Source organism: Lygodium microphyllum, chromosome 25 (genome assembly GCF_053477565.2).
Source record: "Lygodium microphyllum isolate KBCC chromosome 25, Lygodium_microphyllum_v1.1.10, whole genome shotgun sequence".
Classification (NCBI taxonomy): domain Eukaryota; kingdom Viridiplantae; phylum Streptophyta; class Polypodiopsida; order Schizaeales; family Lygodiaceae; genus Lygodium; species Lygodium microphyllum.
This window is the reverse complement of record NC_141159.1, coordinates 90,916,478-91,041,555: the sequence shown is the minus strand read 5'-3', so window position 1 is coordinate 91,041,555 and position 125,078 is coordinate 90,916,478. Positions and strand designations below refer to the sequence as shown.

The window sequence follows — 125,078 nt, the reverse complement described above, 5'->3', positions numbered from 1 at the left end:
AATCAATTTAGATGTGAAATGGAAGGGAGATAGCACAAGATTTGGATGCTCAATCCATCTTTCCTTTTGTCATCTTCTGTATCTTTCATTATCAACAATCTACACACCAAGTATATCACAAAAGTGATAGATGTCTTTCAACTCTTAAGTGACTTTACACATGGCTTCTCATTTATTTAGTGCATACATAGGATATAGACTTAACCTATATCTTATTTCTCAACAAGTTCTTGCAAGACACACAACACACAAAGAATGCACACAAGATAGAAAGCTGAAAACCCTAGTTCTTTTTTCTTCTTCTCTACTATATCAGCCTATCAAAGAGAAGAGAGAGTATAACATACATAACATACAAGTGGTTCACAATGCAAATACCCTAACTAGAAAGATGACTAGATAGATATCTTGTAACTCAAGTAGATTGGACTGAATCCAACTGTAAAGTATCATGGAAGCATATGTTGATGTAAGTACCAATCATGCTAGTGATATGAATGCAAAAAACATCAATTATGTATGGGCAATCTCATGTATGCTATGATTTCCACTTGCTTGGAAATTACTTTTATAGTGGGGGTAGCGAGCAAATACATGTCAATTCCTTGCAAGATAGATTGGGAAGTAGTGAAAGGCATCTTAAGATACTTGAGTGATACAAGAGATATGTGCATATGCTTTGGGAGAAGTACTACATGTGTACTTGGATACATAGTGTAGACTATATAGGAAATGTTGCAAGAGAAAGTCAACCACATGATATGCTTTTCCCTTGTATGGTGATGCAATCTCATTGATGTCTCACTTGCAAAAATACTTGGCATTATCTACCACTAAACCTGACTATATTATGGCCAAAGAGGCATGAAAAGAAGCCATATGGCTTATTCATCTAGTAGGAAACTTGGGTCTCAGTGAGAAGACATGCCATTATTGCATAGTGATAATCAAATAATTGTCATGTTGATAACGAATCTTATGTTTTATGTGAAAATCAAGCATATAGAAGTGAGGTATCACTTCATTCATGAGGTGCTTGTGCAAAGTTCATACTAATGATGACCCTATAGACTTTCTCACTAAGTATCTGCCCTCTGAAAAGTTTGCACATTGCATGGAGTTGATAGGCATTGGGTGAGGGCAACTCACATGTATCATACCTCACCAATTCTCTTAATCTTTATACCTCGCCCATTCTCTCATTCTTTGGTTTCCATTAATGTCACATTAGTCTTTAAGTGGGAGGTTGTTAGGGGTAAATGCCAATGTGACTAACCACCCAGAAGCTTACTCATAAACCCAAACTATATACACACTCTCTCTCAGTCCTTACTCTTTGAGTGATCAGACAATAAGGTGCTTCTCATAAGAGAGCTATTAGAGGCACCAAAAACATAGTCTTTTTGTGTGTGTGTGTGTGTGTGTGTGTGTGTGTGTGTGTGTGTGTGTGTGTGTGTGTGTGTGTGTGTGTGTGTGTGTGTGTGTGTGTGTGTGTGTGTGTGTGTGTGTGTGTGTGTGTGTGTGTGTGTGTGTGTGTGTGTGTGTGTGTGTGTGTGCACGCGCAATCTCCATTCTCCTGGTAACTCCAAAATAAGAATCAACATAAGCTCTAGCTTTATTATGTGTGCATTTCTAGTCCTAGTTTCTTTGAGTTCTAATAGGTATTTGTACAATACAATCTAATAAGAAATCTTTGGTTGCTTAAGCCTCTTTCTTCTATTGTGCTACTAATTAAAAAGCTTTAGGTTGAAATTTGCAAATTAGTATAGATGGACCATATTTTGTGAAAGTGTACTTGGTAATTACATATGCAAACCCTAATATTGGTAAAGTACTTTACCCAATTACTTTGCTAGCTACTTATATAAGATTATCATATAACTTCTAGGGTTTGGCTAACCATTTTTGTTTGTGTAATTATGTGTGACTTGATTTGTCATACTCGTGCTAAGTTTAATATCTAGCATTCTAAACAATTCTCTAAAACTAACTAATAAACATTTTATTACAATGTGAAACTATTTTATCAAAAGTTCATTTAATAATATAGGGTCTCTAAGAAAAATTTTGGCCAATTATTTAAGTGTTCTTATACAAGGGTTGGAACATGTGAGTATGCAAGGGGAAGTAATGAAAACCTAAAGAGAACATAGAAATGAAGAAGAAACCAAAATGAGATAAATAAGGATTGTGCATAAAGGAGATGCCCCTATACTTGTGGCTAGTATGCACATTAGTGAGGGTGCTAGACTACAATAACCCAAATGAGTACAATATGCTGATGATGATGTTGCACTTTACGAGTTCAATGTTAGGACCATTGGACATGCCCTTATTATTTCAAGGGTTTGATATATACATCGGTAAGCTACACTCCATGATCCATGCATGCATTTACTCGCTGACCTCCTTACTTCATTTCTTGTCCATACACTTGAGAGGAGTAGTTGCTATGAACAAGAGGAGATGAAGAGATGGAGAAGATCTTCATGTTGTGCATTCCTCACTCCCACACACTCTCAAAATCACTCACTCTTGGTCAACCACTCAACTCACCATGAAGGGTGGAGATGAAGAGAAGAGAATAGTTGAAGCTTCACCATGCCCAAGTTCCTTACTCCCCATACTCTTCAACACTCCCTCTCCCCTTTACTCTCATATACCTGAACAAAGCAGAGTTAGCACACATATGAGCACACATATGAATAACCTCTTTTATTATTCTATATATTTTAATACATGATTGTTAGGGTTAGGGTTAGGGTTTCCACCTTTCCCTTGGGTATCTAGCCCAATTTGTAGCCATACAACTGTATTTCTTCCTTTTTCATGTACCTAAACTTATTCATAATGTAAAAATTAAATTGTGCACATTGTAGACTTATGATGCTACTCAATTTGTATACAATTTGCATGGGAGGGAGCCAACTCTCAATAAAATATCCAAATTGGTAAATACATCAATTTATTTTCAAATTTCTATGGTAGTTCCACTTTTTTGTTAACATTATACCCACCTCCTAGACAAAGTACTAGTCCCATGGCACTCACACTAATGGTAGCTTGTTGTAGCAAGCATCATGAAATGATGGCATAGACATTGAGGAAGTCTTGGTAGAGAAGGATAATGGTTGTTGCTAAATAATTGGGCAAATATGGATAAGTTTTGTTGGGATTAAAGATTGCTTATACTTTGATGGGGTTTCTCGAAGAGTGGAGGGTGATGGTTATTGATGGATAAAGGGATGGTGGGTCATGGTTGATGTGGCCTAGCAATCTTAAGGGATCTTCAAGGAGTGCATTGTATGTGTAAGGTCACTCATGCTCTTTTGAAGGGGTGTATCTATCTTACTTATGCAATGATTAATGCACATACTTGTGTAATTGGAAGTTGAATTGAATTCCAAGTAGACCTAGAATGCTATCCCATACTTGAGAACCTAGCTAGTTTGAAGTTGCACTACGTAGATCTCATAGGGGGTTAGTTATGGAGTTAGACCACCAAGGCCACAAGATGCTTCTAGCTAGTGGGGAACCCTTAGGTGCACTAAAAGTGTGATGTCCTTGTATCATTCTTTTTCTTTCTTGCTTTTTTTTAATTTTATGAATAAAATGAAAGTGAGTGTGTGGAAGGTAACATACTATTCAAGAAGTTGGCATAATGTTCTTTGGAGATATCCTCTGCTAAGGAGTAATTCCTTTATAAATTCACAAAGTTATAAAAATGACTTGGGGAAGAAGGGGTGTGTACACCTAGTGGTGAACTTGCTATCCACCTTGTCTTCTAGCAATTGTACAAAAAATATAGGTAATAACACCACTCTAAGTTGGAATTGAACCATTACCACACGATTAATATTTTTATTTATGTCAAAACATAGTGGCGGGACCCAATCTTTGTATGGACTCATTGGTTCTTGTAGTAGCCTTATCAAGAGTTTGAGATAATTGCAAGTTGTGATTAAAGAGGGGTCCATGTAGTTGAAATCTGATACAAAATGGCTAAATGATGGCACTAAGTCAAAGGGCTTGGACAAGTAGGTCTTATTTGTATGTATGGCCTTTATATTCAGGATCTTGGAAAAGTTATACCTACAATGCTTGATTTCTTTATACTCTATGCCATGCATCCTTGGATAGGAGCAATAGAGTGGACATGGCCTCTCATCCTCATGTGAGTAGTAAAGAGCTTCCCATACCTTTTGTTGTTTTTTGAGGATGGGTATTGCTACTCTAGCTAACTTGGGCCATACTTCCCTTGGCTTCTACTTAAGATACCCTACGACATGCTATGAGATGCAATGGGTTGAGCCACCTACTTGCTATATTATTAGCTTCCTATAAGAGAAATCGTACCATAATTGGGCCATAATTCTTTTGGTTTCTACTTAAGATGCCCTATGACATGCTATGAGATGCAATGGGTTGAGCCATCTACTTCCTATATTCTCAATTGCCCTATAAGAGCAATTGTACCGTACTTGGTCCATAATTCCCTTGGTTTCTACTTAAGATACCTTGTGACATGATGTGATATGTAATGGGTGGAGCCACCTACTTGCTATATTCTTAGTTGCCTATAAGAGCAATTATACCATGCATAGGCATAGTGGGAACCTACTTTCCTTATTCACCTTGTAGTCAAAGACTATTGAGGTGCCTGATTTGTGACTTTCATGGTATCTTTGCATAAGTTCTTCCAAGTTTCCATCTTCTTCTTATGGTAGGGGCTCAGGGATAAGACAATATTCAATCACCTTCTAAGATTGTGCTTTTAGCATCTACACCATGATAGCATGTGCCTCTTTCTACTCTTGATCCTCTTCCTCTATTGTCTTCTCTCTTTAGATTCACTTGCATCAAAATCTAGTGGTTCTAGTAGATAAACAGGGACATCATGACTGTTGGTGGTGGGTCTATAGCAATAAGAGATTTTGGTGGGGTGTTTCTAGTTGCAATATACCAACTACCTTCAGTTCTTGATCCTCATAACACTTCTTCCTCAAATGATGGACCAAGTCCTCCTTCATTTACTCTATAGATATTAGATTGATTGTATAGATCTACTCCTTGGAGAGGAAGGTACTAGAAATCAACCCTACTTGGTCCTTGAGTTTCTTGAGATATTCCATCTATGGAGTGTAGGCCAAAAATGCAACTTTCTTGATATGTTATTGTTGCCTAGCCATGTTATTTCTGTATATCTCTAATTTGGAACTTCTGCTAACTTTGGTTGTAAAGTGTCACCCCTATTTTAGTGGATATCTTTACATTAGTGTTGCCTTGTATAGCCTTTGGGTCTCATTTTCTACCAAGATTGTAGCCCATATCTATTGTCTCATGTAGGCTTGCATATGCAGCTTTTCATTGACTCTATACCTATTGATATTCTTGGCTTTCTCTCTCATCCAAGGCCATATTTTCCTTCTCCTAAGCTAGTTAACTGTGACATATGTTAGTTGGTGATTTGATTCTAGTAGATGTTTTTACAACTCTTCCACTTCTTCCTCCCTAAACTTAAGTACCAATTCTTTTTCTTTAAGTGATGAGTCTTTTTCTTAAAGGTAGGGCTAGAACTCCTATACTTGCTCATCAGATTCCACAAGGAGTTTCTTATAGGAGTCCTTGATTTCATTCTGTCTTTCTTGAAGTTCTTATATCTATCCATTACCTTTGCTTTATGCCTTTTGATTTCTATATACAACCGCTCCAAAGGTCCTAATCTACCTGCTATGCCTTGTCTTATAGGAAGCTCATATGTACTCTTGGAGGATTTGTCAAGGGATAGTCTGTCTTCTTGATTTACAATGATGGCTTCTAGCATAGATTTTTCTTTGGTGAGCTCATTGATTTGTGCCTTCATGTTCCCTACTTGTGTTATTAATTCATGAAGGGTTTTTGAGACAAAATATTGTGATTCCTCTGTTGCTTTCTCCTTCTCGTTCTTAGCACTCTCCGTCCTTTCTACTAGAATTTCAACTACCTATTGTGAGATAGTCTGGTCCTTTTTATGCATTGATTCCTTAATGGATTTCCTTATGGGCCTTTCATACTCCTCTTAGCTTTGCTTCATTCTAGCTTATAGTTTTTCCCCACTCTTTTTTAGACCTCTTTCTAGCAATATAGATGATTCATTTGCTACTCCCCTGTCTCTTCTTCATTGGAATCTCTAGAAGGTGAGCTTAGATCCTTTTTTCTATTTTCTTTTCTTTTTACCTATCATACTCAGTAGTGTTGGGATTCTTTGTTTCTTCTCTTTGTATATTTTTCCTTTCTTGAGTACTATGCTCTCTAGACCAATCTCTCAATGGTGGAGGTGGGATTATGTATTGACATGGTAAGATTTCTTGTAAAGGAGGGGTTATGCATTGTGATGGTAAGCTTTCTCTAAACCAATCCCTTGGTGGTGGAAGTAGGGTTATGTTCCTTTGTGTGGTTGAGCCTCATTACTAGATACTTCAAGAGAAGCTTGTGGGCATTTTCATAGTTTTAGTAGCATATTCCAACTAGAAAGCATGGTTAACACAATGTCCTCTAATAACCATTTTTGCACCTTGGCTACTAGAATGGTTGTAAGCTTTGCTCTAAGTAAAAAGGTGATGAAACACTTGCATTATGACTCTTAACTCTTCATTAGGGATTGGTTTTAGAAGGATCCTTTGTTGTTTACCATTGAATCGTCCCATCTTTGGGAGACTTGGGGGTGTTCATTGTGCCCTATCATATTTTCTTATTCCATCTTTAATCCCAGGTGTCTCATCTATCAATTCTGAGATAAGTCCAATTCTTGCCTCCTAGTGGGCTCCTAGTCTTCATAGAATTGTCATAGTTGTTGCTGGAAATAGGTGAATGTATTGGTTCTAATATCTAGATTATACTTTTTGCTAATGGCCATGCATGTCATAAAGTGGATGCATATTGTTGTAAACGTGACATACTCAACTAACCACAATTGGCTATGAGCTCCCGAATGGTTTGGTACTTATCAAGCATGCTTTCCAAATTAGTTAGGATTTCGAATTGCAAGGATCCCAATCCCAACATGCTTACATCCATATTAAAATCCTACCTTTGTTGCATGGTAAACACCAGTTTGTCTTCATTCAAAGGGTTTGTGATTAATACTAGGAGAGGTGTGGGCCTTAGTGGAGGGGCCTATTGAGCTACATTTTAACAACAAGAAAAGTTCCCATTAGAATTACTCATTAAGAAAAAATGACATTCACTTACCTCATCTCCACTTGTATAACATTTAGCACAAAAAATATGATTTGGATGGATGGTCGAGGTCTTTGTGATGGTCAAAGTCTCTCCCATGGAGGAGTTGGAAGAGTTGGAGATTCGGAAAATGCCCTATATCTTTAAGCTTTCCTTCCCTTGTAGAAAAGAAGACAAGATTTTGAGCTTGGGGACTTGGTTAAAGTGTGTATATAGATTTTTTAAAATTTTAGTTTGATTAAGGATAAGTGTTTTATTTGATATTTATTAGTCAAGCGTTGTTTATTTATGTACAATGGTTACTTTAGGGACCCATCAATCATATAAGTCAAGATTATACTCAAGCTCAATGAGGGTATTTAGGTTTGAAGGTTGAACCATGAGTACACATAGGTAAGACTTGATACCACTGAGTAACAAGGGGCCATTAAAGCAAATGGTGATGTGGAGCTCCTCTTTAGTCAAGATCTTATCCAAGAGAGCAAGTGATACAGTAACTTTTTAGGTGCATTTGTTTTGTGGGATTCGATGAGGCGTTGTAGGGAAGGAGACTCATATTATGTTTCAACAAACTAACTGCATGATGTTGTTCAGCCAAGGTAATGAGACAGTTTCTTATAGTGGCCATGTTATATCGTAGTCTAACCAATTCTTTATGAAGCAGCTTGAATATGTTGGCAATGTTGCTTGAGTGCTTCAACATTTTATTGGTATGTAAATTTAGTAGTGGATGCATAATGAGGAAGTATTTGACACTTCTATCAATGCTTCTTAGGAAGTTCATGCAAGAGTTTTTCCTAGATGGGAATGATGTTTTGATATAGATGCTCTACTCTTCCCACATGGGGTGCCACTAGGAAGCCATCATAACCATGTTAGATATGAATTGATCATAATAAAGAGTTTTGTGAAAGTACCTAGTTTGTCTACCATATTGTAGATTGAATGGTAGTGTCAATGCTTTTTTAAATGGGCTAGAGGTAGTGGCATGTGATCATTGATCTTGAAGGGAGATAGATTAAGGCCTTAGTTAGCTGGTAGAATAGTTAAGTTTGAGATGTATTGTGGTTGTTTTCTTGACATGCTAGGTGATTAGGGTTGCTTGTGATGAGATCAATAGCTACAATAATGTTGTTTGGTTTTCTTGGTTCCCAAATTTCGATGGGGTAGGTACCTCTCATGAGGAACCAAAGGGTTCACGTTGGGGTGGTTTGGTCTATAAAACATCATAGGCCTAAAGTTCTCATTAAGTGCAACTATTGTGAAAGTCATACATAAAATATTTTAGGATTTTCTCTAGGACTTGGGTGGCAAGGTTGGCTTTGCTCAATCTTCTTGCATTTTTTCTCTAGAGAAAGAAATGGCACAAGGCTGTTGCTATAGTGTTTTCCATTTTTGAGTGCTCTTGTTGGCATGTGTAGGGCAGGGAAATGTTTCCTTACAATGTGATTGCATGGGCATGGGTTGCTTAGGGAGTGAAGGATATCTACAACCTTGATTGTACCCTTGCATGTGTAGTAGAGCCTTGGATACTATTGAGGCATTATCTATAAATACAACGAGTGTGTCTATATCTATGGACTCTTCATTGAGAAGATGTGGTGGTCCAAATAAACCTTGATTCCCTTTAGGATTGGGTCTTCATGCTCCACCACATTTGAAGTGGTAGGCTATTTGTACTCACAAGATATTGATAGTGAGACAAAGTGGTTATAGGAGTTACTTAAGGAGAGAAGTTTTGGATGCGTGATGTGATTGTTGGGGTGGCAAGGTGGGGATACTAATGTGCAAATTGAAGGATGAGATGACCCATGCACCAATGACCTTGTCAATGTAATTGACATGGTAGTCCGTGAGGCATTTAAATGGGCATCCCAATAGTATTTTGGTTCTATCCCCTTCTTTATTCACTAAAACTAGAAGAAGATCGGAATGCTTCTAGTATCCACCATCAATATTAGTCAGCACTTTCCCAAAAAAGAATAAGGTTGACCTCCATAGGGTTTCAACTTAGCATCAGTTGGTTATAATAGTGGTTTACCCAATTTTCTATGCACTAGCAATTAAGAAGAGTATTGAGATCAACACCCTCATAAGGTTGACCTCCATAGGGTTTCAACTTAGCATCAGTTGGTTATAATAGTGGTTTACCCAATTTTCTATGCACTAGCAATTAAGAAGAGTATTGAGATCAACACCCTCATCAATGAGTACATCATCAGTCACAACCTTGGTTGTGGTCAATTAGATATGGAGGTAGTGGGTGGAACTATGAGGTCATCCTTTGATCCTAAGTTACTACCATGACATAAAATCTTCCAAGGCAAATTTTGGATGAAGGTTGGGTGTGTCATTGTATCTGTTGCTCCATTTTCTCATATCATGTTTGTTCTACTACCATGATGGATCCAATGGAAACGTCAAGATCCTTCTTGGGTGTTTCATGTAAATGATGCCTTGGAGAATATTATCATTCAATGTTTCTACAATTCAAGTGTCCAACACTCTACCCTTCCAAGGTTTCTAGCTTTAATGTACCTATCATGTTGATTAAATGGATGTGGTATGGTCTAAGGCCTCAAAGTTTAAGATTTTTTTGATGGCCTTTGATCAAGTACAACAACACTAGGTCACCTTGCTTGAAGGATCATTGCTCATCAAGGTTTTTAAGCAAGCATGATGTGAGTTTCTAGAAGTTAGATTTTAGTGAGGCATTTGAGTCTAATAAGGTGCTTGGCCCAAGTTTAATTGCCTTCCTAGAATTTCCACATTGTGACATGAAGAGGTGATAGCCTACCAACCTTTTGAGAAGCATAGAATCTGATTCATGGGGCCTATAAGTTTAGCAGCCTAGTGGTCACAAGCTAAGTATATCATTGTGGACAGTGATTGCCTAACAAAGTGGGTTGAAAACCAGACTTGTAAGAATAATGCTAGGACAACAATGAAGTCTTTATGGAAATGGATAATCCCTAGATTTGATTGTCCCCTTGAGATAATGATGACCACATATGCACTTTATCAATGAATTGATTACTCATTTGTTGTCCAAGCTCATTGTCATTCACTAAAAAACATCATCTCATTACCTTCAAGCAAACAGCCTAGGAGAAGTGACAAAAAACCTCCTAATTAATATAGTAACAAAAACAGTTTCCATGTCTTAAAGCAACTGGGACAACAACCTTATGGTAGCATTGTAGGCCTATTTAATAGCCTATAAAATGGCTCCACTAGTCAAACCCCATTGAAATTAACTTATGATACCAAGGCCATAATGCCATTGGAATTCATTACCTAGATCTTAAGGGTGCCTATGCAAGAATGATGGGATGATCAAGAAGGTTAGATAAGTTACTTGATGGAACTCAAATGACTATACATACCATGATTGATAAAAAGGTAAGATAAAAAGCCTACTTTGACAAGTATGTCAAACACAAGGACTTTGAAAAGGTTGAAATAGTATTTCTCTATTCCATAATGGCCATAAATAGAAGATGAAATTGGGAGGTGTCGATTCTTTTCACATACGATAAATTATAGAAACCAACAACATGGATCTTGATAGTCTTGAGGGAGAGGACATAGACTTTTTCAATGGCAACCACATCAAAAAGTATTATACATTGGCACACCTTTTGCAGATGTTTCCATTGATTGCTATATGTTCTAAAAATTACAAAACTTGACACCAAAGATGATGACCCTATACTAGTAGCATTTCTTAGGGTCAAGCTCATATCAAAGAACATGCATGCAATTGATTCCCTGATTGACAAGGAATCGAGTACAATGTCAGGACATATGATGATTGGGAATCAATATCGGGAAACCCTAGCACATCCCAACTATTGCAATTGCAAAGGTCAATCCATATAGGGGTACTCCATGAAAAAAGTTAAAGAAATGAGTGCCATAGTGTTGCAAAGCTCCATCTACTAAACATGAGTTGATGTACAAGAAGAAATCATCTACCAAAATGTCTAATATCATCACCACAAATGCAATGGGAAGCCTAGAACATCGCTTTCCAAACATGCAAATGACTAACCCAAGTTCAAAGCTACAACAAAAACCAAGCAATCATGTTGTGAGTTGTGGGAAGAAAGACAAGGCAACATGTGACCCTTTGCATCCCTTTGTCGGCCTCGATGGAAACAAGATACCTTTGTCACATGACAATGTCCTGTCCACACCAATACCAAAAGTGCACAAGCTAAAGTCAATACCATAGTCCCATCCAATTCATCTACTCCCATCAACCAAATTAGCCAGAGCCAACCAAATCTGCCTCCTAGCCTGAAGCCTCTTACAAGAGGCCAACCATCCAAGAACTAGATGCTAATATGGCCATGATACAAGTGAGGATGTCATCACAAGCATTAGACACCTTGACAAGACCTTCACCTTATTTGCTTTTTGTAGCTATGATAGGCTTGATCTAGGCCTCTTGAACAAAAATACAGTCAATGGTATGAGGTCTCTATCATGCTTGTGGGAGGAATTTGAGTTCAATTTTTTTAAAGTACCCCTCAATTTGTTGAAGAGTTAACTATTACTCACATATCACATGACAAACCTATGATAAGATAACTCATCATCTCCTTCAAACCAATTTCATAGAAAGGATGCTAGAAGATCTTATCAATCTAGATCATCTCATTAAATTCGAGTCCACTTTCTTGTAGAAATGGTTCACCTTATATGCATAATGGGAAAGGGTCAATTGTCAAATTATGACCAAATCTAAACAACATTGCACATTCAAGTCTGTCAAATATGACCCAACCTATGTCACCCCTACATCACTTCATATACTTGCCTTGCCCCAAAATCGGCCATTGGAGAATAATATTATACTCCACCCTTATCTAGACCAAATCCTTAGTGAGGAAGAGCTTCATGTTGCCAATAGAATAGGTTTGCATGATTTTCTAGTTGATATCCTAACCTCTATAACACATATAGACATATGTTGACATGATATGGATCATTGTATAGCACTCAAGTATAATCCTCACTTTGATTATTGGTTGCTACCTAAGTAACTATGTATTATATCACCATGTACATATGTAAATAAGTGCCCAATCACATTGTAACCAAAAACTCAAAAATTTAGTAAAAATCAAAAGTAAAATTTGTGTACACAATCTAAAGTTATTTTATTAATAAAAGATGCATTTTCCTTGATATCTTGCCATCATGTGCTATGTTAGGTTCTTTGAAATGGCAAGAGAAGGAGAGAAGGTCATGCAGAAGAAAATTCGCAAGTCCTATCTTCTACCACACACTCATGGAAGAAGACTAGGACAAATACAACTTGATGTAAATCGAGCAATATCCCCACCTACGATATTGTCGAGATTCATATGCTATGCTAGATTCTTTAAAATGGTAGAAGGAGAACAGGTCATGCAAGAGAGAATCAGCAAGCCCAAGCTACCATTCATGGAAGAAGACAAGGGCAAAGATAACTTGAAGATGAAAATCAATTAGCGTCACCATCTGTGAAACTGTTTGATTCACAATATAATTTGCTAAAGTAGTGGCCAAAGTCCCAAAAGCAAAAGAGCTATTAAACATATGTAGATTGAACAAAATATAGAAAAGTTTGAAGTGGAGATGGACTATGATAAGTGTACATAGTTCCTCACAATGTATGACCTTGAGAGGCACAATGGACTGATCACAGTGGAGGATGCAATGGCCAATAGTAGTTTGAAATACCATTCCAACCAGTATGGTAAATAGAGCTTTGAACTTACCAAAAAAAGAAGAAAATATACTGAGAAGCAAGATAGACATCTACACCAAAGTAAGCATGAACAAGGAGAGTTTGTTTACTGATGATTGTGTAAGAAAAGAGGACATCCCAAACCCTACTATAAGAATCCAAGCAAACGTAATACATGTACTATTTTCTAGCACCAAGTATAACTCAACAATGAGTAGAATCTTGAAATACACCCACCTGGGAACCCAAGGAGTGACATAGGGTAGTTTCCCAATTTCTTATCCTAAGTGTCACCACCCAAATCCTGTGGAATACATGGGGTTAGATGGTTAGGTAGTTTTAGGGTCTACCTTGAGGGAGTGTTCAAATTGACCCACGAGGATAGACCTAAGATTCGTAACAACTCAACATGGTCATTAATAACATTCTAGTGCCAAGTTAAGAAAGCCAGTTGTGTGATCAATGAAAACTTGAAGCAGATAAGCATCACATTTAGCTCAATGAGCATGATATTTGAGGAGAGTAGAGCATTGATCCCTCTACCCATGAGGCATAGTCTCACTACCAAGCATCATCTTGGATAGATTGTCTGATATCAAGCAAACCACTCTAGATTGGAACTATCTATACTTGCCCTTCATTGTATCCCATAACTAATATAGAGACCTTCTAGAATGCATCTGGGCTCACAAGTCACTGATCCCATCTTGGATCCGTAAGAGTCTCCTTAGAGTCCCAGTACTCATCATAGACTTGAGTGATTAGTTGTGTCTTGTGAAAAGGCATCTCACCTATAGGCCTCATCCTAGCACTTGTGATGACAAAATTAAAAGGTTTGCTTAGGGATAGCCACTCCCTCTCCACATATAATTTGTATGGACTTAGTCCATCAGTAAATCCTTTAGAAATCACAAAAAAGCAACCACTATTCACATAAAATATTATTTGCAAATAATTATTTTCAAATAATGCATACTTAATAATATCATATTGAATCAAAATAATAAAGCATGCAATAGTTCTACCTCTTAATTATTTCAAAAGTATCCTATGTGTTAAAGGGGTAGTAGTTTGGCGGCCTTTAAAGCTAAGGCTGCCAACGGTGCATTAATGAGCCAACGAGTGTAGGAATAGTGAAGACTGTCTGGCATGGCACATGGGTAGAGACCATGTCTCAGTAGGCAACAAGCGATACGAGGAAGGGATAGAGGGGATCAAGGATTCACAAGGGAATCAAGTATCCAAGGGAAATTAGGATTCAAAGGTTCAAGGGGTTCCCATGCAGTGATAAAAGTTATTTTAGACTAATCTTCTAGGGCAAGTCAGGCTTGGTTGTAAACACTAAAACCATCAAGAAAAGAGTACATCATGTGGCCAGCCACTTCATTCATGATAGTATCCAAATAAGAAATGAGGAACGAATTTGGGATTGTGGATTCATTGAGCTTTCTATAGTCCACATATATTCACAACTTCTTGTTCTTTTTAGGGACTATGATAATTGGGGAAATCCAATCCGCTCGATCTATCTCCTCTTTGACTTATTTGGCCATGTGAGGATTCATTCGTGGTATCGTTGCATCTGGATTGGAATAACATCCAATTTCAAAGGAATCCAGTGCTAATAGAATCTAGGATCTTGTCCTTTCATCTCTAAGTATTCCCAAGTGAAAACATCTTTAAACTTAGTCAAGACCATGAAACATTGTGTCTAATTCATCTTCCTTCACCCTTATGACCTTTTCCATTTGCACCTCAAACTTGTGCTTTTGTTTTAGTACTTCCTTTATTCCGACTTCAACAATTAGATCAACATTTGCATTTTCTGTCTCACAGTTCGTGTTCTAGGTGTTGGAACTATTTGAAGTGTTGTCCTCCTCTTTCTCCAGGGTTTTGGGCTGCAAACTTTGTGGTTGCATGTACCGTTTACACTTAAGCCTTCAACCATATTGACTGTTTCGACCACAACTGGTCTACATTGTGGTGTAGGTGGGGTAACATCGGTCAAGCACACAGGTACTTTATGTTGATTTTTGTGGATTGTAAGTTTGTTTTTATCCCAATTATGGCTTACTCTTTCTTGCAGTAGACAAGGTCTTCACTTTGGCACCAATCTCTCAACCTAGCCCACCTTTGGTCTCCACCAAACCCCAACCCACCTCACCCCTTATTATTGCCTTACATCCCTCCTCTAGCCCTCATCACCCCACCTCCACCCTCGAACCAGATCCAACAGAATGATGCACTCGACACAAAGGATGAAGGCAACATCAGCGAGTATATTTTGTGGGCTCAAGTCCTCATGTGTGGTAGTGTTAAAGGTGGCAGTAATTAGCGGCCTTTAAAGCTAGGGCCACTAGCATCACATTAATGGGCCAATGGGTCCACGAGCAATGAGGACCATCTAGCACGACACATGTGCAAAGAAAATGTCATGGTAGGAAGCAACCTATATAAGGAAGGGAGAAAGGGGATCAAGGGTTTGCAAGGGGATTGAGTATCTAAGGGAAATTAGGATTCGAAGGTTCAAGAGGTTCCCATGCTTGACTATTAGATCTTCCGTGTGTCCCTCCGACCAGTTGACTGGCATCCTAAGTGCTATCTAGTAGCAGAGCTATCTCTTGTATTGTCCTTGTCACAACATTTGGCAATAGTACTACCATCATCTTTGTATTCATCGATTATCTTGAGTTTATGAAGGTTTTGTGACCCCTTCACTATTTGTCCCTAAGTATTATGTCTCTATTACTTAGATCTCTATTGAGATAATTGTATTGTTTTCATATATCTATATACATTTGGGATTTTTTTATTGTTGAGTACATTTGGTATCTATTTTCATTGTTGTGACTATGTTTGAGCTCTACACACTCGAATGCTGACTGTAGAGTGGCATCCCATTGTCCACCTTTGTTGGCTCTGAGTATGACCACACTCCCCTCTATGGTAGTAGTGCTTAGATCCAATTACACTATATTTTTCTTAAAGAAGCCAAGGGATTTACTAGTAAGACATCTTAATTAAAGCAAAACATATTCACTCTCATGGTTTTAGTAGAAGGAAAAGAGATTAACCTCTAGTGAAAATATAATTTATCTATCCTTTAACAAAAATATACCTTATCTAAATTCACTTAATATAAATGATCTACCCTTGAGTGAAAATATAACTTATCTAGAGTCACCTAATAAATTCATGGTAGAGATGAAAGAGGGTTGCACTTGTCATCCCCCCGATCAAGTGCTCCATTATAGTTTCTTGCTCCACTCACATTATGGCTAGGACTTGTTCCACCATATCTGATAGTACAAAGAAGCAAGCTTTGTCCACACTTCTGCTACCTACCACAACCTATACACATACACTATGACAAAATCTTGTAAGCTCATAAAGAGGAAAGACCAAGCTCTAGAATTGAGCTGATCCCATAGGGCTACATAGTCTATTGTCGATCCCACTCTAGGATCCTCCATGAGACTAGGTTGGGTAATAAACTCCCAAAGATCAAAGGTGTTGAGAATACATTCCACCTTACATGACCAAAGAAAATAAGTTGATCCGTCGTCCAAACATTCTTCTTTGGCAAGAGAAGGAAGAAGAGGCACATGCACTTACGATGCTATGATAGGCATCCTAGGGCCAAAAGGACAGCCCTGTGGGAGACATGAAGAGAGGGAGAAGGAGAGGGATGCTCTAATATGTGTGACCTATCAAGGGAGTTTCCCAATCAAAATGGGGCTAGGAGCTCCAATCTTTGCATTGATCACACTACCTCTCAAAGAAGTGATGAGAGACCTCCTCATCAGAGTCATCAAAGCCATTGAATTGGTGGATAAGGCATCTTCAACACCTATAAAAACCCACAAAAATATTTGTTTTTCTTAAAGGGGTTTTGAATGGTGGAAATCAGCTACACCTCCATGATGAAAGGAGTGTAGATGGTCTGCTTGTGTCATATGGAGCAGTAGAACATAGAAAATATGTGTTTCTAGAAAGGAGTAGACGACTAAAAATCTGTGTTTTCAACTCAAAGGGTCTCCTCTCAAAGATGAAGGGGCAATTCCAAGTATTCACTTTCTCTCAAAGATGAAGGGGCAATTCCAAGTATTCACTTTGGAAATGATACCAAGCGAGAGTGCACAACTAAAGAGAATCAGGAACACAAAAGAAGATGAATGTGCCAAGTGAGAAGGGTCAACTATAAATAGTTGAGTATCTCCAAATTTGGCCCACCTGTCACCATAAATGGCTTTAAATTTGGTTCACATGTTGAATGATACCCTAAGGCTACAATAAATATTGTTTGATTGCATAGAAAAATCCAACAAATCTTGACATGGCATCTTGGGCAAAGGCATGCAAGCACTGGCAAAGGCTAGAAACTGATTGGATATGTAAGAAATCCAACTCGACTAGAAGAAGAAATGCATGCTCTAGAATGAGGTCTCCTCTATCAAAGCACATAATAGATATGTCAAAGCTCCTAATGCCCTTGTCTGACTCAAATTGAGTCTGAGGCTCGTAGGCAGGAGACAACACATACCTTAGGATGTGAAGTACCCTAATTGTTACTAAAACTAATGCAAAGCACCAACCATTCTCCCAATTCTTCGCACATATAGGTGGGTGGGAGGATAAGAGTATATGATTGGAAGAAACAATAGATTGGAGATCACTTTAGTGTTAATGAATATGTATCACACAAACGCACACACATTACATAACAAGTATAATATAGTAAAGTTATTGTAGAAGCATGGCATTGCATTACACATATGGCATCTTTTGATAACTTTTAGGTGATCTAGAGTGTGAGCCATAAAACCAATGTAGTGTGCGATCCAACTACCTAAATACAATGCTTACATAAGAACCCTCTTATTGCATGAAGTGTCTCTTGGGATGTGAAGCACCCTAAACCCAATTGATGCAAAGGACCAAAAGCACCTAGGCAAGTCAAAATTGTACAACGATTGAAAATAATGCCAAAGGAAAAGAAGAAGGTCGAGCTTTTTCTTCCCTCCCCCCCCTCCCCCTCCCCCCCCCCCTCCCCCCCCCCGGAAAGAAGTGGGAGAGGGGGCATCATAATGCAACATTTTAATCTAGGTAAATAGCAAGCTAAAAACAACTAATGTGAACTCAAACAAATAGATTGGATGAAGAGAAGGAAATGCTCTATGTGTTTATATCTAACACATAGCCTTACAACTTTCAAGAGAGATAACAACAATTAAGCACGTAATGAATATGCTTAGGGTATAAAAACCTTCATATTTTTGAGATTAACTAGCAAGCAATGATTAGTGGTTTGATCAATAGTGTTCAAAAACACTTGTATCCAAGCTTAGTGAAGTGCTTGTGTTGGAGTCTACGAGTTGGATGTCAGCTTGAGAGTCACCTTCGAGGCAAGAAGCTCTGATTTTTGAGCTTCCAAGTTTGCGATGAACTTGAACCTTACTCAATTAGTGATTAAAATCACTATTCATGAGTTCAGTGAGAAGAAAACTGAAGAAATCAAGCTTTAATCTTTTAGGCTATGGCTGCCAACAAGATACATAGTTAGGGTTTTGCTCTATGTGAGTAGTAGAGAAGGAATTTGAGGGAACCCTTTTAGGGTTGAGTAGTCCACTTGTGGGGCTAACAAATCCCTATGGTGGCTTCCATGATTGTGCCATCTACAAGTCGCGCCATTGCTTCAACCTCCACGCTATCCAAAATTACACTGATTTGGGGGAAATGGCAATGTTGAGCCCCTGCTGCATGCCCAATGTCAACTCCGGATGCACCACATTGTTGTGCCTTGAGGTAAGAAGGAGATCCCCAGAAAAAATATGCTCACTTTTGCTCTCCCCAAGTCCTCCAACAGAGTTGGGTATGGAAGGCAACTATGGAGGTGAAGAGGTATGATGAAGAAATGACACACTCTTGTACTTATTAGTGTGAAATGGAGTTGAAGGAAGCTTGTTGGATCAAAGATGGCTCTAATATCATGTTACAATATCATAGTAACATCATGGGAAATTGTGCACAAGGGAGAGAGATCTCAAGTACAAGAAGATCATCTTGCTTAGTAAGTTGCTCACAAGTACAACTGGTACACTCTCTCTACGATTGAGAGTGACCTCCAGGCTATTTATATATCCTCATTGTGGGCTAGGACTAGGGTTTCCCCTACCCTCTAGTTCATTCACACTTCACCTTCCCTCATGCACCCTTTCTTACTCAGGGTTCCCATGCTACACTTCTAATAGATGTTGCCTGTGTGTTTAAAATAGCTACATATTGTTATTGCTACTAGAAAAATTCCTACCATCACTACTATTGAGTGTAAGAGAGAGAGACAAAGACACACACACACACACAGATAGATAGATAGACTAAGAGAGAGATAATGAAAGTAATATAGGATGTCAATATGTGTGCCTAAATGTTGGGGTGGTGGGATAGATTGGATGGACAAGTCCATATTAAAGATATGGACTTTTCCATCCACTAGATATGGCAATTAAAGATAGGCCAAACATTAAAGCAGGCCCATTTCATGTGAGACAAGGGGAAGTGTCAAAGCATAAGGGCATTCCAAAAAGAATGGACCCACAGAGAGAGAGAGAGAGAGAGAGAGAGAGAGAGAGAGAGAGAGAGAGAGTGTGTGTGTGTGTGTGTAGATTGGTGGTGTAATAAGAAACTTTCTTGTTTCATTATGTTTCCCTCTCGCGGAACTATATGCAAAGGGATCCTTTGTTGAATGTATTCTATATATTATTTAGGGCTTTGCCTTGGGAATCTCAAACCAACCAAAAAGTTTGCGTGCCTATGCAGAACAAGGAGGATAGACTTGATATCTAAAAAATAATAGGGGTTTTTTTGAAGGGTCACACACACACACACACACTTGATATCCAAGAATAAAGAAGGGTTCCCTTAAAAGGGTGCGACGATGATGAAAAGGGGAACGGCAAGTCTTTGAAGAGCTCTCTCTCTCTCTCTCTCTCTCTCTCTCTCTCTCTCTCTCTCTCTCTCTCTCTCATAAAACATATGGGATGAGATGAGATTATATATTTTGATGGTTGAACATGCACATGCAATATGTACACACTCTAATAACACCCACAAATGCATATATACTTTTAAAAAAGAGATGTAGTCTTAACTTACTCCACCTCCTCACATTGATAAAAATGAAAGAAATACAATTGGTCCAGCCACCATGAGATTATATTTTTATTATTGAATGCATGCATGTAACCGATACAAAATTCTAAGAAGGCCCACAAATGTACTTATACCACACACACACATGCACACGCACACACACACACATGCACACGCACACACACACACACACACAATATACACATACATATACACATATATGCATACACACATGTGCAAACACATATGCACATGTATGCACATAAGCACACATGCCCTTACGCATGTAAACATATGAGCAATAGAAAAAATGGAGAGAGAGGAAGGGAAGGGAGACTAGAAATTTTGATTAGAAAGAGTGAGAAAACTATGAAAAAGAGAAGAGAGGCATGTTCATGTACATATGTAAACATATGAGAAAGAGAAAAGATAGGGTGTTCGGTGGGGGGAGGGGGAGGGGGGGAGGGGGGAGGGGGGAGAGGGGAGGGGGGCTAAAATTTTGATGAGAAAGAGAGAGAGAGCTATGAAAGAGAGAAGAGAGAAAATAAAGAAGAGGGGAGAGAATAAATGTAAATTTGGATAATCTCCTTCTTCTCTCATACATATGACTCCTTTTTCTTGCATGTTTTGCCATTATATTACTTTTTGGCATGTCTCTCTTCATTCTTTCCGATTGTTATTTTCTTTCCATGAGTTCTCCTCTCAACTCAACAATGATTACATTTCTTTCGTGCAAAACCTTCTCCATGTTATCTTTTCATGGATACAAATTGTACATAGAACTTTCACTTCATTTCTTTCTTGCATTTTTGAGAGATTCTTCTCATATAAGTTTATATGGTGTATTGGAAGAAAGACTAGATGAGAATTCGATTTAGTATCAATGAATATATATCACACACATGCACACACATTACACAGCAAGTATAATATAGTAAAATTATTTTAGAAGCATGACATTGCATTACACATATGGTGTCTTTTGATAACTTTTAGGTAATCTAGAGTGCGAGCCATAAAACCAATTTAGTGTGTGATCCAACTAACCAAATACAATGCTTACATGAGAACCCTCTTGTTGCATAAAGTGTCTCCTGGGATATGCAAAGTACCCCAAACCACAACGATGCAAAGCATCAGAAGCACCTAGGGATGTAGCACTTAGTCAATATTGTACAATCATTGGAAATAATGCCAAAGGAAAAGAAGAAGATCAAGCTTTTTCTCCCTTCACTATCCCCCCCCCCCCCCCCCCCACCCAAAAAAAAAGAGGGAGGAGCATCATAATGCAACAACCCCCACATTCTTTAGAGATGTGGCTTGGCCTTGGTTTTGAAGACCGGAGAACCCTTCTCAAGGGATTCTACACTTCAAAGAAGGATGTGAAATTTCCCACCCTTCAAAAGAAGAGCTACATTTTAAAAAGTCCAAGGGTACCCTCTTAACTTAGCACAAATTAAAGCCTCTCAAATTTGGCCCTTCACAATGTAAGGTTACCATTTAAAACCAAGGGCTAAGTGTGGCCCTAAACGTGTTAAGGAGAACAATAATTGTAAAAGCTCTTCAATATATTCTAATTTGGAAGAGGATAAAATTCACAAAATGATGAGTAATGATACCAAGAATTTGGACTTTAATGAATAGTGTGAGGACATTATTCTAGAAAGCATAGATGAGGGTGATTAGAATAGGAGGAAATGGTTCCTTGCAAGACCACCTCCCTACCCTTAGTCCCAAAATTAATCAAGAGAAATTGTACACCTTTGTCTAATAAAGAAGGTACTATGAAATAGGCAACTATCTTAGCAACCCATTTGGGAAAAACAAGGGAACCCAAAATAAAGGGAAAGTCTAAAAACAAACTCAATGATTACATCAATCAAGGTTACCACATGGAGAAAGAGCAAATTTTTGTGGTATCAATGTATGTTGCCTGCAATGCCTTAAACATAGCAACAACATGATCGTCTCTGCTCACTATTGATTGTCTAGTAATCCTGACAAAGGATTTCACAATAAAGGTCACATCATTTCACGAGCTGAAAATGATGCTAGGATATTGTAAAACATTCAATTGTCTTGTTCACATCAACTTACTAGACATGACTCTCCTAGTCCAACAATCAAACGGGAGTTGCAATGAAAAAGGTGACACTTGATAGCTATTGTGTATTAGTAAGTTTGTTGTCTATCATTGTAAGTCAGTTGTAAAATGTAGAACCAAGTTCTCTTGTCTAACCACTTTCCTATTCAAGTTAATCTCGCAAATAACTTGAATGTAATAAAAGCTAGGTGATTTTAGATCTGGGATTGTTCAAATGTATTTTTGCTATGACAATTTGTGTGGAATTTGCAAGAACTCTTTTTATAGCATTAAATTATTTGTCAAAGCTTCGGCTATGACTACCATCTCAAGAGTTCCTAATGTCAATGGCCAAAAGAAGGGAAGTTAGGAACCAAAGATACCGAGTATCCAAATTGAAAATGAAATAGAAAATGTAAATGTGAACATCAAGAGGATTTGATTAAAATCAAGAAAAAGTTTAGACAAATAAAATAGGAAGTTCCAAAAGAATCCACCTTTACACAAAATATTGGTGGGCTAACAAAATAGACAAGCCACTCAAGGAAAAACAGACATGGGCTAGCAAAATAAACAAGCCCACGAAAGAAAAATAGAAGAGGATTCCAAAAGGATCCATCTTTACACAAGAAACTGGTGGGTTGGCAAAATAGATAGGCCTACCAAGGAAACATGCTCTATTATTAAGAAGAGAAAAGAGAAATTCAAGAAAAATGGTAGCAAAGCTACCAACAACTTAAAATGCCTAGCAATAGCCACAAGCTTCTTCACAAAAAAATTTGGTCCTCCCCCCTCACATAGCCCTAAGGTCACTATGGCTAGAGCCAAAGTGGCAAAGCTAACAGAGAAAGTCTAGTCCCCAAGGCTATCGCAAACATCCAAGATAGTGAAATAACCAAAACAAATTTAAGTGATACAATAGATGAGCTAGCCATTAGGAAAAGCCCAAGATTGAATGGGCTCCCCAATGGATTCTTTAAAGAGCTCAAGGACTTGCTCACATACCCATTGATAATAGTATGGAAGGAGGCCATGAGATTTGGACCTTCACCAATACAAATCCACCAAGGAGTAATAAAGCTTATACACAAGAGAGATGATGAGCATAAACTCTCAAGCTAGAATGCTAGAAAGGACACTATCCCCTCACCTAGATGGGTGGATAAGAAGAGAGAAAAAAGGATTCAAAATATATTCATCCTAGGACCTAGACCCCATCATTTTCAAATGTGAAGGATTAGAATATGCCCAAGAAACCAAGACTTTATATTCTTTGAGATAGGTTCTAACAAGGCATATAAGATGCTTGATTGGGAATTTATGTTCCAATCTCTACATCATGCGGGGTTAGGAAAATATGCCAGTATTCTCTTTAGTGATGTAAGTGCTAGAGTGACAAGAAAATGTGAGATCTTAGACCTCTTCCCCTTCATGAGATCTATTGGGCAAGGTTTCCCTTTAGCCCCTCTTCTCTTTGCATAGTGGTTGATATACCTTTGGTGGGATAATTCTTGAAGAGGTTTAAAAAGGGAGGCTAAAAGGAATTGAACTTCCAAACAATGAAGCTTAGAAAGGTCTCTAATTCAAGTTTGCAGCTAGAATAATAGTTTCCAAGGTCTCCAACTCAACTTTCTAGCTCGAATAATAGCCATGAATCATATTTTGTGCCTTCTATCGTTTATTTCCTCTTATGTTGTAAACCATAAAAAGTAAAGATGAAATCACTTGAGAGCCTAGCAAGCAATTACTTCTCACATGGAGATGGTGATAAACTCAAGATTCCCAAGGTGTCTTGGGAAGACTATACCTTACCAAAAGAAGAGGGAGGCCTAAGATTACCCAACCTAGCATAGTTGCAAAGTGGATTGTCAAGAGTTTATTTCATGAAATAGTAGATTGGGCAATTCTACTACACAAATGTTGTAATTCCTTCCAAGTCAAGGATCTACCCAAGTGGAAGGAGCTAGAAGCCACCACAATTGCATTTGGACTAGTTATTGTAACAATCAAGAATTGTTCGATATTGGCCAAAAGTCTTTATCTTTCATGGATACCATACAAAGAGCTAATTGCCTTATCCCCTTTCATGAACTTTACCCTCCCTTGGTGCTCTCAAGATTCCATTTGCTTTAGAAATTTCTATAAGGCCATTGACTCAAGAGACCTCAACAAAGCCTATCAAATGTTCAGAATAGGAATCAAGGCTTGGATGGACTTGTAGAGCTTCAATCTTAGAGTTGATCACACATTGAGCAACTCAAACAAATCTACTAGTTCTCTAATCAAAACATCTAGAATAGTTTGTACTATTGGGGACCCCATATGAAAAAAGCTATCCAATTAAACATGCAATTTAATCCAAGAGGTAATATGTTGAAGGATGCCAAACACTACTACCATTGCCCAACCTAGCCAATAGCAAGCACAAACTCATTGCCAAAATAAATAGGTTTGGGAACCTTGGTTGGAGCTCCCAACAATGAAATTACAAATTTTAAATGTTCAAGAGTAGCTACATCCAACCCAAAATGTTATGTCTAATGTGGTAAGTTCCAACCCGCACGAAAGGTGTAACGATCTGGGCACTGTCTCAAAGAAAGACTCGGTGAAATAGACATGTCTGTGAAGATGCGGTCCACCTGCACCTAGACAGAAAGACTCTATGAAGCTTCACTGTTCCCTAGGATTGGCTTTGGACTCCTCTTGCGCAGCTTAGGGTGCCTCATTACTCAAAACAATTTGAACAAACAAGAGTGCATGAAAAATTGGCATTGGTAATAGTATGTGCAAGGTGTTCCACAAAAGTTGAAACTATTCCTCACAATTTCGTTATCTATAAAGCTAACCAAAATGTTTTGAACTTGTTGCAAGTCCTCATACTTCCCTGCCACCTCACCACTCTCAACTGGAAAGTCTTTTAGGGTAAATTTTTGGATTGCCTCTTTCCATTTATGGAATTCATTGAGAAGTTTATTTTTATGAAACATTTGATTGAACAAGAATAGAGCACTATTCAGCAATGAATTGATTTGACCCTATTCATGGTTTTAAAAAGGATTTCATGATGCAAGCCAATGATACTAAGGACAAAATTGCAAACAAACATAACAATAGGGATAAAGGGCAAGTTTGTCACCAATAGATGAGAAGATAAAATCAAACTATCACAACTTAAAACGGGTAAAAGTGAGAGGAATGCAAGAAATCCTCTAGAAGAAGCATATAACAAAAGTACAAAGGCTATTCTAAGGAAAATGCAAGGCATTCACAATCAACCATGAGCCTAGAAAGCTAGCAATATTTCATTCGTAGCACATGCCTTTCAAGGTGCTCTTGACATGCCAACTATCACAAGGCAAAAGTTAAGTTTCATAATCAAAAGCTTTGTTAATACCTAAACTTTTACATTTAGTTTGTATTGATCATAAAACACAACCCTTTCCATCACACAATTCCACCACATCAAATTGACAAGTCATCTAGTGCAAATCCAAAAAGCAAAGAGAGACAGAAAGAGAGAGAGAGACACACACACACACACACAGATTGACCAAACGGGTGTAGCTTAGTTAGTTGAGTAGAACAAGGTGGTGAAAGGTATCTGGTTCAACTTCTACATCCCACACGGACACTTAGTAACAGCTATACAAAAGGTAATCAAGTGGCTAAATCCCACATGGCCACTTGATTACCAAAAAAGAAAAAAAAAAGACAATTTCCTCCCTCAATGTTTAAGAGCAAGGCTAGCCTTACAAGCACCATGTGCAATTTACCTCACAGTTGAGGGGAATCATAGAGATAATGTAAACACTTAAATACAAAATAACACAAGCTGATAAAACCATTTTGCCACATCCGCCGCCCTTACAAGCCTTTACTAAAAATCATGTATCCTTCTACCAAGATAGGCTCCACAAATCATGTATCCACAACATTGAAGGCTCGTTTCTAGTGGACTAATCACATTGAGAGTCTTCCCTGCTGACTCTTCAGTATGTTGTGATTCCCTACTTCCTCTCTTTTGTGATGTATATGTGTGAAATCAATCGTATTACACTTCATTATAAGCCAACAATCCAGTGAACATGGAACTATGATGTATGTGTCTCCTGGTGTTTGTGCCTGTAGATTCAGGTGTTTTTCTCATGATCACTGTAAGTGCACATTATTACCATCTTAAGGGACATGGAAAAATAGGTAAATGCTGATTCAACTCAAGCAGAATTGCAAACATTTGAATTCCTAAGATGCAGAATGTTGTCACTAATCGTTGACCCTGATGTTCCTACAAAACCCAAGGTGGCACAGCTACATATAACCTCTTGAACATATAAAAGTATGTCTGGAACAAAACTGGGATTCTGCAGCTTCCCAGATCTATATTCCCAGCTTGCTTCGGGAAGAAATCCTGACTGAAGACCGTAGTCCTCTTTCAAAAGCTTTTCTGCAGTTTCAAGAATGAGGGGCTCTTCATCTTCAATATAATACAGCTTGTACAAAGATTTTTTTGCAGCCAATTCTCCAAGGTATGTTCCTGTCCAGTTTGAACTTGGCACATCTGTCATGACAAAAAGATGTAACACTCCGCTTAAGTTTTGAAATTTTCCAATCTGGGACCTAAGACCTCCAAATGTCTTCTCCCAGTGATTCTTGAATTGGCCATCAAGCAGTCTTAATTGAGCACAGAAAAATGGATGTCTAATTTTTTCCCTTGCATAAAACTGCCCTGCATTCCTTATAATAGGATTGAAAGGGAAAAACTTAACTGCTTTCTCTAAACCCTTGCTAATACTGTTAGAGCTCGATTTCAAGTCCACATGGAGCTGCAGGCCTTTGTATTCAGAAGAAAACAGGCTTCCAAATGATAGCACTTCATACCTATCTGCTTCTGAACCTGGGCCAAGGGCTTCCACTATATCCTTAAACCTCTTCTCATAGTGTTTTCTACTTTTCTTTCCTGATACCACCTGTAAAGCTTCCTGAGTTTGGTGAGCAGTCCCCAAGCCATGCACCCAAATTGTTGTTCTACAATCATCTTCAACTAAAAACACACAACCTTCATTCACTTGATGAGGCCCTGACAAAAGGGCTCCACAACTTTCCAATGTTCCCCATGTCACGCTGACTGTCACTGCCTTGCCACACAAGAAGCCAGAACAAGCTGATGACACATCTACTCCACACCACAGAGAAGTGAAAATACGAAGATCTATCATGTTGACCAATTTTGAAGAAACCACAGATGAAAGATCAATTATATCAGCAATTGCAAGATATCTGCACACGATAAAGCAAAGCAAATATTAGCTGAGGAGCATAAAATGGAAGAGACCAATCAAATCACATGCCACATTGAGAAACCCATATACATGTAGGATATATCTGAAGGTAACTCCTGTAGCTGGTATCAAGCATAATTGCCAGGGATTTTTGAAACAAGAGGCATGAAACAGGTTCCATAGGTTTCATCTGAGTTCCGTGTAAGTTAAAAACATTAGAAACAATTTTGTTTGAAATGGGAAAAAACTACGTATCTTCAATAAATATAGAATATGACTCATGTGATGTAACTAATGTGGATTGATAATAATTCATGATTCTATACTATACAAATGAACATTCAACATAGCATCAACCTTTATACACATTTTGATCCATTAACCAAGATCAGCATTAACTTGAAGAAGCATAAGTGGACAACATGTCAAACAAAAACCTTCCAATCAATAGCTGTTATTAACGATAATCCATGTCAGTGTATGAAATGCTCCATGAAAAATCTTAATTACAAAACTACTTCACGGTACGACCTTTTTTTATTAAACATTAAAATAGGCATTCCATATCTTAGATGAAACACCCAAGTATGAAAGGAGTTTGTTTCCTAGCCTTATGAAATGGATTTCTTGGCAGCACGGTGTCAAGCGTTTGCATCAAGTCTAGAAAACAAAAGCTATGGGGCAAAATGGAAACGGATGAGGAATGCAAGCCTTGATCACAAAATCAATAAATCTAGAGTCAAAGCACCATTGAAGTATGGCCTAGGTCCATTAGTATATGTATCATTAAGTACATGCAGCCTTAATTGACTATAAAAAAGTGACATTCCAAGGTTCTAATTTCACATACCGCAATCCTGGCCCCTACAAATCTGATCAAGAAGAGGTGTTCACAATGAATTGGGAAGGTTTGTAGAAACAAGGCAACCTACCTTAAAAGTATTCCATTTGTCTAAAAACAGCTTTCTAGTGTGGGAAACAGCTTATTTTATTCTTTAAATATCTTTTTTGGTGAGAAATCAGAATCAGCTATGGAGGAGAGAGAAACAAGACAGTGACAATGAGTGAGCTAAAGCAAGAGATTAGAGTGTACTTGCTGAACTGAAAAGATAGTGTGAAAGTACAACTCCAGTTTAGGTCATAAGTTGACCTAACCAGCCTTCCACCAACTAACTAGAGTTAGGTTTATTTACTCTAGAGCTTGGTGTCACTACTTTCTAAGATACTAGGTGTACACACCCTACACTGACACTTTAATAAGTGTCCACACTACACGAAATAGATTGAGCACTCCCTAGAATTGACAAATTCTAACACCCCCTTGTAGTGCTAATGTCCTGAAGTACACGGATGATCAATCACCAAAGGGTAGTAAGTTCAAGGACTTCCGAAAAGCCTCAAACGTCTCATGTGGTAATGCTTCGGTGGAAATGTCTACAACATTTTCCTATGTGGGTACATACATCAAGTTTAACTCTCTTGCATAGCATCTCTCTCTGACATAATGATAATGCACCTCAATGTGTTTCGCGCGAGCATGAAACACAGGATTTCGTTCCATTGCAATAATACTCTGACTATCAAAAAGAACGGGTGTAGGATCCTCTGATATCGTAAATGTAGATTACCCAACAATTTGCACAACCATATACATTCCAGTGTTGCCTTGAAAGCTGCCCTATACTCACCCTCACAAGACAAGGTAGCCACTATTTCTTACTTAACCATGAAATGCATGAATGGCCCAGAAAGAAACAATGTCCACTAGTAGACTGCCTAGTGTCTGCATCACCAGCCCAATCTAAATCATTGGAAGCCTGTAAGTGCAAGTCTCCTCCCCCAGATTAGCCAACAATCTGCACAACCATATACATTCCATTGTTGCCTTGAAAGCTGCCCTGTACTCGGCCTCACAAGACGAGGTAGCCACTACATGCTATTTCTTGCTTAACCATGAAATGCATGAATGGCCCAAAAAGTAACAATGTCCACTAGTATACTGCATAGTGTGATACCAAGTGTAATGAACCTGCACTTGTTACGCACTCAACACGGCACAGAAAGGTAACACGATATATGAGCTCAAGGTATACTCTTGTATTATTCAATCCAAAAAGCGGGACAACATAGACACATCCCAGGACTACACCCTCGTGACGCCGCACATAAGAGGGTTCACCACTGGGTATAGGGAATCACACGTAGTGTAGAAACAAGGCAGGGCTTTGAGTCACTACTACTCCCTATATAGGTGCATTCAGTAGCAATGGCATGGTATAGCTACAAAGATATCACCAACCCAATCTGAATCATTGTAAGCCTATAAGTGCAAGTCTCCCCTCTCCCCCCCCCCCCACTTCGGAGAGTATGTGATTGAGTACCTTGCAAATATCTGAAGATTCACTTGACAGCTTGCCAATGTACGGTCTGTGGGCTGTTCATATACGTGCTCACCTGAATACTACATACTGAATGTCAGGGCGTATGTTGCGAAGGTAAATAAGACAGCCAACAACCTAGCTGTAAATTGCAACATCATGCATCTGTTCACCATCATGCATTGACAACTCTAAGCTTGGCTCCATAAGAGTGCACATAGGTTTGCAATCTTGCATATTAAACCTGTGTAACAACTTATTTACATACTATGACTGTGACATGACGATACCATGCTGATTTTGGGTACACCGAATCCCCAAATAATAGTGTAGGCAGCCCATATCTAACATAGCAAATGCATATTTGAATTCAGCCTTAAAATCTGCAATTTTTCCCTCTATATGTCCAGTGCACAGTGTGTCATCTACATAAAGAATGATAATCAACAAGTGCTCCCCTTCATTCTTAATGTATAGAGTGGGAGCAATTGGACTACTTTTGAACCCTTTGCTGGCCAAATAAGAATCCATTTTAGAGTACCATGCATGAGGAGCTTGTTTGAGACCATAAAGAGCCTTATGCAGCTTACATACTATGTGCTCTTTCCTCTTAACCACAAACCCTAGAAGTTGTGACACATAAACATCCTCATGCAAATCCCCATTCAAGAATGCTATCTTAATGTCCAACTAATGTACTTTCCACCCATAATTTACAGCCATAACAATCACACATCTCACTATACTCATGAGATGTAAGAGTAAAAGTTTCCTCATAATCTATGTCCTTCTTCTACACATAGCCTTTTGCTACCAACTGTGCTTTGTACCTGTCAATAGTACCATCAGCCTTACGTTTGAGTTTAAAAACCCATTTTGTAGCAATGGCTTTCTTGCCAGGTGGTAAATCCACAAGATCCCATGAAGAGTTCATGGCAATGGAGTCTAACTCATCCTACATGGACTGCATTCAATGTACATCTTGTTGAGCTTCATCCAAGGAAGTAGGCTCATCATCATCCAATAGTGAGCACATGAATACATGCTCATCACAATCATCTACTTCCGTAAAATAAGCTAAAACCATTCTTCGCGTGTGGGTTATACAAGCGATAGCCCTTGCTCTCCAAAATGTAGCCAATAAATATGCATTTTATAACCTTGTCATCAAGCTTTCCATGAAGCTCTTTGGAGACATGCACATAGGCTATGTAACCAAACACCTAAAAGTAGTCAACTTTGGGTTTCTTGCCATGCCAAGCTTTGAATGGGGTAACCTGTCAAAAAATGACTAAAATACCAAAGAGACAGTAGGGTTGGCGGGGAGAAACACGAAATGTGTACGGCAAACACTCAAAGAAAAGAGACTCAGAAATACAAGAACACCGTCATGATGCACTAAATCATGCTATGAGAATAAAAAGCTGATACATCCAAGCCAAAGCTCAAAAGATGACTGCATTGTCATGTCTGAATCAGACAGCAACACCAATGGCAAATCTGCACAATGAAGGGAAGGAAATGCAATCCTTCAGGTAGTAGGCTATCAAAGTAATCACTAGAAGGTGAAGGATAGCTATCGAGGGAGCAAACCACAATCCTCTAATGCCATTGGAGATGAGGAAGATGATCACCGACTATCAAGAGAGTAAACCACATTCCTCAAATGTTGGAATGTGGGCCACACTACAAATCACAAATGCCAGAGGCAACAAGGTTGCAAACGCAAATGTGATCATTGACGCCAGGTATGATGCACTCTCTAGCCAAGGGCAAGGAAGTTGACACCAAGGTGAAGGAAGTAACACCAGAGGCAGAGAGATGACCTCCAGATAGCCAAATGCAAGTAGTAACACTACCTAGAGATGGAGGATGCTGATGCCAAGTTGATGGAAGATGACACTAAGTGAAGAAGACACAAAACGCACACAGTCTGATGCTGTTTGTCAAGTGGGAGAGGGAAGTTGCTAGTTGTGTAAGATTGACGCCAAGATGTGGAGAATCCTCCAGACAACCAAACGCAAGTTGCAGGCTGGTCTAAGATAATGCTAGGATGAGAGAGAAGGTCCCCATGCTAAAGGACAGAGAGAGAGAGAGAGAGAGAGAGATGCTCACCACAAACCACAATGTCTGCCTGAAGGGGTGTGAGGGCAGTGGAGAGGCAAGAGGGAGAAGGGAAGAGTGTTGAAATGACCAAGGACGATGTAATATTTCCACACAATAAAAGTTAGTTGGTTAGTTAGTCAATTAATAAGTTAGTAAGATTACTAACTAAAGACCAACTAAGGTAAAAACTAACTAACATTAATTATTAATACTTTTTATTTAATTTAAAATATTTTATTTAGAAAAAATCAAGAGTCGTAAATTTGATATTTTTCTCGGATTGGCAAGGACCGTAACCACCCTTCATGTAAATTACAATGTGAACGAGACTTATGAGTTATATTAATCACTAGGTTAATGTGTATAGTTTGGATGGTCCAAAAATATTAGATTTTGGGCAAAACTAGTATATTTTAGATATTTTAGATATTATCCTTTTTTTTAAAAAAATATGGAGATTTTTAGAACTGGATGTCATTTAAAAAAAAAGACAAGTGATATTTTAGTTAGTTTTGAGATTTTATAAAAAGAAAAGAATAAAGAGAGGATTTGCGAAATCGCGCGCACCGCGCAGTACACAGACAGTGGACAACACTTTGAACAGAGAAAAGAAAAAGGAGTGAACTAAGAGTTTTACCCCCCTTTCGAAGCCAATGGAACCATCAGATTTATGATCTGAGCATCACATCACTGATCTTTCCAAAATCCCCCTCCACAAAGAGCTCCACTTCTCAACCACAAGCCCTCTTCTCTAATTCACTATAAATATGAGGCATGGGAGAGGCATAAGGGGACATAAGGAGACCCTGAAAGGCTGCAAGAGAGAGGAAGAGAGAGAGTATACCCCTCCAAGAGATTGTGAGTAAGAGCTTGAGAGAGAGAGAGAGAGAGAAGAGTCACCCCGAGAGGCTGCAAGGAAGAGAATTAGCTCAATTTACTCTATCTCGATCCTCGACTTAACCATCTTCTCTTACGCTCTCCCATCTTGAATCTATTCCACCTTCTTAATCTCTTGAGTCTACCTGCGGACGATGGCCTCCAAGCGAAGAATGTCGCGTGCGGATGACAATCCTGCAACCAGCAATAAGGCTTCGAGCAAAGGCATCACTGTCAATCCAACTGCGGTTCTGGTCGTAAGTAATGTATTTTCAAATTGATAGATGCTTGCTTTGATTCTTGTATGAGATACGTTAGACCCCATACTACGATGCACGAGTATAGGTCATGGGAAAGGATAAATTTCATCTCACCTACTCGAAAGATGGAGTTTGTGAAGGGCATATATCAAGGGAAGATAATTACACCTAGTTACATATGACTTATTTGCTAGTAGAGCAATTACAATGAAGAATTAGTCAAGCGTTATGAATGGCATAGTCGTCAAAAGAACGACATTAAAAGATTGTGCATACAAGTGCTAGATTAAAGTATAGTCAGGGGTTACAAATAGCATAATTACTAAAAAGAATATGACATTGAGAATCATGAATAGAAAGTACTAGTTTAAAGTTTAGATACTTCAAAAGTACTTAGCCTAAGAGCCCAAATATTAAGAAAAACTAGATTCTAGCTCAATGCACGGCCTATTGGAGTCTAATTACTTGAGATCATTTCGCACTTATCTTATCAAGTATTTACACGATATGCCTATAATATGTTTGATATATGAGGATGATTTTCTAGTTGCCTCATGACTTGACTAAGAGCTAGTACAATAAATTAATCATAAGGGTTAAAACTAAAATGTCTTGAGTTCCGTCCGATAACGATGACTTTTTCCAATCCAAATCCAGGATTGGGTTATCAATCAAGGTAAGTGACCTATAGAACTTACATCATGAATAGTGTTTGAACCCTTAACATATGCCCTAGCCGAAGAAAGGAAGTGTTAAGAACATTTTTGCATAGTATTGCTCTTAGATCCCAAGGGGGAGAGCAAATATGCAATGGAAAATATTATTTCATCTACTCTTGCATTGTTTTGGAAAGAATGCAATTGGTTTTGTTGATTGATCGAACAACATCCTAAATGTTTTTACATTCAACTGGTTGTTAGTTGTTGTTTGGATGATTATTCTAAGTGCTTGTGATTTATGGTAAATGCATGGCAAGGGTCTGTGATCACAAGTCGCCATGGAAATAAAGGAATGTTTTCTTGGAAAATGATATTAGGACTGAATGCCTTGTTTGTGCTTGATTCTTAAAGGATTTAATTAAGGAAGGATATATTGCACGGGTGGATCACCTCCATGATCGCACCGCGTATTAACCCAAGAGGGCACTGCTCGATTCATGGGCCAAAGGTCGAGTGGTGAAAAGGCCAACCACGGGAATGATGTTTTGCTCCTAGACAGCTTGCGGGTCAATTGGAGCTCTGGATACCCCTTGCTAGGTCTAGAATGGAGTTGAAAACCTCCGTGGTCCCCAACATCTGGGCATATTGGAAGATCCTATTTTAGATAAAGGATTGAGTTTGTGGTGCCATGTGAATTGGACCAGTTACTTCTACAGGGCAGAAGGGATACTTTTGTTGAGCAAAAGTGATACATAATTTCTCCTGTATGGGCGGGAGACAAAGATTAACTTGAAGATAAGTTGAGAAACTTGTTTGAAATTGTTTGTCAATAGATTGCTTTGCTCTATTTTTGTGTATGTGCTATAAATTATGTGAACGAACTCTGTTCCCTGAAAGGCTTAATTAATGAAGCTGACTTTAAGTGTTACACATAAATGTGGTAGGACCTAATTAGAAAACTAAAGCTATTAAGGGAAGCGGGTGGACGGAACCCCCGACGGGTCCATCCTATGGCAGGGTGGTCCCAGAAAACTGGGAGGCTTCTCATAAGGTTTACCATCTTCGACCTTAGAAATTATTAGGATAGAACCTCGATTCATGCCGTTTTAGGGGACCGGAATGGGACTATGCCCTATGGGCAGAGAGGTTAAGCAGCGCATCCCTCTCGTTTCCCATTCTCTTTGAACCAAGTGCGGCATGGGTCTGCTTCGAATTGGGTATCTCTGCGTAAAGTAGAATGTCCAAAACCCGACGCTAGAATGCTATCAGGAGACCTTGACAACTAGGAACCCGAATTTCAGGTCGATCCTAGTGGGTTCGGTCGTGAACACTTCGTTGCGAGGCGGATTCGAGAAACCTTGGGCGATAAAACTCGGAACATTCCCTGGGAGTACCGAGCAACGACGCTTAGATTCATTTCTCGATAGACCGCTAAAAGAGTGCCTGGAAAGCCGATGGGCGAGCACCTCACAGACGAGGGGTGAAAAATAACTAAAGTGAGTGAAGAATGAATGAAATGACGGCCTATTCATAGGCATAAGTTGTCTTGGATAATGTACCACTGTGTGGGCACCCTCTAACGAAATTACCAAAATTTGGACACCAACCCTTTTTGGGGTTGTCAATGTGAAACCCTAAATGAAGTTTATAAACTAAAGAAGTGGATTTCCAATGCCCCCCCTTAGGCCCAAAAAGAGATGAAGAAAGAGGAGCAAAGAGAGATATAAAGAAGATGTAGATGATCCCTAAGATCCAAGATTTCCATCTAAAAGGTAACCGGTAGTAAGGAACAATAGACAGGATAAACTATGGAACCTGACTCCACCTCAAGAGAGAAGCCACTAGCTCCATAGCCCCATGCTGGAAGCAATGAGAAGGCCTCATAAGTCATGACCAAGTTGTGGCTGAATCTCGGAGGCCCCAATCTAGGGGGTATTTGAAGATCCCAGGTATCAATAGGAGAAAAGACTGCTCAAAGACAGCCATCCCCAAAGAGTAAATGGTGGGTGAAGAACTTCAAGATGAGTAGATGCCCCCTCTAAGGGTGGAGATACAAGGGCTGTTGGAGATGCTATCAGCTCGAGGAGTGAGCAGCAGCTCGATGAGTGAGCAGGTAAGTGAGAGTGACTAAGAGAGAGTACGATGTTATCAGCTGGAGGAGTGAGCAATAGCTCGATGAGTGAGCAAGTGAGTGAGAGTGACTGAGAGAGAGAGTACGATTCGATTTTGGGTGTACCAACAATGTGTTGGCACACAAAAATGAAATGTATTTGTATTTGGGGCACATAAGGGTGCATTCATATGTATAACCAAATAATACACGTGTACTATACATGGAGGTGAATAAAGGGCCTTTATCCCAACAACCTCCCACTTAAAGGTCCAAAGTGAACCTCTAACCAACTCCCACTAGTCATATGCAATGCTCATACTGAGCCTTGCCTAGACTTTTGGTGAGAACATCTGCAAGGCTGTCCTCTGTTTTAATCTTGGTCAATGTAATTAGACTATCTTCCAGAATCTGTTTGATAAAGTGGTATTGCACATCTATATGCCTTGTGCGTGAATGATACATGGCATTCTTAGCCAGATACACAACACTCTGGCTTTCACATCCCAACAATGCAATACCCATAGACATGCCGAGATCCTCTGCAAGTTTGCTCAACCATATAGCTTCCTTAGAAGCTTCAGTAGCTAATATGTATTCAGCTTCAGTAGTACTCAGTGCTATGATGTTCTGCAACCAGAAACACCAAGAAACGGCCCCACCAGCAACTGTAAAGGACATACCCACTAGTGGATCTAGGAGTGTCCAAGTCACCTGCCATGTCTGCATCACAATAACCTTGCAGACTAAGTGCATCCTGCTCATAGCAAATACACTTTCTTTGTGTACCCTTAAGGTTTTGAAGAATATGTTTGATAGCTTCCCAATGTAATTTGCCAGGATTTGACATAAACCTGTTGACAACTCCCACTGCATGAGCAATGTCTTAACGTTAGCAAACCATAGCATACATAAGAGAGCCACAAGCTGATACATAAGGGACTCCACTTCATAGCATTGTCTTTTCCATCAACCCTCTTCAGAGAGGTAAAGACATGAAGTCCTTTCTAGCTCACATGGCCTAATCTCTTATGCCATAACTCCAAGTGACTGCCAATTTTAGCAACTGCAAGAAACTTGCCATTCAAAGCTTTACAGGGCAATACAAAGTGCCCTTCTTGGTTCCTTTTGCAATCAGCATGGAACCCTTTTTCAATTTCCACAAACCACTACCAAACATTGTTGTGTAACCATGAAAGTCAAACTAACCAACAGATAGTAAACTCTTTCTAATGCCAGGCACATATCTGATATCTTTCAACACAAGCTCTTGCCCATTGTCTAAAGACAAGCGTACAGTGTCAATCCCATCAATGCTGCAAGCATGGTTATTTCCAAGATACACCTTTCCATAGCCGCCTGCATTGAACATAGCAAAACACTCCAAGCAAGGAGTTACATGGAAAGAGGCACCAAAGTCTACAATCCAAGTCTGAGTGACACCATCATCAACTGACAAAAGTGCATCAATCGCATCAGCCTTAGTAATTCCATATCTTGCATGTGACATACAAGGGCATCATAATCAACTGCACATAATACATCAGCCTCTGTATCCGAAAGCTCCTCTATGACTACACTGGAGGCCACATTGGCCTTTTCCTTGCCTTCGGCTGCCTCAAATGCATTTGTCTTAAACTCTTTCTTCTTTTTATGTCCTACATTCTTCTCTCTCTCTTGTTCCTTCTTGTAAAACTTGCAATTAGGCTTCTTATGGCCTTTCCGACCACACTGATAGCAAGTAATATCGCTCTTATCCTTTCCTTTGCTATTTCTTCTATTTCTCTGTTCAGCATTTGCATTTTCCTTTTCAGCCCTGCCTCTAACATTATAAGCTGAGTTGTTGCCTTCTCCACTAGACTTACGTCTAATTTTTTCATTCAAGATTGAACCCCTCACACCATCATATGAGAGATTGGGATTATTGCTGAGAGAAACCACCAAGGTCTCCCAAGAATTAGGTAGTGTCATGATCAGAAAGATCACCCTCAACTTATCATCAAAATACAAATTAGCATCCTTGAGCTGATTTAAAATACCGGTAAATGCACTCAAGTGCTTAGCTGCAAGCTTGGACTCATGCAATCGCATATTCACCAACTTTCGCATTAAATGCACCTAATTAACAGGTGTGGTGATCTCATAGGTAGTTTTCAGCTTCTCCCATATTGCATAACCTATATCTAAGCCCTTAATGTCTATCAAAATGTCATCAATGACACCCATCTTTATAAAACCCACAACCTTTTTGTTAACTCTGGCCCAATCTACATCAGACATTTGTGCGGGTTTATCTTCCTACAAAGCATCCTCACAATCCTTTAAGAACAATATGCCCTGCATACCGTCTTTCCAAAGGTCAAAGCCCTGACCATCAAACCATTTGATTTCCATCAAACTCTTAATGTCAGAACTTGAAGAAGTTGCAGCCAGTTTTATCACAAACACGAGTAAATGCAATGAACTGCAAAAGCACAAGCTGAACCAGTAAATACACTGCTGTTCTTGCACAACCAGAAATAAATCTCTGTTGTTTTTACATAAACCAGCCACCACACGGGCAAATACTGTAGAAATTTACCAAATTCTACACAAAATTCCAAAATTCCAGGTCCAAGAGTGCATAAATGTCAGCCAATCTGACCCACCTGAGCAAAATTTCAAGAGTCAACTGTAGGTGGAGATTTCTTGTGTTTATTGCTCAGCTGAGTAGGGCAACCAGTCTTTCACCGTTGTGCACTGTGTCAGGTGCTGGCTAATCTTCTGCAGGCTGTATTTTATGCAGACTTGCCCTCTATCTGCTGCATTTTAGTTCGGCAGGTCTTCATCTACACTGGGCAGTTCCTATTCTCTGCTTGGCAGCACATTCTCTACACGAGAACCTCTGTTCCACCTGCGTTTTGTGCAGGGCACACTCCAAGTGCTGTGTTTCACTACAAGGATCCTCTGGCTGACCTGGGTGGCAGGTATACAGACCTGGGCAGCATCATACAGACCTGGGAGGCACCATACAAGCTGGACAAACTGAAATACAAGCAGAGACCTCTACTTTACTGCATTTACTGGGCTACGCCTTCTGTTACAGCCAGACGACTATTAATCCCTGCTGGGCAGCACCTTTTCTGCCACTAATGTCGTTATTTTCGGGCAGGCAGAACATGTTTTCTGCTGTTCATCATCTCCTTGAAGCTCCTTGATCAATTTCCAGCCAGATCTCGGCTGCGTTATCAGTATTCAGCCCCTGAGGAGTCTGCATTTGTAATACAGCCTGCTTTCCTGGCATAAAGTCACCCCTTTTGCCTCAGATACTCAGCATCTCCATTACTGTACATCCATCCTTTCTGATCAGCCAACTCATGGACCCTGAATAGGTTGAGAACACCTAGTCCAGCTCCTCTTTTCTTGTGTTTCCTTGCAGGCCTTTTTTTCTGAAGGACCTATGGCTGACAGGTGTGCTTGGGGGGATTGTGGATTGGGCCCTTTGGAACCCAACCCCCATCCTATCATTCTCTCCCTTCATATTCTTCCGGGGCTTCTAGTCCCCGATTGGCAGTGTTGGCACGCCCTGTTCAAGTTCTTGTTCCATCTTTTCTACCCACATCCAAGAAGTTGGATGGGACGAACTCTAACCTCTATGGTCCTAAAAAGTTAAGTGCATCCTCGACACCTACAACCTTTGGGATTTCGTTGCTCTCCCTATACCCCAAACTATCGTGGATCCCCATACTGCTGGGACCTCAGACTTGGCAGATTTATGGGATCTGTTGAATGCAAGAGCCCATTCTTTTCTCTTTTTGAGTTGTACAAATTCTATGCTCATCCATGTAAGGCATATCCACACCACCACAGCGGTTTGGAAGAGATTGGTGACTCTCTACTGGATCCAAACATTTGGGCATCGGCTATCTCTCAAGTTGAACCTATTTCCCTCCTCCATTCCCATTTTTGGTTTCCGTTTCCAGCCCCAAAAGGTTTCTAGGGTCTTCCCAGAGAGTCGGAGCACCACTCAAGAGACTTCCGTGGGCGAGACTCCAGACTATTCATGTCTATATATTCTGCACCTCTCATTCATTCTTCACTACCCACACCACTGATTCACTTTCGTCAGTCTACCATCTTCTCTCTTTCCTCTCTCCCTCCACCATCTCCTTCCCTATTGCTAGGTGTGAATCTTCAACATCCTTGGGCTGCGTTTATGGTGACAATGGCATCTTCTCCAGCTAGCACTTCTTCCTACACACAAGCGACAGCCTCCTGAGCCCTTCCCCCTTGTGTTTGGTGCTCACTCCCTGCTGGCATCAGCATCCTTCACCTAGTGTCAACTTCTTCTCCAAGCAGCATCACCAACTTGCATTTGGCTGTCTAGGTGACTCCTCCAACACCTGGCGACTTCCTCCATGATCTTGGCATCAAATTAGCAACCCCTGCACCCTAAGTTTGGCAATCAAGAGCCTCCACCCATTTGTGTTTGCTGCATCTGGGATCTCCTTCACAGCTAGAGACCTTCAACTCCACCAGGCGTCAACGTCAGATGATATCTACACTTGCATTTTCAGTTTTTGGCTCTTCCTTCACCACTGACGTCACGCCCCAGCAATCAGCGTCAATCATCAGGCCTGTGTTTGCAAACTCAAAGGCTCCTCATCCTTCAACACCAATCTCCTTGCTCCAAGCATCACCAATCAGCATCCCTACATTGCGGATTTAGAGGCTCCTCTTCGATGGCAATCTCCCTACTCCAGGCAACACCTCATTATCCCTACGTTTGCAAACTCAATGGCTTCTTCGACAATCTCCCTGCTCCAGGGCATCTTTCATGCTACAACACCCTTGTATCAGATTCACTTTATTATTTCATTCATTCATTCAACCGAGTTTCTCTTTTATTCTTAGAGTTTGCCGTACACACACTGTGTTTCTCCATGCAAACCCTAATGTTTCTATGGTTGCTCAGTCATTTCTTGACATAGTATCAAAGCCAAAGGCGCTCAGTGAGCCACAAAGATCCTCTACATCAGAGAAGGCAAAGACAGGTTGTAGGTTCAGCGTCAACATATGATTATCACTCTATTTCCATTGCGTCACTAGAAGATATCCTTCTTCTCCCTCGCACCCTCCCTTTTACAAGTTGCCACTCCCATATAGTGGCATCTCCACCAATAGTTTGCTCATCTATTGGGTACTCCTATTGCGGCAAGAACGGTCACACCCTCGAAGATTGTTGATATCGACCTTTGCTCCCTATCCCACCGGAGTATATGCATCTTCCACCGAGCACTCCTTGTGCTATCTCTCCTTTTTGGGCCACAAAGATCATTCTATCTCAGCTCTTAGCTCACTATGCTCAAGGCAATAAGATGCATCGAATGCGCACTAAGTCCTCACAAGTAGATGGAGGCTCTAAGACCTCACGCAGCGATGAGTCCTCCTAGAGACCACCACACTATGCAGAGGTTTCCCCCACCCATTTTCGGGTCCAGTGGCTTCTATAGCCCACATCTCCTCCACAATCAACTCCATTAAGGGCCTGCAACTACTCCCCACCCTTAGCTTAGCCTGAGCCTCCCTCTATCCCACCCTCTTCTACTCAGGTTCGAAGAGTCACCTCTGGGCGCTCTCCAGCTTCCGCTCCTTCTAAGCCCCAGATATCTTCTTTGACACAACTGGCAATACTTCCTTCATCATCAAACACCTCAAAGTCTGTGATCCCTGAGTTGGAGTCCCTTTCTCTCTCAGAGGACGATATAGAGAGGGATCATCTTCCTTTACCCTTAGAGGGCGCATCTCCTTCGGCTTCGATGGGGGCTTCTCCATCTCTAGTTTCAAAAGGGGGCCCTCGTGCTCTCGAAGTTCTTCACCCACCGTCTTTTACTTCTGAGGTTTGTCTCTCTTTCAAGTAGTTTTATCTCCACTAAAACCCAACACCTAGATGATCTATCTTCGATCGGGGCCCTTGGATTTTCAATAGTGACTCTATGACTAGGCCTTCGTATTCCTTCCAACATGGTGTAATGAAGCTAGTCGCTTCTCACCCAAGGTAGTGTTTCAAGTCTTACCGCTCATCTAGTTTCCTAACTCTCTTCACAGGTCTCCTTTCAGGTGGAATTCTCATATTACAAGGTGGATCTTCTTCTCTTCACCTCCTTTCTCTTTTTGTGCTCCTTTTTGGGCCTAAGAGGAGTATCGAAAAAATGACAAAGAGACCAGAGAGACAATAGGGTTTGCAGGGAGACACACAAAGTGTGTATGGCAAATACTGACAGAGAAGAGGAACTCAGAAACACAAAAAGAACAAGGTGATGATACATTCAATCACGCTATGAGAAGAAAAGCTAATATAGCGGAGCTGAAGCTCAAAAAATAACTCCACTCTCCTGTCTGAATTAGGCGGCAACACCTACAAGGAAGTTGTACAATGAAGGTAGTGAAACACAGCCCTCTAGGCAGTGGGCTATCGAAGTAATCACTAGAAGGTGAAGGATAGTTGCCCAAGGGAGCGAAACGGCAATCCTCCAATGCCGTCGAAGATGAATAGATGATCACCAACTATATCGAGGGAGCGAACCACAATCCTCTGGTACCGAGAGATGAGCTAGGCTGCAAAACGTCAAATGAATGATGACGCCTAAGACCTAGGAGCTGCAAATGCAGATGTCTAGGAGTGATGAGCTGCAAATGCAAGTATCTAAGCCCTGAAAAACTGACACCAATGATGTGTGAGTTGATTCCATGTAGAAGAGAGAAGATCCAAGCTGAAAACGTAGATGTGGACAACACTCGTGATGACGCCAACAACTTGTAGGAGTGACACCAGGTGGATAATCCCAAAATACAAGCAATGTGATGGCTGCCAGGTGGGAAATGATGTAGCCAACAATCTGAAGGTGACGCCAGCAGGGATGAAAACCTCCAAACGCAGCCTAAAAGGTGATGAGAATAGAGCATGTTATGAGGATATGTATTTTTGAAACCTCACTTAACATGTGGATTAATTTTTAATCACATGGTTAAGTAAGTGTTTCCCCATGTGAGGTGTAACTAGGGTTAGAGTAAATTTACGAGCCTAGGACCTGAGGAAATCACAATATGTCAAAGGAAAAAGTTGCTATAAGTTATGCCACACAGGTACTTGGTGGTATCTGGTGCCAGTTGTTGGCCTAGGTTATTCATTTGGCCATAAGTGTTAGTTAATGACACTCAAGAAGTGGCATTTAATGGTACCTAACGTCAATCTGATAGTCAATCAAAAGTAGTGCAAAGAAACTCAGAAATTGAGGTTGCCTAGCCAATTTAATTATTGGCCAGTCATATTATTTTTCACGGCATCGAAATAGTTATCTGATTAATTTTCAGTATATAAAGACTGAATTAATTTTTTATTATGGATAATGCTAGAAAAACCATTTGAAAAAGTTACCACTTGTCAAAAATGCCCATGCAAGATTGAAAAACGTCTTTAGAGGCTAGAGAGGGGCATTTTAGTATATTTAGCCTACAAGAGAGAGGGAGAAGATGCTGCTAGTCTGATTTGCAGCCATTGGAGGACTTTCTAAGGCAACCAGGGGCAGGAGAAGACCAATCAACAGCAAGTTACAGCATCTACAGGTTGTTGAGACAGGGGGGCAGTAGCAGTAAATGACTGATTTTCTTTGATTCTTTGCATCTACAAGCTATTGAGACACGGCAGCAACAGTAAATTACAAATTTCTTCAGTTCTTTGCGAATAAAGTCTGAATTTTCTCTCTCCGCAGCATTCTCTCTCATCTCCCAACCTTTCTACAGCCTTGCTTCGAAGATTACAGCATTGAGATCACCAGAGGTTGAGAAATTTCAGATTTCTTTTCTATAAACCCTAATCTACAGCACAAATTAGGATTTAGCGACAACCTCGAGAAGCATACCAAAAATTGGAAGCTCCAAGACTTGGATTTGAGACGACTGAAGCTGTTTTTAGTCAAATTCAAGTGGAGGGACCAACAAATCAATGAATTTGGGGCATTTTCCATCTCCATCAAAGTAGATGAAGGCCAATTGACTGCCCAAATCAAGGGGCAAAATCAGATTAAAGACTTGTTGGTCATTTTGGTTCGCAAGGGGAGTTGGAATACCAAAAGGGATTGGGAGAATCCCATTGTACGCCAACTTCTTCTTCTATTAAGTTAAATAAATACCAAAAGGAGCGCCAATTTTGGGGCCAACAGGGTGTCCATTATCTAATATTGTAAGTTAATTTGCATTTCTCAGTTTTGTAATAAATGTTGCTGCTATAACTAAGTTGTGATTAGGGAATTACCACACATCCACGGAAGAAAGGCTGGTTTCGGGGTGCCTGAAGGAGAAGCAAAAGGGTGACCATGAACTGCAATGTCCTCCGGTAGGGGTATGGGCAGCAGTGAAGTGAAGAGGAAAGAGTGTCGAAGTGACGAAGGAAGAGGGCTGAAGAATGACTCAAGTGGTGGTGACCGAAGAAGATGGTGAATGAATGAAGTGACTGCCTATTTATAGCCATAAACTGTCTAGGGTGGCGCACCACTGTATGGGCACCCACTTAAAAGGTGACCAAAATTATCAGAAGTGGTGCAGCAATGGAAGCATAGACAAGTGCTGAAATAAACTACTGAACACAAGACAAAAGAGAAAGAAAACAAAAAATCAAAAGAACAAAAGAACAAAAGAACACTACAAAGGAAGAGAACTCAGAGATGTGTTCTGGAATCCATATACCAAACACGAGAATGACGCGTACAATAGTGAGTCACTGGCTGCGTGGGCACGGACACTGGCTCCTCTCTCCAAAAAGAAGATCACTTGAAAAATGATGATAACTGAATGAGAGAAGGAGGAACCTCTGAATAAATAGGCCCAAAAATGCCAAATATGACAGGTGGTCAGCCAGCATTTAATGTTGGTCCGCCAGCAATAAATGCCTAAATAATCACTCATATGACCACTATAAAATGCCTAAATTACCCACTAATATTCAACATAGCCCAAACTCACACATGAGCTGACTAGATTGCTAACACTCTCTCTCAAATCATGGGTGATCTAATACAATACAATGATACAACGATAATCATATACAACAAAGAACCACTAGAGTAGAACCATGGATACCCAAGTAGTGCGTGATCAAGCCACCACCAAGGTGCCTCGAAGAGAACCTAAGGACAATGTCGATCGTATCAACTCCTAAAAATAGAGAAGAGTAATAACAAATGTCAGTGTCTATCAATAATGTCGTGCAGTAATATACAAGACTATCCTGTCAAAAACACCTCTAAACATATGTGACCATGGAGCCTTTGGCCAAGACCGCCAAAGTGTCCCATCATGCGAGCTCAAGACTAGAAGCAAATCCTACTCGTTGTCAAAGAACAACCCATCATGAACCTGGATGTTAATCCCAACTCTAGGATTTGAACCTACTAGTCTTCGATCAATGCAACAAGAACCTCCCTCTCTAGAACCTGTGCAACCGTTAATCTATATAGATGAGGCTCGACTACCCCATCACACCACCCTCTCACACTCCCTCTATGGCATCGGAGAGTTGAGGAATGACTATATCACCCGGACTAGAAAGCAATAGAGGAAGGGGCAATCAAGCCCTTGTAAAGAAAATACCCTAACACAGAAGCATAAACAGAAACCGTACGACAAAGCACAGATTGATAAAAGAACACAGTTAGGGTTAGGGTTAGGGTAACTCAGAGACAATAAACATAGTTAATAAATGATATGATATGACTACTAATAATACGATGCTCATACAGCAAACACACTATGCAGTGAATGAATACTGAACCTCAAACTTCTGTATCTCAAGGATTAGGGCAGGGGTAATGAGCTGGAGAGTGTGTCGTACTCCGAACGGATCCCGAATCCCAGTAAGGCAACCTCCGGATGTCGAATACCAGCAAACACAGCAATGAGAAGCTAGATCTGATGCAGATAGCAGTGAGGAGAGAGAAAGACTAAAAACGCAAGCAACAGGTGAGAGAAAGACTAAAAACGCACGCAAGACAGCCTGTAGAAGAGAGAAAGACTAAAAAACGTAGCTGAGGAGAGAGAAAGCTGCAAACGACAGCTAACAGGTGAGAGAAAGACTGCAGCGCGACTGTAGCAAAAGAGAGAAAATTGTCAGGGTGGCAGCTAGAGCCTCCAAACGCAGCAATTTGCTGACGTGGTAGACTGTACGACAATAGTGCAAATGATCAGCATTTAGTCACCAGACAGAAACAGCAACAATCAGTGTGTGGAGGGCTGAAAACAGGTGCCAGACTGTAGGGAACATTGATGGACAGCAAGGGCTGAGATATCCTCCGCGAACGGGGTGTGGGCAGCAAGCTGATAACACCTAAAACCTACAAAAACGAGATTAGAGAAAGAATGGAGGGCTGGCTGCCAATTTATAGAAAATTAGGGTTCTAGATTCTCTCCCACTTAACTCTCTCGATCCACTCCCCGTTTTAGGGTTTTTGCTAAAATAAGCCTAAAATAAGCATGTTTTGGGGTTGTTTAAGTGGCTAAGAGCAATTCTTAGCATAACACCTCCTCTCATGCCCAAAATAGAGCGAGAAAAGTAGGCCAGCCTAAATTTTGATTTACCCCAAGGCGTCCCACCCCAAAGCAGCCAGGGCATCGGACAAAGGGTGCACGTCGGCTGCCCAGTGGCCTACCAAGACTACAAAGATGATGGTTATCTTACCAAGGAAACCCAAGTGATCACCCCAGAGAGGCCAGGGCATCGGACCAAGGGTGCTCAGCAGCTGCCCAAGGGCCTACCAAGTCCTACAAGAGCGAATGGAATCAATGGACTTTTTTTTTTAATGTTTTGAAAATACATAAGTAATATAGGGTCAGCGGCCGATTAAGTGACAAATAAAAAAGATAAAGAGAATGTTAAACCCAAGTCAAGCACAAAACTAGCAAACCAATCACTCGCACTAACTAGGATAAGTGCCTAAGGATGAGAACAAGTGTGTGTATGTGCCAATCATGTGGTGAATATGTGGAAAGGCAAAAAAGAGGATGGTGGGCTTAGCAAGACAAGCAAAACAAGCAAGCAAGGGTAGGGAAACTACCGTTAGGAGAACTGCCATGTGTTATGCTACAAATATGGTGGATCCTAGAGTCGACCACTCAAAGACCGAAAAGGGATAAATGCGCACAGATGCATGTTTTCATGAACAGAATGCCAATGCATGGGGTAATGCAAAGGGAGATGCAAGATGTCATGCTCATGCAATATGCTATGCAACGGTGCCACTGGGACAGTGCCCTCGCAGGGAAATTGTTCACTTGTCCAAGTGCCCTTTTACAATCGGGTCATCCTGGCGGTGCGGATGAAGTTACAAATGCCCATAATACAATATAAAAGAATAAGTAAATGTAATGTCTAAAAATTGTAACCATCATCACTGTCACGATCAAGAGTAGAAGCCGCCCCCTCTCAAACTGGAAGGGAAAGCAAGAGGGAAGCACCCTCTCCCCGTCAAGCTGAAGAAGTAGGGGAGGGTGTACCCAAGCCAATCCTGGGTAGCAGGTACCGCGGCCGGTTGACCGCTTTGGTCAAGATATCTATAAAATTATCTGATGAAGGCACAAACTCTAGGCGAATAGTGTCTAGCTCAACCTGCTCTCTGGAAAAGTGGAAGTGGACTCCCATATGCCGTGTCCATGGTGTAATGATCGGATTGCCCGCAAGGGCAATGGCACTCTGGTTGTCGCAGTAGACAATTGTGGGAGAGTCACATGGAAAAGGAAGTGCCGCCAGCAAACTCCTCAGATAGATGGCCTCGATGGTGCCATCGAAGAGAGCCCGGTACTCAGCCTCGGTAGTGGAACCTGCCACCGTCTCTTGCTTATGGCTGGACCAAGAAATGGGAGCCGTGCCCAGGGTAAAGAGATAGCCGCTATGGGAACGCTAGGTGTCAGGATCTCCTGCTCAATCAGAATCAGTGTACCCCTGCAAACATAAACCAGAACCATATGTCAAGACATGAGAAAAAGTACACCGCAAATAACGCAACACATAAAGACATGCAATCCAATGTGACATCCTAGGTGTTGTGAAATACTGACTGAGTATGCTAACTGAGTAAGCTAAATCTGGCCTAGTGTGAATTAACCAAAGAAGTTTTCTTACAACAAAATGATAGGTGTGTGCATCGAAGGGCTGTCCTAGGGTATCCTTCGACAAGTGGACAGTAGAATCAAGAGGCGTGGCCACTAGCCGTGTCTAATTTGAAGTGTATTGTTCCACAAGCTGAAGTGCATACTTCTGCTGTGACACAAAAATACATCCTCCAGAACAAACTATCTCCATCCCCAAAAAATAGGACAACAAACCAAGGTCTTTCATTTCAAATGTAGCTTTAAGCTTAGCCTTAATTTCCGCTATGGCAACAGAATCTGAACCTGTGATGAGTAAATCATCAACGTATAGCAGGATATAGCTAGCCCCCTCTAGTGTGGATTGAACATATAAGTTCGGGTCATAAGGGGTAGAATGGAATCCATGAGTCTGTAACAACTCATCCATTCTATGGAACCAAGACTGCGGCGCTTGCTTCAACACATAAAGAACTTTCTGCAAGTGGAATACCTGATCCCTAGGGTTCCCTGAAGCAAAGTCTGGTGCCTGCTCCACATAGACTTCCTCCTCCAAGTATCCGTTCAAGAAGACACTCTTAACATCCATCTGATGTATCAGCCAACCAAGGTGAGCGGAGAGCGCGAGTAGCAACCGAAAGGAAGTCAACCGTGCAGTAGGGGAAAAGGTCTCTTCATGATCAATGCCGTGCTTCTGTCAAAACCCTTGCACTACAAGGCAAGCCTTGTACTTGTCTAAAGTCCCATCAGCTTTTAGCTTTGTCCTAAAAATCCACTTTGTCCTGATGACTTTCTTGTGGCTCGGACGATCCACCAATGTCCAAGTCTCATTTCGGTCAGTACTCTCTAGCTCCTTTTCCATGGTCTCTCGCCATTGAGAATACTGAAGAGTCTCCTGCCATGTATCCGGCTCAGAATACGCTATGTAATCAGCTGTAAACAGTGTTGCAAATGATGCCTGAGGAGCAAGCCGGGTAGATCTTCTAGGTCCCTCCGGAGTGGAATCCGGTGGTAGGATCCCCGAATCCCGCATGGTCTGCTGGTACCAACAAGGTAACGGGTCTCGCGAAGGGGGCTTGGGAGCTGAAGAAACTGCAGGAATATCAGGAGCGGGAAGTAGACCAGGCTCAATAGGCATGATCTCGAATGATATGGAAGAAGGAAATGGATCGGAATCCGGTGCAGAAAATTGCACAATATCCCTTTCATCAAAAACAACATCTCGTCTAACAATCACCTTGTTTGTCCGAGGATCGAACAAACAATAGGCTTTCGCTTCAGAGGAATATCCCACAAAAATAAAAAGATCAGCTCGGGGAGTAAGCTTACCTATCTTGTTATCAGGCGTGTGTATGTACACACGACACCCAAAGACTCTGAAATGGGAAATAACAGGCCGAGAGCCAAAAAATGCCTCATACGGGGTCTTCTAAGGAAGAGCCGCAGTCGGGCACCAATTGAGGATGTACACCGAAGTGTTAACAACCTCGACCCAAAGGCGCTCAGGAAGCTTTGTTGCGAATAGCATAGAGCATGCCATTTCCATGATTATGCGGTTCCTACGCTCTACGACTCCATTCTGAGAGGGGGAGTTGGTAAAGGTGAGTTGGCGAGAAATGCCATGCTTCTGTAGAAACTCGGAAAACTCGTGGGAGATAAACTCACCACCGCTATCACTCCTCATGCATCCGACACAATGACCAGTCTGGTTATGAACCAGCAGCACCCAAGCAAAAAAATATGTGAAAGCATCTGACTTATGCTTGAGAAAGTACACCCAAATGTATCAAGAATGATCATCCACTATCAAAAAGAAGTACAACGCGCCGTTCAAAGCGGCAGTGGATGTCGGCCCGCAAAGATCAACGTGAATCAATCTAAGAGGCTCCTCAACTCTGTGTAGACTGCTGAGGAAATGGGGTACGGTGTTGCTTCTCGAGCTGACAGGCTTTACAGACATCTTGAGCTAGCTTCAGGTATGCAAGGCCCTCAACCAGCTCACGGCATGACAACTCATAAAGTGAGTCATAACCAAGATACCCTAAGCGAAAATGCCAAAGACGCTCATTGTGCGTAGGCTCCCGAGATGTGGCTAAGGCCTGGAAGCTATGAAACACGGAGCCCTCGGCAGTCGGCTCGGTGAGAAAATGAGTCATGTAGTATAGACCATTAGGTTGTGCCTCACCGGAGCAATCAGTAAACTAGTCTGAGAGTCAAGGACCTCGACTGTAGTCACTGTAAAGAAAACTGCTCGCCCCAACCGGCAAAGCTTCTGAACAGATAACAAGTTCACCCCAAGCTAAGGGACATGATATATATTGTCCAGTGAAGCCAGATCCGAACCCTTGTCAGTGGCAAAACTGACGCAATCTTGAGCTTGAATCTTGACCGAGGAGTTGTTTCCTACACGGACCCGCCCGGCTGCAAGGACTCGGGTACGGAAAATGTCCTCTATAGGAGTCATGTGATGTATAGCTCCACTGTCCACAATCCAAACCGGAGCTGAAGTGCTCGGCCATGATAAGTGGGCCTCTACAGTAACCTCGTCAGGAAGCAACTCACACACGTGAACGAGACTCGCATCGGATGTTTCTACGGAGACGATGTGGGTCTCTACAAACCAGTCAGACAAGCCCTCTGGAGTTGAGAACGTTGTCGACTGAGATGGCTGTGCGGTGGCAGTGTGAGTCTAACCTTTAAACTGCCCCTTGCCATCACCTTGCCTCCCCTGCGGGGGGTTGCCCGACTGAGGGGCGGGGGTCTGAGACTTAGGTTTTGGTGTTGTGCCTTGTGCCTTTGATCAACACCTGTCATCAAAATGGCCAGCCTTTTAACAATGTTAACAATACCTATTCTTTTTAGGTATATTCGGCCACCCTGGTTTAAGTTGTGACTGGGAGTTTCCTTGAGAATCCCCAGATTGATTTAGCTTTTGAGTTTGAGTTTGATTTTGAATGGAGGTTTGGTTTGGTTTGCCCTTCCCTTGTTGCCCTTTCTGAGAATGAGCAAGAAGAGCCCCCTCTGAAGAGGAATTCATATGAAACTAATCGAACAACCGTGCGTAACGCAACAGCTGACACTCAAATTCATAGAATGTAGGCATGGTAGGCTTTGAAACTATTCCTTCCACAAAATTGAAGTATTTCTTGGGGAGTTTATTTAGGAACAACGTGACCTGATCGTTAGAGGACTTGGGAGTCCCCGTAGTGGAGAATTCAGCGAGGAGACGCCGATACTCAGCCAACGTTACTTTCAAGTCATCCCGGTTAGTGATTTTGAAAAGCTGAAGCTCATGCTCATGGTCAAGATCAATACGACAGGTCCTATCCCGAGCCACATAGCGGTCAGTCAAGTGTGCCCATCGCTCTGACGCTAAGTCAAAATGCTGAAGCTGAGAATGAAACTCAGGCAATAAGCCCTGCATCAGCTCGACAATAGCGGAGGCATTCCTAGCCTTCCATGAGCGGACGACCTCATATGGAACAAATGCGGGATCGGTTTGGGGCTCCAACCCCTGCACAAGATCCCATAGGTTCTGTGAGTCAATGACATGTCTCATCAAATTCAACCAAGTAGTAAAATTTGACCCGTTAAAACGAGTCTTGTCATTAAATGCATTCTTGGTAGAAGATGAGCTAGAACCATGAGGTGTCGAGTAGGTGGTGTAAGATGATGGTGGGAAAGATGGTGGAGGTGGGTGTGTGTGATAAGAGTAAGAGGAACGAGGAAAAGGTGGGTAGGCAGAAGTAGGCTACGAGTGTCCAATGAGTACCGATTGATGCGGAGGCACTACAACATGAATGTTTCCATAAGGTGCCGGTGTAGATGGAGGCACTGGGGCACGGTAGCCTTGTCCAAAGTGAGGCTGGGACACAGCAGTATGACCAGAAGGTCCACTAGGCAATGCCATGGAGGCAAACTATGGAGGCAACTGATCCACACTCGAGAGAGACTGAGTGGGATACCCAGGCTGCAATGATCCCGAAAGTGTGTATGAGGTAGGTGGAACACCACCCAACTGAGGGAAGGATGAAGTCCTAAAGGATGTGCCTATGTTTCCATAACCCCCCGGTGTGATGTGCGGTGCGACATGAGGTGTCTGAAATGGAAATGTAAATGGTGTAAATGGAAGTGGTAAAGCAACGGAAGAATGTGGTGGGATGGGTGGGTTTTGAAAGTGAGGTGTATGAGGTGCAGATTCTTTTTGTTCATTTTTATCATTTAAAGACTGAAAATGAAATTGTGAAGATGATGATGCACCATGTAATGAAGTGAAAGGAACACCAAATTCATTCTGATTATGTGAAGTAGACGGAAAAGAAAAAAGGGCAGAAGAAGAGGTACCACACTTTTTCTTATAATCCCCGCAACGTGTGTTAACATACAAGAATTGGTCCTTAAGAGGACCTTTTCCGTAGTCAACAGACTGGACTATTTCTTCCACATGATCTCTACCAGTATATTGCGAAACAGAAGAGGTAAAAGAAGAAGGCACAAAAGACAAATCAAAAGTACCTTGCACCAAAGAGGACGGAAGAGTCTAAAAAAATGAAAAATACTCCGGATTTTGCTCTCCAAGAGGGGAGCCCATCCCTGATGGAGGTCTCGACAGCCCTTCAACATCATTAGACTTACGCGCAACATCTGAAGAGTGAAAATCATGCATATCTTCATTCAAAAGCTTTTTTTGAAGGGCAATCCTTCGGTCGAGCTCCTCAATCTTCTTTCGTTGATAGGCTATGATCAGTTTATATTCTTCAGAGGTCAGCTTGCCTATCTTTTCTTCCATGTACTCAGATGTGTCTTCCACCATGTCGGAACTTTGTGGAGCAAGCTGATTGGCCCACTCTCGCTTGGTTCTCGACATAGGTTGTTCTGGAGACAGAATCGGTGTTGATGTGTTTGAAGTTATTTGAATCTACTGTTGTTCTTGCTTCTTGCGAAGAGCTCTCAGATCAAAGGCCTAGATTTCTCAGAGAGTACCAGGCTCTAATACCATGTAAAGAAAATACCCTAACACAAAAGCATAAACAGAAACCGTACGACAAAGCACAGACTGATAAAAGAACACCGTTAGGGTTAGGGTTAGGGTTAGGGTAACTCAGAGACAATGAACACAATTAATAAATGAAATGATATGACTACTAATAATACGATGCTCATGCAGCAAACACACTATGCAGTGAATGAATACTGAACCTCGAACTCCTGTGTCTCAAGGATCGAGGCAGGGGTAATGAGCTGGAGAGTGTGTTGTACTCCAAACGGATCCCGAATCACAGCAAGGCAGCCTTCGGATGTCGAACACCAGCAAACGCAATAGTGAGAAGTTGGATCTAATGCAGACAGCAGTGAGGAGAGAGAAAGACTAAAAACGCAGGCAGCAAGTGAGAGAAAGACTAACAACGCAGGCAAGACAGCCTATAGGAGAGAGAAAGACTAAAAACGCAGGCACAACAGTCTGCAAGAGAAACAAAGACTAAAAACGTAACTGAGGAGAGGGAAAACTGCAGACAACAGCTAACAGGTGACAGAAAGACTGGAGCGATTGCAGCAAGAGAGAGAAAACTGTCAGGGCGGCAGCTGGAGCCTGCAAACGCAGTAGTTTGTTGATGTGGCAGGCTGTACGACAGCAGTGCAGATGATCAGCAGTCAGTCGCTAGGCAAAAACAACAGCAATCAGCGTGTGGAGGGCTGGAAACAGGCGCCAGACTATAAGGAATAGTGATGAACAGCAAGGGCTGAGATGTCCTCCGCGAACGGGGTGTGGGCAGCAAGCTGATAACACCTGAAACCTACAAAAACGAGATTAGAGGAAGAGTGGAGGGCTGGCTGCCAATTTATAGAAAATTAGGGTTCTAGATCCTCTCCCACTTAACTCTCTCGATCCGCTCCCTGTTTTAGGATTTTGGCTAAAATAAGCCTAAAATAAGCATGTTTTGGGGTTGTTTAAGTGGCTAAGAGCAATTCTTAGCACAATAGCCCTTCTCGCGGTCTGAATAAGTGGATCCCTTCTGCACCGCTGACTTCTCCTTGGCTGGAGGATTGGAGTCCGAGTCTAAGGAAGAGGATGACATGGCGGAGAAGTCTGCATCCCGTTGCTGCTTCTTCTTCTATGAGGCTATTAACTCCTTGCAGTCCTTCCGCAATTGACCCTTCTTACTGGGGTGATAACACTCCGAGGGGAGCTTGTAGAGTACGATGCCTACTAGATGTGCCTCTGGAAGGGCAGACTACATGTATCGAAGTTGATCCTACACCTGAGTAACACGGAGCAAAAATGATTGAGTGGTATCCTTGGACTTGAACTTTTTAATCTAAAGTTGTCCATAAAATCATAGCATGCATGGGGGAAGCTACCTCGTACAACATCCAAAGCTTCGACCATATCTCTAGTGATGTCCTACAAGAGGTAACCGCCGGTAGAACTTTAGAAATACACCCTCAATGCAAAAAACGCACATGCATCATTCGAATCCCATGTAAGCACAAGTTCCTCATGGTTGTCCTCATCAAAATCATCAAGAAGAGGGAAAGGACGCTGAGGCCGAGTAATAGCTCCACATACAATGTACCAAATCTGCTTCTGCACAAACCAAGCTTTCATCACAACACTCCATATAAGATAGTTAAATCCATGTAACTTATCATCTGTATAAGTGCATGAAGGAGCCATCTAGAGAGGAGAAGAAGAGAAGATAGAGAATAGAGGGTATGTAGAGAGGAAATACAGCCAAACCAATAGCGAAGACTTCACAAAATGAGAGTTCGCATGCAGTAGTGTAACCAAAAATCTTATTAAAAACGAAGGCCAACAGCTGCAAAATGAAGAAAAACCAATCAAAAACTGCCAAAAACACAAAAACGGGATGTACAAGCAATCGCCCAGCCATGTTTAGGAGCAAAAAACCAAAACCACAAGCTGCTGGAGCATTTAATGCAATAAATTGACGATTGCGGTCTGAAATCCACACACAGGTTGAAAACACAGGTTCTGAAAAACACAAGCCTGATCAGCAGGGGGAAGAAAGACCTGTAATCAACAGAGAGATCACAGCAAGAACTGCACTCTGATACCATGTCAAAAGTGATGCAGCAATGGAAGCATAGACGAGTGCTGAAATAAACTGCTGAACACAAGATAGGAGAGAGAAAACAAAAGATCAAAAGAACAAAAGAACAAAAGAAAATTGCAAAGGAAGAGAACTCAAAGATGTGCTCAGGAAATGGAATCCATATACCAAACACGAGTATGATGCATACAACAATGAGCCACTGGCTGCATGGGCACTGGCACTAGCTCCTCTCTCCAGCAAGAAGACCACCTAAAGAATGAGAGGAGGAGAAGCCATTGAATAAATAGGCCCAAAAGATGCCAAATATGGCATGGTCGGCCAACAATAAATGGCTAAATTACCCAGTAATCTCAAGTATAGCCTAGACTCACACATGAGCTAACTAGACTACTAACAAAAATGTGGACACTAGCCCTTTTTGGGGTTGTCAATATGAAACCCTAAATGAAGTGTGTAAACTGAAGAAGTGGTTTCTCAACACCACCTCTTAGGCCCAAAAAGGGATAAACAAAGAGCAGCAAAGAGATATATGATGAAGATGTAGAGGATCCCAGAGATCCAAGAGTTCCACCTAAAAGATAACCCATAATAAGGAGCAGTAGATGGGATGAACTGTAGAACCTAACTCCACCTTGGGAGAGAAGCCACTAGCTCCGTAACTCCATGCTAGAAGGAATTTGAAGGCCTCATCACCAAGTCGCAGCTAAACCTCCGAGGTGCCGATCCAGGCAGTCTCTAAAGATCTTGGGTACCAATAGGAGAAACGGCTACTCGAAGACAACCATCCCCAAAGAGTAAATGGTGGGTGCCCCCCCTAAGGGTGGAGATACATGGGCCCCCTCAAAATCCGAAGAAGTAGAAGCCCCCTCTGAGGGCAAAGAGAGTGCATTCCCCCTCTAAATCCCCCTCAACGAGAGAGAGGGAATCTAAAAACTCATGGATCATGAGCTCCAAATCAGCTAAGGATGAAGGACGTGCCACCTCCAAATCCGAAGAAGTAGAAACCCCCTCTAAGGGCAAAGAGAGTACATTCCCCCTCTGAATCCCCCTCAATGAGAGAGAGGGAATCTAAAAACTCATGGATCATGAGCTCCAAATCAGCTAAGGATGAAGGACGTGCCGCTGATCGTGCCGAAGAAGGTATCTGGGTGTCAAAGATGTCGAAGAACTCCCAGAGGTGGCCTCTCAAACCGGAGTAGTGGAGGATGGGAAAAGGTGAGGCTCAAGCTTAGCCAAGGGTGGGCAACAATCTCAAGACGGTATCTAACAATCACTATCTCTCGGTGGAGCGGATTGCAAAACCGCAGGTTGTCGAGGTGGCATTTCTAAAACCCTAGAAGAAGTAGAAGCAATCTCCGTAGCACATTGCGATGGTCGCGAGGAGGCCAGGTTACCAATCGATCCTCCTATGGCTCCAAAGGGCTTAGTATGCATCGGATGTGTCTTACTGCCTTGAGAATAAAAATCTAAAAGCCAATGCAGAAGAAACTCTGTGGCCCAGAAGGGAGAGGTGGCACAACAAGTGTCTGGGGGTAGATGTGTATACTCCGGTGGGGTAGGGAGCAAAGGTCCATGTCAACAAGTATCGGTGGAGGTTCCAATGATGCCAAAAGAGGAGCACCCAATGATCTGTCCATTTGCCTAAGGAGAAGTCAAAGCACCGAAGTGTCAACCTGTAAAAGGGTGGGTGAGTGGGAGAGGAAGAGAAGGGTATCTCTATCTCCAGTTTGATATAGTGGAAATGAAGAGGGAAATTAGTAGATGATGCCAAATCTGCAACCTATATTTGCCTTCTTTGATGCAGAGGATCTTTATGGCTCACTGAGCACCTCTGGCTCTAATATCATGTCAAAAAAATGACAAAGATCAAAAAGACAATAGGGTTTGTGGGGAGAAACACAATGTATATGGCAAACATTGAGAAAGAAGAGGAACTCACAAACACAAAAAGAACACGGTGATGATACACAGAATTATGCTATGAGAAGAAAAGCTAATATAGCATAGCCGAAGCTCAAAAGATAACTACACTGTCCTATCTGAATCAGGAGATAGTACCTATGGGGAAACTGCACAATGAAGGGAGTGAAACGCGGTCCTCTGGGTAGTGGCTATCGAAGTAATCACTAGAAGGTGAAGGACAACTGCCGAGGGAGCGAACTGCAATCCTCTAATGCCATCAGAGATTAAGAGGATCACTAGCTATCTAGGGAGTAAACCGTAGTCCTCTGACACCGAGGAGATGAGCTAGGTTGCAAAACACCAAATGAATGATGACGCTTGAGACCTAGGACCTGTAGACGCAGATGTCTAGGAGTGATGAGCTGCAAATGCAAGTATCTGAGCCTTGAAAGACTAATGCCAATGATGTATGAGCTGACACCACGTAGGAGAGAAAAGATCCAAGCTGAAAACACAGATGTGGACAGCACTAATGATGACGCCAGCAACTTGTAGGAGTGACGCTAGGTGGAGAATCCCAAAACACAAGTAGTGTGATAGCCGGCAGGTGGGAAATGGTGTCGCCAGCAATCGACACCAACAAGGATGGAAACCTCCAAACGCAGCCTTAAAGGTGATGGGAACAGGGCGCCTAAAGGAGAACCAGAAGGGTAACCACGAACTGTGATGTCCTCTGGTAGGGGTATGGGCAGCAGTGGAGTGAGGGAAGAGTGTCGGAGTGACGGAGAAAGAGGAATGAAGAATGACTGAAGAGTGGTGGTGACCGAAGAAGGTGGTGAATGAATGAAGTGACTACCTATTTATAGGAATAAGCTGTCTAGGGTGGCACACCACTATGTGGGCACCCACTTAAAAAGTGGCCAAAACGTGGGCACCATCCCTTTTTGGGGCTATCAGTACAAAACCCTAAATGAAGTGTGTAAACTAAAGAAGTGGTTTCTCAACACCCCCTCTCAAGCCCAAAACGAGATGAACAAAGAAGGGGGAAGCGATATACGACAAAGATGTAGAGGATCCCAGAGATCTAAGAGTTCCCCCTAAAAGGTAACCTATAGTAAGGAGCAATAGACGGGATGAATTATAGAACCTAACTCCGCCTCGGGAGGGGAGAGAAGCCACTAGCTCTGTAACTCCATGCTAGAAGAAATTCGAAGGCCTCGTCACCAAGTCACAACTACACCTCCAAGGTCCTAATCTAGACAATCTCAGAAGATCTTGGATATCAATAGGAGAAATTGCTACTCGAAGATAGCCATCCCCAAAGAGTAAATGGTGGGTGACGAACTTCATGATGAGTAGGTGCCTCCCCTAAGGGTGGAGGCGCAAGGGCCCCTCGAAAGCCCAAGAAGTAGAAGCCTCCTCTCAGGGTAAAGAGGCTACATCCCCCTTTGAATCCCCCTCAACGAGAGAGAGGGAATCTAAAAACTCATGGATCACAGACTCTGAATCAGCTGAGGATGAAGGAAATACCGACGGTCGTACCGAAGTAGGTATCTGGGTGTCAAAGATGTCGAAGAACTCCCAGAGGTGACCTCTCAAACCTAAGTAGTCCAAGGTGGGAAAAGGTGAGGCTCAAGCTGAGCCAAGGGTGGGCAACAGTCACTCTCGCTCAACAAAGTGGACTGTAGAGCCGAAGCAAGAGGGGTCAAACAGCCATTGCCTCACAAACGAGCAGACTGCAGAGAGGGGATGATATATCCAACAATCACCGTGTCTCGATGGAGTGGACTACAGAATCGTTAGTTGTTGAGGTGGCATTCCTAAAACCCCAGAAGTAGAAGCAACCTCTATAGCACATTGCGGCGGTCACAACAAGGCCAAGGTACTAATGGATCCTCCTGTGGCTCAAAAGGGCTAGTGCGCATCGGATGTGTCTCACTGGCTTAAGCATAAAAATCTAAAAGCCGGTGCAGAAGAAACTCTATGGCCCAAAAGGGAGAGATGGCACAATGAGTGCTAGGGGGTAGACGTGTTATACTCCGATGGGGCAGGGAGCAAAGCTCCATGTCAACAAACATCGGTGTGGGTTATGATGATGCCAAAAGAGGAGCACCCAGTGATCTGTCCATTTGGCTAAGAAGAAGTCGTAGCATTGTAGTGTCAACCTACAAAAGGGTGGGTGGGTAGGGAGCAAAGGTCCATGTCGACAAACATCGGTGTGGGTTATGATGATGCCAGAAGAGGAGCACCCAGTGATCTGTCCATTTGCCTAAGGAGAAGTTGTAGCACTATAGTGTCAACCTGCAAAAGGGTGGGTGGGTAGGAGAGGAAGAGAAGGGTATCTCTATCTCCTATTTGATGCAACAGAAATGAAGGGAGAAATGAGTAGGTGATGCCGAATCCTCAACCTATCTTTGACTTCTTTGATGCAGAAGATCTTTGTGGCTCACTGAGCACCTTTGGCTCTGATACCATGTCAAAAAAATGATAAAGAGACCAAAGAGACAATAGGGTTTGCGAGGAGAAACACAAAGTGTGTATAGCAAACACTGAGAGAAGAGAAACTCAAAAACACAAAAAGAACATAGTGATGGTACACTGAATCATGCAATGAGAAGAAAAGTTGATACAGCAGAGCCAAAGCTCTAAAGATAACTACACTGTCCTATTTGAATCAGGTGGCAACACTTGCAGGAAACCTACACAACAAAGGGGGCGAAACACAGTCCTTTGAGCAATCAACTATCAAAGTAATCACTGGAAGGTGAAGGACAGCTGCCAAGGGAGCGAACCGCAATCCTCTAATGTTGTTGTTAGAGATGAAGAGGATAATGACCAACTATCAAGGAAGTGAACCGTATTCCTCTAATTTCGGCAAGATGAACCAGGCTGCAAAACACCAAATGAATGATGATGCCTGAGACCTAGGAGCTTCAAACACAAACTAATACCATGTAGAAGAGAGAAGATCTAGACTGAAAATGCAGATGTGGACAGCATTGCTGATGATGCCAACAGCTTGTAGGAGTAATACCAGGTGGCGAATTCCAAAATGCAAGCAATGTGATGGCCACCAGGTGGGAGATGATGTTGCCAGCAATCTGAAGGTGATGCTAGCGAGGATGGAAACCTCCAAACACAGCCTAAAATGTAATGGGAACATGATGCCTAAAGAAGAAGTGGAAGGGTGACCACGAACTGCAATGTCCTCCGGTAGGGGTATGGGTAGCAATGGAGTGAAGAGGGAAGAGTGTTGAATGACGAAGGAAGAGGGGTGAAGAATGATTGAAGAGCGGTGGTGACCGAAGAAGGTGGTGAATAAAGTGATTGTCTATTTATAGGCATAAGCTGTCTAGGGTGATGCACCACTGTGTGGGCACCCACTTAAAAGGTGGCCAAAATGTGGACACCACCCCTTTTGGGGCTGTCAATGCAAAACCCTAAATGAAGTATGTAGACTAAAGAAGTGGTTTCTCAACAAGAGGGTGTTGAGAAACCACATCATTCCATAGAGTTTCCCTTCTTCATTCCCACTTTTGGTTTCCATTTCCAGCCCCAAAAAGGCTTTCTAAGTCTTCTAAGAGAGTCGGAGAGCCACTGGAGAGACTTCAATGGACAAGACTTGAGACTGTTCATGTCTATATATTCAACACCTCCCATTCATTCTTCATTACCCACACCAATGATTCATTTCATCAATCTACCATCATCTCTCTCTCCTCTCTGCTTCCACCATCTCCTTCCCTGTTGCACACACCAATCTTTAGCATCCTTGGGCTGTATTTATGGTGACAATGGCATCTTCTCTAGCTAGCGCTTCTTCTTACACACGCAATAGCCTCCTGAGCCCTTTCCCCTTGCGTTTAGTGCTCGCTCCTTGCTAGCATCAATATCCTTCCCTTGGTGTCCGCTTGTCCTCCCGGGCAGCATCCCCAGCTTGAGTTTGTTGGTTGTTTTGGGTGGCTCCTCAAACCTCATCCCCTAGCAACTTCCTCCATCGTCTTGGCGTCAAATTAGTAGCCCCTGCACCCTACATTTGGCAATCAGGAGGCTCCACCCATTTGCGTTTGCTACAACTAGGATCTCCTTCACAGTTTTGGTGACCTTCACCCCCAGTAGCTAGCATAAGTCATCAGGCATGTGTTTGCAAACTCAAATGCTCCTCATCCTTCGATGGCAGTCTCACTACTCCACGCATCACCAATCAGCATCCCTGATTTGCGGATTAGAGGCTCCTCTTCGACAACAATCTCCCTACTCCAAGTGACACTTCATCATTCTTGCATTTGCAAACTTAGAGGCTTCTTCGGTAGTCTTCCTACTCCAAGGCATCTTTCATGTTACAGCACCCTTGTATCAGATTCACTTCATTATTTCTTTCATTCATCTAAGTTTCTCTTCTCTTCTCAATGTTTGCCGTACACACTCGTATGTTTCTCCATGCAAACCCTACTCTCTCTCTCTAGTTGCTCAATCATTTCTTGATAACATCCTCCCTTGCAATGAAAAACCCACCCTTCTCTTCTCTTGCATCTCACTCTACATTCACACTTGCATTCACATAACCTTTCACCATTCCACATGTGACATCTCGAACCACACTAGGGGGATTCTTCGAACTTAGGCACTTCCTTTTCTTTTAGGACCTTTGTGTTTTCACATCCAGGTGGGGTACAAATGCACCAACGGGGGAGGCTCATCCTCCACCTCATATACTTTGGGGTTTTTCATCGAATGGGATACCCTCCCAAGCACTTCCATACCCGAGTACATGGCTATGCCTAATGGACCTTCTGGTTATATGACCGATCCATAACCCTAGTCCCATTCACGTCTATCCACCCTATTAGATTTTGAGGCAAAGGTTTAAGAGAGTTAGAGACAATGGTTGAGCCACTATGCTCGAGAACTATTTGTATCATGCTCCTACCCCTTCAGCATATGATCCCAATGACCATGTTAACATCCTAGAGGAAGGTACACAGCCAATGCAATAGTCTGAGTATGAAGCTGATGAGCATCTAAAACTCCTAGCTCGACACATTGACATGGGAATGACACCACATCCAATCCATGTGTAAAAGGATTCGGGACACTCGAAGAGGCAGTCCATGCAGTTTATGCATGGTTATACAAGTGGGGGGATGGTATCACAAGAGCTCCTTGCTCTCTAGGTGATTTGCAATTGGTGATTTTGTATCACTCCATTGCCTCTTTTTCTGATGTAGTTAGAGTTAGGGTCCCAATTTAGCAGCTATCATCCTTGGTTTTGGCTATTTCACCCATCAAAACAAGCAAAAAAATTTGCATTTCTCAAATGACATGTCTTATTAAAGATAATATCGTCATTTTTATCGACCTTACGTATAATAACTGAGATTTCTAAACAGTTTAGCACTTCATTTTCATTGATATTATGTATAATATGCTTAGATTTTTAGATAGCTTGAGACAATCTAGGCAAATGAAAGGTACTTCAAAAAACTTAGCTGTCACATACATTGACATATCGGGCATCCTCCTGTCGAATGTGTCAAATGGCCCTGGTGAGAGTCGCTTCACCCTAAGCTACTAAATTTCACAATTAGCAGGATGCTACTGGAAAGGGGGAAAGAAGGGACATACTGGCCGGTGCGGATGAGGTGAGAGATGTGCGCCCAAGCCGATGCACGCATCTCGTGCGGCTCGCGTACTCTGAATTTGGGGCAGCTGCCGAGGGCGACGGCATGGTGATCGAAGATGGGAGGCAGGATGAGGGTCCGGTTGAGCAAGGCCGCGATACGAAGGGCGTTCCTGAGCTCCCCGACCTGGTTGCTGAAGCCACTATGCGGAGCATAGAACATGTACTTCTCGCCCGCAGGCAGCTTGAGGAGCGATGGCGGCCTGTTGCGGCCACATTGCGGATACGGAGCGGCATTATAGTTGCCCGTGCCCTGGGGGTACAAGGAGAAGAAGGAGGCTTTGAAATTAGAGATGATGATGTAGATCGCAAGAATGAAGCAGAAGCAGCAGATGTAGAGGCGATGTTGATGAGGCCAACGTCGTCGATTCGTTGCTTGCAATGACATCACTGCCAGCCCCCGTCTCTGCGTGTGCGTGTGTAAACGTGTTCCCCTTACTAACTAGGCGGTGATGACATCATTGTGGGCTGTCCGTGTAGGTGCTCCTTGTATGTCCCTTGGCCGTGTAAAGTCCATACAAGAGCAACGTTTTTTTTATGCTTGAAGAGGAGAGAAATTTGTGTCGTTCACGCTCTATGATAGTCCAACCTGAAGATGGCGGACACGGGCGGCCCAAAGTCAAGGGTTTCACTCCCACCGCGTATACCAACCATCCACCACTGACATGCCTGTGAAGATGTCCGTCCAACTATACCATTCAAATAAAACAAAGAGAACATGTGATTTTAGAGCATAGATCTAGCCCAATTTAAACAATTGGCTCTTACATCACTACGTGTTCTACTTGTAAATACTCTATGTGTTCCTTACTAAATCAGGCAAGGTTGTGATAACATCACTACAAATCCTATTCCAATGTCCTCTTTTATATATCCATTGTCCCTTACTAACTTATGACGTGCTCTTGTTAAACAACACGACTAGCTCATAGAATATTTCCAAAAAAAATTGTTAACAACTTGTCCAATCGTTTTGAAGTACTAAATCCAACTAAAAATGGTAATCAAAAATACAAGATAAGAAGACCAATAGCCCTACGCCCTTATAAGCTCCTCTAAAAATAGACAAGAGGGAAGAGAGATATAGAGACCAAGAGCATAGATACAAAAGCAATGGAGACTTAAGCACACAAAGAGATAGGATGTAAATCTTCTTCCTTTTCTTTCTTCTTCTTCCACACAAAAGTACTAAGTCTATAAAATGATAAAAGACTAATAGAAAAGTACTATAACATATGCACATGCGGTCACTAAGTGTGAACCCGCTAAGAAAAGAAGAGGTGACACAATTAATGTGTCATAACCAAAGGATGAACTACATAGGTGTAGTCCAACTGTAGAATCATTGGCATAACCTCATGTCAGTCACCTAGCGTGCCAATGAATAATATCCTACCACGTCACCAAGACGTGTAGTGGATACCAGCTCATGTAGAGCTCAACATCTCAGCACTCCCTCTCAAGCTTAACATGAGCTCGTGTATTCCAAGCAAAGCATTGAAGCTTCTCAACTCCCAAGGCCATGGTGAAAATATCAGCAACTTGATCCTTTGTGCTAACATAAACCAAATCAATATCAGTTGTCAAAACCTACTCCCGAATGAAATGGTAATGGATCTCTATATATTTAGTCTACGCATGATACACTGGGTTCCTAACCAATTGAATGCTACTAAGGTTATCACAATATATGATAATCTTCTTATTGACCTACATCCCCAAATCACCAAGTAGCTTATGTAGCCAAGCTCTCACATACTACAATTGCATAATCTCTATACTCCACCTCTATAGTAGAAAAGGCAAGAAAACATAAAACCACAGTTAGACCTCTTGTTTGAAATACTACTAGCCCAATCTTCATCTGTGTAACTGTGCAAGTCCAATGGTACGCCTATACCATAGAACAAGGCATAATCCAATGTAGACTTGTCATAGCACAATGTGTGCCACACTACATCCAAATGTGGCTTCCATAGAAGTTATATAAACTAACTCTCCAAACCAACTGTGTAGTTTAGGTCTGCCCATAATCTTTTGATACATTAAATAGATAAGGCTGCCCATAATCTTTTGATACATAGTGACATTCCCAATCAAGTCATCTTCGTTTGTAGTAAGCTTAGCATTAATATCCAAAGGTATACAAATTAAATAGGCTTGCAATCAGTTATACCATACTTTAGCATATCAAGCGTATACTATCTCTATGACTACCATATAGCCTTTGGAGTCCCGATTACGTCTATGCCTAGAAGATAGCGTAGCTCTTCCAAATCCTTCATTTCAAATTCAGTCTTGAGGAGACTCTTCATATTGACAATCTATGTCTCACTATCACCCACAATAATCAAATCATCCACATATATAGTAATGACCACAATACATACATCATTCTCACATGCATAGAGTTAGTGATCAACCTACGCTCTGCAAAGTCCAATCCTGACAAGATATTCTACAATCTTGTTATGCCATGCCCTAGGTACTTGCTTCAATCCATACAAGGCCTTACGAAGCCTGCATTGATAACCTGGATGACTCTCATCCACATAGCAAGCTTTTTTAAGCGAGTTTTTCTAGGCAACCTCCAATTCTTATTCCTAGTCCACTTATTCCTCCTCTTCTCCTGGGCATATATCAAGCACCACTACTACTCCTTCACTGATACCACCATCTCTTTCACCAGCACCACTACCGTCATCACCATTGTCACTTCTACCACCACCACCTTCTCCTCCACCACTACCTCCACCGCTGTTTCCACTACCACCTCCACCACTTCCACCACCATTGCCTTCACCCATGTTAAGTACCTCAAGTACCATTCTCTCTCTCTCTCTCTCTCTCTCTCTCTCTCTCTCTCTCTCTCTCTCTCTCTCTCTCTCTCTCTCTCTCTCTCTCTCTCTCTCTCTCTCTCTCCCTCTCCAATTATTCATTCTCTTTTTCCCATCTCTCTCTCTCTCTCTCTCTCTCTCTCTCTCTCTCTCTCTCTCTCTCTCTCTCTCTCATTGAGCAAGGGATCACTCACTCTCTCTCTCTCTCTCATCCTTATTTGCTTATTCTTATACACGAATTCATGTTATACATCCTTTTTTCACAATCCTATTAATTTTACAAGGGTCAAGGGTTTGCATGAGATCCATTATTTCTAATACTTTTAGTAGTTAATATCAAGGCAATAAGAATATCACATTCTCTCTCTCTCTCTCTCTCTCTCTCTCTCTCTCTCTCTCTCTCTCTCTCTCTCTCTCTCTCTCTCTCATTTGCTTTGTCTCAAACACACATTCTCGTTATGCATCTATTTTCACAATCCTATTAATTTTGCAAGGGTCAAGGGTTTACATAAGATCCATTGTCTCTAACAGTTTTAGCAATTACTATCGGGGTGATAAGAATATTAAATTATTACTCCCACATGCATATATACATTCATATTCCTCTATGCTCTTATGTTCATGTTTTGCAATTACATCCCAATATATCAGTTCTTCAATTGTGCACATATGAGAAAAACTACAACACATATGTTTTCGCTACATTCAATTGTGTATGATTGCATGAACTTACTACAAGAGGGTATGATATCAAACAGTTTGTTACACTTACTACGAGAACGTGCAACATCTATTGTTTTTCAAATTGTTCAAATAGTTAATATCATGACAATAATATTATCTCATTGTTACTCAATCAATTGCGTACATACATCTACATTCCACCCCTCCCTCGATTCTTTGCACATGCTTTATTTACGCATCTTATAGTACTACAATTGGACGAAACCACATATACAATTTGCTTCACGTGCACATTCCTCTCCTTCTCCTATTCTCTCTCATCCTCATTTCATTGCACTCAACAATTAATACAACCAAATAATTATGAAAGTATATATTCATTGTGCACATCAAATATCAATTGAGTGCCATTACTAGAGGGTGGAATGGGTGATCCCTAACAAAGTCCACAATTGAACCATGGAAGCATGCTAGCTCAGTCAAGTAGGGAAATATGTGCTCCAAGAAGACAGTGTCCATAGGATTTCTCTCAAATGGGGGTGGGCATATAAAGGCATTGGGTGGGTTCCTCTACATCTTCTCTACTCTATCATCCGCAAATAGTATCATTATTGGGCTGAAGTGTGGCCAATCAATGTCATCAAAATATTTCAAAAAAATGGGCTTTATGTAACTTCTTCTGAAATAAGTATTTGTAGGAGCTACTTTGCATTTATCTTGTCCATATTGAAATACAAAGGTTGGCACTTACTTTGATGACTTCACACATTTACTTCTAACCAATTGGAGTAGCTCACTCAGGTTATCCTCCTTCATTGAGCTCCAGATGGCAATGTTAAACAAGGTGGATATTTCCTTCAAAAACTTAGCGAGCCCAGGCCGCAAAATCGCCTAATACCTACTATTCTAGGAGCTTCATCATAGTAATGATCCCTTCTACTTTGGCCACCTATGTAGAAGCACCCCATTCACATTGAACACAATCAATATTTGGGTTGTGGGAGAAAGTTGTACATACACACATGGAAAGGTGAGCATGCATGTATTGGTATGATGAAAAAAAAAACTACATTATGACCAAATATTGTACAAGTTTATGTAAACATGTTACCTTTGCTCTTAGAAATCTTCCATCTTTGGAAACAGCAATATACACATGCAAGTTGTTTATTGGAATCTAGCATTACTGATGTAAGGTCACCACATCTCGTATTGCAATCTATTATTATGTCCCCTTCTTTTGTGTACATTTGCAAAAATGAGCTCTAAAAAGCCCTACCATGTTACATGCCACCTATAGTATGTGGTATTGATATAAGAGATTGGGAATATACTAAATGCTTATAAAACAACTCTACAATAGATAACAACATTGAATCTCATACTGACCTATTATTGGGGACCTTGATATATCTCGCACCCACTCATCCATAGTAATGTTATATTTGTTAAATTTCAGAGGGATAATTCAACTGTAATTAACATTCAATCACATGTACGCTAGAATACAGATCACATGTACCTACATTTAAAGTATGAAATACTAATTTTAGCATTGCAATTTACTGAATGGAGCCACTAAGTGTGATACATAAATATTAACTAACATGACCATATTGTGACTTTAAAACTCTCACATTGTTCACTTGTGTGGTGCGGCTAGCACATCCTCCACCATTGTAGGTTCATAATCTCCAATTTTATTCCCCACTATAAAAAATATAGATCATCCTTATTAACATTGGATTGTGGGGAGAAGGTTCAAAAGCTTTCACATAATGTGACATTGAAAAAAAAAAACCATGAGTCATACTTGTATACCGGTAGCTTCCACGTCTCTTGGCACTACTAGTCTATGTTCTCACATTCTTTCCTTTTTTGCACAGGACAAATGTCACTATTGATATCGTGTAATGATAGAATGTTTATAAGCTCCCACATTATTTGATCATAGCATGTGAAATTCATGAGCATCATTTCTTTATCTCTATTCGTGTATGCCATGTCTGTTGTCACTATAGATCCAAGACCTTTAGTTATTTCACTCTCTGCACAATACAAAACATTGTTATTATTACTTGAAGAAGGCTTAAATACTTTCACACCATGAGTTTTGCTCCACAAGCAAGCTTACCATCTCGGTGCTCCATAATACGCATTTCAGTGGGATGTCATGCCATATCTTCTGCTCTCGTCTCATCGCTTTTGGTCACTATTGTGTGTCTCTCTATACTGGTGTGAAAGGTAAGCCTCTCCATCACAAGATTTGGACAAATCTACTCTATCCTTCTATCCATGCCAACAATATGGACCTCCTCAGTGGTGCCTTCCACCACAAATGAAGTCCATTGGAAACATGTCAAGAGATAGAACAATACACATCTTTTGGAGCAATTTGGAAACATGTCTTTATACCTCTACTGCTCAAGTGCATTGTTTGTGGCACTAGTGGGATTGTGATCTACTCTTCAATGGTATCAATCACATGGCCTACATAGTCATGTAGTTACGATTCATGTTCTATTATATATTTTCATTGCAAGAATACAAGAGATACCTTGGCTACAGTACTTTAAAACATCAAACCTTTGGGGTGTGGAGAAACCAAATTAATTAGCAACGAGGACCACGCCTTTCTTCTACAATACTAGGTGTGTGCTTGCTCTTCTATTTTCCTTTTTTGATTACCACACTCCTTGTATCAGTTTCTTGTAAATTGGTCATAGTCTCTTTACTAGGACACAACAAAGTGCAATATACTCTTAAAAATGTATATCATTTTACTTACCATGGCTTTAGAACCTTGTGTCTCTTGCATTTGTTTTTTTCCTTGAGTATTTCTCATACAAATCTTTCTTGTTGGAGGGGTATTCATCTTATGGGTAGTTGAGGAAGATAGGGCAACTCCAATATACCTCATTGTCCCACTCCTGCTCTATCTGGTAATCCTTATAAATGCATTGTTCATCTTGTAGGTCCACCTAGTCTTCACATTCCCCAAGTTGAAAGGGAGCGACGGATCGAAGGTTGGACTCGAGAGCTATGGCGGGAGAGCAAGAGCAAGAAAGGGAGAGACTAGAAATGGGAACTCCAACAGTCACAATGTGTGACTGGGCCTTCCTTTATTCAAACTGTCACTAAAAGAATAAAGAATAAAGTGACGGTGACGGGCGCCCGCCACCTGCAGTGTGCAGTGGCGGTGACTGTCAGTGTAGTAATACACGTGTGGCTAGGTGCCTCCAACAACCTCCCACTTAAAGGCGAATCTGCCCCAATGAGGAGTGAAAACAAAAAGACAAAATACAGTACAACATGTACACATGTACAATAGGATGAGGAAAGACGTCATCTCATCCCACGCCCATCAACCTCCTGAGGAAGGCAAAGCGCTCTGTAAAGAGGCTTTTCGTGAGCAGATCTGCAGGATTCTGGTCAGTCAAGATCCTGACAAGATCAACAGACTTGTCCTCAACGACCCCACGTATGAAGTGATACCTCACCTCAATGTGTTTCGTCTTTATATGGAAGACCGGATTCCAACTAAACGACCCAACCAAATGGCCTCCTTGCAAGCCTCAGTGGCTGCAACATACTCGGCCTCTGTAGTAGAAAGGGCCGTGCATTTTTGCACCCTGGACATCCAAGAAACAGCACCTTCGGCATAGGTGAATATATAGCCGGAAGTGGACTTCCTACTATCTGCACGTCCTGCATAATCAGAGTTAGTGTACCCCACGACTCCTGTATCTTGGATGCCATAGCATATGCACATATCTGCAGTGCCCTTCAGGTACCTCATGATACCCTTCATGGCATCCCAATGCTTCTTGCCAAGTGTAGCCATATAGTGTGCCACAACACCAACTGCAAAGGCAATATCTAGACGAGTGGCTATCATGGCATACATAAGACTACCCACTGCAGATGCATAGGGAATCTTGACCATCTCGCCCCTCTGCTCATCTATCTGTGGACAATTAGCCTGTGATACCTTCACATAAGAAGGCAATGGACAGCCAATAGGCTTTACGTCCTGTATACGGAAGCGCTCAAGGATTTTATGAATGTACTTCCTCTGTGATAAGTAGAGGATTCCCTGATGCCTGTCGCGTCTAATGCGCATACCAAGTATGTGAGCGGCCTATCCCAAATCTTTCATCTCAAAGCTCTTCTTGAGTTGAGCCTTAAGAGCATCTAGCTCATCATGAGCTTTCCCTGCTATCAGCACATCATCCACATAGAGTACCAAAATCAATAAAGAACCATCACGAGCTTTCTTCGTGTAAAGACACGGATCCATAGCACTTCGGCTGTAGCCATGTGACTTCATAAAGGCATCAAACTTATGATACCACTCCCTAGGTGTCTGTTTCAAGCCATAAAGACCTTTCTTCAATTTGGACACTAGGTGCTGCCTGCCAGGTTCTGCAAAGCCCTTAGGCTACTCCATATAAATCTCATCATGCAAGTCCCCATGTAAGAAAGCTATCTTGGCATCCATTTGGTATAAATCCAAGTCAAGTTGAGCAACCAAAGCCAAGACTAAGCGCAGGATGGTCATCTTAACCACAGGAGAAAAGACCTCGTCAAAGTCCTGCGCCTGCGGATCCCAAAGATAGTAACCCATCTCACCTGCATCCCCATAACCAAGGAAAATGCATTTGACACTCTTGGGATCCAGCTTACTTCTCTTGTCCCTGGCCACATGGCAAAATGCCTCACATCCAAAGACATGGAGATGCACATAAGAGGGAGGTTTTCCAGTCCATACCTCCTCTGCAACTTGGAAATCCAAACCACTAGAGGGTGATCTATTTATGACATGCACAGCTGTACTAACTGCCTCAGCCCAAAAGCTCTGTGGTAGGCCTGCATGGCTAAGCATACTGCGTACACGCTCCTGGATGGTTCTATTCATCCGCTCAGCCAAACCATTCTGGGGGGGTGTAGGGTGCGGTCAACTGACGCTTAGTACCCCTCTCATCACATAACTGCTCAAAAGCACGTGAGACATACTCACCCCCATTATCTGTCCTTAGGCATTTTAGCCTATACCCAGACTAGTTCTCAACCAATGCAAGCCATCTCTGAAACACAGCCAAGACATCGGATTTCAGCTTAATGGGATAAGCCCAAACTTTCCGTGAAAAATCATCTATGAACGTAACAAAATACTTTTCACCACCCATAGACTGACAAGGCATGGGCCCACAGACATCCGAATGTACCAATGCCAAGGGCTTACTCATGCATGGCCTACCAGACTTATTATGCATAGACCTAGTTTGCCTGCCATAAAGACAATGCTCACATGAATCAAAACATGCATAATCAAGGGGCGATAAGTACTGCAAACTAGAAAGCATTTTCATTCCCTTCAAAGACATATGGCCCAAATGGGCATGCCAAAGAGATATATGTGGGATAGAACCCAGAGACAAAATATGATCAAGGGAAGAAGTTGATACAATCAAGGGGTAGAGACTGCCAGCCTTGGCACCTCTTGCAATCACAAGTCTGCCACGAGTGATCTTCCATGCAGAGTCTCCAAAACATACATGATATCCTGCGTCATCAAGTTGTCCAGCTGACATGAGACTACGTGTCAAAGTAGGTACATGACATACATCCTGCATAATAAAACTGCTGCCAAAAGGAAACTGCAGCCTAACATCACCAATGCCCACAATATCAAGAGAGCTGTCATCACCCAAGCGCACAGAACCCGAAACAGTACGGTATGAATGAAACCACTCTCGACAAGGTGTCATATGAAAGGACACACCTGAGTCTAAGAGCCAACACTATGCATACATAGAGTGTATCTATGTCATTTGCGAAGCACTAGAAGAGGCTGCTAGGATATAATCATCATCATCAACATTCTCAGGTTGCATAACATTGATCTCTTCAATTTTAACACTGGACTTTGCAGGTACTATGCTGCAATCAGAAGACTTATCCTGCACTTTGTCTTTCCCCTTATCTTTGCGCCTTTCATTGCGCAATTCATGGCATTGTGGCCTAATATGGCCCTTTTTCCCACAATGGTGACAAGTAGCATCTGGATTCCTGCCACGGGATTTGCTACGTGACTTCCTACGAGACTTGGACCGAGATTTCTGAGAATCCCGTCCACGGCCACTACCACTGCCATGCTTTCCATATCCATCATTCCTGCCTCTAACTGTCATAGCATGAGACACACGAGAGGCATCCAAATTCTTACGGTTAACCCCTTTCTGCAAAAGAGCACTCTCAACATCAGATAATTTCAAGGTAGCAGTAGAGGCACATAATGCAATGCGGAATACATCCCATGACTCATTAAGAGTACCAAGCAAGAAAAGGGGAGTGACATCCTCTGCAAAAGTGATGTCCTGCGAAGTCAAGTTCTTGAGTATAGCATGGAACTGGCTCAAGTGAGCAGACATAGTCACAATTTCCTTCATGGCGCAGATCCAATTCCTCATCTGGCATAGTTGCAGGCGGATGCCCGCTTAACCTCAAAGATTTGATCTGCGATTTCTGCACCAACACCTGCCAAATCTAGCTCTTCCAATAAGAGTAATTTGTACCATCAAGCTTAGTGATGTTGAAAATAGCATGATCAGTGGATGAACTCGCCATAATGCAGGCTAGTAGACTGTAGACAGTTCAAAACTGCTTGCTATTTACTGCAGAAAATGACCAAAAAATCACCAAAATTGAGGAAAAATGGTGAAGAAAGTGAAATCAAAGCTACTGCCCACCAAGTACTAGTGAAAGTACATCATTTTAGAGTGTTTCAGCATGAAAAATCCATGTCAGTCCATACATATATGCTTGCTGTAATAAATTTTAGATTTCAGTAAAGGAGAGCTAACAGTGCCAAAATCGGATCCCAAGGCAATCAGATACTACCAAGACCAAAGCCGGCATCATGCGGGCATAGCATAAGCATATGATGGTCGATAAGCATGAATCCAACACCCAAGTATGTCATACAAACATCTGATAGTGACTAGGCACACCTCCCAGGCAACGGGGCAAAGTGTTCCTGCCATTACCAAAACTTGACACAAATAGGTGTCAGCTCACAAAGATACGGATCCAAAACTGAGACTTAGCTCATAAGCATACAGTGAACCAAGACATATGATGTATCATCCCAAAAGGTAAGAAGTCCCAAAGTCTCAAGTGTCTGTAACTGCTCAATAGCATGTAACGGCTCAATGCATAAAAGTACCACCTGCTCAATGTTTGATAAGCATTCAAGAATGCTCCCACTAGCACAAAAGTCGTATGTATGAGCTCAAGAGCTCAAGCCAAGGCAAGACATAGTGCCAATGTCATAAGTCCAAGACAATACATCAATAGTACATCCTGAACATGTAGGCGGTAGAGCATCCGTATGTAGCATCCATAAGCATGTAAGACATCAAGTATATCTCAAGATACAACTCTGGCAAGCCAATAAATAGCTCAAGTAAGCTCCAAGCATCCAAGGTCAAGCCAAGACCGAGCTCCAGTAGCAATAGGCTCCAAACAATGTAACTAGCATGTAGTAATGGCATAGGCTAAGCATGTCAAGACCGGTCAGACATAAGCAACATACATGCCATAAGTACATCCAAGATGGAGTATCCAAATGCTTTGCAAAGTGAGCTCAAGCTCGACCAACAATCCCAAATCAAAACCAAGCTCTATGTCGAGCCCCAAGTGTCAATACATCACCATATATGCCCGAAACATAGCCCGAAAAGCATAGGCATAAGTATACATGAGTAAAATGACTTCAGCCCAACTGTGTACAGTAGTGATTTACTGTTCAAAACTGAGAATTTCAGCACCAAAATCAGCTCCAAATGGTTGCCAAACAATAGGCATACATTCCCCTAACATCCGGGCATCAAATGGGACCAATCGGGCATCAAATGACAATGCCAAACAAGCTATAGTATCAAATGTCAGTGTAACACTGTCATAAACTGCCTGTGGACTGTTATGACAGTCCCAAAACAGTGTTAAATCACTCCAAATGCTATGCCAACACATCAACCATCAAAACCAAGCATCAAAGCATGTTCATATGCCCGAAATGGAGCCTTTCCAAGTGCCAATGGAGGGGGAGAGCTGCTGTTGCAACTGTCAATGTTGAAGACATATGGGAGGGCTGCATGATTTCGCCAACTATAAATGTTGATCCTGGGGCTGCAAAAAATTCTGGCCAAGCTTCGGAGGGGTCCGCCGGTTAAAGCCAAGGAAGGCCTCAAACAAGCTTCAACAAGTCTTGTTCAAAGGCAAGTGAGATATGAAGCAAGGGGGACTTCAATGGTGCCCGCCCCAATCTTGTTTACAGCTTATGAGACCTGAGAACTAAAGTAAACCCTGAAGAAAATGATCAAATACCTCTGATGTAATGCCCTGAAGATGCCCAACAATGCTGGGAAGGTGCTTGGGAAGTCGGGGAGTGACGGGAGCTCAAAGGAGTCGGATATGGCTGCCGGGAAGGAGACCCAATGCAAGTAGGGAGTCGAAAGGATGCTGAGAATGCCACGAACCAAGCTCAAGAGTCGGAAAGCAAAGCTTTGATACCAGTTGAAAGGGAGCGACGGATCGAAGGTTGGACTCGAGAGTTATGGCGGGAGAGCAAGAGTAAGAAAGGGAGAGACTAGAAATGGGAACTCCAACAGTCGACCCGGCCTTCCTTTATTCAAACTGTCACTAAAAGAATAAAGAATAAAGTGACAGTGACGGGCGCCCGCCACCTGCAGTGTGCAGTGGCAGTGAGTGTCAATGTAGTAATACACGGGCGGCTAGGCAGAGGCGCCTTTACACCCAACACAAACAGAGTTTGTATAGCCCCCCTCTCCATCTATTTGTATATGAACCTATTAAACAAAGTCACCATTACAATTTTGGAATGGATTAGCAAGATAGCATTGCAAATATGCTATTAAAGAAGGATATTGTGATTTGCCTGTAAAGAAGCCTCCATGCTGCCAACTTGGATGACTTCTATGACTTTATATCTTTATTTGGCTTGAAATCATGGAAGATGGTGCACAATATTTACTCTTTGTGTTTTCTCTTTATCTCCTACGTGTAGTATTGGAATAACAAATCATATTTCACTTGGATATTATAATAGTCATCCCAAACTCAAGAGTAGTCTCCTTCCACTATCAATAGTCATCCCAAACTCAAGAGTAGTCTCCTTTCACTTGGATATTATAATAGTCATCCCAAACTCGAGAGTAGTCTCCTTCCATTATCTTGCAACATGGCCCAAAAGGTATATTGTCTCATCCAACTTTGAAAAGGTGTATTTCCATCTGCTCAAATCAAAGTTATGTCATTTAATACTAATGTGTCCAACTTACGATGCATATAGTATAGATGAATAAGAATAACCTATGTTTAGGTATGTCCATCAATGTTCAAATTTTCCTATTAGAACTCTCCATGGCCTTCAATATCCTTATGCGATCTGCCTTGTTTAGATTTAAGGACACCAATGTGTATACTTTCTCCTTGTTTAAAACACCCCCCAGTCTTGGAGCCCTACTCCAAGAAGAGAGTTATGCAATTGTTAAAACATTGTTACTTTGGGCCAACATAGTATAAATATATATAACAGCCAAGTACAGAGAGGTAGCAACTTACTGATACCACTTCTCTCTGAGGGTAGGGTCTGCAACTCTTAGCAAACGTCAAGTTTTCTTAATGATATTTTCATTAACACTAAAGTATGCCTCACCCCACTTGATTCTAAACTCGGACTCAAAAAGCTGCATTCGTTTCTATTCGATTGGCCACACTGCCATATTATACTCATCCTGCATTTGGTCATTATTAAGAAGAATGTTATTGAATTGAGAAAAAATGCATTAGGGTGAAATGAATTGTCAAATTAGCTTGAAGAACTACTTATCTTCCACATGAGCGATCAACAGTGCCTTATACCATGCAAGAATGGGTGTTGGCTTTCTGTGAGCTTGTACCCATGCCTTTGCATAATCAATTAACTTGTCAAAAATAGATGTGTGGTTAGCTCGCCCTAGTATTTTTGCTTTGCAAAATGGTCTAGATATAAGACACGAACAATCCCATTTTGTGCCAACCTATATACATTCTATATCAGGATTTCAAGCACATTTATTAAGGAGGGTGATATTTAGCACATAAAGGCATTCCACGCATATTAGAAAATGGTCCGCCGCATACCTGTTTGTACGAGATATAGTTGACAAAATCTCCCCTTTGACTACGCTTCTCACTTCACAATGTGACAATCAATCTGTACATGTTACATCGTGTTATCTAGAAAGGTTGTTATTACAGACAATTAAAGATGTTAGCAACGATGGAGGCAATAAACACATTGAAAAATGTTAAGGGCAGTTTAGGGCCACTCACATGTATGTATCTCATTCATCCATGTTGTGAGCCAATGGTTACCATCCCAAACATAAAACATGAAGTTTGATAAAAAGGTCCAATTGGTGGTGCTAATTTTTGCCTCGGACTCCTCATGCTTCTTTAGCCAATGGGGATCCCACTTCTTTCTAATTGAATCATCAACCACCTTGCATTAGTCCCTTAGAGTCTTAAATGATAATATCAATATACTCATCCCTCTAACGTACCCATTGCTGACAAAAGTATCGGAGAGTTGCTTGTACCTCGATATAGCTTGTCTTATCATAGGCATAGTAACCAAATGACATAATGTGATATGAGACAAAGGGGTGGACATCCACATTTGTATGAAACAATGTAGTAATATTGACATTCATGTAAAAAAATAAAAATCATATTCAATAACACGTCACCATCTCTTATAACCACTCATCATCAATATTTCTAACTGGTTTTTGATCCAAGCTTGCACAATATGTTTATCACAAGTGACAGTGAGAGCAGTCTCGCTAGTCACATCCCTAGTCTTGCTAGTGGTATGCCTAGCCTCTGTTATGTACTCCTTTTATGTTCTTTGTGTTCACTTCTTCTTGCTTTGCATGCCACCATGTCCCTATTGTGCATCAAATGGCTCAATTCTTTATTGGTCATTGCTCTCCTCAGCTCTAGCCTCATCAAGATCACTCTTCAATACTATAAGCTTTCTCTTACCCTTTCTCATCTGCGTTGTCGAAGCATGTCCACCTTCTCCTAATGTCACTCCTTCTCCACATGCAAGTGTAATGGCTGCATACACGTCTACACATCTTAGTGATCACATTTGTGTTGCTTTCCCCCTCACTCTTGGAGGGTGTCTCCCCCTTGTGATTACATGTTGCTAGTGACAACAGACTCTCATACTCTAGGTGAGGATGCAAGTCAAAGTTCTTTGGGGACTCGTCAAGTTGTCTCTCTCTTTTTTGTAATGATCCAAAATAAGGTAAGAGAGGGAGGTAAAGTAGCCATAATAAAAATCAAGAGAAGAGCTACTTACCGCCGTCAATTCGATAGGCCATTGCAACATTGTGTTTTCCTCAAAGTTAATCTCAGTATTACCTATACCATAGGCCTTCACACCTCTTTGATGCATGACTATGACAAGAACTCCCACTCTTGGTGAGGGGAATGTCCAAACCTTCTTCTATGCTTTGATCGCCCTCAAAAAGGGTGACATTATCTTGTCTTTTGAAATCCGATCTCACCATGATGGAGGGATTAATATTTACTTCTTGTAGATATATTGCTTCCAAGATTTCCTGCCATCAATCACCAATTTGATTTAAGTAAATGTAGCAGCCCCGGGTAGAAACAAAGCCAAGTTGAGACTCTTATATATATATATATATATATATATATATATATATATATAGAGAGAGAGAGAGAGAGAGAGAGAGAGAGAGAGAGAGAGCCACATACTAAGGGTTGTGAAAACAAAACACAATGTGGATAGGGGGGAAGGGTCCTTTTATAGGCAAAGGAGAGGGAAAATGTGAGAGTAGAGTAGTTTATTATTGTCCACGGAAGGCCAAATTATGACCCATGGGACCTTTCCAGATATACAATGATTCTCCTCCGCCATGGTATGAAAGGGTAGCTACGGTGAAAGAATGATCTATGCAGCGTGGTTCTCCTGAAAGCATAACATGCGGGTGATGAGAGCCCCTAACTTTGATATAGAATTAGTGGTCAGAAATTGGTGAAGTTGCCCCTATAAAGGGATATCAAAGTTAGCCCATATGTGTGCATATGCTGGGCATGTCATAATCATGTGCTTCTTTGATTCTACACTCTGTAGTCCACCAACTTGCATAACCTCGTCTCTCTTGCCTGTCCACTCCCTGCACATGTCTCGATCAATAAAGTGTGTGAGTGAGTTCAAAGTTGTGCAATGCTCCGTCTAAATACCACTGAGAGCGGGTTGGCTATGTATGGCTACACGTATGCCTCTGCCTGCATGTCGGATTCCCAACATGAAGGATAGATATGCATATTGTAATAAGCAAGCTTGCATTTGCTCCCTTGCTTTGATGTTTTGCTTGATATGCTCATAAGATGTCTGATTGAAATGTGCCCATGCATATATCTTCGAATGCCATATCTAGATATCTATCCACTCCCCACCCTTTAAACCATTTTCACATATCCAACACCCATCCTGTTGAAAGCACTTTACTTTTCCATGTTTTCTGTAGGCGTGTGCTAGCATCCCATGCCCATTTGGGGAGCCTATTGTCATCCATTTGGATGTACTCAGGTGGCATATCTCAGTACTCGGATCATAGCATGTACCTCAATTGGCCAACAACCAGTTTTCAAAAGCATAAGTACATATGGTGTGGTGCTTTTGATGCATATTACAGACGGTATTATATGGAGTGGAAGTGTGGGGGAGGACGTATTTTCTAGCATTTAGTATATGTACGACTGCAATCATTTTCAAAGTGATAATACTTGCTTTATCCTATTGCTAATCGCCGCTTCACACATGTATGCCATCTGTGGTTTGCAGGTATCTCAATCCCCAAGTATTTGAAAGTAGATACTACCTCTATAGACTATCCCGCATAATGTACTTTTGGTGGGGTCTTTGATTGCTCGGTGTGCACAACCATTAGCTTTGTTTTTGTTACATTCACTATCAAACCACTATCTTCACAAAACCATTCAAGAATCCCCATGAATTGTTGCATATGTTCCTCGATATATGTAAAGAAGACCACATTATTTGCATAAAGCACAAGGAAGATGGAAAACATACCAATATGCCGGCTTTTGGCTCCTCTTCATTCATAGCCGTGAGAAGTATTTCCTCTAGCTTATCAATGCATAAACCAAATAATGTCTCAAATACTTGTGACAGCCCGTTGTGACCTCTGAGAGGTGGCACACCGCTCGTTGATATATCCTGTAAATTCCCATGCATAGATCATTTGGGACCCTTAATTCTTGCATTTGTTGCCATAAGCCAACCCTTGGTACGGTGCCAAAAGCCTTCTTAAAATCCACAAAACAACAATACAAGGTTGCTCCCTCAAGCCGACTCTCATCCATAAGCACACGTAAAGTAACCAAATGGTCTATGGTGTTATGACTAAGGTGAAAACCTACTTGTCCATAAGCTCGTTTGTTATTACTTTCTACCCATTTACTCAATTGCATTTCCAGGATAGTCTTGAATAGCTTTGCCATGGTTGAACTGACCATAATCGTGTAGTAGTTTGTGAGCAAATTGTGATCTCCTCCCTTATACAATGGTTGTATCCAATTCTCCTGCCATTCTTGGGGAAAACCATATGCAAAAGCATGATGTATCACATGCAACATAAACAATCTCGTCTCCTTTGTTGTCCATTTCAACATTTATGCATTTAACTACAAAGTATCACATGCTTTTCCATTAGCCATCTTGTTAAGGGCTTCCTCCAATGTTTCTAAAGTGAAGAAAGCACTAAATGACTGCGTATGTACATCACATTTGATGGGCTGTACCCCTTTATGCACGTAAAGTTCTGTAACATACGATAGCATGTTAACATCTGTAAAATCCCCCATAGCACTTGACCGTTTGGTTTGCAAATTTCTCCATGCTTGCCTTGGACATTTCTCAAACTCCCTAACATCTTCACTTTCTTTGGCCGCTACATATCGTCGTCACTTTTTACGTGTGAGAGCATTATATTGTTTTTCCGCCTCACTTCGTTCTTATCCCTCAGGGAGGATTTTCGGCTTTCTATATGCAGTCTTACATTCATCATCAAACCATTTCTTGCATGGCAATCCTTTGACATTTTTGTGACTACTCTTTGGTTTCCAAAAACCTCTATAGCCATATTTAACATTGCATCTCTCAAATCAGCCCATGTGCTCTTAGTAAGATTGCTCATAAGACTATCTAGGTGAGCAGCATATGCTTGTTTCTTGTCTACATCAATACAAAATGCACCAGTACCTACTGTGTCCCCTGCATGTCCTACATGGTGGCAAATATCAAGTGTCAATCCCAAAGCTATATGATTCGATTCTAGATCTTTTTCACCTAACTAGAACTCTCTGAGCATGCATAAATCATTCACGTGTACCATTGCATAGTCTACCACACTGAAACCTCCACTAGCTGAGTAGCACATGTATCCTTTAGTATCAGGGAAACAATTCATACCATGCAATATCGGCATGTGCAAACCATTAACCATATCCATCAAAGCATGTCCATGAACGTTAATATATGTATCCTCAGATTGTCTACACCAAGGTGCATCTACATCCACAACCTCTTCCTTGTCTAGCTCATCATGCATTATGGGCTGAAATTGCATACATCCAATATGTGCATTTAAGTCACCTAAGACCATCACATGTCCTTGTTGCATATATGTGCATGCATCCATACTCAAATCTTCCAAAGGTTCTTGCAAATCCACTTCATGTCATGCATAGAAGGGGGACTCCTTATGTGGAATGTAACATCCTGCAATGTACATTAGTGTAGTGTGCCTGAGTATAATCCATATGTACCGCTTATGTCGGTCTACTTTACATACATCAATCATTCCTTCCAAATGACATTTGTATATGCATGCAACTCCTCCTTGCCCTCTTTTTCCTACATGTGGCTGATATGTGCTATGAATTATCTACCCTGGGATATCTAGAGTTCTACATTAATGATTTCAACTTTATGCCATAGAAACCCTCTACAATTCCAAATCAACACCCCCACAAGCATGCAACTCCCATGGGTCGTGCATCCCTATGCATCCTTTGAAGTGTTATCACTAGATTTCTTTCACTTATTGTATTGCTTCCGACGTTCCTCCTGTTACATGAGGGTGCGATCCTCATTTACATAAAAATTTGTTCCATTGAGGTATACTCGACTACTATCTAAAAGTATAGTTTTCTTATGTGCATCTAATAGAGTACATATAATGGCTCTTGCCTTCCATCGTCTTTCTTTCTGCCCATATGTCGGGCACCAAAGACGGGTACATATGCCATGGCAAAATGCTTACCAAAAAACTCTATGACTTCCATAGTAAGAGACAGTGCAGTCTCATTATCTATTTTGGGGAATCCCCAAATAACTAGGTTTTGGCCTTGCTTTTCTCTTTCTTTATATTCGTGTGAATCCACATCATCTACTACTGCATCACCACCCTCTGCATGAAGTACACGCATGCCTCCATTTGGGGGAGTATGTGCTACTACTCCGGCCTATGTTTTTGGTGTTTCCATGCATGTGCATGTCGCCATACTTGTTTCCAAGCCTGTGATTCTCTTGGCCCATTCCTCCACAGTCTGTTCCAACTATGTATTCTTGCTTTCCAATGCTTGACACTTGAGAGCCAAGCATGTGATTTCTTGATTCTATGCATTGATTGATGCTTGAAGTGTCACAAAAAAATTCCATATCCCATCCTAAGAGATTTCTCCAACACATGGCTGCTCCAACATGCCAGTAATAGAGAGAGGTGAACCCATGGTTGTCGAGTTAGCTTTACTGTGTGCGACAGATCATCCACTCCGAGAAAGGCGCTCATTAGTATCTCCAACTGTAGTCATGTTTCTTGGTTCTCAGCTTCTTTACTGCTTTCAGACGATGTGCTGTTGAAATGATAGCCGCACCTCGCACCTTTGTCTCTGCTTCTTTACTGCTTTCAGACGATGCGTTGTTGAAATGATAGCCGCACCTCACACCTCTGTCTCTGCTATGATGATGAAGGACAATTGCAAGGATGGCAAAAATAGATAATCTGTACAGCTATGTCTCGGAAAAACATAGACACGCCTAGTGTCCCTCTCAGCTCTGATAAAAGCTTCACACAGACACACCTAGTGTGCATGTCTGATATGATAAAATCTTCAGTTAGCTCTGCAATCCTCTCCCACTTGAGGCGAGTTTATTAGTTTAAGAACACCATATGAATCTGCAGAGATTTGCTCCTTGGAGTACCTGTTAGGGATGGTGCAGTTTGTGTACACAAGTGATGATATGAGACAAAAAGTTGGCATATGCTTCATGGGTTTTCGTATCTGCTTTAGTGTTTGTGTTGGAGATTTGGAGTCAATTAAGCACCGGTGCTTATATATTGGGGATCTAGAGTACCATGAGGATGTGGAGTTGACACGCTAGTACTTCACAGTTTTCGAGATTGATGACCATTGAGCTGAAGCTGAGTATACAGTTGAACTGAAACTGGAGTTCAGTGCAAACTCTCTATTGAAGAACACTGATCTAGAGCTAGTTAGCTATGGTGGATGGAAATCAAACATACGATACATGATTAGAATAAGAAATTGTAACTCAAGTGAATTAGGTTCCAAGATAGATTAGCTTGGACTCATAAACACAATCTTGAGTGACTTAAAATGATTGTACCATATATTTTGAAATGAGTGTCAAGTACATGCCTTTATAGCCTTTTGGATAGTACCACTTTTCCTCTCTGTGCTTATGGGATTTAGAACATCTCTCATAGAGCTTCTAGAGCATACATATTTTCTCATAAAGCCACTTATGGGCAAGTCTCTATCCAGCCTTTATGGGCATACATTCAACCTCTATGGGCATTCATGTTAAGTATCATTTGATATTCTCAACACCCCCCCTCAAAGATGAGTCTCTACCCTTGCCGGCTTTTGCCCCCCCTGCATGTAAACATGGACCTGGAGACTAGCTCTTTGGTAGCCTAGTCAAGTTAAGGCTTGAAACTTTACATCTTGGTAGGGTTTGTTACATCCACTATGGGAAGCAGATCCACTAAGGGAATTCGAGATCCACTATGGGATATTTTTTTCAAAACATTTTGTTGGTTTGTAGTAGCAGAAAGTATGCTTCTTTGGCATTCTTCGGATTTCTTCTTTGTCTTTTTCATGCTCCTTGGCTTCTGTTGTGCTCCTTATCCCTTTGTGTGGTACTTCTCCTTGTTGCTTTATGCTTTTACAAATGAATACACTGATGGGTACATGGCCTTGTCTTAGGATTTCTTTGACATACATGGCATTGATCATTTGCACATGGTGCAGACAAATCATTTTTTTTAAAAAGTGCGGGAAGGTCTTACCAATTGGCTTTTTGCTTAATGGCAGTGTCTAATCCTGATTACACAGTGCTTTGACAGATATTGGAATAAATATGCCACTGCTAGTGTCAACAGACACTCAACGACATAGATGCTCAATTAGTTTTTGCAAGGATTCAAGCGCTTTTTATGTGTGTGCAAACAAATGGAAATCAATTTGAGTGTGAATGAAAGTAAAGCTTAGTGTGAGAAAGGATTGGTGTGAAGAGGCTTTAGTGATAAGGATTTCCAAACCTTAGATAAAAAAGAAAGGATAATGAAAGTAATGATGACGAACAGAGATAGCTGCCAACAAGAACGACGCAATTTCAATCAAGTTGCAATTTCAAATAGAGATGATCTTTCAGATTCTCTCTTATTGTCTCCTCTTTGACTCATCTTCTCTTCTCTATCTTTGTTCTAGACAGAAACAAATCTTCTTGGCCATGCTTGCGCTTGTCAGAGTAGCGCAATGCTTGCTAGTGCGATCTCTTGTGCTTCATCTGTCCCAAGCTGACAAGTTGGGCATACATGCCTCCTGCTTTACTGACCAGGTGTTTATGGCTCCCATGCTCTACAACCGGCCCACCTTGTAAGACAGCAATAGAGTATGCACTGCGTATGGTTGAAAGTCGATGTGCAACCACAATAGTGGTCCTCCCTCTCATTAGATGATCAAGGGCATCTTGGACCACCTTCTCAATTATGGAGCTTTGGGACCCTTTAAAACTTCCTTTCTCTTCTCTGTCTCTATCCAATTGCTTCTTCCTTTGTTGCCTTGCTTGTTTTTTAACAACAGCTAGCCTTCAATGGTTGTAGCCTTTCTCTCTTTTCTCCCAAATGACAACTTGAGGATAAGGAAATGACAATGGACCTCAATGCCTCCAATGAGAACTCCAAATAGATCTTCTTAGCAGTACAACACTTCCTTCCTTAAGCTTCTTCACCTCCTACACAACACCTCGTACACAGCAATGGGTGTTGAATAGCTTGTACAAAGGGAAAAAGAATGAGATAGAAAGGATTTAGAATATGCAATGAGAAGGAAATGTTGAAAAACTATGCCCACTAGCTACCTAGCTCAGCCATGGCTCTGATACATGTTGAAGAACACTGATCTAGAGCTAGTTAACTATGGTGGATGGAAATCAAACATAAGATACATGATTAGAATGAGAAATTGTAACTCAAGTGAATTAGGTTCCAAGATAGATTAGCTTGGACTCATAAACACAATCTTGAGTGACTCAAAATTATTGTACCATATATTTTGAAATAGTGTCAAGTATATGACTTTATAGCTTTTTGGATAGTACCTCTTTTCCTCTCTGTGCTTATGGGATTTAGGACATCTCTCATAGAGCTTTTGAGAGAGAGAGAGAGAGAGAGAGAGAGAGAGAGAGAGAGAGAGAGAGAGAGAGAGAGAGAGAGAGAGAGAGAGAGAGAGAGAGAGAGAGAGAGGGATTATGCGATTTGTGGAATGTTTTTTCATCAGAAAGGAATCGTCTGTAGTCCCTTCCTGGATGAAAAATAAGTTCACAAGTTTGAGAATGGACTTGTGAACTTATTTTTCACTTGCTCTCAAACTTGTAAACTTATTTTTCACCTGAGAAGGGGCTATTTGCAACCCCTTCTTGGTAATAAAGGAAAAGTATGCTAGTACAATCCTTCATCTCTTGGAGGAGAGAGAGATAGAAAGAGAAAGAGAGAAATAGATGTTTTATTTTCAGGTGGGAAGGTAGCCCCTTCTCCGATGAAGAATGATTCAACAAGTCCTCTCCCAAATAAAAGAGAGTACCTATGGATTTCTTTTTCACATTAGAGGGGGTTGTCAGCAACCCTTCTCAACGAAGAAAAATTCCACATGTCCCATCCTTTAACTCTCAAAGGACTTGTGGAATTTTTTTCTATCAAGAAGGGATTGTTGACAACTCCTTATTTAGTGAAAAATAATTCCATGTACCCTTCTTTGTTTGGCAGAGGAGACTTGTGGAATCAATCTTCACCGGAGAAGGGGCTGTTGGCTGTGACAACCCCTTCCTAATGGAAAAAAATACACATCTCTCTCTCTCTCTCTCTCTCTCTCTCTCTCTCTCTCTAAACAACTAACTAAACTTACAATTAGCTTTAATTAATACTAGATAATTAATTAATTTATTACTTAATTTACCAATTAATTAATCAGTACTAGCTTATTAAACAAATTATCACTAAGTAGTTATTATTAAAATATTAGTTAGTATTACTTAATTAGTTAGTATTTATTGATTTGTTTATACTAACTAATTAAGTAGTATTAATACTGGCTAATGCTGATTAATAACTACTAATGTATTAGTTAGTTATTAATTAGTATTAGTAGTAGCTATTAATTAATTAATTCGTATTAAGTAGTTAGTAGTGATGAGTTAATTAGTATATTAATTAATTTACTAGTATTAGTTAGTTAGTATATTAATAATGTATTAATATTAGTTATTATATTACTTAGTTAGTATTGATATTAGTTATTTATTATTATTAATAATTACTTTTTAATTGATTAATTTATTTGTGTTACTTAGTTAGTAGAGTAGTAATCAATGAATAATTAGTATTGCTTAGTTAGTAAATTAATTAGTATTATCGTAAAGGTTGTTGCATTTCTCACCATGTCCACCGTGTCTAGCGTCATGTTCATTCGTATCCTCTCTCTCTCTCTCTCTCTCTCTCTCTCTCTCTCTCTCTCTCTCTCTCTCTCTCTCTCTCTCTCTCTCTCTCTCTCTCTCTCTCATGCTATTTAGTAAGCTTGTTTGCCACTTTTTGTTATATTTTAGCTACTTTCTTGTTTTTACTTTTATTACTATTTATCGTAACTAATTAGTATATTAATCAATTAATATTTATATACTGATTAATATCAATATAACTAACTAATATTGATAATACTAATTGATATACCAATATTGATATACTAATTAGTATAAATCAACTAGTATAATAATTAATTAATATATATATATTAGTAAATTACTATGATTATTTGATATACTAATTAGTAATCAACATGGAATGTAACGCTAGTTCATGTGGGTTTGCAATGATAGTGTGGACCATACATGGAACATTTGTTCTTCCATTCATCATGCACCACCACCCAGAGTTTCACAAGTATGGATAGTGGCATGAGACACAAATTTGAATGTAGAAGAAATCCACATGTTGGAGAGTGGTGGGCTTGTTTTACAAAAGGCAGCACAACAAGTGGATGCTAACAAGGGCTCACGTACATATCAGAGATGTGTTTCATAGGAGGCTGCAAGAAAAAGGATAGACTCAACATTAGCTCTAGATACAAATGTGAAGGGCCACATAGTGGTGAAGCCCTTGAAGCATGAGCTTTTCAAACTAGAGACACTTAAGTGTCTTGCAGGAGTGTTATGATGTGCACATTGCAAAGAACCCAACATGTAATTGCCGAGATTTCATGAACCATGTAGCAAAAGAAAAAACATATTTGGCATGCAAGCACTTGTATTATGTGTATTGTGGGAGCTTCTCACTCGATTGCCAAGGCCCGTGGACTGCTTATTGTTTCAAGTGTTTCAAGCCAAGTGCAATGGCTACCTCTCATATAGCCGTATACACTCTCACACCTACGAGTGTAGTGAGCTTACCTCCATGATTAATTGAGTTGCCTCTTCCCTCAAGCACTTTGGTAGCTCCATGATCCAAGGTGCAAGCTCAAGCAAGCTCATTTCTCAAGCTCCAAGCTCTATGCTCCATTGCTATGTATGAGATAAGAGAAGAGAAGAGAAGAAGAAGAGATGAGAAAATGGAGAGTTTCTCCACATGGTCCCTCACCCTCGCACACTCACTCCCTCACTCCCTCTCTCAAGCACAAGCTCAAGCAAGCAAGAACAAAAAGAAGTAAAGAAGAGGAGAGCTAGTTTTGGCCACACACAAGAATGAGCTTCTTCATTCACTTTTTGCCTTTTATACAAAACCCTAACCCTAATCCCCTTTGGGCACCCATCCCTTTTTACATGATCGGCCATCTTAGCCTAGGTCCTCTTTTCCTATTTCCTTCCTATTTGCATTGTGCCTTCACCCATGCTCGTCTACATTTACAAATTGCACAGGAGGAAGCCTGATACTCTTTTACAAATGTTTAGAGTGCACTTTTATATTTAAAATGCAACTTTCCTCTTTTGCGCTTGCCCTCAACTTTTAAGGTTGTCCTTGCTTTTTGGCCTTTTTTCATCTTATTTCTTCACTCGAGGGCCGCCTTTTCCACTTTGCCTTGCATCTTCTTAATTTTCTTTTTGCTTGCTTTGCACTTGGGTTAAGATTACCCTCCTCATATTCGAGTGCCAGTCCCATGGCACTTGTTGCACTTGTTGATGAGGGCTTGGGTGGTTGAAGGGTTGCTATGTGGGTTGGTGATGGGGCTTTATGGAGATTGGATGGGTAGAAGAAGCATCAAATTTGGATGAGAGATTGCGAAGGTCAAGAATAGATTTGATTGGGTAGCGGGGGACCTTTGATGTGGTGGTTGATCGCCTTTGTTGAGTGTACCTGAAAAAGAAAAAGGATGTACACTACCTGGGGGTGTATCTACCTCAACGTACAGTGCATGATGTCTATGCTAGTGAAATCGGATGGGGCTGATGATGGGGCTTTATGGAGATTGGATGGGTAGAAGAAGCATCAAATTCAGATGAGAGATTGCGAAGGTCAAGAATAGATTTGATTGGGTAGCGGGGAACCTCTGATATGGTGGTTGATCGCCTTTGTTGAGTGTACTTGAAAAAGAAAAAGGATGTACACTACCTGGGGGTGTATCTACCTCAATGTACAGTGCATGATGTCTATGCTAGTGAAATTGGGAGTTGGGTTGAACCTCAGGGAAGCCTGTGGTATTATCACACACTTGAGGATCCAGTTTCTATACAGGGGAGGTGTTGTGGGTGTGACCTAGGGAAACAAGTTTAACCATAGGCGAGCACAAACTCCTTAGGTGTGTCTTGCCCTTGATGTGCCCTAAGTGTTAAGTGGGGGGACATGAAGGGCTAGGGGGTTAGTAGGCACAGAGCCGACCGATCGAGCCACTAGATGCATCTAACTTGAGAACCCCTAAGTTTAGTGTTTGTGGCACTCTAATATACATGGAAAAGCTTGTTGTTCCTTTCCTTTTGCTTTGTGTGGGTCTTTGCTTTGTTTTCTCTTTTATTTTTTATTTTTTATTTTTCTCTCTTACCTATTGATATTGCATTGACGTTGCTAGGTTTTGGTAATGAAATATGAGCCTGCTTTGTTTGTGCTCGAGTCATGGCATTCAATGGAATTAGTGTGGCTTCACCATCAAGTGTTTCAACTCTGAATAGTCCCGATGGTATAGATGGCACGGTAGCTGAACTAGTGGATGGTTTTCACCGCCAAGGGCACCCAGCCTACAAGTGTGTGATCCCACACTCAGGGCATCTCAGGTTGGCCTTCTATCGATTGGCTTGCTCCCTTTCGGAGAATCATGATGAGATGTGTCTTGGGTGACCGCAAGTCCAACATGTAATGGGTTCTTGGTTCTGTCCTCCTAGACCTTTGCCTCTTCCCCTGCCCAATGTCATCATCGGCACTGGTCTAAAATCCATCAAGATGGGATTACCCTCTTCATCATATAAGACATAATGGTTTATGTATGCTTCATCCTTGTTCGGGTCCGCTATGTAATGTATTGGAGCATTGCCTAGTGCATCAGTCCAATGGGTCTAAGTAGTCTAGGTATCCCTATGGGGTTGATGTCCATCCTAGGGATAGTTGGCTTTGAATCATTGGGTGTTGGGAGAGCTAGTGATGCTCCCCTTCTGTAATGTGGTGGTCTATTCCCTAGGTAGTAAGGCTAATTGTATGGCTGTGGGTATGGCAACCGCCTTGATGATCTGCAATGCATTGCATCATAACTAAACCTATTGCAATTGGCACAAGGTACGGATCTAGGATCCATGCACTCAACCAAAAGGTGGTTTCCTTCGCAATGCATGCATTGCACGTGAGGTCATGTGGGCTTTCTCATCATCTCTTGAGGCTTAGCCAACTCTAGCTTCACGTTAGCCAACTCCAGGCTCTGATTGACATTCTTTCCCTTGTCTTGGGTGTTCTGGTTAGATCTTTCACCAATAGTCGTAGCCCTTTCTGAAGTTCTAGAGACAGTGTTGTCTCAAGTTGTGAGTCTTGAGCTCCTCTCCTTGAGTAGGTCATCCACTTGTATGGCTTCTTCGAAGACCCTAGTTAGCGGGGTTGAGTTGCTCACCAAAGCCTTGTAAAGCTCATCACTTCAGATTCCACTTATGAACACAGTGGAGACCGCTCGTTCGTAAGGGTGCTCTACCCGGTTGGAATTCTCTTAAAGAGACTTCGCACGTGGGTGACATGTTGAGGTTTGCAAACACACCTATTGTAGCCTCTTTGTATGAGGCAATCTTGGGCTAAGGACATGCAGGTTGTAGGAATCCCATAGGCATAGAGGGAAAGATTTGTCACCTACCCAACTCTATTTAGCATTGTACTTGCTTGTCGTTTTCATATGAGATGAATGAAATGTCACTGTCATTTTGCTTTTCAGTTTAGTGTACCTATTGCTTGGTTTGTGTCCTTCAGTCAAGTCACTTTGTCTCTATCATGTCCAAGTACATATGAGTTTGGTCTATGTCTATGAGCCTCCATAGCTGCCATGTTGTAGATCCGTGTTTTTCACATGGTATCAGAGTGCATATGAGCATGGCTTAGCTTAGTAGTCCTCTCTACTCTTTCAGGTCTTCTCTCACTCCTCTCAGCTTGGCTCAAACTTATTTGAGTGTATGAACTTGGTCTCAAACTTCATCTTCATCTTGACCATGAGTCTGCCATAGCCAAAGCATGACCTACCTCACTTGGAGTGGTTAGATCTCTCCATCTAGGCCGAGTTAGTTGATGAATCCTTCTAGAGAGTTGTCTCTTTGCTTAGGATTCTTCTTCCTGGCACTTCAACCATCAGCATTGAGCCTCCCTTAGCCTGACATTGTCAGATTTCCAACTCGCTATCTCAGTCTGTGCCCGTCTGCATCTGTACGTTGGCGTGCTCCCTACGCTACATGATTCAATGTGTCACTATGGGGCTTTGGTAGCCTATCTACCAAGCTTAATTTCCATAAAAAAAGCTTGGGAAATGATCAATTCTACAACCCACACATAAGGGAAAACCAGGCTTGCCAGCAAACCCTAATTGTGATCCCCATAGCTATCCCACTTCAAGCTTTTCACTCACTTCATTTTCTCTCTCTTGCCATTTAAATCAACCTCATACCACTCTGATATGACATCCTACATAGTTCCCAGCAATCACTTTGGCATCAAATCAGTATGGAGGGGAGATCTTGGTAGATTTGGAAGCATTTCAAGAAGATTGAAGCATAGTATCATAGTGTCTCTTGACACTTATCCAGTGGCTCTTGTCACTTGTATCAGCTTTGCTTACATTAGATCTGAGTTTTTTTGGGCTACTCTAGCATCAAATCAAGGAGGGGAATACAACATTGAAGATCCTTGAAGTTCTTGAAGACCTATTGAAGATTTTCCAAGCATCTGGCTTCACAAGTATCTCTTGATACTAGTCACTTAGTGCTTTTTGGGCACTTGTGCTTGTTAGCACACTCAAGATCATTTCTTCTGTTGTTGAAATCTAAGAATTTTGGAGCTGATTTGCTGCTATTCCTGCAACTCCAACATGGGCAAGGACTCTCTGATAGTTCACTTTAAGGGGGTCAGGTTTCACACCTAGCAAACTCGCATCAAGCTTATCCTAATAAAGAAGGGTCTCTGGGCCATCACAAGTGGCAAAGAAAAGAAGTCTCATGAGGTGGATCTTGCAGTCACTTGGAAAAAGTTTGATGATAAGGCTCAGGCCATTATCAAACTGGAGCTAGACGATAGCTACATCCACCATGTGGATAATTGTGTGACCTCACATGATAACTGGAAGAGACTGGAGCTAGACTACAGCTACATCCACCATGTGGATAACTGTGTGACCTCACATGATACATGGAAGAGACTTGCCACCTTGTTTGGTGCACAGTCTAAGTCATCAAAGTATGGCCTCTTGATTGAAATTTTCAAGCTTAAAATGAAGTCTAGCACACCACTTGCCACACATCTAAATTACATGGAAGGACTTCTAACCCAACTTGCATGAATCAACATTAAAATGGAAGAAGATGTTTGTATTGGTGTTCTACTTAAAAGTTTGCCTCCTGAATATAATAATGTATCAACAACCTTAATCAATATGCCAAACCCTAAGCTTGTTGATATCCAAGCATCACAATTAGAGGAGGAAAAGAAGCTAAAAACTAAGGAAGAACCATGCACCTCTAGAGATGAACAAGTGTTATATGTTGGCAATAGGTACAAAGGCAAGAAGGACCAGCTTTTCTGTGATTTTTGCAAAAGGACTAGACACATTGAGAAGTTCTGCTATGCCAAAAAGAGGTCCCAAAAGGCCTATCTTGCTGTAGTGAAAGAAGAAGAAGACCATGGAGCAAAGGAAGAAGAAGAAGAAGAGGAAGACCACCAGGAGAAGGACAAGCCTCATCAATCCTTCTAAGCCTACTTTGATAGATTGTTTTAGCCTTGTAATTTCTAAAGCCCAAATGCCTTTATCATAAGCTTGTGAACTCCTCATGTAGCCTTGCACTACAGCCTTTGTACACTTTGTGAGGCCCCTGTTATAGCCTCTGGATGTCCACCATGTTTGTGGTACCCACACTTAGCCTTTTCTGCGACAGCCTCTAGTATTTTGCCATGTTTATGGTGTGCCCACACTTTGCAGGTGTTGCTTTCACTAAAGCCTTTATACACTTTGTACTTTCGGTTGTGATCAAGGAGGGGTGTTGAGATTTGCAATCACACCTATTGTAGCCTCTTTGTATGAGGCAGTCCTAGGCTAAGGACATGCAGGCTGCAAGAATCCCATAGGCATATAGGGGAAGACTCTCCTACCCAACTCTATTTAACATTGTGCTTGATTGTTATTTTCATATGAGATGAATGAAATGTCACTATCATTTTGCTTTTTAGTTTAGTGTACCTATTGCTTGGTTTGTGTCCTTCAGTCAAGTCACTTTGTCTTTGTCATGTCCAAGTACATATGAGTTTGGTCTATGTCTACAAGCCTCCATAGCTGCCATGCTCTAGATCCGTGTTTTCACATGACATAGTCTCAGATATCCTCCTTGTCCTTTTGACTGATGTTCATCAATCTAATGATGAGGTTGTCAAAGTATCTTGCCTCAGAGAATCTCTTGATGAAGAGACTCTTGAGGTTATTAAAGTCATTGCATTCGATGTTATCTAGACTAGTGTACCACATCCCTCCTTTGTCTCCTAAGCAAAGTCCGAAAGCTTGTGCACTTTGAGTAAGGTCCATGAGGCCATTTGCCTTGCACACTTGGTCAAATTGCTCCATAAAGTTGTATCGGTCATTGTCAGGCTGATACTTGTCGAGTTGCCTAGCAACCATAGGTATCTTGGTTTGGCTCTTAGAGTTCAAGGTGATTCCTAGTCTTGCTAGCAATGTAGTCACTAGAGCTGCTCCGCTCTGCTCTATGCAGTTGTGTTTCTAAGAGTCGCTTCGTGAGAAGCTTGCTTAGCGTAATATTAGCTTCTAAGGCTCTCTCTCTCTAAGCATTTGGTCCTATCATTGCTCTATTGGTGAGAGCTAAGACACGCTGAACCTCACGTATTTCTATGTCTTGTCTTAGCTTTTGAGCTCGTTGCTCTCAGTTATAGACGGCCATGCTCTACAACGCTTTCTTGGCCAACCTTCTCTTCTCCTCTAGATCAGCTAAGATGTCATTGATTGGTCTACCATGATGCTCCTTTTGGGTTTGCAGGTCATACCGGGTCATCAGTTGTTGTTGGGTGTCGACGACTGGGAATTCTTGCAGGTCAAGCTCATCATTTTTTGGGTTGATGTTGGTTCCTAACATATTGTTGACTTCTTGTGCAACTAGGGCATCGATCAGATTGATCAAGTGGAGTAGAGTTGTATCCCTAATCGTGCATGTCATTGTTGCTTCCTAAACAACTTGACAATTCAAGTCTCTTAGTGTTCATTGATTGGGATACTTGGCTCGTATTCAATGCCTAGGGTCTCCTCCAACTAGTGGGTTCGTTCAATTTATCTTATTTTAGGTGAATTCCTTGTTATTAAAAACAATCCTCGATGTTACGAGCATTGAGATGCTAGCGGTGTGCTCCTCAAAAGTACACTGTGCAAAATCAAGCTTTCAGCTTTTCTGTGCGCGTCAAATGTTTTATTTATGCATGTGTGAATCCAATGAAAACAATATAGTGCAACACACACTTTTCCTAATTCTTTCGTGTGTAGCAACTACTGTAGCTAGCTTGTTCTAATCTCTACAATGTCCTAATCGTGTGGTTTGAGAGGTAGTATGTTTGGTCGATTAGTTTGAGTCTCTATTGGGACACGAGGCTAAGGGTCAGTGCTGCGGTCATTTTTGGATCGTTTGATCTTAGCTCTTAAGTCAATTGGCTCTATTGCCCTGTTCACTCACCTGGGGATCCACTGGGGTGTCCCATAGCTAGGGCTTGGTCTCTACAAGATCCAGTGAGGTCAAAGATTGTCAAAATTTGATGTTCTATCCCCATCCGATTTGTAGGTATTTTCATTTGATTCCCAAAATTGACTTTCTAATTTTGGGCTATTCGACTTTGGGCTATTTGATTTTGGACAGGACTATTCGATTCTAGCTGTCCGATTCTGGGTTGTCTGCCAATTCTAAACTGTCAGATTCTTCAAAATTTTGTCTGATTGGACAATCTAATTGCATCCAATTTTGAAAATTAGATGACTTTGAGGCAGTTGGTGGACTGTCCGATTCTAGGAATCAGATAGTCCGAACATGGCGGTGAAAGTTCCAAAATGGCTAAAATCTTACCAAATCTCACACGTGCCTAGATCAATCTCTCAACTATGATCCTGGAAGCAATTAACTAACACCAAGGCACACTCAGAGCTTACCTGTGGGGCTTGAAGGCGTGGTGCTGAAGATTGCTAACAAGCACAAAATGGTTTCTAGCCCTATAGCTCTCTTTCTCTGTCAAGCTCTCTCCCTCAACTCTCCGAAATGACAAATGAGCTCTCTTTTTGCCCTCTTCTCTTCTTAAACCCTTTCTCATTTGCCTTGTTACTTTCCCCTTCTCTCTCTTTATTGGCCTAATGCCTTGAAGCTCTCTTTTCCCTATTTTGGGCCTACTATTACAGCAAACACCCTACTATGTATTTCTCTATTTTTTTAAAATCGTCCTTACCTTAATGCATTCAAATCACAAGCAATCACTTACATTAACACAACCTACTTACCCAAATCCAAAAAACCAAAAAAACTTAATTGCAAAGGAGATCAAATACCTCTTAACTCCCTCGCTTTCTACCTATCTCAAGCACCAGTTTGGGGAAAAACTCTACTTCAATGCTCCATTCGGAGCGCATAAGCACTCAAAGCTTGAATCTGTAGGTCACGTCAATGGAATCAAGATGTGGGAGCCTCTCACTTGACTGCCAAGACCCATGGACTACTTATTGTTTTAAGTGTTTCAAGCCAAGTGCAATGTCTATCTCTCATATAGCCATACACGCTCTCACACCTATGAGTGTAGTGATCTTATCGCCATCCTTGATCGAGTTTCCTCTTCCCTCAAGCACTCCAATAGCTCCACGATCCAACGTGCAAGCTTGATCCTCAAGCTCCAAAGCTCCATGCTCCATCACTGTGCACAAGAGAAGAGAAGAGAAGAGAGGGTAAGATGGAGAGCTTCTCCACCATGGTCCCTCACACACTCACTCCCTCACTCCCTTACACTCCCTCTCTCAAGCACAAGCTCAAGAAAGTAAGAACAAGAAGAAGAATAGAAGAGGAGAGCTAGTTTTGGTAACACACAAGAATGAGCTTCTTCATTCACTTTTTACCTTTTATACAAAACCCTAACCCTAATCTCCTTGGGGCACCCATCCCTTTTTACATGACCAACCATCTTAGCCTAGGTCCTCTTTTCCTATTTCCTTCCTATTTGCATTGTGCATTTACCATACTCGTCTACATTTACAAATTGCATAAAAGGGAGCCTGGTACTCTTTTACAAAGATTTAGAGTGCACTTTTATATCTAAAATGCACCTTTTCTCTTTTGTGCTTGCTCTCAACTTTTAAGGTTGTCCTTGCACTTTTGGCCTTTTTCCCTCTTATTTCTTTAGCCGTGCTGGGGGCCGCTTTTTTCGCTTTGCCCTGCATGTCTTCTTAATTCTCTTTTTTCTTGCTTTGCACTGGGGTTAACATGTACCTCCAAGTGTTTGGAATGGATGAAAATGTAAACATGTTTATACACCAACCCATGCTAATGAAAGAAAACTTGCACCTTATATTTGGAAGTAGAAGAAATTTTCCAATAGCACCCATACTATGACTAGCAAAGCAATATCAATGCTACCTCTTAGCACAACTACATTTTATTTTCTTGAGAAAATACTATTATACAATTCACTTGGTTAATTAATGTTAAAATTTTGACAAGACCTTATCTCTCCGTTTGTCAAGAAATAGCACTCTTGCCAAAAGTCAAAGCAATATAAATATACATTTGAATTGCTTGTATGAATTGTATTGTATCAAAATCATTGGGTGGGGGGGAGATAGAGGAGGGGGAGGGGAGGGAGTTATAAATCCTTTACAATTAAAGTTTTAACAATCCAAAGTGGTTGTATGAGCATTCATATTATACAAACAAGAGAGAGAGAGAGAGAGAGAGAGAGAGAGAGAGAGAGAGAGAGAGAGAGAGAGAGAGAGAGAGAGAGAGAGAGAGAGAGAGAGACGTGTTCACGGGTAGAGAGGGACCAAGGAAGAGGAAGAGAGTGAGTGATGGAGAGATAGAGAGAGAGGTGTTCATGAGTAGAGAGAGAGCAAGGAAGAGAAAGAGAACGAGTGACAAAGAGAGAGAGGGAGAGAGAGCGTACTAGGAAAGAATGTTAAATTTGATGCAACACATTTCGTACCCGTATTATGTAAGATAGGTTCTATGATTCTAGAGAGAACCATGTGAGCCATGATTTTCCATTCTCGAATGATCACATGAATCTTTCTATGTTTTGAGAGAGAGAGAGAGAGAGAGAGAGAGATTCATAGGAGAAATTTGATAGAGAGAGAGAGCTTCATAGGTAGAGAGAGAGCAAGGGAGAATGAGAAGGAGATATGTATGGAGAGAGAATGAGAATGAGAGATGACAGAGAGGAAGAGTGAGGGTGTAAGTGATGGAGTGAAGAGAGAGTGTGTGTGTGAGAGTGAGTGAGTGAGTAAGTGAGTGAATGAGTAAGAGAAAGGGAGGTAGAGAGAGAGAGATAAATATATACATAACAACTATGTCCAGATAGACACAGAGAGAGAGAGAGAGAGAGAGAGAGAGAGAGAGAGAGAGAGAGAGAGAGAGAGAGAGAGAGAGAGAGTGGTGGTGGTGGTGGTGGTAGTGGAGGTGGTGGTCATGGTCATGAAGGCAACAATGTCACTATTAGTGGTGGTACTGGTGGTAGAAGTGGAGGTGGAGGTGGGTATATCTAAGGGTGGAATTAGTGAACTATGTGGAACAAGATTAGTGGGTTGCCTAGAAAAATCTTACTTCTTGCCATTCCCTTACTCCACATAAACTTCCTCTTGCAACTCCTCCTATAAGAAGGCATTCTTAACATCCATTTGGTGCATGATCCAACCTTTTGATGTAGCCACTACTAGGATAGCCCTTATAGTAGCTATTTTAGCCACTCCAACAAAAGTCTTCTTATAATCGATACCATGAGTTTGCGCATACCCTTTAGCAACTAGTCGTGTCTTATACTACTCAATACATCCATCTGACTTATGCTTTGACCTTGTAAACCCATTTGTAGCCAATAACTTTCTTGCTTTTAGGTCAAGGTACCAAGTTCTATATGTAATTATCCTTAAGTGCAACCATTTCTTCATTACGATCCTGATACTCATTACTCATTGCATCCTCAAAACAAGTGGCTTCCACATCTTGCACAACCTTAGGTATGCATGCATAATGATGAGCTACATAGCTATCATATGTCAATCGTTGCATTGGCTTTTTTACTCTACTTGACTTGTGTGGATCTGTATCACTACCAAGTGCTTTAGCATTCTCTTGTGCCTTTTGCACACCAAGTGTTTTAATAGAAAAAATCTTAAAGTTGTAGCCTTTTTCTGATCCCACACATCAGAATGTATCAATTCAATTGGATTCTAGCATACATGCTTTTCATGTGGAAATGCATGCCTTGCTTGCTTTCCAAATTGAGATGTTTCGCATACTTTATGCATCCCATCAATCCTAAACTTGGGCAAGTCATCCACAATCTATTTTGATTGTATGCTTTTCAGCCACTGCATATTTACATGACCAATTCTCTTATGCTAACTTTCAATATTAACCACAACACTTGAATCTTATGAAACATGGTAGCAACCATTTCAAGCAGACTTATATTAAGAGTAAACGATTTGCCAGTATGTTTTCCCCCCTTTTCAATCAATCTACAATCATTTTTGAGATATTCTACATAACAACCATCATAGGTGAACCAAACCTATAATCCCTCTTCTACCATATGACAAAAAAAAACCAAGTTTTTTGTAATATTTGATACGTGTAATATTTGGTAATACTTAGTTTTACCATCCTACAACTCAAAGGAATATTTTCAAAATGAGTAATGGGGTGAGATGTACCATCTTTGTCTCCACATAGCCTTGAGACTGTGGACAACACGTCTCTTTAAACCACTCTCCATGGGAAGTCATGTGGAGCACATGAATCTACATATCATACATCATTCTTTGATGAACCATCAATGGTCATAGTATTCATAAAGTGTTGCATAACAAATGTTGATTCACTTATGTCATCATTGTTTCTGCTGCTGCTGGATGCAAAATGGCCTTACCACTTTTTTCCATTTCTAATTTTAGCCTTCTTTTTGAAGCAATTTTTAGAAATGTGGCCTTTTTAACCATAGTGCTAGCACTCTCTACTATCACTAGAATTCTATTGCCTGTTAAAATCTGCAACTTGCCCTCTTTGACTCCCCCTTTCTCGTGACTATTCTCCACTATTTTGTTGTGCATCATAATCTTGACCAGGATTACCACCTCTGCCTCAGACTAGTAGAGTAAAACACTTGTTCAAACTTGTTCTTGCTTTGAGAAGAAGAGGAATCCAAGCCAAGGTCCTTCTTCTTAAGTATCTATATAGAAATCAAGTCTGCAAAATCAGGGATATCATCCCTTCTATTCATAGATGACTTGAAAGCTCTTATATTAATCTCCAAGTCCATGTAAGCATGCACACACAATATCATCATCATCAACTACCACACTTATAGATCCAAGAGCTTCCAGAATACTCTTGATCTTCAAGGCATAATCATTAGTGGGCATGTTCCCTCTTTTTACTTGGTTTAGCCCTTATTGGAGCTGCAACTTTCTGGCCTTTGTGTTTACTTCGAACAGCCTTGCCAGATTTTTCCATGCAATAGCGGGGGTTTTAGATTCTTATAAATAGACCATCATGCTATTTGTGGCATTGATAGAGAACCAATACATGACTTCACTCTGTGTGTACTCCCAATCTTTCTTAACCTTTACCTATTTTGCACTAGCATTTTGTGTAGGAACTTCAGGTGCTACTGCCATGTCTCCTTTAATGTAATTTTAAACATATTTGCTCTTCAAGAAATTTGACATCTGAAACTTCCATGCAAGATAATTATTCTTATGGAACTTCAACAATCTAGTTCAAGTTATCAGACGTTTTGACAAAACAAACAACTAGTAAAAATCAACAATCTATAAGGAACCTGATACCAGGTGCACCACAATTAAACACACAACACTTTTTACCGATTGCATAATAATAACTGCAATCTACAATCTATACGTAGATGCCTTCTATATCTGTAACCCAATAAACACATGAAACCTTATAGATTTGAAAATTGTAACACATGCACCTATAAACAGCTAACACTGGTGAAACTATCGTATACCAAAAAATTATTGTCATAATACTTGCAAGTCTAAAACGAAGGCCAAAATGACCTTAGATGCCAAAAATCATAGCGAGACAGCCATAAAGGGCTAACTATAGTATATACATTGTTCTTCTTGCTCACCAAGTTTCACTACAATCAGAGTGCAACCCTACCTGCCTCAGGAGCCTCTTGCTATTATAATCCAAGGCGAATTGAGCAAGCTGGAAGAGCTTCTTACCTATTGCTTGCTTGCTGGATTTTGTGCTCCAACTCCTTCATCTTAGCCTTCAATCAAGCTCCACACAGTTGTGGGGTTGCTCTAATATGATGAAAACAGATAAGAGGGAAGAGGGGTGAGGAGATGAAGAACACACATACAAAAGCAATGGAGACTTGAGTATATAGAGAGATAGGGCTGAAATCTTCTTCTTCTTCTACACAAAAGAACTAAGTCTACAACATGATAAAATACTAATAGGAAAGTACTACAGCGTATATATATGTGGTTACTAAGTGTGAACCCATTAAGGAAAGAAAAGGTGGCATAATGAATGTGCCATAACTAAGGATGGACTACGTGTGTGTAGTCTAGCTGTAGAACCACTAGCGTATCCTCATGTCAGTCACCTACTATGCTAGTGAATAATATCCTACCACATCACCAAGACACGTAGTGGATGCCAACTTAGGTAGAGCTCGACATCTCAATATCCTCCTTGTACATAGTCTTTGTGTGTCACTTACTAACTTAGACAAGTGGTGATGATATCACTATAGCTTTTTCTGTGTCCTTACTAACTAGGGCAAGGGAAACAAAAATTTTATGCCCACACAAGGTTCATACTTATGGAAACTAGAAGGGCCAATCATGTCACAAGAGGGATAATGGTTCCAAATTGAGGTTCAAATCTACCCTCTCTTTTGGTGTAGATATCTTAAAACTAGACAAAGACTAAGGATCTCCCCACTAGCAATCTACCCAAGATGGCCTAGCAGGAGATATATTGAGCTCCTTTCCAAAGATGATGGTCTAGAAGACTTTTCTAAGCTCTATGTAGTTGGTCTTGCCCCACTGGTGGTTATACCCAATCATAATGTAATTGGTCTTGCCCTACTGGTGGTTATACTCAACCACAATGCCAAGTATATTCAAAAATATCCAAGTGGTTACACACCAAAACAAGCGGATCTCTATCTCCAATTTCAAGTCTTCTTCCTCAGTAGATGACCAAACAGTTGCACATATCCCAAGCATACATGTTTATTTTTAGAAAACTATTTTAAGTTTGTGTAGACCCTAACAACATCAAGGCTATCATGTTTGTTGAATTATATTTTCCAAGGCAAAGCTGACATAATTGACTTTTGGATATTCATATCCTTTATATATTTCGTAAACATTGAGTATTAGATGCTCCATAAGTTGCTACAAAAGTGTAGAAACCAACAAGACTGTATTTGACAAAACCAACACAAAACATGATAGGCTCAGATGACATTTAGACCTATAACTTCTACTAGTGAATTTAAAGGTACTTTTATGGTTGTTGATGTTGTCAATTTTCACAATACATGTTCACAAGATATATCAATAATCCTCCAAAATGATCGAACTATTGAAGCTTATCTTTTAGGATACAAGCTATACTTTTCCGTTTGTGCTCCTTGCACAACAAGAGTCAAATTTGAACTTGGAACATTGTACTAAGAAATTGCACCATTAAAATCACAATATATAACATGTCACTTCCATTGCACATCCAGTAAGCTTGGTTGCTTGTGATCATTTTGTGACTAAACATATACAAGTATAGCAATTGAGTTTGTCTAATTAAGCTTCTTATTGCCACGTGAAAGAATGTTTTGAAACTAAAATCCTCTAGATTGCTCTAAATATATTTGCCATTTGAAAGCAAAGCATTTTCAATTGAACCACGGTATTCTTTACTATCTCCTTAACAATAAACTAACTTGTCATCCCCTTTTGCACAATGCAACATATATTTTATTCACATGAATTAATCCTACACACCAATCCAAAACACATATAAGACATGAGCTCTTACCTTCCCAATATACCTTAGTCTAGCTCTTTAGGATATCTACACGAAATTCATTCTAACACCCACCTTTTTCACACTTCGATTATACCACACATGTTACAACTCAAAAGGATGAACCTTATTAATAGCCTACCCATGAGCTAACTCTTGACCAAGGCTTAGTGGATTCCAACCACCAACATCACCCCCATTCATATTTGAAGATACAAGAATGGGTGTTGTGATTCTAACACCCACCTTTTTCACACTTCGATTATAGTACACATGTTACAACCCAAAAGGATAGCTAAAGTTGAACCCTATTGCCTATCCATAAGCTAAATCTTGACCAAGGCTTAGTGGATTTCAACCAGCGAAACATCACCCTTGTTCATGTTTGAAGATACAAGAGTGCACATTACAACACTCTTAAGAGAAATAGCATAGATGAAGTGTGACTAATATGCCCCCTTTACACTAGATGCCACAATCTCAAAATTTGAGAGGTGAAACAACAAGTTTATGAGAAAGAATTCCTTTGGTGATAATCTATACTACCATATAATTAAGATTCAAAGGTTACATTGACGTAGGAGTGAGCTCCCAAAAGTAAACAAAGTAAATAGAAGTTTTTTGAATTTTTGTATATATTTAGGAAGATTTGAGATCACATACAAAAACCATTGACTTTCATTTCCAACCCTAAAAGTAGAGAGTGTTTTGGTAAGGAAAGACATACTCTAATAAGTTTGAGAAAATGAGAAAATAGATGGAAATTTCCATTGTTAGTAGGACCTTCAAAATTGGAGGGGAAACTAACTTCAAGCATGTGAGGTTGGTAGCAAGAGTTCCAATGGTGAATTTCACCCATCTCTCTTCTCTCTTTGTCAATGATTGCTACGATTAAAAGGAGCAAAACTTCTCATCTCTAAGATAAGTGGTTGATTTTTGTGGAAGAAGAGTATTCATTCTTCATCTATATACTAAAAGCTCTATTTGCAAGTTTGCCTTAGTGATCATTACAATTCACATGAACATTTTATCCTCTCTCTAACTAAGGTAAGTAGTTTATTTGTAGCTTTATTTGCAAATCAAATTCACGTTTCTAGATAAGTTATTGAACAATGTGCTCTTAAAGCTCATGCAAGGTAGACTAAACTATTATCCAAGTTCTTACTTCAACCCTTACTTTGGTTCTACAACAAAATCTTTCTAATTCATTCTTCAAATTCTTCCTTTAACCCAAGCTTGCATACTACAACAACATACTTTTATTTCATTCCAAGTTGTAGGATTGAGATACATGGTTTTTAGAAAACACCTTGCTCAATTTTACCAAAATAACATAGTGTTTGTGGATAGCACACTAGCTTTGCAATATGTTAGGATGCGAGACATAGGTTGGCTTTGCAAAATAAGAAACAACTAAGTTGGGATATGCAAGCAAGGGGGTAGGCATGAATTCATGATTGCTAGAGGTGGATAGGGTGACAAGTGGGTCAAGGGAAAGCCACCATGCTCTCTCTCTCTCTCTCTCATAACATGTATTAAATATGAAAGAAATACAAGATTACAATATCACAAGATGCAGGATGGCTCTAGGCATCATGTAGAAAAAGATACAAAGTCATGGCAATTGAATAAAGGAGATTTATGTATGCTAAGGTATCAAATCCTCTAGTATGATCTAACTGCCACTGTAGAAGACCCTTGATTTTAGCAATATGTCCTTCAACATATGTAGTTGAATCCAAGAGGAAAGCATTCCAAGTAACCCAATTATGCCAATAGCCCCAAAATTTGAGAAAATGAAATATAAGCTTCATATGTTGCTATGATGGGCTAGGGTATTTTGGCCACAAGCAAAAATCCAATCAGAGAGGCACATTAATGGACTAGCCACAATTCTCCAAATATGTGACAAGAAAATCCAGATATTCCTAGCTAAAGGCATGAGATAAATCAATGACATGAGGACTCCATAGTGCTCGTGCAAAAGAAGCAACTGCCATTTGATATTTAGAGCTTTGAAAGAGCTAAGGTGAGAGGTAGCCCACCAATGATCAGTTGCCAAAGGAAGACCTTGCATTTAAAGGGTGTCTTATTTGGTCATGCCTCCATCACAATCATCTTCCACTAGACCTTAGATTTATGCATACCCCAAGTTGCATTGGCTTTATCAACCAATTAATGATGATCCTTAATCATGAGATGATAAACCCAATTAGCTAAAGCATTTTAAAGGTTAGGATAGCCAAGAAGATCCCACTCTTGCCAAGGATGATCAAGAACATCTACAAGAAAGGGTGGTACAGGTTGCAGAACCCTATCTAGCTGACCATGTAACTCATGATATCCATGAGGAATTTGATAAAGTCTCCTAGCTCTATGGAAGGACAAGAGCCCCCCATAGCTGACAAGTGTTGCATTAATAATAGAAGTCAAACCTAGATCCAACATATGGTTAAATTTTTAGGTGGCCCTCTTGTTTCCCATCCCGAGAGCTATCATGACTTAGCCAATAGCTCTAGCTACATGAAATAATTAGGCATCAAGCAATCCTCAACAGGATGCCAATGTGTCTCTCAAATAACCAAGCATTAAGAACAATCCAAATGAGTCACCAAAGAGTAGGAAGGTGTCAAAAAGTGGGTGTCAGAATTAAGAATGTGCCACCACAAAGCTACATGCTAGTATTACCATGAATGAGGCCTCAATCTTCCAAGAAAAAGTAGATAATAGAGACCTAGGGGTGGTAATTAGTGTGCATATAGCTCAAAAGAGTGACCAACAAAGGGTTGTCATGTGGGTCTTTGCATCAAGAATAGCTCGATCACCCATACTTTTAGGGGTACAACTCCAAGAAATCCAAGATATTCATGCATGCAAAGAATCCTTCTTCCACAAGATGAAGTGTACATATTTCATAAGGGCATCAAGAATGGTAGTAGTCTAGGATAGGAGTGGGAGGAAGCACATGAGCATTGATAGCGTAATGATGGCCTCTACAACTTTGAGATGCACATGGAAGGGCCAATCCTGGGATTTCCAATAGACAAAATTTGCCTCCATCTTTTGTGAAATCCAATCCGACAAAACTTTGGGCTAAACATCGACCCCAAGGGAAACCCTAGTTGTGTGACAACATTGCCACGAGGTATGATCAACCCTTGCCATCCCAGGGATTGAAGATCGGATTCAATGCAATTGACAAGATAGGACTTGGCAACATTGACACGAGGACCAAAAGCATGATCAAAGAGATCCCAAACATCTAATGAGTTATGAATATTGTCCCTTTTTGGATTTAGTGTATTAAGGATCATGAAGGTGTCATCGGCCCAAGACTAAGCAATAAAATGTTGTCCAAAAGGAAGAGACAAATCATATAGTTACCCAATGACCACCATACGAGATAATGTAGTGAGGACTAGATGAGTTGCCAAAGCAAAAAACAAAGGACTCAAAGGGCAACCCTGTTTGATTGAGTGTTGAAGGGGAATGGGATTAGTGACACCACCATATAACATGACTCGAGAGGATGCATCAACACTGGTCATGTAGATCAAGTGGGTCATACACAACCCAAATCCCAGAATATGCATAAGTTTTGCAATCCAAATAATCAAATGTCTTTTCCAAGTCTAGCTAGAGTAATACCACCTTCTAATTAAAATGCTTGGCATAGTCAATCCCTATTTATACATTTAGTACACTATGCAATATATTCTTACTCTTGATGAACCCATACTGATTGGGGTGCACAGTCTTAGGGAGGCACTTTGTGGAGGTGACATGCTAAGACTCTGGAGAAGATTTTACATTGACCACATTAGGGTGATGGGCCTCCAATGCTGCAGCATGAAGGGAGAAGGCACTTTTAGAATCAATTTAATGACTCCCTACTTCCATGATGTTGCCAGCACATGACGGTCAAGGGTTGCACTAGACTAGTGGTATAAGTATTAACAAACTCATTAGTGAGGCCATCCTAGGCAAGACTTTTATCCATGGGTAAATGAAATAATACATCCATCACCCCATCCTCACATATTTCACTTTTCCAAGGCATCATGGATGTTGGGCAAAGCCACACAAGCATCAAAGATTTGCGCAAAAGGGTGTGAGCTGAGCCAAGAAGGTCTAGAAAGTAGTTTTGGCACATTTGAACAATAGACTTTGGATCCACGACCATGTTGCCCTCTAGGTTCTAGAGTCTAACCATATTCTTATGTGCAAGGGAAGGGTGTAAACCTCAAGAGAATTTATGGGTCTTGCAAGAGGCATCTGACAAGTTTTCAATTAGAGATTTCAATTTTGCTTGCTGGTAAGTCTTAACCAGAACTACAAAATAAGATCAACCAATCTTGTGGCCAAGAGGGGCAAAAACTATTATCTAGTGACCCAAAAAGTAGTGAACAAACCAAGGCTAGGAGTTCCTCTACTGTTTACTAGTGCTATTTGCAAAGGGATGCATGATGAATGCCATACTATCGAGCAACCCATTGCACATTACTAATCAATTGCTCAAAGGATTAATTACTACTCATTGGAAAGTTGAACAAGAAGCGATCAAGCAACTATCCGTGTAGCTATTAAAAATCAAGTGTTTCAAATAATAGGAATTAAAGCGCAAAGGAAGTTTTCCAAGAATTGTGCAAAAGGTGCAACAAATTGCACAAACATCTTGAATTGTAGAGGAAAATGATTTGATAGTGCATATTGATTCAAGAATTGCATGTCTAGGATCTCTGATAGAAATGCATCATCATGTATAAAATACATCTTGAATTGTAGAGGAAAATGATTTGATAATGCATATTGATTCAGGACTTGCATATCTAGGATCTCTGGTAGAAATGCATTGTTAACCCTTAGATGAACAAGGGGGAAAATCTGGAAAATCTAAAGTAGAAGACAAGGCCAAGGCAAAAGTGAAAAGGAAGACGAAGGCGCGTCGAGAAAAATATGGAAACACAAGAAGTGCAGAAAAGTCCTAAATCAAGGAGAAAGGTGCACAAGAAAAAGTGCAAGTCAATACTTTTGTAGAAGAGTGCAATGCGCATCATGATTCATTTTAAGAGTACCGCGGGCTCTCACTCGTGCAAATTGTAAAGGTAGATGGGTCATAGGAAGGAAGCTAGGAAGATAGGAGGACAATGGGAAAAAGGGCCTAAGTGTGGGAGCTTTTGCTCAACCGCCAAGACCCACGGATCGCTTATTGTTCAAGCATTCCAAGCCGAGCACTAATGGCTACCTCTCACATAGCCGACGCGCCATCCATATCTACAGGTGTAGTGAGCTTACCTCCATGCCGATTGAGTTACCTCCTCTCTCGCGCACTCCGATAGCTCCATGATCCAAGTGCAAGCTTCAAGCAAGCTCCATCCCCAAGCTCCATGCTCCAAGCTCCATTGCTGCAAGCAAGACAAGAGAAGACAAGAGAAGAGAAGAAGAGAGGAGAAGATGGAGAGCTTCTCCTCCCCGGTCCCTCACCCTCACACACTCACTCCCTCACACTCTCACACTCCCTCTCTCAAGCACAAGCTCAAGCAAGTAAGAACAAGAAGAAGAAGAAGAAGAGGAGAGCCACTTTTGGCTACACACAAGAATGAGCTTCTCATTCACTTTTCAACTTTATATACAAAACCCTAAATCCCTTTTGGGCGGTCATCCCCTTTTCCTCTTTTTTACATGGCCGGCCATAGCCTAGGCCCTTTTTCCCATTGTCCTTCTATCTTTCTAGCTTCCTTTCCACCGCCCGTCTACATTTACAAATTGCACGGGTGAGAGCCCCGGCACTCCTTGAATTAAACCATGATGCGCTTGCGCTCTTTTACAAAAGTTTTGACTTGCGCTTTTCCTTGTGTGCCTTTCTCCCTTATTTAGGACTCTTCTCCTTGTGCGTCTTTGTCTTCCGTTTCTCTTTGCCTTGGCCTTTGTCTTTGTCTTCTGCTTTAGCTTTTTCGAATTTTCCACCTTCGTTCATTTGAGGGTTAACACTAAGCCACGGCCACCCATGTAAAAAAGGGGATAAGGGATGACCGCCCACAAAAGGGATTTAGGGTTTTGTATATAAAGTTGAAAAGTGAATGAGAAGCTCATTCTTGTGTGTGGCCAAAAGTAGCTCTTCTCTTCTTCTTCTTCTTCTTCTTCTTCTTGCTTGCTTGCTTGTGCTTGTGCTTGAGAGAGGGAGTGTGAGAGTGTGAGGGAGTGAGTGTGTGAGGGTGAGGGGCCGTGGTAAGATGGAAAAGCTCTCCATCTTCTCCTCTCTTCTTCTCTTCTTTTCTCTTCTCTTCTCTTGCTCGCAGCAATGGAGCTTGGAGCATGGAGCTTGAGGATCAAGCTTGCTTGAAGCTTGCACTTGGATCGTGGAGCTACTGGAGTGCTTAGGAGAGGAGGCAACTCGATTGGGCATGGAGATAAGCTCACTATACTCATAGAGAGAGATAGCGCATCAGCTATGTGAGAGGTAGCCATTAGTGCTTGGCTTGAAACGCTTGAAACAATAAGCAGTTCGTGGGTCTTGGCGGTTGAGCTTGAGCTCACCTCTACATGCATCATCATGCATAAAATACATGCGATCCAATCTAGGCCATGAAATAGAATAGTACATTGAATGAAATGTGAATCTTGGATCCAGTAGATGCAACCACCATGACCAAAGGTATTGTTTAAGAATATGTAGGGAAAACTCTTGCCATACCCGATTCTCAGGAGCATCCATTACTAAATGCTTAGAAGTAGATTGCAAATAATCCACACAGATGGTGAAGTCTCACATTAGCAATCCCTATCTACCAAGTGTCAAAGAGGTTGTTAGTCTACTCCATAGATCATATCTAGACATGCAATCATTCAAAGAGAAGTGTTGAGAGACATCTTCAAGTTTCACAGCATTGAAGAGAAGCAAAAGGTAAGAAATTGGAGGACTACCTATGTAACATGCAAATTGGCATTACAACAAACATGGGACACCCTATGTTTGTGACCTACCACCATCAACCCATACACCCTATGTGTATGCATGTGTATGTTTGTGTGTGTGTTTTTGTTTGTAAGTGTAGAGAAGAGGATTAGTAATGTGTGTGTGTGTGTGTTTATCTTTTCCCATTTGGATCTTATCCTATGGATTACGTAGCAAATAGAGCTCCTACTATTCTAGTTTTGGCTTAAATGAGAGTGGTTTTCAAGACACATGCCAAAGCCTAAGTGCTTGTCTATCCAACATGAGAGTATAAATGGGGGAGGATCTACCATACTTGGACATATGCAAGAATTGACCAAGGAGTTAGGAGTAGACATCCTTGTTTAGAAATTTTTGATAATAATAATGATGGTGGGCTTTTGAAAATAGGCTTGCAAGCTTGAATGCGACTTGTAAACTTTTTTAAAAATGATTTTGATCACATTCTAATCTTGCAATGACTGTCAAACGAGTTTTTGGTGTTGTGAAAAAAGCCCACAGATTTGTGACATGAAGAGCCCTTGAAAGAAAAGCAGAGAGGAGTCAATAATATGATGATTTTAGCACATGTTTTTCCAATGAAAATAGGAGATGTTAGCTTTTTTGTAGTTAAAAGATTCTCCTTATGTGCTTAAATTGGCCTCTTCTTTGCAACAAAGAAACATCACTAATTAGGGGGTTGTCATTTTTTGGCCACGTTACCCTATATAAGGCCTTTTTCTAATTATTAAAGCCCTTGTTTTTCCTAAATAGGCTATGATATCAGTAGTTGTTTTGGGGGGGGGGGGGGGGATCCCCTACCTTGATCAACATGTAATTTTACAATTTGGGAATAAGAAGGCTATTATTTTGATGCTAATAGCTAATAAGCTATTATTCACACTAGTTGGCTTGGTTGACATGTTAGTGAGGCCTGTTAACCGTGCTTCACACTTTTCACACCCTAGCACTCCTCATGGAGTCACGGTAGAAGAGGACTGGACTCTTGTGGCTTAAGTGAGAGGCATGAATATATAATAGCAATGGGGGATCAAGGTGGCATAACACACACACACACACACACACACACACACACACATATATAGAAGCATGTGAGATGATATGGTTGCAAAAGTTATTTGTTGGTTTGGATGTGCAAATAGATGGTTCAATTGCCATTCATTGTGACAACATGAGTAGTATATGACTGGCAAGGAACTTTGTGTTGAGCATTGTCCATGTGGTCAACCACTACATTGTGAACACATTTGCATTACTTGCATATGACCCTTGTCACTCTATACTACCTCCTTCTATGATAATTCTTGTCAACATTTGGTGCAAAAAGAAGACTTCAAATGAAAGCTTTTTTAGCACATCCTTATCATCATTGGATCTTTTCTAGTCTTTTTTGATGGTGGCATGGCCAACCATGCAATCCAATTTCCAACAAAGCCTTCCACAAAGCTTTAAGTGATTGAGTAATGGATGAGTTAGGCTTCAAAGTCCTAGAAACAACTATTCAATCATCCAACATAGGGTATGCATGACAAGAAGATATTAACAAGTTGTTGAAGTTGGGGTCCTTCAAATTACATATTTGGCTCCTTACTTTAATAGATACTACCAATTGTTTTCACATCACTCACCAACACACATAGGAGCTGCTTTGAGCTGGCTCCTTATATATGGTGTTTTCAAATCACCTCTAATGTGCTACACCACCTAATAGTCTTTGCTTGCAAGAGTTTTCCATTAGTTTATGCACTAATAGTATTTGGCATTGAGGTTTTGTTGACTTTTCAATAAAATATATTAAAGTCTTGTAAATGGCTTATGGTTTAGAAATTTTAATAGTTGATAAACACTATACAAAACAAGGATGCCTAAATGTTAGAATTTCAAATTTATATGCAGAATGTTGCTTTTTGTTGTGAACTTGGGAGATCTCAATGAGAATATATTATTCTTTAATCAACCATTGGAAAAACCTTAAATTATCTCTTTACACATGCAACCTAAGATCATTCTAGCACACTTCCAAAGTCATTGGCCAAAAGGCCATGAGAGGAAAGAGGACATCCACAATAAGGCCATGAAAGTTGAGCAAATACTCAAAAGCCAAAGGGCTACAAGTAGAAGAACATTGGGCAAGCAAAAAATGCAACCTGCACCAAGGCCATTTGAATGATTAGGGAGACAAGGCTAAGTGGAGTAATTTTGAATCTTGAAAAATGATATTATAAGTAGATGCATGACTTATGCCTTTTGTCTCATGCCAATGTATACTTAATATGGCTAGTTGTAACCGTATTTTACTAATCTAAATTTCAAAGGATAATTGTTCTTTGAAATGGTATTGATTTTTTTTTCAATTTTTGGGTTAATGAAGTACTATGAGTGTGAATAACAAACCACTCCTAATATGAGGCGCCTAATTTTCTTTCATTACTTTGTTTTATTTTGATGTTGTGATTCATAAGTGCTTTAATGATGTTGTTGTACACTTGTATGATACAAAAAGACATATATGCACACTCAATGGATTAATGAAAATGATTAGCAATTTTATATCAGCTTTGAAGAAGATTGGGAGTCCATAAATTCTTTTTATGTATTTTCCAATTCATCACCATTTCAATAAACTAAACTAATTAATAATATTAATCCTCTGTTTCAATAAATCATTACTTGTGAAACAAGTAGAGTCATTTTGCTACACAGTGGCCAGTAGGACTACCAGCATTAACAATTTGACACTAATCAAGTGTGGGTTGAGTATTGTGGGGGATGAGTTTTATCCGTGGGTTGCGCTTCCTAGACATCACCAATCTATTCAAAATTTCAGGTCTAAGCTTGATGACAAACTTGAGGACACCTTAAGTTGTCTCAAGATGCACAAGAAGTTTGTGACATTTTCCCATGTGAGAAAAGGTGTTTTCCCTTATTTTTCTCTAGGATAATGGGCCACTATAAAACACCTAATGAAAAAGATGTATTTGTAGAAGGATTTCACACTTGGGATTTTATTTGAGATCATAATATATGAGCATATAGGGGATGTTGAGAGGAATTAAACAATATTAATCATTTTTATTTTAAAAATATTTCGTGCAATTTTAAAAACACAAATTTGGGGGTTTTCTCAAGGTAGTGGTACACTTATGAGCCAATAATGCAACACTTTTTAACAGATCGATGAGTGACATTGAGACAAGATTCTCAACATATTCCCTTTTTTTGTTACATAACTAGCCCCAAGGTGTTTCTGTTTTGGGCACCTGTTTCACAATTGGGCCCCCTCACCTTGTAGTGTTTCACAATTGGTCCTTTTACCCTATTGTGTTTAACATCCTGAGCTTCTGCTCGAGAGGCAACGTATATCGACCTTGGCCCGACAACGCCTTGCCCCAACTGCACCTACCTTGGCCTTGCTCGACGACACCTTGCCCCAACTGCACCTAGTTAGGTATGCATGATGTTGAGCTTTTGCCCTTAGAAGGCAATGCCAAACTACCCTAGGAGCTTAAAGGCCCCTCTGCCCAAGTGCACCTAGCTAGATGAAAGTCCACAATGTCGTGGGAATGCGTCTAAAACTTCTTTGTGATAATATGGAGTGCTCGGCAGGGGGGAGTTGTTTCATCTCCTTGCGATGGTCACACACATAAAAAGCTATGCGGGTTTGCATCCTCCACCCATCAATAATGCATGCTTGCTTGCTCCTACTAAGTCCAGGGGCTGTCGCAATTCTCCAGCCATCACTATAATACATGCTTGCTCCTGCTCAGGCCGGCGCTGTCGCAAGCAAATCTACTGCATCCTGCGCAGCGATACATGTGGAGAACATTGTCTCCCATAACAGCACTCCGAAACTCGACGAACTGAGTCAGAACACGCAATATTGCATCTATCAGGGACAAAACCGCGTTTCTGCTATTCTTAAAGAGTGCATCAACAAGAAAGACTTGGACACTGGCAAGGAAGTATACTCCCTGATCGTGAAAACCGGATCAGAGTCGAATAACTTTCTAGGAAGCTTTCTGATCCGTCTATTTTCTCTGTGTGGGAGCTTGTCAGAGGCACACCAAGTCTTCAGCAGATTGCGCAATCCAGATGTTTTTACTTGGAGTGCAATCATTTTGGCCCATGCCAAGTCTGGAAAGGACCATAAAGCGATCAATCTTTACAGCTTGATGCTGCAACGTGAGAATATTAAGCTGGATGCACATGCTTGTGTTGCCATTCTGAAAGCATGCTCTAATAATGCTGCCATTATCCAAGGCGAGCTCATACATTCGAATATAATAGAAGCCAGTCTAGAGGTAGTTTTGCAGGTTGGAAACGCACTCATTGACATGTACATGAGATCTGGAAGTGTTGAAGATGCAGGTAAAGTATTTGACAGGATGGTGGAACGAGACATGGTCACATGGAATACGATCATCTCAGGTTATTTTCAGCATAGGCAAAGCCACAAGGCTTTCCAGTGTTTGGAAGAAATGAATGAGAAGGGTTTGGAACCAGACCACATAACATTGCTGTCTGTGTTGAAATCTACTTCATGCCTCGAGGCTTCAAATATAGCCAAGTCAGATTGTATTTTTGACACAGCTTCAATGCATCACAAATTGTGTGGGTTGCAATATGCACAGGAATTATTTGACAGATTGCCATGTCGGACCCTAGAACTTTGGAGTGCAATGATTGCTGCTTATGCTGAGCATGGTGATGGTGATAGAGCACTTCATTTGTATAAGGAGATGCAACAAGAGGGTTTGAAGCCAGACAACATTACATTTGTCTGCATACTTAAAGCATGCTCAAACATAGAACAGGTAAGGCCAATTCATGCTGATATAGTGGAAAGTTGTTCTCAGGTAGACCTTCATCTTTCAAATAATCTCATTGACATTTATGGAAAGTATGGGAGTTTTGAGGATGCAAACAGGCTGTTTGATAGGTTGCAGAAGCGCTGTGTGGTCACATGGAGCGCATTGATCCTAAGGTATGCTCAGCACGGGAAGAGTGACATTGCACTTCTAATTTTCTATCAAATGCAACATGAGTGGATACAACCAAATGAAGTCACTTTTGTTTCTGCAGTCAAAGCTTGCTCCAACATGACAGCCTTGGTGCAAGGTAAGTTGATTCACGCTTACATCATTGAAACTGGCTTTGACTCTTATTTATCTGTTGGCAACACTATTATAGATATGTATTCAAAGTGTGGGAGCCTGGTAGATGCTTGCAGGGTTTTTGTGGATGTGCCAAAGCACAGCGTTGTCACATGGAGTGTGATGATTGCAGCATATGCCCACCATAATAACTTTGAGTTGGCTCTGCAGTGTTTTGAAGATATGCTACAAGAAGGTTTGAAGCCAAGTGATGTCACTTTTGTCTCTGTTCTTACAGCTTGTTGCCACTTGGGGCTTGTTACTGAAGGTTGTCAATACTTTTTTGATATGGAGAGAAACTATTCCATGTCACCAAATCACGAACATCTTAATTGCATTGTTGAGCTTCTTGGTCGTGCAGGACATTTAAAGGAGGCAGCAGAGTTGCTGCAAGATATGCCTCTTGCAAATAATTTTGTTGCTTGGATGTCAATGTTAAATCAATGCAAAAAGCATGGTGACATATTGCAAGCACAGCAATGCTTTGACAAAATTGTCTCATTGAACTCACATGATGCCTCAGCTTATATGCTCATGTCAGACCTTTATACAAGTGCCGGAATGTGGGAAGAAGCTAATGAGATACAGAAGATGCGACAATGTTCCATGAGATCACATAAGAAGCTAGGAGAAGCTTTTGTTGAAATTGACCACAGACTCTATGGTTTTGTGGCAGGAGACAAAAGCTGCATGGATTCTCGTGACATATACACAAAAATCAAGAGATTGGAGTCTCAGATGAACGAGGAAGGTCGCTTGCCTAATTTTGACATGGTAGGAACAGTTTAAGCCAAACGAGGACAAGGAAAAGCTCTTATAAACATGTGGAACTGGAGAATGGTTAAGTGTCCATGAGGACAAGGAAAAGCTCTTATAAACATGTGGAACTGGAGAATGGTTAAGTGTCCAATTTGCAAGTCAAGCTGTGTTTAACCAGATCACTCTTGCTGTGGCAATTCAAAGAAGGATTCTCCAACGTAATTTGTGAATCACTGAGAAGGAACTACATAATGTGATTCATGTCTTCCTGGAGAATGGTGAAGTGTTCAATTTGCAAGTTGAGCTGTGTTTAACGAGATCACTCTTGCTGTGGCAATTCAAAGAAGGATTGTCCAGCTTAATTTGTGAATCGCCGAGAAGGAACTATGTAATGTGATTCATGTCTTCTTGACTCATCAATTTAGTACATACATGCGAGCTAAGGTGGTTGGAATTGATGTTTTGATTGATTGAAATGGTCAAATGCCAATTATAAAAGCACCAAATCTGGTTGCTGACCTATCTTTGAGAATGCACCAGTAACCAGATTTATATCAAATGTGGTGCATACAGGCTAGGGTAACGAAATACATGCTGGAGCTGCACTGGATTTTAGAGAGTATATTTGGTGTATGTTTTGTACTTGGCTTGGCATGCCAAACACATTTTAACCAGTATGGAGACCATGGAGCACACATATCATGGATGACAACCACTATTGATATCATAGAAGCCACCTGCCAGACCAATAAGCCTACAGTGTATCCTATATGACCATGAATTTCAGAGGCAAAGTTGAAGTTCTAGTACACTATATGTGTCCAAGTCCAGTCCAACGCAATAAATGAAACTAATGAGAATGTTGCAATTGCAATGTATCACTTGAGAATAATCTTCCCAATACCCATGTATAACGAGTAATTCTTTGGGATATCACTGAATGCTAAACCTAGAAATAAAATCTCAAATCTATGTAGCAATTGGGCAGGGTAAAAAAAGTGAGATATAGTTTTCACACGTGACACAAATACATGAGGGCCATGAGGAATCTTGCATTGTTGTACCATATCAAAGAATGAAGTCTTGATTGGTGAGGGGTAGTAGAATCTCTCAACATCTTTAGATCTTATTTAGCTGCTTCCACTTTATTTGAACTTTGGTGGGTACTAGATAGTAAACAATAATAGATCTTGCCAAGAAGAGATGGAGTATGATAATAGAGATCACATAAAACTTTGCATCACTTTGAGGTTATCATGCAATCACTAGCCTTGCTATTTTTATCATACCAATTCATCCCTTTTATCAGACATCCAATTCAACAAGTTCTTAGGTGTCACATCCACCCCAAATGCCTAGGAATCATCCCTCTAGGAACAATGTTCTTAGGTGCCACATCCACACCAAGCAGGATAACCCAAATGCCTAGTAATCATCCCTCTAGGAATAATGTTGGTGTGCCATCCGAAGTTAGCTAAAGTCTTTCTATGCAACTAATAATAACTTATTTTTGCATGTTAATATGTGATCCCAATGCCAACCAAAACAAAGCACAAGTAGCCATAGTTGTGGCCACTTTATTTTTCTCAACCTTGAAAAACATGAAATAGCAATCAACCAATGACTTGACCAACGGACTTTGTATGACTAGACCTACAATATCTCTGTTTGAGGCAAGCTTATCTAGTAAACTCAACATGGAATGAATGGCCAAAGAAAATAATAAAGGATTGAGAGGGCATCCTTGCCTCAAAGGACAAGAAAGAGCAATCTCTTCAGAGATCCCTCCATTAAGCACAATCTGTGTAGTTCAACCTTGATTGATAGATTTATGATATTAGTCATCCGAGGACCAAAATGCATACCCTCCACTAGTTCTTGTAAAAAAGATCAATAGAAATTATCATAAGCATTTTATATGTCAAGTTTGACCATTACCCCTTCCTATTCCAAATGCTTATGCTTGACCAATCCCTAGTCAAACATTGAGAATATTATGCAAAATATTCAAATCCTCGATAAACTCATATTGTCGAGAATGAATCAACACATGAAGTATTTTTGGCAACTTGTATGCCAAAACCTTAGTCAAGATATTGCATAATGGTCCCATTAAAAAAATATGGCCTTCACTACTTTAAAACTCCATTAGTGTTAGTACTTTGGGTAGCAAATGAAGCAAGGCCAACTTCCCATTAATAGGCATCATATTGAACTTTTGTATCTCTTGATACATAAGAGTGAGAGAAGCCTTGAGACGTTTTAAAGAGTTTATACCCAAAGTTATTGCCTACTCATGTGTTACTTGATCACATACCAAAGTCTACTATACCTTCAAGCTACATTGATAGAATTTGAAACAATGTCCGCTGAGGTCAAAAGAGATTAATAATAATGCATGTATATATCAAGAATTGTATGTGGTTATGTAACCATGAGAACTTGAGAATTTAGCAAGCATATAATATTCTCTCATGCATACTTTTTGATACAAATCATGTGATTGATAAATCAAAGGATCCATGTGAGTCAATAAGTCCTATTTTTCAGATTGTTGTTTTTTCATAAAGGTGACTTGTCATATTAACCACAACAAACAAGTCTTCAATTTTGAACAAGATGAGCCATACCAATTCTAGTAATGCTACCAACAAACCCTAAAAATGTTGTAAATGAAATCTATTTGCCAAAGCATGTTGTGCACCATACTGAAGAGCCATATTTTGTTCATTCTGATTGAAAATACCGACACAATTAATCCCTCTAAATGTTTATGATGGTTGACTTGTCACGTGTTGCATATAATGAAAAAACTAATCTTATTACACAAAAATTTGATTAAAGCATAATAGTAAACACCTCAACAAAGCTTTAAAAGCCCCAACCAACTTATGCAAAAATTTTAGTACTATTATATAATTATCAAAGAGAACATGGTACTTGTCCACCCGATTATCAACAACTTCTAGTAAGAAAAAGTTATTTTGACATACATGAATCCTATCCAAACAAGTCCAAGTACCAATATGTTGTCAAGAATTGTAAGTATACCTAGACTTTGAGGGGTGCAAATATAACCATAGTCTTCTTTCAAACATAATGCTTCCAATACATCCTATTCTTGGGACTTCAAGCCATCCATTCACAAAGTAAGAGATTAAAGGAATTTGAATTGCCTAAATCATAGAATTTCAAATGTTAAGCTTATTATGAATTAACAATTTTCAACTTTTTTTAGGGGATTATGTTCATATTGAAGAATCAAGGCATTATGAAAAGTGAAAAAAAAAGCTATTTTCGAATACAATACATTTAACAAATTTGGATCGATCCGAAGTATAGATTGCAACAGTTCATATGCATACCCTTACTTTAAAAGAATGCAATGTTATTTTAGAGTATTATTTGAAGTTGGATCCACGACATATTTAGGAAGGAGAAAAGATGGAAGGAGTTAGAATTTCCATTTGGTAGATTTGTGTAGCTCAGGAGCCAATTAAGAATAATCAAAGTCTGAAATAGTTGTTCTCCCACATAAGTATTTCTTATATATTCAAACTCAAAGTACTTGAGAAATGTTGGTAGTTGATGGAGTTGGTAGTTTCAAAGGAGAATGGCATATGAGTGTTAATTTAAAGACTATCAAATATATGGTTGATATATGTAACGAGACCAATACAAAATATCCTTGCATATAGTGCACAGAAAGTATGGGATCCAAGAATTGGAGTAGTTTGTGACCGGTAAGAAAAATCACAATGTCTCATCTATAGTTTTGTGAAAATTTCAAAAGAAGTAAGACTTAAAGGATCCCATTTTTCCAATTTCTCTTATGAATGTCCTCATATGTCCTTTGCATGTAGATATTCGAAGAATTAATAAGCTTCTCAAGTTGCATCTTGATTATGTATATGAAATCAAGCCAATATCTTTGTCAAATTAGTGTATTACTAAGTGTGAGGCATTACTATTAAAAATGGGTTTTCGTGGGGATTGAGTTCATTTAAGAAAAAATCCAATAGTTTCAAGAAAGAAAAAAGATATCTTAGCCTATGTTTCTTTGAGAGGCTTAAAAGTCAAATGGTTTTAGGAAACTATAGAGAAAATTAGCTGAATGCAATGTGGAAATATTGAAAATAATTGTGTGGGATTATGAAAGATGTTTTAGTGCACTGCTAGTTGCAACTCTTAGAATGGAGGTTTGGATGCACCTTGACATCTTCCCAAAAGTGTCTTTTCCAAGCATTGAGAGGGCTCTTCTCAATACATGATTTATAGTAAATTAGGTGTGTAAGGACCTAAATAATGTGAATATACCAAGTCCAACATGCCACACATAAGCATTAAGAGGGTTCTTCTCAATACATGTATTTATTAATTTTCATTGAATTTATACCCAAGAATAGGATATTATATCCACACTTTTGCTCCTTTCATGAACAATTCCTCTTTTCCTAATATCTAAATAATGGCTAAAATTCTAAATAATATCATTGGGTTTGCAATAAATATGCCCAACCTTAGGACTACAAAATAGAAGCATCCAATATATAAAATGTTGTGCATACTAAGTGCATAAATAATACATCTCAAAATCTCAACAATATTATTTGTGCTCCATGTAGTGCTCCCTTGGCAATATAAAAATCATAATTTTCTCCAATCTAATAATCTACCCACCAAAAACACAAAACACATTAAGTGCCCTTATCCTCCACCTCGCACAATACGATCGGTGCTACATGTTCATAAGTGCAATAAGTCATGAATTTGCAATGAATGATAAAAAATAAACATCAATATAATAATCAAATTATGTTTAAGAATAGAAATGAAACTATTAAGTGACAAAAAAAATAGATAACACAGATAATAAGCTACAACATGGGTAATTAGCCCACACGTGAGTATTGTCGCATGCTCTAGATCTATACTAAGTCAACCAAGAAGAAACAAAAATATAAAACCCAATATAGATAAACAACAATGAATGTGCGTGCTGCCTCATGTGGCAAATTGGCATAATAACCATAAAGATAAGTGTCAAATTTCTCTTAACATCAGGTATCTCACTATCACTATCGCTTATAATAATTAGGCCTTCCACATAGATGACTATGATGACCGAAACTGCATCTCCATTTCTCACATAAAGTTAGTGGTCAACATTAGAACACAATTACAAGAAGATACTCTTCAATCTTGTCAAGTATTGCTCTAAGTGCTTATTTTGGCCCATACAGCACCTTCTTTAACATGCACACATGTGCAAGTTGCTCCAAATCCTCGTAACCTATTGGTTGCCTACACCTCTTCATCATAGATATGCATATACGAATTCCCCACATATAACTAGGGAATTCCGTTCCCCACATCTTGAACTAGGGATTTATAGGTCACATGACTAGGGAATCTAGTTTCCCATATATCATAGTAGGAAATTATGGCCCACACAACTAGGGAATTCCATTCTTTATAGCCCATAATAGGGAATTAAAATAGCCTAATCTTATGTCATGAAATTCTGGCTCCTTTTTGTGGAAAATGGTTGCCAAATAAATTAGGGTTAAACTAATAGTTACTCAATCCCATGCTAGTTATAGATTCTTTAAAAATTCCATGTTAATTTGCATATGGATTGGTGATTGGTTAGAAACTAGTTTTACAATGTTTTCTTGTTTGCACGATTAATGTTCTTGCATGAGTAATTACATGTACAAATGCACAATGAGATTTTGAACAATTCCTATGTAGGAAAACTCATGAAATGTAATAAATTCTCTAAATTTTCCTAGGTATGTATATATAGATTCCCTATGTATAACTAGGGAATTACATTTCCCACCTCTCATGATAGGGAATCCTAGGCATGCATGTATGATCTCCTTATATATAACTAGGGAACTTTATTCCCCACATCTTATACTAGGGATTTGTAGGTCTTATAACTAAGGAATCCCATCTCCCACCTAGCATATTAGGGAATTGTAGGCCACACAACTAGGGATTTTGGTTCCCCACATTTCATACTAGGGAATTACAAATATCCATATTAAGAATACATACTTCATAGGAGATTATAAATAGTCATATCAAGATATAATTTGTGGAAAGTGGTCACCAAACAAATCAATCTTAAATTGAAGGTAATTATATTGATAAAAAATTCATTATTGAGCACTATGTCACTAGGAACCTATTGTATGTGCCATTTGTGCATCTTCCTCCACACATTTCTAGTGCATGTGCATTGCAAAAGAGATGAAAAGGATCCTCTTTTCATAAGTGTAATGTCCTAAAATAAGCATCAACATACTTGTCTACCTCTATGAAAAACTCAAGATAACTAGCCTCTAAAGAAATATATAAATTTATAGAGAATGATGTGGCATTCTGTCTTGGTAAGGTTAGGCTTTTTTCATTTTTGTTCTCAAGGCACATGTGTTAAAAAGGACCATAAAATAATTAGCTACAAAGGTACCTAGTTAATTTCTTGTAATCATATAAGTTTTCAAAAAATTGATATCCTTTTGAGAATTGTTATAGGCAAATTTAAGATTTTCAATAATAACAATTATATCCACTTTGAACCCCAAAGCATTCGATCAAATAGAGAATTTAGGTGACAAATCAATCCTCATGAAGACACCTAGCCAATCTTGAGTATTTGAAGCTATGGCTATTGTTTTTCATGTTTCTCATGTGAAAATGCCCTCTAAGGAGGTACCACGATGGGTCAAATAGAAATTTATTGAAAAAATATTTGCTCGTGCTTAGTTGGGTTTAGAGAGAGCTAGTCCACTATCTTCCTTGGTTGGTAAGCTCTTCTCTTGAGAAAGACAATGTATACTTATAATATCACAAGATCATGCCCTTAGTTATTAGTACCAACCCAAGTTAAAGTATAAAGACGATGTGTGCTTACAATATCACAAGATCATGCACTTAGTTGGTACCAACCCAAGGTAAAGTATAAGGAATATAAATGAGGACCCTCATGAGAGAAACCGCAACATACTTTATAGAGCGGCATGAATATTTCTAGCACCCAGTCTTGATACTTAAAAAATGCTATAGTAACAAGCAATTGATGCTAGAACTGTGAATGCTCGACTCTCGTACATAAACTAGATGTGCCTTGAAGATAACATAAAGAAGACTCAAGAATTATTGTGAAGCATGGGATAAGAAAAGGCTCCCTACATGTGGTAGCTCACAATGTCCAATAGTTTCTCATAGCTCCAAGAAGACTATTCTATAGTTATAGATTTTGGAAGGCCACATAATGTCAAAGAAGATTCAAGCCTCTAGCTATTGATCATAGCAACAATTAGTCTCACAAATCATCCCCAAGAACATGCACTTGACTTCATGAACTGGGAATGAAATCAAATGCAACAAATATATACTTGAGAAGCCCTAATAAAAAGTATTTCTCAAGGTGAATGCAAAATATTTCATGGGAAGGCACTAATTTCCCTTGCAATCACTAGTTTCCATGTCAAATCTCACATTATCTATGATTTTGTGTGTGCATGTTTTTTTAAGTGTGATGAACATCTACCTTGGTAAGGTTTTCCACCTTTGCACATTCTTGTCCCAGTAGTTATAGGAGCAATTTCAAGAAAAGCCCTGATGGCTCATCAAGCATAGTCCAAATCACTCAAATAAAAATGGCACATCTTCTTGATATATGTTTTACCAATTTATTTGACATTTTTGGCATGCTAATCATATAGAGATATGACATGGAGAGTTTCCATAATTGTTCCAAGTAGAGTACGCATTAAAAGAAATGGATCTTAACATATTTCCTTCTTCAAATCTTCCTCTAAGGATGCTCTCCTATATGATCTACACATTCTATTTTGTTTTGGCTTGCATGCAATGATTCTTGGTATGATATAATGCAATAGTCCTTTTTTTCAACCCTTTTTGTAGCTAAAGCAAGTATCTTGCAATAACCTCTGCTACCTTTTCAATATGATATGACCACATAGGTTTCCTTGATGATAAAACCTTGACAAATTATAAGTACCTTGCATATTATGTATCACACTTGATGATAACATAGGAAAATATTTCAATGTTAATGAAGGCTATATATATATATATATATATATATATATATATATATATATATATATATATATATATATATATATATATATATATATATATATATATATATCTCTCTCTCTCTCTCTCTCTCTCTCTCTCTCTCTCTGAGGGTTAAGTAATTGACACGTAAGGGTAAGGCTACCTGTGCAACTTTGGGGGGAATCCCTAATGGATGAGCTTCCATAGCCATGGTTGCATGCACTCCTCACATGTTCCAAGCTAGAGAGGGATAGTGAGTGGATGCAGTGGAGCAAAATATTTCACTAGTACAAATATACTCTACAATTAAAAGTCACACTGGAACTTGTTGCCTCTAGGTCCATAATGGGATATTTCTATAATGAGTGGTTTTTCTCCTAGTTGATCTCATACATTGGCACACCTCGATAGGTGGTTGAAAGCAAGTTGTCCATGGCATGTTGTGCTTGAGCTAGAGCAAGTTGCATGCCATGTAGAGATGGTGCTAGTATGTTTATTTTCTATGATGAGGGTATGCCTATGAGCTATATTGACATTGGTGCTTCTTTGAAGATGGTGTCTAGCATGTGAGTAGTCATTCCAACTAGCTTTGTATAGGCTTTTCTCAAATGTTGGCCATGTGGTGATGAGGAAGCTTCTTTGTTCACTATGGTGGTGAGGGCAAATTGTAGTCATCTTGAGGTTATTCTAGGGGTGTTAGGGATGGTGGTCCTCTAAGGATATTTCCCATTTCATTGCATTATTATATACATTGGTCATCTTGAGGTTATTATAGGGGTGTTAGGGATGGTGGACCTCTAAGGATATTTGCAATTTCATTGCATCATTATATACATTGGTGTACTATCCACCCATGATCTAAGAGAGGGTGTTAGCATTATGTAGCTCATCATGGTCCACACGTGCACATGGTCTTGGTGTTTTGGCTTAATAATTCTCAACCATGCATATTTTCTCTATAGTCTTCTCTAGACACTAAGGCAAGTCATATAAGGATCTCTCTAGAGAGGAGGTTGCTAGAGCCATGAGATCTCCATTTATAGTGCCCTACGGTGAGTTTTTCTTGTCTTTTTACATGTGTGGGTTGCTCTTTTGAATGAATTTCTAACTAGAAGGTTTGGTGCTAGCCAAGATTGGATTTAGATCTTGAGTGGGAAAAAGCCACACCTAGTTGAAGACACCTAGTCCAAGCATCTTAAATTGCACTATAAGAAAGAAGCTTGCATGGCTAAGTTCAACTCGCCCAACTTGGCCACCACATGATAGTTGCTCACAAAATGCCAAATAGAACACCATGTATAAATACTTACAAAATAATGTACAAAAGGTGATGGTTTTGGTATTATTCAATCGCATATTTCAATCTATGAGGCTTTCTTTAAAGCCTCATGGATTTCATTAAGGTTGAGCGCTAAATACCTTAGGAGTATTAATTCTAAAGTTCAAGATAAGCATTAGTCTTAAGGCTAGAAACTCTAGAAAAGTTAGTGGTGGATGTTATTCTTGGTTAGTAGAGGTAGGATTAGCAATGTTCACTTAGCGCCAAAGTGAAACGAGAGAGAGAGAGAGAGAGAGAGAGAGAGAGAGAGAGAGAGAGAGAGAGAGAGAGAGAGAGAGAGAGAGAGAGAGAGAGAGAGAGAGAGAGAGAGAGAGAGAGAGAGAGAGAGAGAGAGAGAGAGAGAGAGAGAGAGAGAGAGAGAGAGAGAGAGAGAGAGAGAGTAGAACCTTCAATCTTACTACTATAGGTCATAGAGATAGTACTCAAACTACCTAGACTTATCTGTACAGGAGGTGAATATTATGACAACCGCAATATACACTGCCTTTCCTAGTCATTGAGTACTCGCTATACAATACTCAATCTAGCCTAGACTCATCACAAGTGATTACTACAATGTGTTGAAATGTAGAGAGAGAATATATGTAGAGATATGATAGAGAGAGAAGAGACACACCATATACACTCCCAAAGACTGTATCATATTGATCACAATCTATGTATATATAGGTGATACATAGTCTAGATAGGGTGAGCTATATATAGCTCCAACACCCCCACTCAAACAAAGGTCTCTAGCTACAGATGAAAAAACCCTTGGGGAGCATAAGGGAAAAACCCTAGCTCCTATATACAAATGTACAAACATGATCAAGAAGGATTATTATGTGTATGTAAATTGAACCCGTGCATGTGAAGTGAAATTGAATATGTATGTACAAAGATGACCAAGAGGTCTAAGGTGTATGTGCATATGTGAAGTATATGGTGCCTACAAGGAG

General features: G+C 40.5%; 2 protein-coding genes across 6 annotated transcripts; one reads left to right on the top strand and one right to left on the bottom strand.

Moving 5' to 3' along the window:
• Positions 1 to 25,853: 25,853 nt before the first annotated feature.
• On the bottom strand, positions 25,854 to 63,144 carry LOC148014491 (O-fucosyltransferase family protein). The gene is made up of 2 exons (XM_087666441.1): positions 62,582 to 63,144; positions 25,854 to 27,470 (listed from the first exon to the last, which is right to left on the bottom strand). Exons 1-2 carry the CDS (start codon positions 63,022 to 63,024, stop codon positions 26,408 to 26,410), a joined length of 1,506 nt encoding a protein of 501 aa, XP_087522567.1. The 5' UTR covers positions 63,025 to 63,144; the 3' UTR covers positions 25,854 to 26,407.
• A 49,243-nt stretch (positions 63,145 to 112,387) lies between these two features.
• LOC148014490 (pentatricopeptide repeat-containing protein At3g09040, mitochondrial-like) lies at positions 112,388 to 115,667 on the top strand. Of its 5 annotated transcripts, none has more exons than XM_087667016.1 (4): positions 112,388 to 113,600; positions 113,733 to 113,770; positions 113,869 to 113,904; positions 114,111 to 114,289. In XM_087667016.1, exons 1-4 carry the CDS (start codon positions 112,536 to 112,538, stop codon positions 114,139 to 114,141), a joined length of 1,170 nt encoding a protein of 389 aa, XP_087523142.1. In that variant the 5' UTR covers positions 112,388 to 112,535; the 3' UTR covers positions 114,142 to 114,289. The 5 variants fall into 5 exon arrangements, with proteins under 5 accessions (XP_087523142.1, XP_087523144.1, XP_087523140.1 ...); XM_087667018.1 differs by having other exon boundaries at positions 113,726 to 113,770; positions 114,111 to 114,234; XM_087667014.1 differs by having other exon boundaries at positions 112,388 to 113,770.
• The last annotated feature ends 9,411 nt before the right edge of the window (positions 115,668 to 125,078 follow it).

Excerpts from the sequence above, each read along its gene's own strand:
- LOC148014491 (XM_087666441.1), bottom strand. The coding sequence starts at position 63,024 with ATGTCATTGCAAGCAACGAATCGACGACGTTGGCCTCATCAACATCGC. Across the intron at positions 27,471-62,581 it reads CACCTCATCCGCACCGGCCA|ATATCTTGCAATTGCTGATA; the intron begins GTATGTCCCTTC and ends TATCGTGTGCAG.
- LOC148014490 (XM_087667013.1), top strand. The coding sequence starts at position 112,536 with ATGCTTGCTCCTGCTCAGGCCGGCGCTGTCGCAAGCAAATCTACTGCA. Across the intron at positions 113,601-113,732 it reads CATGCTCAAACATAGAACAG|AAGCGCTGTGTGGTCACATG; the intron begins GTAAGGCCAATT and ends GATAGGTTGCAG.